Source organism: Adiantum capillus-veneris, chromosome 5, assembly GCF_014529385.1.
Source record: "Adiantum capillus-veneris isolate H3 chromosome 5, ASM1452938v2, whole genome shotgun sequence".
Taxonomy (NCBI): Eukaryota; Viridiplantae; Streptophyta; class Polypodiopsida; order Polypodiales; family Pteridaceae; genus Adiantum; species Adiantum capillus-veneris.
Genome location: NC_140935.1, coordinates 160,232,299 through 160,376,477, shown reverse-complemented (window position 1 = coordinate 160,376,477; position 144,179 = coordinate 160,232,299). Strand labels below are relative to the sequence as shown.

The 144,179-nt window shown below is 41.8% G+C and overlaps 2 protein-coding genes and 1 pseudogene across 2 annotated transcripts; all 3 read right to left on the bottom strand.

Moving 5' to 3' along the window:
• Window positions 1-66,502: 66,502 nt before the first annotated feature.
• Window positions 66,503-68,036, bottom strand: LOC147458432 (pathogenesis-related thaumatin-like protein 3.5). Its single transcript, XM_086511848.1, has 2 exons — window positions 67,623-68,036; window positions 66,503-67,417 (listed from the first exon to the last, which is right to left on the bottom strand). Exons 1-2 carry the CDS (start codon window positions 67,690-67,692, stop codon window positions 66,657-66,659), a joined length of 831 nt encoding a protein of 276 aa, XP_086367974.1. The 5' UTR covers window positions 67,693-68,036; the 3' UTR covers window positions 66,503-66,656.
• A 9,963-nt stretch (window positions 68,037-77,999) lies between these two features.
• LOC147458431 (uncharacterized) lies at window positions 78,000-78,822 on the bottom strand (annotated as a pseudogene).
• A 14,537-nt stretch (window positions 78,823-93,359) lies between these two features.
• LOC147458430 (uncharacterized) lies at window positions 93,360-136,716 on the bottom strand. The gene is made up of 9 exons (XM_086513429.1): window positions 136,554-136,716; window positions 132,164-132,405; window positions 130,075-130,212; window positions 129,820-129,997; window positions 129,096-129,715; window positions 128,938-129,006; window positions 94,245-94,399; window positions 93,929-94,169; window positions 93,360-93,829 (listed from the first exon to the last, which is right to left on the bottom strand). Exons 1-9 carry the CDS (start codon window positions 136,714-136,716, stop codon window positions 93,701-93,703), a joined length of 1,935 nt encoding a protein of 644 aa, XP_086369555.1. The 3' UTR covers window positions 93,360-93,700.
• Window positions 136,717-144,179: the final 7,463 nt, after the last annotated feature.

Sequence of the window (144,179 nt, the reverse complement as noted above, 5' to 3'; positions counted from 1 at the left end):
TTTGTTGTTTTTCGAGAGATTGACACCCTCTTGTAGCCTCCATGCACTAGGCGAGTCAGCTTCGCCCCATGGATTGACAATTATGTTTGTGGTTCTCGCTAGAGAAGAGTGAGGTTAGGAAACCCATCCACATTTGGCACCCCTATCGGGGACGAATAGATCTAAACTAGGAAAACCAAAAGCGTCTACTGTAGTTTTCATTTAACTTCCTCTAGGATCACCTAGAGGTAAATTTTCTCTTTAAAACTGCATAGCTTAAACGTGTCGTCTTTTGCTACGTAGAGGTAGCTTGGGAGTAGATTGTACTTGCTAAGTACCTTGTAGGATTATAGGATTAGGTTAGGAGTTTGAGAATGATTGAGGGATAAGAAAAGCCTTAAGATCAAGGCTCAAGAAACCATAAAAACCAAGAAAACAAGTGTTTGTGGACACCTTCCATAACCCAATTACAGCAGAACCTAGGAGTAGGGTAACTAGAATCCGAGTTGGAATCTCAAATCATTGCTCACTCCAAAGGAATCATCTGTGAGTTGTTTATGTGAAGTTGCAAAATTTCAGGTCTATGGCTTGAAACAACACCAAAAGACTATTAACAACTGAATCCGGCTGGAGATTATGCTCAGAAAAGTTGTATGAACCAATGGGTAAGCATATGGATGCATTTGAGGTAGATTTACAAGAGTTTACAAAAACTCAGATTATTTATATTTTCTTAAGGATTTAGGCCAAATTAAGTTTTGACTTGACTCAGAGGCTTAAAACATGTCACAAAAAGACTGACCATTGAAAAAATTGCAAAAAGTGTTCATTCTAGGCCAAAAGTAAATAATCATGATTATCTACTTTTATCTCAAAATTGATTAAGGTTGATATAAGAGACTCTTTGCATGATTACAAACATTTTTTGTGAAGGCTCATAGAATTTGGATCACAAAACATACCAAAAACTTGATAAAAATTAAAATTTGTACTGATTGTCGAGAAATTGAGTTTGACTTCTAGTTAAACTTGACTCAGAGGCTTAGTTTAAAGTGTTTAACATGTGTGTATGCTCCGATGATAAAAAATATGCTTAAATTTAACAAAAATTAAAAATCATCATTATTTACTTTTGTCCTATTTTCAAACATTTTTGGTCAACCAAGCATACCACAAGTTCTATCATGTTATATTGAGCACTTACATCAAATTTGGTAAGATTTTAATGTATAAAGTGGAAATTGTGGCCAGTTCTGTAAAGACAGTCTACAGACACAAAATTGTTGACAAATTGAGCAGGGTTTATCCAAACTTGGTGAAACTTTTCTAGGGAGCTTTAGTTGAGTTTCTTTACCTATTTGTATCAACATTTTGACAAAATATTGCTAAAAAATCCCAAAAGTAAATAATCGTAATTATTTACAATTGCTCCAGATTTGAGATTTTTTGCACAACTTAGTATACCACAAGGCCAAGCACATCAAGTAGAGCACTCATATCAATTTTGGTGAAATTTGGATCACAAAAGTGAGACTTAAGCGAGATTCTTGAAAACTGAGTCTGTGGACACTAAACAACTGATAACTTAGACAAGTCTTGTTCAAACTCACTGAAACTTGTCTGAAGACTACAACAAGGTGTCTATATGGCAAAACAATTTTAAAAACTGAGAAAATTTGAGAGAAGTAAATAATTAGATTATTTACTTTTGAGCCCCAGAGACAAGATTTTGAACTTTTGAGATTGTATAGTGTTAGAACAACAAAGTACAAGGCCACTGGTCAAGTTTGGTTCCATTAGGTCCAAATTAGTACATGTTAACTCAATTTCTAGGTTGCAGATTAGTCCTTTAGCTCTTTACAAGGGTAGAATCTGGAAGTTTCATTTGCTGACTCACTTAGCTCAAATTGAAGTGATATACACGGACCAATCACAATAGATAGAAAAAATGGTACTTGAGAGAAAATTGCTAGCTTGGTTAAAACTAACACATGAACCAGGTTAAAAGCAAAGGATGAGAGCTTGACAGGAGTTGAATTCAAGTCAAGTGAAAAAATGGATGATAATTCAATCCGTCGGTAAGTACTCTATCTAGGGCTTAACAAGTCTATATGAACGTTAGATATGGTCGTATAGTAGCAAATCAAGGCATACTTGGAGAGATCGCTAGTAAGGTATCCACCGAAGAGAGTGTGAATCAAGGTGACCAATTTGGCACTATCTTTGAAGAAATCCTAGACACTTATTCCAACTCAATATCTGAAATGTCTTCCTATTCGACTCAGACAGAAGCCGGAACAATAGTGCGATATAAGCACATACTCACCTTTTATAAGACTAACATCCATGGAGCTCAGGTTTACCTGGATCCTAATGAGGAGTATGCCATTTGCATTGATCACCATGACATAGTGTTTGAAGAGGAAATCAGGGCAAACAAACAAGGAAAAATGAATATGGATAAAAACAGGACTCTGTATGTAAAAGTTGAAAATCCTAATGTGATAGACAAATGGGGGTTAGAAGTGAATACAATAATTCCAGATATGGTAGCAAAAGAAGGTCCACCGACTTTAGAATTTGAGGGATACGATCAAGTTGATATGAAACCTTTGAAACGGCTTAGCACTGATAATCCTAGGTCTATTGTTGGGAGGATAGGAACATCAAGGATCTTTTATAGACCTCTCATGCCAAACCAGGGCAGTTAACACCCATGAAGATCATCTCTATCTTCAAGATCAAAGACAAGGATTCAGCAGATCTACCATCTTACCCATTTAGGGATTGCTATAACAATAACTTTGTTATGATGAGCCCTAAGAAGGTAGAACATACCAAATACCAAAGGTACTCTATAAGAGATTGGATATTGGGGCAAGGACCTGATCCAATTCCAAGAGAGGAACTCCGTGAGACATCTTTTGGGAGCAATGTTAAAAAACCCAAACCTACCTCATCACGAAAAAAATTGAGTGATATTAGAGCCAATGCAGGGCTACATGAGTCACTATTTCCATCGAATTGGTTTGAAGGACTCAAGACAAGAACAAGTGCTAGAAGAGTTGGAGCTGAGCCAAACAGACGTGTCAAATCAGTTGATTTTCAAAAATGGGCCAGAAAATATAGTGGATCTAGGGATCCATGTGACCACTTAGCTAGCTTCAAGCAAGTGCTAAGAGCAGAATTCATATTTGATTTCCACACTCAATTTGAGGGATTTGGAATGACTTTAGAAGGAAAAGCTTTGACATGGTTCCAAAACATTCCACCAAGGGCAATCATGGATTTAAATACATTAGATCAGGGATTTGTAGCTGCATGTTCCAAAACTAGGATCGAACATAATATGGTAGCTCAAATCTAAAGCTTCAAACAGAAACAATGTGAGTCTGTTAGGGATTGTGCAAGCAGTACATTGTAAGATGCCCTGAATTGAAAATTCCAGTAGAAGAAAGATTAGTGTCATTGTTTCTAGAAGGATTGCCAAACAAAGAACTTCATGCTATATTGTTTAGCAAGAAGCATACGACCCTAGAAGAGTGTGTATCAGGCAGATGCTATTGACTTGGGAGACAATGTGATATTTTCAATGAAGGAGATGTCACCAAGGATACTCAGAGCAAGAAAACATCATCCACAAAACCAACACAAGTGGGAACAACTGCTGCAGCACCGCTTACAGCCATAGAAGACATGCTCAAAAGGATGAACAAAATGATGAATAATATGCAGAAAGCTCCTACGCAAGGACTTGGGCAAGGGATATCTCAACAGGGACAACAGTTAGGCCGTAGGAATGGTGTGCTATTGAGGGTAAATGGACAAACCATGAGACCAATGAGTGCTATTACCGACCAAAGTACGATAAAAATGTTCAATATGTGCCTATGAGACCACAAGGACAACCCATGTACAGAAATCATCCTAATATGGCCCCATCATAAAGACCACCGATGGGTATGGAAAGACCACAACCAGTGTTGGGTCAACAACCTCCATTCCCTAAACGTAATGCAGTGCATGTAAAGTACATGAATTTATAAGGAGTCATAGATGAACAAGCACTAGTGCTTGTTACACCTTGTGTTGAGCCTAGTCCATCTACACTAATGGTAGAAGGAGAATGGTATAATTCACATCCACTTTCAATGGAAGAACCTGTGACTTATGCTACACCAGAGCTTACACCGATGTACTTTGTAGCTAATCAAGGTGTGAGACCTCCATGGTAAGACCCATGCTTAAGCCAAAGACTAAAAACTGCCACTATTGTGGTGCAAATCACTTGTACACATCTATCTCATGCCACATGTCAAATATGAGTCCAAAAGATAAAGTAAATCTTAGACTTTGTCAAAAAACACACTAAAAGCTCTTCAGTCCAAATTTTGAGTTATTTGTCACATTTTTTAATCCAAAACCTCCCACATTTCACACAGAGGGTCTACAGCATCTCTAGAACCAATTTGCAAGAAAAAATGTTCAATTTGATGAAATTGTTAATAATCGCGATTATTTACGTTTTTGCCAAAATGAGCTCAAATTTCATCTTTCACCTTATGGGACCAAAGTACATAAAGTGACAAGCCCCCCAATCAAGTTTGATCAAATTTGGATGTCAAAAACCCGAAATCCCTTCATATCTACTGTTTCACAATCTGAAGACTAAATCTGGCTCCATTTCCAACGTGTACACTCAAATGAGCTCACACTTCACTCAGAGTATCTAAATCACATGTTCTTCAAGCCTATGAAGTCAAAAGTGAAAAACTATGGAAAAATTTCCTTGCTATAAATAATCGCAATTATTTACTTTGCTTGTAATTTTTGTGTGGATTGAATGGTTTTGATCTTTACATGTTTTATGCATTTATGCATGCTCCAGAATTGGTTTGAAGCATGCATTTATGCATTTATGCATGCTCCAGAATTGGTTTGAAGCAAAACAGACATCATTTGCCAGCAATTCAGACATAGAACATGTCAGAGTGAAATTTGTGGAATTTTCTTTCTTTGAAACTGTACTCTCCTAATAGGTGCAATGCAAGCTGCTGAGAAAGCAAAGAAAAGAATGAGCCAAACAGAAAAGCTGCAAGAGTTGCCACCATATCAGTTGGAGCCGAGTTCAATGAAGACGGTCAAAGTAACCTATCTGTCAAAAGAACAGCTTGAGGAGCACCACACTACAATCTTCACCAATAGATTCAAGAGTGAAGATGGAAATCAGATAGAGTTGCAAATAATACCTAAAGAAGACTATGATGTAGCAGCTAAGCCACAACAATGAAAGAAGCCAACAGGAGTTTAGGACTTCAAGAATTTTATGATCAAGAACCATGTGGAGTAGACTTCCAAAGAGCTTATGAACTACTGTCAACAATCAAAGAGGATGGATCTTCGCAGATCACAGAGCAGCAAGGATAGAAGGTTGAAGTATTCATTAACAAAGACATAGTGGCTGAAGCATTAAAACTGCCCACTAAAGGTATGACAATGAGAGCCAGAGATTGGAAGACAACTGTTACATTCACAAAGAGTACAGCTACCGCCACCTTCTCCAACCTTATGTAAAGCAAGTAGAGGATCATGCCCGTCTATATCACTAGCATTTCCACGTTCTCGCCAAGAAACCACCAAGATACAATACCCCAAATCATGCTGTGGCAACCACCTTCACGCAGGTATTGAAGTCAATAACGAGACAATCAATATATCATGTTCAGTATGTGCTTACAACACTCAAGAGCACAAAGAAGGAAGGAAGAGAAACATATTTGGGAGCTCCAAAAGTTTTAACCCGAATTGTGTACCATGCTATTGGGATGACCAATAACTTGCCGCCAGCCCGCAGATCAGAACACATGGATAATCACAGCTCGGTCCTCTCCATGAGCCACTAGATTAAAGAAGAAAGGAATTTATAAATCAGATGAAGAGTCAACAGAAAGCTCACTTGAAATCCATAGCAGTGAAGAGAGTTCAAACAATGAGGAAAAAAGGGCAAGGAGAGAAGAGATGAAAGAAAGGCAGTGATCGCCCATCAGGAAGAACCTCAACAGAAAAAGGCAAGATTTGAAAGAGAAAAAGAAGCATCCGAACGAAGTCGCCAAGCTGTAGGACAGAATCCAGAATCATGGAGTCCAAGGGAAATCAAGCGTCCTAGAACCAAGAACCCTGAGAAGAATATCCAAGAAGATCCGAAGGAACTGCTAGAAAGGATGTATGTGGAAGACGAAGCCCTGCAGATATGAGAGGCTTTAGAAGCTCAAAGAAAAGCTAGAGAAGATTCGAATGCTCAACAAACACATCAAGCAGAAGCTGCAAAACCGAATGAAACACATCAAGAACAGGGAGAGATGTCTCCAAGACCACCCTCATCCAACCACCGAACAAGAAGATCAACCATTTCCTAGTCCAAGCCCTTCACCCACTGACCAATCAGATGAAGGCGGGGATACAAAAGGAGATGATAAAAACGAGGAGAAAGCCAATCAAGAATAGACCAAGAAAACAAACAAAGATGAGACTGGACCATCTAAAGAGCCTCAAGCAGAATCCGTTGGACCCTCTAAAGATCCACAAACAAAATCCAAAGAGTGGGAAACAACATATGAAGTTATCATCCAAGTTAATGAATATGCAAAGCAGATGCAGTTGATGACAGAGCAAATGCGAACAACAGCTCTTAGCCACAGTGCTAAAGCTTGGGAACTTGAACAAGTGATTGATGCTCTCCAAGGTGAGCTTGAAGATAGGATAAATATCATTGAAAATCTTCAAGGCCAAATCAAAGAGCTCAAGAATGAAGCAGAACAACACCAAAGCGTCAAGGAAAAGCAGCAAAAAGAAATCATGGAAGAATTAGGGGAGCTCCTCACAAAGTTGTCGGATGCCTATAAAAGCAAGAACCAAGGGCTGACTGAAGTAACAGATGACCTTATGAGCACTACTCAGTCAGTAGAAAAGCTCCAGGTACATTTAAATATAGCAAATGCCTCTTTGTAATACTCAGAACATAGAATCAATGACCAAGCGGCATTTTTAAACCAAATCAGGGAAAACCCATCATTAGCTTCACTCAAGGGGACTGATGAAGTTTACAAGACTTTAGAAAAGAGGAACAAAGACTTGGAACCTCTCCCTAATGCGTGTACAAAGAGAAGAGCAGTTGCTTAAAGAGATAGAGGAATTAAAGAGAGTCAATCAGTTGCTGAGAGAAGGGAATGTGGAAACTCAGGAGGAGGCAAGTTTATCTGAACAGCCAAATCTAGAGATACCATCAATCTCTTTTGTAGAAATGGAAACACAACTAACTGAAGGGCAGACAGGGAGTTTTGAATTCCGAGTACCAATCATCGAGGAGGAACAAGTGCCTATGGTCCAGCTCTCTAAAGCTAAAGAAGATGTACTTAAAGAGCAGATTGTTCACAAAGTGGACGCTGAATGGAAAGCGGCTATGGATTGGGAATTGAGGGTTCTTCACTCTGTCAATATAAATCAGTTCACTCCCAATCAAATCAATTCTCAATGGCATCAATAGTTGTTGCCTTATCCTTTGATAAAGGTGGAGCTATTGCAAGTAAAAGAAAGAGTTTACAAGGATATGCAAGAAGAGGGGTCAAATGCTCTCCATCCCAAATGGAGGAAGAAATGGCTCAACAAAAACTCAAGGTATCTCATCTTGTTTACAAGGCACTGGTATCAATCCAAAAAGACCCAACATTATGTCATGTACCAAGGGAAAGGACATGGCAAGCACATGAAGCACTAAAGAAGAAAAGGCCGACTTGGCTACCTATCCGAAACTGTCAACTCCAGAGCAAGGACTAGCAATTGAGGAATACATGGTGAAAACCCTAATGGGTTCCATGAGCTTCTTCAAGAGCCTCCGTGACCTCTCGTGTGATATGCTTTATAAAATCTGCAGAATGCTGCTCACATGTATCCAAGTTTTTCATGAGCGTGAACACGCAGGAGCCCCATGGATGTCCTTTTTAGAAGGTAACCAAGGCTTATGCTATGATTTGCATGGGCAACCTTCAAAAGAAATCCTTTAAAGCTTCTATGCCAGATGTATGTTCTTGCCATCAAGCAATATGTTGGCATTCGAAGAAGCTTTTTACAATGGGTTCTTCACATGGTGTATAAAGATTTTTGGACGAGTGATCAACAATCTGACAGCAAGGTTCATTGGATATTCAGCCATAGAACTCAAAAATAAAGTTACTATTCAGTTTTTGCAAGTCCCTAAGAAAGAACGACGCATCAGATATCAAAAAGCACTTCAAGCACTTGAAGACCGTCTCGCCAACCGTAAACCCGAATTCTATTTCAATTTATGAAACTATGTCAAGGGATGACACAGTCAAGGAGGGGGGGAATGGCAACAAGCTAGCCCATGTAACATTTTTTGGGAGCTTTATTGTAAAAACACTTATTCTTTTGATAAATTGGGAATATTGTAACTCCTATTTGACAAGTGGAGATTGTAATCTATGAGCCGGAGCTATAAGCTTCCATATTGTATCAATTTACCCTTAGTTGGAGCTCCCAGAGGATTAGTTTTTGACAAAAGAAACCTTGGCTAAGGTATAAAATCCAATTTTGTAAAGTTAATTTTAAGTGTTTGGATAAGAAATACACAGCATGAGTTTACGTCACTCACTTCTCTCATTCTTGTGCTTCTATCTCCTTGTTGGTTGTCACATTGAAGTGTTGTCTATAGCATTGCAACCATAGGTAAGAGCTCTATGCATTGACGTAAACATATCATGATAAATCATAGCTTTTGACGTCGCTGATCCGCAACCTAATTTCATCATAAGTAGGAATTTAAGCTAGAAAATCACAAAATAAGCATAGGTGGGGTATTGGGGCATCATTGCTAAGCATATAGATGCATTCGGGGTCAGAAACGACTAGGTCAAAATCTCACTACTGTTAATAATCGCATTTTTTGCACTTCATCAAAAGTGAGATTTGAGACCATAAGCATGTGTGCTTAGGTTATTCTTGTCCTAGAAGTTTCATAGAATTTGGATGTCGTTTGATGCTGTAATGATCATGATTTGCTTGCCGATTAGTGACTAGCTTTTGATGACTTAGGTCATGTGAGAGTAGCTTGTGTTAGATACGAGTTGTTTGTTGTTTCCCAAGAGATAGACACCCTCTTGTAGCCTCCATGCACTAGTAGAGTCCGTTTCATACCATGGATTGACAATTATGTTCATGGTTCTCGCTATGTCTGCAATAAGATAAGAGTGAGGTTAGGAAACCCATCCACATGAACCTTTCCTAAACATTTGTTTGAGCCATTTGAGTGGACTCAAATTTTGCCTACCATGGATGTTTGTGCAACTAGTCTACACCAACCTTGTTTTGTGACAAATAACGCTATGACATTGTTCCAATCCAGATGGTAACTATTGTATCATTGACCAATGATATGCAACAAAAAAATGTAAGATCAAGCACCGAAAAGTCATTGAAGGATATCAAGAGGAATCTTGCATTTGAGTTCTGTAGAGAAAAGCAATAATGCAACCAGTCCCAAAAGTCATGTAAGTCAACATGCTTCAGGTTGAAGCTCTACATTTCACTCAGACCTTACTAAAAGATGAGGTAGAGATAGATGATGAATGGCTAGATAGTCTCAAAATGAGGATAATAGTGACCCTAAAGAATGCTTCAAAGTTACGGCATTAATGAATACAAGTGCCATGATAAATGCAGTAAGTTATTCCACTTACAAAAAGGCAACAATCTAACCCTTGGATTATTGCAAGATAAACTAAAAGTGTGATATAAAGAATTTACTCCAGCATTGGAAATGATAATCAAGCAGTAAGCATGGTAGGTGCAAACCACCAAAACTAGCTCCACAACCCAAAAAAAGGCAAGCAATGAAAACCACCTAATACTAAGTGGGTGTGGGTGCCAAAGACGAGGCCTGAAGCAAAGCAACCAACCAAGTAGGTTTACAAGTGGATATCAAAGACCAAGCTCGAGTCAACAAAAAGCATTTACAAATGGGTGCCAAAGCTTCAACAACCATCAATTCGGTCAACACTACAACAACCAATCTCTCAACAAATTGAGCAAACAGGTAACATGATTGTTTGCAAAGGATTATCAAACAACAAGCACAATTGCTTCAAATCTTCCTTTCAAGAGAATTAATTAGCAAGAAGCCTCAACATTGGAAACCCTTGAGCAATCCACTCAAGACCCTCCTCTTGTACAACATAGTGTTTTGAAATGCATTGACCTCATAAGCATGGTAGACCCAATCAGGGCTATGCATAGACAAGACTTATCAACCCATGCCCTACACTAGTTGGGCTACACACTAACGTCTCAGAGGACTCCAATTAGGAGGGGGGAAGCATTCTAAATGCAAATCCAAATAGATGAAATCGGCTAGAAAAAGGGCATAATTTGAAGTGTTTGTATGTTAACTGGTGTGATTTTTTTGCAAATCCATCAAAAATTCCCTTATAAGAAAATCAATGAGAAAAAGGTAATGTGATTCTTGGAATTAGGTTGCAGGAAAACAGACACATCTTGGAGAAGATGAACGAAGCTCAAGGCACACAACAGAGAGAATATTACTTAGTGTGCATTGGAAAGATAAGTTAGCCCTAGAGTGATGGGCGTATATACAATGCACGGGGGAAAAAACCTCCTAAAGAGGGAAAAAATACCCCAGCGGTCCTAAGTGTATTCACACACATCACTACCAATGTATATGATAACAAATATCCCTGGAGTGATGCAGTGAACGAGAGCTAGAACACAGAGTAAAGGGAAGTCCCATGCCCTGATGACATGAACAGTCCACAAAGGGGAGTAGGCCCAAAGCTTTGTGAAAAGCTTCGAACTTCTCACAAGACAATTCCTTTGTGAAAAGGTATGCAAGGTTGTCCTATGTTGGCACATAAGCCAAGTTGATCTCTCCTATTGAGAGCCTTTTCCTGACATAGCGGTAACGCATCTCAATGTGCTTTGTGCAAGCATGAAAAACTGGGTTCCTTGCAACTGCCAATGCGCTCTGACTGTCAGTGTAGATAGTGTTGGCAGTGTCCTGTCCAACACCCAAATCAGCCATAAGGTGCCTGAGCCATATACACTCAACCGTAGCTGTGAAGACTGCCCTGTACTCGCCCTCACAATTGAAGGTGGCCAGAGTAGGCTGCTTCTTGCTCAACAATGATATGCATGAGCTGCAAAGCATGAAACAAAAACCACTTGTGGACACTTGTGTGTCAAAACAACCAACCCAATCTGAGTCCAAAAAAGCATGTAAGTATGGTGGCCAATGATCCCCTTTTGGGGTAAAACAAGCCAAGATATAAAGTGCCACTCAAGTGGGAAAAAATCCTCTTAACAACCTGCCAATGCTTAGACCCTAGGCTATGCATAAATTTGCTAACTTGTGAGATTACAAACTGAATATCCGGCCTTGTGTTGCATACATAAATGAGGCATCCAACAACAATTTGGTAAAGAGTGACATGTGCAGGATCACCAGCATCATGAAGCCTCAATTGCAAACCTATTTGCATGGGAGTGGCAATATGTTTGCAATCCTCAAATCCAAACTTACATAGCAATGTCTCTATGTAGTTTTTCTGACACAAGGCAATACCACCATCACACTGCTTAAACTGTATACCCAAGTAATGATGCAATAGCCCCAAATCTTTCATCTTGAAAGTAGCATTCCAATCAGTCTTAAATTCAGCAATATGTCTCTCATTTGGCCCAGTGATCAGTAAATCATCCACATAAAGAACCACAATAAGAAGTATATTACCCTCACGCTTTACATACAATGTGCTTTTTGTTGGATTGTAACAAAAGCCTCGTTTGACCAAATGAGTGTCAGCCTTCACATACCAAGCGCAAGGAGATTGTTTCAACCCATACAAACCTTTGTTACATTTGCACACCTTATCCTCTTGTCTTTTCTTGAAAAAATCATGAGGTTGCATTACATAAACTTCCTCAAAGACGTCACCATTCAATAAAGTAGTAACAATGTTTGATTGATGTACATCCCAACCAAAATGAACTACCAATGCACATAGAAAATGCACAGTAGTCATACAACAAGTGGGAGCATAAGCTATGCCTTTTTGTTGTGCATAACCCTTTGCAACAAGTCAAGCCTTATAGCGATCAATCTCGCCATCCGGCTTGCATTTCAACCTGTAAACCCACTTCATACTAATGGCCTTTTTTCCAGGAGGCAAATCACATAAAGTCCATGTGTCATTTTCTATAAGTGCATCATATTAGATTGCATGGCAGCCATCCAATTTTTTAAATTATATGTTTCATAAAAAGATAGAGGTTCTGCAACATCATGTAAGCTAGACACAACCAAAGCATAACAATCTGATTCATAAGATGCATGGAGAGAACCTGAATGAGTACGACTAGACAAAGGTGCATCCAATTAGTGTCATGCAAAAACTCTACATTAGACAACATGCTACGTAGCTTCTCTTGTATGGTACGGTTCATCCTCTCGGCAACACCATTTTGTGGAGGGTTATATGGAGTAGTGAACTATCTTTTGATGCCTTTGAAATCGCAGAAATTCTAAAAGGCTTTAGTGACATACTCACCACCATTGTCTGACCTCAAGCACTTTACTTTCTTGCCATACTGATTCTCCACTAATGCCACAAAATTCTAAAATTTTAAAAGAACTTCATCCTTCTTCCTGAGAGGATATACCCAAACTTTCCTTGAGAAGTCATCAATGAATGTAACAAAGTACAATGAACCTTCCATGGATACGTTAGGCATAGTCCACAGACATCACTATGCACTAACTCTAATGGCTCACTTTTTTGAGTGCTTTCCCTTTTGTGTGGTGACTATGTTTGTTTACCATAAAAACAATGCTCACAAATTGAAAAGTCTGAGAAATTGAAGCCAGGCACATAACCAAAACGAGATAAGATTTTCATTCCCTTTTGAGACATATGTCCTAACTAGCTATGCCACAAAGAAACACTTGGCTGCTTGGTTACACAAATTACATGGTTTTTAACATTGGATACATGTAGCATGTACAAAGTCCCAGACTTTGAACCATGTGCTACCACTAAAGAACCTTTGGTGATCTTCCACGAACTATCACCAAATGTGCAGTAATATCCTGAATCATCAAATTGTCATGTACTAATCAAGATTTTGGGAAGCTTCGGCATATGTCTCACATTCTTGAGCATGAATGAAGAACCATTCTGAAATTTCAACTGCACATCGCCGACACCAACTATGTTGCAAGCAAAATCATTGCCAAGACAAACACAACCTTTACGGGCTGCATCATATGTACTGAACCACTCTCTGTAAGGAGTCACATGAAACGATGCACCTGAGTCAATAACCCAATCCTGTAAAGCATAGTCATCAGTGGCAACCAAAAATGCTGAATCCATGGCAGATGTGAGATAATCAAATCTTCAACAAAAACATTGTTGATCTCTTCAATCTTTATACTGCTTTCCTTAGTCTTGCCTTCTTTCGACTTCTTGTCTTCACCTTTCTCTTGTTTCCACTTTGGACAGTCTTTCTTCATATGACCCTTTTTGTGACAATGATAGCACTCAATGTCTTTTCGGCCATGTGATTTGCTACGAGATTTTCCTCTCTGATTTTGCTTGCCCTTTTCTTGTGATCGATAACGAGCAACGAGAGCATTGCTAGTACTAGGAGAAGTATCAAGATTCTTCCTGCTAACCTCTTCACTAAGCAAACTGTCCTCAACATCAGCACATGTTAAACCATTAGGAGGTGCTCAGTTACTTATGGCTGTGCTAAAAGTATCCCAACTTTCTTGCAGCATAACTAGCAAGAACATTGCTTTGACTGAATTGTCAAAATTGACCCCCTGGGCAGAAAGTTGACTGAAAATTGTGTTGAACTCATTGAGATGGTTGCACATGGGTGTGCCCTCATCCATCTTCAAATCAACTAAACTTTTCAGCCAATAAACTTGTGATGCTGCACTTTGCTTCTCATACTGGTCACATAACTTCTTCGACAGCTCATAACTAGTCTTTTCCATGTTCACATTGAAGTACACAGTCTTTGACAAATTCAGCATGATGGTGGACCTGGCAAGTTCATCCAACTCCTACCAATCATACTCATCCATATCCTCAAGCTTTATCCCTTTCATCTTTATCAGCCGAATCTGCTTCTTCTGTACTAAGACATTGTAAATTTGTTCCTTCCAAAATGGGAAGTTAGTGCCATCTAACTTCTCAATGTTGAACAAAGAGTTCTCCGATGATGAAGCCATCACTTGACAAGGAACAAAAGTGATAGATCCGCTCTGCTAAAGAAGATGATAGAAAACCTGAAAAATTTCTGTAGAGTCTTCCCTGCAAAACTGACTTCTGAACCCAAAACAAATGTGTACAATGACTGAAATGTTGATCAAAGTGGCTAAACCAGAAAGATAAAATCTCAAAGAACTGCCACTGTCAATGTCTCCAACTCTAGAAAAGTGTCTCTAACCAACTGAACATTGTCAAAGTCATACGCATAAAGATGACAGCAATGCCAACAATGGCGGGTCAGTAGATGCACACCAATACTGCACTAACCGCATAAACGTACATCCTATGTCGATGTCGAAACTATGGGGATGTCGGGGACTCGCGCTCCAAAACCTATATCACCGAAAGGATCTCCACATTTGAGAATCTCCCAACTCAATAAAACCTTACCACGACCCTCAACAAGAGGCTTTGCATACTTCCATCACAATACATAAACCGCATAAGATCTTACATCAACCACAGAAACCCTTTTCTGTAACCGTTGCGGCGGTTTGTCTGATATAACAGACCCTCAAGACCTTACATCAAATATGCATGTGACAGACATTGCAGAAAGAGTCTACAACAAAAACCTATACGCAGAAGAACCGACGAGGATAGACCACCCTGCTGTCTGAACTGAATGTCTCTCAAACTGTGCAAAATTTCCAGAAACTTCCTTCTGCAAAGTTGTAGACCATGCGAAAACGGTTCGGAGTATTGAGAATGGACTTGAAATAAGTTGTTTTTACAGATCAAAACAGACCTATAAAAATCTGCAGCTTAGATCTACTTCATGACCTACAGGCAGTCTGAGTGACGTATCTCAAAATTGGTAAAGATTTTGAGAAAACTTTCTTCTGCAAAGTTGAAGAGGACAAAAAACTGGTAGGGATTAGAAGAATCGGCTTAAATGAAGACGTTTTGGTAGGCCAAAATAGATCTGCAAAAACATGCTGCAGTTTTTGTTGCTTCTCCGCTTGCCTCCCCGCTGAGCTCTAATGGTGCTCCCAATCCCTGAGCTTTGATACCATTTGAACAGCACGTGCGAGAGCGTGTGTGTGTGTGTGTGTGTGTGTGCAACAATGGAGAAGAGAGGAGACACAGGTTTGGGTGGACTCCAAACACAATATTGTTAGGGTTATGAGCTCCATGGCTGACAACAACAACACAGATGTGTTCAAGATGTTTGCTGCTGAGGACAGGTTGGATGGGGACAACTACCCTATGTGGGCTTATATGATGCAACATGTTCTTGTGTCAAAGGGTGTCTGGAACATTGTGCAGGGCATTGATGTACGTCCTGGTTCTGAGGATGTAGGCTGTTAGAGTTGTTTTGCCTACGGCGGAACAAGCTCGTTGGGATGTTAATGATGCGCAGGCTCATGCATTGATTGCGTTGTCTGTGAAGCGCACCATTGTTCCTCACATCCGTTCAGCAAAATCTGCAAAACAGGCTTGGGATATTTTGGCTAGTCTTTATGCAAGTCGCAAAGAAGCTAAAATTGCTTTGCTACGTAAAGAGCTGGAGTCAAAGATTATGCATGAGGAAGATGATATGGACACTTTCCTTGCTAGTGTCAAGGATATCAATGAGCAACTTATTTCTGCAGGTGAAGTCATTTCAGACGGTTCCTTAGTGCAGACTGTTCTTGATGCCTTACCAGATTCTTACCAGACTTTTGCTAGTACTTGGAGACTTACGACCCAAGGAAATCCTGAAGTTGTCAAGTTTGATGCATTATGCACATTGCTGTTGCAAGAGTCACTTTCCAGACAAAACAGGACAAGGCAGCATGCAGTTGAACAGGCTTTTATTGCTTCTCAAAGAAAGGGTGGTAACAGTAATGCAGCCACTTCTTATGGTTCTGCTGCGAGTGGCAAAAATTCTGTTCCTAATGCTTCTGCTGGCAGTACTTCGTCTGGCAATTCTGGTGATAAGGGCAAAAAGAAGATGCGTTGCCATTATTGTAAAGCCAATGATCACTTGATCAAGTTGTGTCCTACGTTGAAGGCCAAAGAGGCTAAGAAGAAAGAGGGTGGTTCCACTGCAAATGCTGGTTCCACTACAAATGCAGCCATTGTTGAGTCTTCTGTGAAAGGAGACTATGTTGCTGATGTTGATGCAGAATGGGCTTTCAGCGCAGAGTGCACTTACAATCGTGTTGTCCATGATGCATGCTTGTCAGTAGCTGCAGAGTCACATGTGTGGTATTTCGACAGTGGTGCTACAAAGCACATTACCTCACATCGTGAATTGTTTACCTCTCTCGATTTTGTCCCTCAAGGGAATTCAGTCACTTGTGCCAACAACGCCTCTTATCCAGTTCAAGGAGTTGGAAAGATTGTGCTCACTGCTGCTAATGGCAGTTCCTTCACAGTTGTTGATGCACTTTATGTACCTCGGATCAAGAAGAATCTCTTGTCTGTATCCGCACTTGCTAGACTTGGACTTGTAGTCAAATTTGTGGATGACAGATGTATAGTTCATGATCTCAGTTTTGGTGATGAAATTGTTGCATCTGGGCTTTTGTGCCGTGGGCTGTATCAGCTCACTTTGTATGACAAGTGTGGACAAAATTTTTTAAATGATGTTGCAGATTCAAGGGCTATTTCAGATGCAAAACTTTGGCATGCACGTGTTGGTCATCTGAATTTTTCCAGTTTACTGCGTTTGCAGAAATCTGATATGGTTGCTTCTTTGCCACCTCTTGAAGCACCTGTCAAACATGTTTGTGAAGGCTGTATTTTGGGTAAGGTGCAGCGTTCTAAGTTTCCAAAGGATGGTTCAGTTCGGGCCACATGCAGGTTGCAGCTTGTGCATAGTGATGTTTTTGGGCCCATGTAAACTCCGTCCTTGGGCAATTACCTGTACTTCGTGACTTTCATTGATGATTACTCCAGGCATACATGGGTATTTCCGCCTAAAGCGAAGTCCGAAGTTTTTATGTGCTTCAAACAATTTCTGGCTATGGCTGAAAATGTCTCGAAATGTACTATGGGCACCCTCCGTTCCGATCGAGGGGGGGAGTATATGTCTCATGAATTTAATGCATTTCTGGCTAGTCGTGGGATAAAACACCAATGTACAGTGCCTTATACACCTCAACAAAATGGTGTTGATGAGAGGAAAAACAGGTCACTAACGGAAATGGCACAATGTATGGTCAAAAGTCAAGCTTTGCCGCATTCTTTTTGGCTTGAGGCCATCATGTGTGCCACTTATGTACTTAACAGGTGTCCTACGAAAGCTTTGCAGTCTATTACTCCATATGAAGCATGGCATGATAGAAAGCCTTCTATTGAGCACATGCGTGTTTTTGGTTGTTTGGCATATGCTTTGGTGCCACAAGTGCAGCGCAAAAAATTGGATGATAAGGCTGTCAAATGTATTTTTGTTGGTTATAGTGCTGAAAGCAAAGGTTACAGGTTGTATCATCCGCAAACAAAACGTATCCTGGTTTCTCGGGATGTAGTGTTTGTGGAAGATTCTGTTCAACCCTTGCTGTCATGTACTAGAGACAGTAATGTAAGCTCACACGACATTTATGACACTTTGTTGCCTCTTTTCAGTGGTGGAAATACGAATGTAAGTTCCAATGAGGAAAATTTACAACCTATGGGGGTTTCTGACAATGTTATCGATCAGCCTATTACTGATGCAGATGTACATGATATACTTGATGAGGAAAGAGCTGAAAATGAGCAAGCTAGAGGTATGCCAAAATGGCTGGTTCATACATTGTGTGGCAGTAAATTGGATGCACCTTTGTCTAGTCGTACTAGTTCAGGCTCTCGCCATGCATCTTATGCATTAGATTGTTATGCTTTGGCTGTGTCTAGCTTACATGATGTTGAGGAGCCTCTGTCTTTTGATGAAGCACAAATTCAAAAAATTGGATGGCTGCCAAGCAATCAGAATAGGATGCACTTATAGAAAATGACACATCGACTTTATGTGGTTTGCCTCCTGGCAAAAAGGCCATTGGTATGAAGTGGGTTTACAAGTTGAAACGTAAGCCGGATGGTGAGATCGATCGCCATAAGGCTCGACTTGTTGCAAAGGGTTATGCACGGCAAAAAGGCATAGATTATGAAGAGACTTTTGCTCCCACTTGTTGTATGACTACTGTGCATTTTCTATGTACATCGGCAGCTCATTTTGGTTGGGATGTACATCAATCAGACATTGTTATTTCTTTCTTGAATGGTGACATATTTGAGGGAGTTTATGTAACGCAGCCTCGCGATTTTGTCAAGAAGGGACAAGAGGACAAAGTGTGCAAATGTAACAAGGCTTTGTATGGGTTGAAGCAATCTCCTCGTGCTTGGTATGAGAAAGCTGACACTCATTTAGTCAAACAAGGCTTTCGTAACAGTCCAACAGAAAGCACATTGTATGTAAAGCGTGAGGGTGATGTACTTCTCATCATGGTTCTTTATGTAGGTGATTTGCTGATCACTGGACCAAATGAGAGACATATTGCTGAATTAAAGGCTGATTTGAATGCTACTTTCAAGATGAAAGATTTGGGGCTGTTGCATCATTACTTGGGTATACAGTTTAAGTAGTGTGATGGTGGTATTGCCTTGTGTCAGAAAAGTTACATAGAGGCATTGCTATGTAAGTTTGGACTTGAGGATTGCAAACCTATTGCCACTCCCATGGAAACAGGTTTGAAGTTGAGTCTACATGATGCTGGCGATCCTGCTGATGTCACTCTTTACCAAACTGCTATTGGCTGCCTCATTTATGTATGCAACACGAGGCCGGATATTCAGTTTGCAGTCTCACAGGTCAGCAGATTTATGCATAGCCCAGGGTCTAAGCATTGGCAGGCTGTCAAGAGGATTTTCCGCTACCTTAGTGGCACTTTACATCTTGCCTTGTTTTATCCCAAGGGGGGATCATTGCCGCCAGACTTACATGCTTTTCCGGACTCAGATTGGGCTGGCTGTTCTGACACGCGAGTGTCCACAAGTGGTTTTTGTTTCATGCTTGGCAGTTCATGTATATCATGGTTGAGCAAGAAGCAACCTACTGTGGCCACTTTGAGTTGTGAGGCTGAGTACAGGGCAGTCTTCACAGCTCCGCTTGAGTGTGTATGGCTCAGACGCCTTATGGCTGATTTGGGTGTTGGACAGGGCACTGCCAACACTATCTACACTGACAGTCAGAGCGCATTGGCAGTTGCGAGGAACCCAGTTTTTCATGCTCGTACAAAGCACATTGAGGTGCATTACCACTATGTCAGGGAGAGGCTCTCAACAGGAGACATCAGCTTGGCTTATGTGCCAACACAGGACAACCTTGCAGATCTTTTCACAAAGGCATTGTCTCGTGAGAAGCTTGAAGCTTTCCGCAAAGCTTTGGGCTTACTCCCCTTTGTGGACTGATCCTGTCCTCAGAGCATGGCACTTCCCTTTACTCAGGTGCCAGCTCTCGTTCACCGCATCACTCCAGGGGGGATTTGTTACCATATACATGTGGTAGTGATGTGTGTAAACACACTAGGACCGCCGGGGCATTTTTTCCCTCTTTAGGAGGTTTTTCCCCCCGTGCATTGTATATACGCCCATCACTCTAGGGCTATCAATCTTTCCATTGCACACTAAGTAACACACTCTCTATTGTGTGCCTTGAGCTTCCTTCATCTTCTCCAAGCTGTGTGTGTTTCTCTGCAACCCTAATTCCAACAGTAACAAAGTGTGTGTGTGTGTGTGTGTGTGTGTGTGTGTGTGTGTGTGTGTGTGTGTGTGTGTGTGTGTGTGTGTGTGTGTGTGTGTGTGTGTGTGTGTACCCGCCCTGTCCCAGGCACCAAACACAATGGGGCGATAGTAGGCCCATTGTGAAAGGGCCTACTACCTTATTAGAGAGATGAGAATATCATAGTTGAAGTGTAACCCAAGCCAGTCATGTTGAGTAAGTGACAGTAGAATTTTAACAATTATGTCACATCTTTTGAAGCCATTAAGGCAATACTTTTATATAAGTAACTTAATATCTTCCCAAGCAAGGAGGTAGTTGGAGGAGGAGTGAATAGTTAAGTAAAGCAGGCTGATACAAGTGCTAAGAGCCGCTTTGTGGGGTCTATTACTAATCCTTTTTATGAACTCAAAAGATGGAAGGTTCAGGAGATCTCTTTTCCACAAAAGATTTTGGTCATACTCTCCAACACAAGGTATATGAAGAGAAACAGAAAAGTGAATGAATTGTACTAAAGTGCAGAAAAATCCATTGGATGTAGTGAACCCTTGTGCAGAAGTTGGTTCAATTTTTAAGCAGTTAGGATATATATGCCTGATCTCTTTTGAAAAAAGACCTATTGTTGATGCTTAGTACGTCATCCATATACCAGTAAGTGTGTCTAAATAGTGAAAGTTTATCATTTTCAACTCCTATGGCTCAGAGAAATTATCTGTACTCGAAGAAGGAAAGGTATACATTACACATAAGCAGGGAGCAGAAGAAGCCCATGGGGATGCCTAGGCTTTGGTTAAAACAGTGTCCTCTAGAGAGAATGGTGCAGTATCAAGCAACCATGATATGTTTAGACACATCTTTTCTTCATTGAAGTGCAAGAGGTGGGGTGAGTGTGTCTTTTTTATCCAACTAGGTTTTTTGGAAAGAGAAATGTAGAAGAAACCCTTCTTCCTAGCATTAATTAAAGCTAGTTTGATAATTTGTGATAGTCCATCTTTAAGCCCAAGATCCCCTTCTACGGGAATATTCTTATAACACTGAGTAATATCTGTTGTAAAAAGATGAAAAATCTATTTAGGAGGTTAAGAGAAACCTATGTAGAGTTCTTTGTTATCCAAAAGGGGTTGTAGTGTACCTGCAAAAATTTATAACAGATTTTTTATGTAGAGGCATAGACTAGTTCAAACTCTACTAATATAAGGTCCAGACAAAGAGTGATATCTTTGGTGACATGTGTAAAGATGCCATTCAAGGCATCAGATATCCATCTGAATTTAAGTTTATGAATTTTAAAGGTGGGAAAAAGTACTGGTAGTTTAGTATCTTGAAGAGAATAACCCAAATATTCTAAGTGTCTTGAGATGTTATTGGTAACCTCTTGCAGGATGTGTTAATTATTGTGAATTCCTTCCTGAATACCCGAGAATGTGCTGCGTTCCAAGCTAAGCTTTTGCAAATTAGAGTAGGACAATTAGAGCTTTTATCTAGATCTACTATGAACGATAATCTTTGAAATTCATGAGCCAGTAGTTGTGATGTTATCCAAGAGCTATCTGTAGATAACCATTTTTTAGGTACGTGTGAGATTTTTTTGAAAAAACATTCTTCCACCACTTTGGTCAAGTCCATTAGGGTTGTCTTCTCCAGTTAGAGAGAACTAACAAGGTCAGTTAAGCAACTACATAAAGCTAATAAAGAGAGATTTGGGTTTTTGGAAAAGTTAGGTATGTGATTAAGCCCATTAGCCAGGCTTTTTTGGACTTTGATATTTTCAATGATGCTAAGATCACAAGTACAAACATGCATACCGTATGTATCAAAATCTTTACAAAATGTGATAAATTGATTACAAATACATTCAAGAATGGAGTTATGTCGAAGAAAATCATTACTATAGACCAAATTTTTAATAGGTTGTCGATAGTTCCTGCCAATAAGTACATTGTCAAGTAATTTGTGGTTAGCAAGAAGTAAGTTAAAGCACTCAAAAGAAAGTTTCTTAGGGTGTATCCAATCAAGAAGCTCATTCTGAAAGAGACAGTGTACGTAAATATAATCTTTGCCTGGAGTTTTTTTGTTGAGAAACCTCCTTCTACATGGGCTCACAAATACCTGCATGTTCATCAATGATTATAAATCAAGAAGGTGCCTGATTGGCATGTTTCTGCCTCTTCCTCTAGAATAGCTACGAGATTTTCCTCGATTAGAGGAAGAGCTAGGTGTCAGAAAAGAAGTAAAAGAGTTGGGACTAGCAAGATAATTGGGTCTTTTTAGTGAAGGGGAGTCATCTTCATCAATAGAAGGCTTGAGTAAGCTAGTGATAATCTTTACTCCTTTGTGATTAGCATAAGTGGTTAGATAAATCCTAGGTTCATCAAAATTTAGTTCCTTCAAGATATCCAGCAGGAAACTCGATAGTGATTTTTTATTTTGACGGAGGAAACAATTTTGCGGGCTTATGGTGGGAACGGTTCCTTGCGGTGCTAAGGTTCAAATTTATCAACAAAATAAAAAATAAAAATAAAATCTTTCCCCCTCCCAAAAGAGCGATTATTATGTCTCTCTCTCTCCTCCCCACTCTCTCTCTCTACTCTATCCATTTTCCATCTCTCTCTTACTTTCTCTCTCCTCTTTTATCTGATTATTAACTCTCTCTCTCTCTCTCTCTCTCTCTCTCTCTCTCTCTCTCTCTCTCTCTCTCTCTCTCTCTCCCCCCCCCCCTCCTGTGTGTCCCACTCTCTCCTTGTCCTATTAACACACACACACCCTCCCCCTTCCCTCTGTTGTGTACACCCCTTTGCCCGGCTGTCTCACGCTCTCTCTTTACTCTCTCGTTTCGTTTTGTTGTCTTTCTCTCTCCTCGCAGCGCTGCAGCTGCCACGTCACCTTGTCCACCATGCCATTTTCTCTCTCGTCTCCTCCGGCTGATGCGTTGTGGTGCATGTACTGCGTGCCAGGAACCACCTCCCACACACCAACACGCTGCCAAACCCTCTATCTTTCTCTCTCACGGCTGCGCGCCCGGCCGCCATGTTAGCACCGCATAACACTCTCTCTCTTCTCTCTTTGCTCTGCCGCCCTGTGTTGTGTGCTATCAAGGCGAGTGGCCACTGCACATCTCCTCCTCTTCCCCCGTTTTGCGCGCCGTTGTCACCCCGTTGGTCAACGTTGACAGTCAACTCCCCGCCACCACAGGAAGCTGCCAAGTAAGCAAGTAATAATTTATTTATTTATTTAGGTAATAAAACAAAAACAAAAAAACAAAGAAAATCACAAAAAACCTTTAAAAGTCACAAAAACAAAAAAAAACATTAAAAAATCAAAAAAAAGAAAGGAAAAAAGAAAAAAAAGAGGTCTAAAAATTCACAAAATGAAAAAAAAAGGTTTTAAAAAATTACAAAAAAAGGGAAACCTCACCAAAAAGTCATAAAAAATAAAAAAATTACACAAATAAATCACAAAAAAATTTATAGAAAATTCATAAAGGTTAAAAGAAATCCATTAAAAATCATAAATTGATTAAAAATCACCAATAAATAATATTTTTAAAAAATAAATCATAAAACCTTCAAAAAAATTCCATAAAAGTTCCAAAAATCACAGAAAAACTCCTTAAAAAAGAAAACTTTCCCAAAAAGTTTATAAAAACTCACAAAAATATCCAAAAAATTTAGAAAATTTAAAATTTCACAAAAAATAATAGAAATAAGAGGAGAGGAGTCAAAATAGGAAAAAAAGGGTGAAGAAAATAAACAAAAATAAAAAAACAAAAAACACACCATCGAAAGAATCACATACTGCAAAGCAAACAAGATCAGCCGAAAAAAGTGAGAAAAGAGATCAACTCAAAGCAGTGGAGCGGTAGAAAAATTTCAAAAATTTTGCAGCTAGAAATTGGCTAGTGCAATAATTGCATTGCAAATTAGCTTCCAGTTGGACGAACAGGGAAACAAATCACGGTGGATTGCAGATTAGGTTGTTCAAGGCCCAGGTTTTCATCGTTTCAAAAGGTTGCAATCAATTCTGAAACTTTCAAGCTAGAGTTAATAAACTCTTGTGAGTCTGAAGAGAAGTCAACTGCAAAAGTGCTTTGACACAAGCAGTTTTATCAAGCTGGAGCAGCAAAAATTCTGCTAATTGATACCAAAATCTGCTAGGAGACTGTTTTTATAGAACAAGCCAACATGGACACAAATCGAGCCAGAATTCAACTACAACAGAGCATGCTAGTAGCAGTGGCAACACATGCACAACTGCAACATAGTATATATTATAGCTATATGGCTACAGGGGAGATAAAGTCTTATATGCAGATTCAGAAGGCCATATATACTTGATGAACAGTAAAAGCTGGAAGATGCTCCTAAATTTGTGAGTATATCTGAAAACAAACGAGCAGAATGCTCGGGAATCATCTCCACCGCCATTCAAATAGGTTCACAGATCATCACAACCCAATTCCACGTGATCACAGCAAAGGATGTACCAGATAACATCATTTTTGGAATGCCATTGGCCCAAAAGGTCCTAGAGATACAGAGTTCAATGAAGATGTAGTCATCACAGACAACAAAGAATGAAGACCAAGAATGGTCACACGCGGACGACAACACAAAGTCCTCAAGCACAGTTAAAATGGGGACCGATATCAAAGCAGATCTCATTGAAGATCATTCATCTGCACTGGACAGAATTGTAGAAGATCTTAAAGCAAATCAAGGAATATCAAGTGCAAATCAAACATAGCAAAGAATAACCACGAAAGCTATTGAGGAGAGAATGCTACCAAAGCTAGAAGTCAAGAAGAATGAGGTTGCAAAAAATTAGGAAGCAATAGGAAGTCCAAAGATTAATCACTCATTTCCAAGTGAATCAACTAATGAAAGTCAGATTGCAGACAACATCCAAAGCATTCTAGAGATTACTCAGGGAAAGCCACATAATAGAGAAATCGTGGATAAGGCTACAGGTAAAAAAGAAATGGATTTAAAGTCAATTGCTGACCCAACTCAAACCTCTAAGGAGACACCCAGGAAAGCAAAGATATTTCATCCAAAGTACTCAAGAAAGCAAAAGATAGTCAAGCAAGTGTTTGTTCCGAGCAATTTAGTCAAAGTCAATGATCCAGTTTGGATTAAGGATGGGAAATTAACACAAAAAGACAAACACATGGGATGGATAGCATCACAATGGAGCTTAAAGGAACAAGAGTACTACAGAGGTAATAGACACATTTGGATACCAAAAGCTCAAGTAAGAGCATATGAAGTAATGTCAAATCCCTCCCAAGAAATAAGGCCCACAAGGTATCAACCTCAACAATATCCTAGGATACCTAAGAAGTAGGTATACAACAGAACAACATCAAAAGATGCTAAAGTCTACCACAACTCTCAAGAGGATACAGAACAAAGATGGATCTCAAAGAATGTTCCTCTTGGACAAGGATTCTACACAGGCTATACAAAGATCTGGCTACCAGTCAACCACAAGCCAACTGAAACTACACCAAACTTGCATGAAGGTCGCAAGAACTCAACAAGACCTCGAGCTCAACAAAGTCAACAAAGAAGATATAAAGGTCATTGAGAGATTTGGATTCTTAAAACTTCCAATGCATCGAGTCAAAAGCTAGATGCCAAGAGCCACTAGAGGCCTACAACAACATCAAAGACTCCTCTCAACAAGCCTAATTGGAAAATCAAACAAAATAATGGAGTCTTCACAGTCAAAGAAGGACAACCCAACAAACGCAAATGCAGATTCAAAGATAATAGAACAGGTATGGCAGTAGAAACCTTCAATGCCAACTTGGTCCTTCACTAATCCTCTTTTTGAGGATTCAAGATTACTTTTACTTGAAGAAATGTTTGTAGTAAGCACAAGAATTGTAAAGAGTCAACTTGCCAAGGTGCAAAAAAAACTCTTTGGCATAGTCAGAGTCGCACTACTGAGCCATAAAATGAGCAAAGCATTAGTCCCAAAGCTTCATGACTTAATAAACTATGTGCCAAGAATCGTAGTTATTAGGCTTACACTCAAGCTGGAAGAGTTGAGCATATTTAAGTCATGTTGCTCATGCTGGATGAGATGAGCATAAGAGTCAAATTCTATTAACTTACAATTGGTGGAGTGTTGTAGAGTCCAACACTCATGCACAGTGCACAGTAAGATGAGAGCACATATCCTCGTCAATAACGAAAACCATTCTTATAGGGGTGCTAGCTTGCGAAGCCATGCCATATGCTTTTATAGCTACACCATCTTTTTGAAGAACCCCTCAAAATCTTTCTTGCACAGTATATTGTTTTCCATGCATTTCTATGTATGCATATTGGATGTCTCACCATTGGACGTATGTATTAGACACCTTTTTTTGCTTCCACCTGTGCACCTTGAGTGGACTACAACAGGAAAAGCAATTTTCCATCATGCTACCCTCTCATATTTGCTGCCTTTTTAATTCCATATCTATCAGCAAATAATCCCTTGAGAACTTTATTAATATTTCCCATGCTAGTAAGTACTCCAATAATGTGCTTATCCCAAAGGTACTTTTTTCCCATTGGCTTTTTTCCCTTTGGTCATCCAGGTATTAGACCCTAATTTAGAACCTCATCATTCTACTTATCTTGTACATATTTTTCATAAATAAAGAAGAGCCTCATCATTATACTTTACAACGGACAAATGCAACATCATCTCTCACAAGACATATTCGGACCAATCAAGATGCTGCAACAAATTTAACATTATCAACAAATCCAATGACAAATGAAGATGATCAACCCATCAACAACCAATAAAACCTTCCCTTGCCTCCATTGACGCTTTTCAACAGTGCCCGAGGACGGGCACTACAATTGGAAGGGGGGGATGTTAACTGAGTCAACATCAGTTAACAGAAGCTACTAAAGATCAAAGACGTACGGATGCACATCAAAGATCAACATGAACAAGCAGTAAATATTGGAGTTACACATTTTTTACATTTTCCAAAATGGTCATGTATTGTAAATTCCCGATTCATTTCAAGCCATTGTAATATTTTAATGTGTTACGGGCTCAATGGGAGTTCCAAGCTATAAAGAGCAGGTCAGATAGTGTGCCTAGGTTGCAGATTCAGTAAGTGGTGGAGCTCTAAAGGCCTTGGATTCCCGAACATTGCATATTTTTACCATAGGTATATAAGGCAATGTGTAAAAGAAATTAGGGTTCTCAAGCTCATTGGTTGAGAACACTCTTTGATGAGAGCTCTTGTTAACAGCAAGCTAACACAGATACCATTTTTCGGAGTTCTCATTGTAAAACACTTATTATTTTGATAAATCGGAAAAATTGTAACTCCTATTTTCTTGGATAAACTCTGTAATTAATGAGCCGGGGCTACAAGCTTCTAGATTGTATCAACTTTTCATTACCCATCTTTGGTAGAACTCCCCAAATTATTAGTTTTGACCACCAAAAACCTTGGCTAAGGTATAAAAGCCAATTTTTGTAAGTTATTATTAAGTTTTGGATAATGAAATACATAGTGTGAGCTAACGGCGCTCACTCCTATCCTTCTCGTGCTTCCTACTCCCTCCTCGATTGTCACATTGCAGTTGCATTTGTTGCATTGCAACCGTAGGTACGAGCTCTACGCATTGACGTAAACAGTTCATAGTATTTCGTAGTGTTTGGCATCACCGACCAGCGGCCTAATTTCATCATAACTAGGAATTTACACTTTCAAATGGGAAACTAAACATGGGAAGGGTATTGGGACATCATTGCTAAACCTTTAGATGCATTCTCGGTCAAAAACGACTAGGTCAAAATCCACTGCTGTTAATAATCACGATTTTGGAACTTGACCTAAAGTGGGGTTTGAGACCATAAGCATGTGTGCTTAGGTCTTATAAACATGTCCTAGAAGTTTTGTTACGTTTGGATGTCATTTGATGTTGTAACGGATGTGAATTATTTGTCGATGAGCGATTGGCTTTTGGTGATTTCAGTCACTTAAGTGCAGCTTGAGTTAGATGCGAGTTGTTAGTTGTTTTTTGAGAGATGTGACAACGTCTTATAGCATTTATGCACTAGTCGAGTCAGCTTCAGTGATACACACAGACCAGTCACGAGAGTTAGCAAAAACTCTACTGTCTTTATAGAAGAATAGCTAACTTGATCAAATTTGTACAAGAATCAGGTGCAGACAAGGAATCAGGTACAAGCAAACAAAACTCAGTATGTACAAGTCGAAAACCCTGATGTGATAGAAAAATGGGGGTTAGAAGTAAACACTATAATCCTAGATATGTCATCAAAAGAAGGACCACCAACTTTAGAATTCGAGGGATACAATCAATTAGATTTGAAGCCTTTGAAACGGCTAGTATAGATAATCCTAGGATCGGAGTCTATTGTTGGGAAGATAGAAACATAAAAGATCTTCTGTTGACTTGCATGCCAAATCAGAACAACTAACGGCCATGAAGATCATCTATATCTTCAAGATCAAAGATAAGGGATCAGCAAACCTACCAACCTACCTGTTTAGGGATTGTTATAACAACAACGTTGTTATGATGACTTCTGAGGAGGTAGAACAAACCAAATACCAAGGGTATTCCTTAAGGGTTTGGATATTGGTACAAGGACCAGAAACAATTCAAGAGATGAACACCATGAGAGATCATCTGAGAGTAGAAACCAAAACCACCTCATCACATAGAAAACCGGGTGACACTAAGATCAATCCAGGGCTACATGAGTCACTATTTCCAACAGATTGGTTTGAAGGACTTGGAACAGGACCAGACGCATTACACCAGCTCATTTTAAAAAATGGGTCAGAAAATACAGTGGATCAAGAGATCCATACGACCACTTAGCAAGCTTTAAGCAAGTACTAAGAGCAGAACGTATATTTGATTTCCATACTCAATTCGAGGGGTTTGAAATGACATTAGAAGAAAAAGCATTGACATGGTTCCAAAACATTCCACCAACGTCAATCATGGACTTGAACACATTAGCTAAAGGATTTGTAGCTGTTTGTTTCAAAACAGGGATCAAACATAATATGCTAGCTCAAATCTACAGCTTTAAACAGAAACATGGTGAGTCTGTTAGGGATTGTGCAACTCAAATGAAACAATACATTGCCAGATGCCCAGGGCTATAGATACATGCAGAACAATGACTCGTATCATTGTTTCTAGAGGGACTGCTAAACATAACTTCATGCTATACCATATAGTAAAAAGTATACAACCCTAGAAGAGTGTGTGTCAGATGCTAGTAACTTAGGAAGACAATTGTGATTTTTTTAACGAAGAAGATATCCCTAAGAATAACCAAAGTGAGAAAACAGCATCCACTAAACCAGCACAAGTGGGAACGGCTACTGCAGCACCACTTTCAGCCATAAAAGATTTGCTCAAAAGGATGAACGACATGATGAACAACATGCAAAAATCACCTATGAGGGTACCAGCACAAAAGATACCTCAACAGGGACAACCAATTAGGCCACAAAAATGGTGTGCAATTGAGGGTAAATGGACCAACCATGAGACCCACAAGTGCTACTTCATACCAAAGTATGATGGGAATGTTCAGTACATGCCTATGAGGCCACAAGGACAAACCATGTAAAGATATCAGCCTAATATGGCCCAAGCTCAAAGACCACCAATGGGTATGGAAAGACTTCAACCTGTGTTGGGTCAACAACCTCCGTACCTAGGACATAATGCAGTGCCTGTAGAGTACATGCACTCAAAGGAGTCATAGAGGAACAAGCATTAGTGCATGTTGCACCCTATGCAGAGCCTAGTCCATCTACAGTAATGGTAGAAGGAGATTGGTATAATTATCATCCACCACCGATGGAAGAAACCGTAATTTATGCTCCACCAAAGCTCTCATCAATGTATTATGTAGCTAATCAAGGTGTTAGACCTCCCATGGTAAGACCCATGATTAAGCCAAGAACGGGAAACTGTCACAACTGTGGTGCAGATGATCATTCGAAAAATGAATGTCCAGAGCCTGACAAATCCCTCAAGCCAGTTGAAGCCTATTGCATACAATGTTGCAAAAAGGGAGGACACTTTCCGGAAGATTGTCCTAAAAATCCTTTAAACAAGGGTAAAACAGTAGTAAACGTAGTCCAAGTGATACCTAGTAGCTCATCAGAGAGTGAACCGATTGTTCCAATCCAGGTAATCACTAGAGCCCAAGACAAGAAAAAGAAACACAACTCCTCTGATGATTCAAAAGTTTCCTCTCAAAGAATCAAAAGAAGCAGAAGCAAAATATATGAGATGAGAAAACAAAAACAACGGGTTGAAATCGAGGAGAAACCAAAAAGCTATTCCAGGAAAAGCTGAAAGAAACTGAAAGTGGATTCAAGGAAACAACCGTGAAATCTGGAGGATCCATTCTGGTTGATAAAATTTTGAACCTATTAACACAACCTTGGAAGCCTACCAAGCAGGACTTAAAGCAGGCCAAAACATGGAAAACAAATGAAAAAACTATTCTTTTTCAGACATGGAAGCAGCTAAACTGGAAGCTTATCAAAATTTGGTAAGAATCACGGAAGAAATACTGGAAAAACAAAAACCCAAGCGTGAAAGTATTCAGATCCTATAGAGGAAGTCTGGTTGGATAACCTACCTTCTGATATGAATATAGATGTACAATCCGTGTATGGGGATTGCGGATCTGAAGCTTCAGGAATGTCAAAACATTTGATCTTGAAAACATTACCTTCTTACTTGGGGGATAACGAAGATGAATCCATAGTGTGTAAGACCACTCAAGTAAAAAGAGCTGAACAGACCCTAGAAGTAGACAGCATTCATTCAATCATGTCTACACCCATCCAATGCACTCTTACCTTGGGAGGACTATTAAAACTCAGACCATACTTATACCCTAGAGAAGGTCGGAATAACGGGGCTAATCTCAAAAAAATTGGGAAATTTGAAAAATGAAATGGACAACATAGAGATTCGACATGTTCCCATGAACAAAGTCGGAGAATATTACGAAGGGGAAGAAGGTAACACTACCCTTCCAGTGAAATATAATGACATTGAAACCATGGAAATACTAGATAGTGGAGCAGGCATAGCCATAGCCACGTAAGCATTATGGGAATCCTGGGGACAACCAGCCATTAGACAAACTCGAATGAAATTGAAATTGGCTGACAGATACATTGAGAGACCATTAGGGCTGCTTGAGAAGGTGATAGCCAATTCCTGTGGAATTGAATATCAACACACTTTTGCCATAGTAGAGTTTGGGAAAAAAACTCAATTATGAAATCATATTGGGAAGACCTTTCATGTGACAGGTACAGCTTATCCAAGATTGGGAAAACAATTATCTGTACTTGAAGCAAGTGGGATCTATAACAAGAGTAAATCTAAAAGATCACACTTATAGAGATGTCTTCAAAACACCCATACAAGAGTTTGATTCAGTCTCTTCGACTGAAACTAAGCTTTCATCCTAGTTAAACAAAGACACTCCTATTTGGATGTGTGGTGCTTCAGAGAACGAAAGTTTAAAACGAGAAGAATGTATCCTAGAAAGGGCCAAAGATGATGAAGAAGTGCTTGCCTTACCCATTTCTTCAATCCCTAGCTTTTTTTGCACTTCCATGAACTCCTTTTATGTTGGAAGTGTGTGCTCATACCTAGCAACATCATTGTAAATCATCACAAGTGCACTTGCGGGGTCAACGAACTCATCGTCATTTACATGGGCATCTATAACAAAATACTTGTCGTGCTTAGAGTCAATGACAGCATCATCCTCTTCAAGATTATGTGCCACAATGGCAAGGCAATATTCCTCTAGAAGGTCAAAAAGATCCATAATGTCGTTAATCATGACATACTGCAAATCACCAATAGGTATGGTAGGTAGAACACTAGTAGGCAAAGCACCCTCCTGAAGCTGGACTCCCTCTGAAACCTGCAAGGCAAGGCTTCCCCGAGACTTGGGCTCTTGACCCTCCCCAGTCTGATCCTCTAGCAAGGCCTCTGCAGCATCATCATGCTCATCCAAAATTAAATGCAAATTCAAAATAAAACCTGCATAATATTCAGCCACTCGACACTTGCGGTTATGAAGTGTACACTTGTAGTCTGTTATCCGCAAGTGCACTCACAGCTTAAGGCAAATCCTAGAAAATATGTGTTTCTTGGAGGAGTCTGAATTGATATCCTTCATGTGAAAAAAACGAACTCCTTGTATCTCAACAATGCGACCAGACGTTTGCTGCTGGTAGGTCTGCTCAAAACCTGATAGGTAATGTTGCGCAAAAACAATCCACTCATGCAAAGAAAAATCTGGATTGAACATCGGCCTGATCTCTGTCTCGCGTTGTTGAAGCCCAATGCGGTATAGAAAATGAGATAGTTTGTCTTGGGGGGCATCCTCAGAGCAAGGCACTTCCTCCTCTGCTTCAACATTGAAGGGATCCATAACGGAAATTCAAAAGCGAAGATAGACGAGAAAGCACAACATCCAAACAAAGGGCAAATGAGAGAGCAAGTCATATTTATAAGACTCTCGAGGAGAATGATGACATCGATTGACGTGCATCATGGGGCCGTCGTGCATCATGCACTCGCCGTGATGATTACGCCATGTGTCAGCCGCTGTGGAACGGTCGCGCCACAACGCGAAACTGGTGCCGCCACACGAGAAAAGCACCGCTATCACGTTGTGGCGCGACAAAAAAGGCATCGCAGCACAACGCGATATGCCCAGTCCAGAGTACTCAGGTCCGCCTTCTCGCGTTGTGCCGCGACGCCTTTTTTGTTGCGCCACGCGTGTTAGGAAATAAGACGTAGCTAAATAGATAATTGAGTAGATTACTTAATGGAGAGAGACAGATTTATATACATGACATTATAGAGTAGAGAGAGAGAGAGAGAGTACACACGATATACGTGGTTCACCCAATGTGGGCTACGTCCACGGGAAAGCAGCCACTCAATGGCTTTAGTACTTCAAAACAAGAAGTAGTTTACAAAGGGATTATACCCTTAATGGAGCTCCCGCCTTGCTTCACACTCACCACCTCACACTCACCTTGTTGCATCAACTTCACACTATGAAATGTGTGTAGAAATGGCCTCCTTTTATAGGCCAAAAGGGCTGCCCTCTCTTATGAGAGACAGCCATGTGTAGCCGCCCTTGTGCGAATAAGTCCAAATCAGACCCTCCAATCCGCCCATGTGTGTCCGCCCTTGAGAAGACAAGTCCGCTTTCAAATTCGGCCACCGGCCATTGAATTTGGCCACCGGCCACCGGCCATTGGCTTCCAACCACCGGCCACCGGCCATTGACTTCCGACCACCGACCATCGGCCATTGACTACCGGCCACCGGCCAACCTACCGGTTGTTTTCCGACCACTTTCCGGCCGCCGTCCGGACATAATATTCCGGTGAAAAAGAATATTCCGGCGAAAAAAAAGTCTCGGGGGCGGAGGCCCCCGAGGCCTTTAAAGTTGCCCCTGATTCTTGTCCGTGAAAATTTTGGTTTCCAGTGAGTGATTTTCCTTCACGCACGATGGCTTCTCCTCATAATGGGGGCCTTACAAATGTGCGCTTTTACCACAGAAAATTACAAGGGTAAATCAGGCTCCATACTTAACAACGCGTGCATCATGCAGTCGCCGTGATGATTACACCACGTGTTAGCCACCGTGGAAGGGTCGCGTCACAACGCGAAACTGGTGCCGCCGCTCCACAAAAGCACCACTATCGCGTTTTGGCACGACAGCTTGTTGTCGCGTCAGAATGCAATACGACCAGTGCAGAGTACTCTGGTCCGCCTCCTCGCGTTGTGCCGCGACATACCATTGTTGCTAGGGCAACCTGTTGGGGCACCACCAATATCGCTTGAGTCCCGATGTGCCATGTGGCGCGTAATCATTATGCTCGCACGCTTCTCGTCATACCTCGCAATGTCATGATTAGTGCAGCCACCTCTTTCCATTATACTTATTCCGGTAATATAAACACCCCCCCCCTTTTTTTCTCATCGTTCTTTCCGAAGTGTCTCTAGTCACTCTTCCTTTTTACCCACATCCAGATTTCCATATTTCCTCGCATTCTCCTCTTTCAGGTCATGGCCCACACAAAGCAAACAGCAAGGAAGGTTTATCTTGGCCAGTCTGGTGCGCAGGGCCAGGCTAGCTCGTCTACAGTGCAACCGTCAACATAGCAGGTGATTCCGGGCAAGACCATGCCGCAGTTACGGGCAACAATGCGAAGAAGAAGATACGAGCATAATAGGAGCGTTCTACTCGAACTTCGTAAGCTCCAAAAGTACATTTCATTGGCAATACCTAAACTACCATTCCAAAGAGTTGTTCGCGAGATTTGCGAGCAAGACAACCTGAATTTCCGGTGGTCTCGAAGTGCAGTAGGGTGCTTGTACGAGGCTGCCGAGGATTTTTTTGTAGAGCTTTTCCAGGACAACTACATTCTCTCGGTCCACGCCCATAGGACAACATTGATGCCGCGAGACATCAACACACTTCGCCTTCTCAGGTTCAGGTATGACAAAACAATACCGCCTGTCGGTATTTCAAACCGAAAGATGGACAATATTCTTAGAATACCACCTATTGACAAGGTCAAAGTTCATGAAGTGTCTACACAAATGCATCGATACAGCACCTGTCTCAACACCGAGCGGGACACAACAGAAGACGATATTGAGAGATTGGAGCAGTTACGCCTTGAGATGATGGAGGAACAAATGGCAGATGCCATCAGCGACGCCAACGCTGATGATTTGTCATTGTTGTTTCCCTATTTCCATGTTGGTCATCCTGTGTGGGGACGCATTCTGTATTTTCCTTATCACCCCCACAAGATTGCAATTTTACAGAACCAGACGAGGGAACTCACAGACTCGATCATCAATTGCTTGCTTTGGTGCGTGCTATTCTTTTTTCACAATAAATTCTTTTAATATATTCAATTTTGTAGTTTCAAATTTGCCTTGGAATATGCAAGATGATGTCGCCGTCCTTGACTCAAACCTCTCGATCATTTTGATGGCCGAGGATACATCTTTAGTGGAAGTAGTTGACTGGTTCCAGTCAGTGAACATGGATACGGCTAAAATTTTTGTTATGGCTTATCATGAAGGGTACGCAATGTTTTCAATAGTGAAATTATTTTATCTTGAACTCTAATTTGTTGTGATGATATATGTTTTGCTTATGTTTATTCGTAGCAGATCTCATTGGAGTCTTGTTCTCTTACACCTTGAACGAAACCGGTGCTACCTTGCTAATTCATCCCATGGATTTCATGGTGAAGTACGTAGGTAAGAGGTTTTGTATTTTTTTCGACATCGCATAGAATTTTGTTAAAAGTCGCTTATGAAATTTAATTGTATTTTGCGCAGATCTGTTCGGAAGCTTGTGTCTGATCTTGAAGCTTTAACGCAACAGCAGATATATGAGAATCTTACGATTATTAGTTGCAAAGTCCCTAAGTAGGACGATGCCTACTCTTGTGGATGGAGGGTCTTACTCAATGCAGAAATTTTGTTAGGGGTCATGCTTGATGGAAGTCGTAGAAGTGTAAGCATTTGACACTCGTTTACAAATTTGTATCTTAATAAGTTAGTAGCTATGTTAATAAACATGATGTTCTTAACGCAGGTAAGAAATTTGGCAGATTATTCAAAGGCTGATGTTTCTTCGTTTAGAAACAAAATGAGTGAAAACTCGATCAATTGCGTGACCATGCGTCTAGACAGAGCACGTGATGCTTTTATCCCGCCAACACCAAGGCCCACGCCTAGCTAGGCCTCCGCCGACAAGATACCCCATGTCTGCCACACCAACACAAGCACATATCAATATCTCCCCAGATGCCTCCCCAACCCAAGCTTCCACCAGCTCTCGTCCTAAAGAAACAGCTCCAAAACCCTCAAACCCCCCCACCCAGCACCTCTCCTGCTCATGAAGCAGCTCCAGAGCCCCCAAACCCCCCACCCAGCAGCTCTCCTACTCATGAAGCAACTCCAGAGCCCCCAAACCCCCAAGCCACCACCTCTCCTCAACCTCAACCAATAGCCCCTACATCACCGCACGCACAAGATTAGAAAGAGATTATGAAATGTACTTTTGACAAATTGATTACAAGCAGTGGATCGAAATTTGACTTTTGTTTTGATTATGGTCAAAGTTTACAAAATGTTGTGTACAGCTTTCCAAAAAAATCGGAGAGTGAGGATCCAATGGTGTTTGGTAATGTAGAGAGCTTCCTTTGTCGAGTAATCTTTGAGAATAGTATTTGAATCATTGTGTACAGTTAGTTCACTATTTCAAGTCTGTCGTTGGTAATCTGTGCACAAAGTGTCATTTTTTCTTGTCTGTGAGGTACCTGCAATGCAACGTACGCGATAAGACATTGGGATACATGAGCACGATAGAAACATCAACGTATAAAAGTAATACATGTAGCTTAGTACCTTTCGCATGTTACACTTGAAAACAAATTTTGAAGGCAAATTGAGATCGGACTCATTTAACAGATCCTCTCGAACCTGTCTTAAAGTGACATTTGATCTAACCACAACAACTGTAAGCAAATAATTTAAAAACCATATCTCGATGGACATCAAGGGATTAAAAGCATTGTCACTTAAATCTTGATCCATAGCTACCAACTGACCATTCACTCGATGTCACCTCATGTAGTGGAAAGAAACTATAAAATTCTGTGATGCTATCATACACTTGCACACAACCGAGTTCTTGTCAACTTTGCACAAAATGCCTTCAGAATCACTGACATCCCAATTATCATCCAAAATCAAGGCAAGTTTGGGATTTGCAGATGAACATGGTTTCTGTTTTTCTAACCTCCTCATCGTGGAAGAAATCTATAAAGACATGTAATGGCATAAATAGACTGACTCGTACTTGCCTGCTTGCAATGTTTGGTCGCAAACACTTCAAAATTTCCTGATGAAGCTTGAGTTTAAAACACTCAGAGTTTTCTAAAGTTGGAACTGGCCACTTTGGGGAATCTTGTTGGGGAAGAGGGAAAGGTTTCAAAGTGCCAAATCCATGGACAGAGCAAGGGGCGTTGTAAAAGTAGTCATAAAAGAAAACTCCCCTCTCTGCGAGAGCTCTTCTCGCACTAGTTATCTACATAAGTTCTCCCACCGAAGCATGAAAAGCAATAAAAATACCAATTATGCAATCAACTGGTTGCCAGTCTTCTTTGTTAGAAGGATAAATATCTACAAAAACAAAAGATAAGAGAATGGTCACAAGACATAGTCAACAAAATAACTTGAAGGATCTTTAAAGACTTTTTAGCAATATAGTAGTCACACAGTTTGGTCTATGAGCAGGAAACCCCAAAGGTGAATGTTGTAGTCGTAATTCGGAGTGCATATATGCATGCTCAATGAGCACCTCTTTCACTGTTTTTCCCGTTTGAGACAAGCGAAAATCTTTCACACGTCCTTTGTAGTTGTTGATGAATTCATTTCACATCCGTTTTCTTCTTCTTGTGTGAAGCAGAACCCAACTACCAATGGTGACTGTGGTAGACATCCAATGGCCATGGTCTAAGTCAAAGTTGTTGAATAGTTCCACAGATTTAACAGAGGCAGATGGTCGTCGTGGTCGTCTTCCTTCCATCTCTGCTTCTATTAGCTGCGAAGTGACACTACGCAAAAACGATAAAAGAAAAGAGGCTCACTAGTTTACACAAGAAGTAGTAGCTTGAAAAGTGTTCATCAAAAGGTGTGCCTCATTGAATGTGAGTTATGGCACATTCGGCGTTCGTCGCCCATGGCAGGGGAATAATTTTCACAAGTCGCGTCGTATCTTCTTATTCAGATTTTTTTAACAGAAAAAACTCTTTTTTTGAAAACGCGCAAATTTGAGATAAAAATCAAATAAATTGGAGCTACCGTTGTGGTGACTCAAACTCTATTGGTCGAACAACATTCTCTCTTTAACGCCAAAAAGTCGTTTTTTGAGTCCAAACTCTTCCTAATGAGTGAAATCAATCAAGCAAAGCCCTCGAAAAGCAGAAAACGGCTCGAAGGCTACAAAGCGCCAAATTCGACATAGGGGGTCAAACTGACTCCAAATGAGCCAGAATTGGATGAGTTGCTTCACAACTATGTTGCGGACAAGTCCAAAGCCTCAAAATTGACTAACCAAAGTGTAGTCACAGAAATCGGTGATTTCAGAGTTCACAAAGCACAAAGTGATGCTGGCAAGACCAAACTTGACCAAATTCAATTTAGGACTTAATTTAGGTGTATAGAATGTGTTTATGTCAAAATTTGTAAGTTTTGTAAAAAATTTGTGACTGTTGTAAATAATCGCGATTATTTACTTTTGCACTATTTTGGCTTTGAAATTGTATCATCACCTCACCTATCATGTGTACACACCTATTACATGCCAAAAATTAAGTATGAGCCAAAATGAGCATCTATAACTTGGAAAATTGCCAGAAAACACAAAGAAGTCTTTGCAAGCCAATTTTTGGGTTATGGACAACATTTCTTAATCCAAATCACTTCATTTCTCATATACAGGGTCTATACAATGCCCAGAATCAATTTGTACCAAAAAATGTTGATTTGGTAGAAAAGTTAATAATCACAATTATTTACTTTCTAGCCAAAATGGGGGAATTTTGATATTTGCCATCATACATCCAAAGTACATGATGTGTTAAGCCCACTAGCCATGTTTGAACCAATTTGGAGCTCAAAATCTCAAATTTCCATTATATCTATTGTTTCGGAGACCTAAAGCCAAAATCTAGTACCATTTTCATCCTATGCATCCAAATGAGCCCATATTTCACTCAGAGTATGTATTTTGTATATACTTCAAGACTGTGATGCCAAGTTTGCAAAATGTTAAAAATAGTACTCAAATGTAAATTATCACGATTATTCGCTTTGGTTGCAAAATTTTGTTTGGACTTTACAATTTTGTTCCTTGCATGTTTTTATGCATCTATGCTTGTTCAAAAATTGATTTGAAGCAAATTGGACAAAAATTGTCAGCATTTCAGACTTAGCGACATTTCCGAGAAAAATCCAACAAATCTGCTAACTTTGACACTCTATTCCCTGAACAGGAGCCAAGCAAGCAGCAGAGAGGGCCAAGAAGAAGCTCAACCAGAAAGAAAAGTTGCAGGAGCTGCCCGCATACCAACTGGATCCAGATTCAGTCAAAGCCGCCAAGGTAGCATATTTTTCAAAAGAACAGCTAGAAGAGCATCACACCACAGTGTTCACCGGCAGATTCAAGAGTGAGGAGGGACATCAGGTAGAGTTGCAACTCCTACCGAAAGAAGTGTATGATGTCGCCGCCAAGCTTGAGACCAAATAAGACAATCGCAGGCTATGACTCAAGGATTTCTATGAACAAGAGCTGTGCGGTGTGGATTTCCAAAAAGCTTACGAGCTTTTATCCACGATTAAATAAGATGGAAATGCCCAGATTTTTGACCCGCAGGGAAATAAATAAGTGGTAATAACCAAGAAAATAGTGGCAGAAGCACTCAGACTGCCCACAGAAGGAATGACGATGAGGGCAGGGGACAGGAAAACGGCAGGTACTTTTACCAAAGAAACCGCCGCAGCCACCTTTGCAGACCTAATTCACAAGCAGGTGGAAGAGCCAGCCAGGTTATACCACCAGCATTTTCACTTCCTGGCTAAAAGGCCACCAAGCTATACCACGCCAAATCATGCGGTTGCCACCACTTTCACGAAAGTCCTCAAGTCAACAACCAAGCAACCAGTGGACCATGCACAATATGTCTTGACCACTCTAAAAGGCACAAAGAAAGAAGAAAAGATCACTTAACTGGGTACACCAAAGGTATTGACAAGGATTGCATACCATGCCATTGGCATGGCCGACAACCTACCACCTGCCTCAAACCAAAACACTTGGATACTGTCAGCACAAGATCAGCCAAGAGATCCTACACATCTAATGAAGAGTCGGCTGAAAGCTCGCCGAAAAGACACAGTAGTGAAAGCTCAGATAATGAGGAAAAGAGATCACAAAGAGAGTAGATGAAGAGAAAAGCCATGGTCGCACACCAAGAAGAGCCCATGCAAAAGCAAGCCCGTTTTGAAAGAGAAAAACATGCTTACCAATGCAGCCAACAAGCACAAGGAAAGGACTCGGAAAAATGGGTGCCTAGTGGGCTTAAGGGACCAAGGACAAAGCATCACACCAGGAAAGAGCCTGAAGATCCAATAAAATCCTTGGCAAAAATGTATCAAGAAGCAGAAGTCTGAAGCTAAAAGAAGCCCAAGAAGAGGCAAGAAAGCAAAAGAGGTGGAGGATCAGAGACAAGCCGAGGAAACGGCAAGGGAAGAGGCACAACATGGCCAAGGTCACGAGTCTCCCCGACCCACTTCACCGCCCACGAAACAGCAGGATAATCCTATTCCAACCCCACCACCATCACTAGCAACAAAAGCCACAGAAACTGAGCCCACCAAAGAGACAAAATCTGAATCAAAAGAAGCAAAAGAATCTGCACAAGAGGCTACTCTACACAAGAGCAACAAAAAGAGAAAGAAGTTGAGCATGAACAAGAGAAAGTAGCTGAAGCTACACAGGAGCCTGAATAGCAAAAGGCAAATGAATCTACACAACAAGCAACTGGAACTACTCAAGAGCAGCCAATAAAGACGGAGTCAAAGACAAAGGAACCACCCTCTACAGCAGCACAGTAAGAGAAGGCCGAGGCACAACCCTCTACCTCCACAAAAAAAGAACAGCCATGGCTACAAGAAAAACAACAACCAGCCGTCCTGACAGCCAAAAGACACACAAGAGGGTCTCGCTAATACTGCAATAAGGTAGGATGCTGAGGTTAGACATGAGTCCCACAACTGTTGAGGTGTGTAGCTCTCGGTTCTTTAAGCTTCTCCTTGCTCATGTGACTTGATTAACATTATTCAATGCTTAATTCTCTTTCACTATGTCTCTCTCATACTTCTTGTGATTGCTAATAATGAACTTATTAGCTAGATTGTAATTAATTAGTGGTTAATCCCGCTCTAATCTTCTGTGATTACCCTCTTTTGCTTGATTGTGCATGAAGGGTTGATTGGAGTGTGGTGCTCAATAGATCTATGTGTGTGTGCTTATGATTAGTGTGTTGCATGATAGAATTAGTGTTGTATGTGTCTTGCAATCATTAGTGTGTGTGGTTGGGTTGGTTGGAGGTGAAGGGAAGTGGATGTGGAGATTGCCCATCATTGTGGCTTAGCTCTTCCATAGGCTGAGAAGCTCACCTCATAGAGTCACCATTCGTGTTGCCATGATTAGCTCACTAATTGTGTGAGTGTTTGCATGCCCTAGCCGGTAGCTCGTCCCTCCGTATTGATAATTTTGTTGGTCATTGGAGCTATGCAACAATGGAACCCCCAACAGTAGGACACAACTTTTACTTGAACACCTCAGGCATCTTGGGCATCAAGCACCTCAAGCACCTTGGTCATCAAGCATGACAAGCACCTCAATGTTAAAAGGTCAACCTTTCAACAACGCTTCCACAAAGATTCCATAAAGATTCCTCAAAGATTCTCTAAAGATACTCTAAAGATTCCAACTAAAGATACTGATGAAGTGATGAAGACAAAGATGGATGCTATAATGTGAAGATACAAGCTCATGGACATCATCGAATATCCCGTTATTATTATTTTGAGCCATTACGGCCACTTTTGTAATGTTTACGGGAACTTCATATTTTAAGTCGGCAATTGTATTTTGGCCACAGATGCTTGTTGGATGAGCAAAGCCAGCTCACGGTGTTGTAATTAAGCTCTATAGAAGCCTAGGGACAAATCAGGTAAGTTTTGGTCGGACATTAGGTTTTCTAAGACTTAGTATATAAGCCAAAACCTAAAGCATTGTAAAAGGACTTCTAATAAATCTGATCTTCTGTGTCGTTGGGAGACTGCGAGAGAGTGAGAGTGTGTGTGTGTGTGTGCTACAGGAGCTACGGTGGTCGGAATCGCAAACAGAGAGCAGCAGTGAGTTGCCCATGAGGAGAGCTACACGTTGATGCTTACATCACACGCGTTCGTCTGTGTTTTGGCAGATTCACCCGCAAGCTACTTTTGGAGTTTCGGTGAGTAACTGTTGTCCGTTTTTGCATTTCAGCATATCCACGCGATCAGAGCGAGTAGAGCTACACATTAGGCACTTTAGTTTTCGGAAACGTCGACCTATAAAAACCGGCCAGACATCCTACGCGTTTTCTGCACGGAGGGTATTGAGTAGGTTTTTTTGGTCACGGACCTTAGGGAGAGTGGCCTATTGGTGTTGGTAGGATATCCCTCAAGTTTCGTAACGTTTTGAGAACGTCTAATGGGCTTTTGGCTTGCGGTAGCATCATAGGAGACTCTCACATTCACATAATCGATGGCATGTAGAGTTGATATCTCTGTAGGAAGTAGTCATTAGTCGGTCGAGTAGAGGTTGACACCCTTTGCTTGCTTCCACACGCCTGCGGGTCGAGCTTCGTCCTCAGTTGACATTATATGTTAGGTGAGTTCTCGCTATGCTAACGTCCGTCGCGGCGTATCCGTCCAACATTGGCGCCGTTGCTGGGGACGAGGGCCCTAAGTAGGTGACCGAGACTAGTCCTTGAGGATAGAGGTCCCTCTAGCTTGCCAGAGTATATTCATTCTTTTAGATAGGATCAGAGGGTGGTGGACTCTCTAGGTCTTAGGAGGAGTCTAGGGAGCGTGTGTCTGGCCTGGATCTTCCATCTTAGGTAGTATTAGGTAGTAGTAGGTTGTGGTGTAGAGAGTAGGAGTTGGAGTGGTAGATGTGGCGGTAGGTTGACTTGAGAGTCCGTGTGAGGCTAGGAAGCAACCAAGATATCAAAATCACCATCTCACATTGATGAGTAGAAGTAGGTAAGTAGGATATCTTGATTGCTGATCTAGAGTACTTTATGCATGTTTTATTTGTTGTTAGGCTCATCAGAGAAGTGGAAAACGCTAAGTAGGAAAGACTATAAGTTGTGTTTGGAAGCTGATTTTGAGTCCAAAATTTTCTGTGATTATTGCTGAGAGCTCTACAGAGCATAGGGAGTACTACTACCAGAAAAAATCTACATTTTAAGACAGTAGACATCCTACACGTAGGATGTCTCTAGGGCACTTTTGGCAGGGAATTTGGGAAAATTGAGGTTACCAGTGGGTTCAAAAGGGGGGGTTTACGCTAGTTACATTGAAACTAAAGTTTTGACCAACTCTTGACACCCAAAAGACCAAAGACAGAGTGTAAAAAATGCGAAAACAAGAAACTTAAGATTCTGAGCACAATTTTGCATAAAAACTGGTAGGAATGCTTGAAAAGTAGTGCTCAAGACTTGGGGATGACTGTGGATGAATTCTGCCACAAATTTCATCAGTAGACATCCTACGCGTAGGATGTCTAGAGAGTGATTCTGGAAGCAAAAATCAAGTTTTGGCATCATACCCATATTCTGCATGTTGTGTTGGACACACACACCAAAGCTCATGTCATTTGGACATATAGACTGAGAGTTAAGGGGATGTTACTCTTTCAAAGAAATATTTTCCCAGAAGTGGTGATTCTGAGCAATTTTGACATCCAAAATTTGATATGATCACATATTCTTGTTATATGCATCAAGAAGCACCTTGGGTAGAAACAGAAGTCCATTCTGAGAAAAAAAGACATCCTACGCGTAGGATGTCTACAGGGTGATCTGGTGGAAATTTTGAAATTCTGAGCTGACCATTGTGTTCAGAAGGTAGGTTTTACCCTATTTTCATCTGGAAGGGGAAACTTGACCATATCTTGATAGGATAAGGCCAGATAGACTGAAATTGCCAAACATCCTACCCAAATTGTGCCAAGGCATTATTCCAAGACCAAAACCATAATATGGCTGCATGAACATGTCTTGAATGAAATATTGAGTGACTGAAAGGGGTTTCACCTCATTTGGGTGAGAAAATTGGGTTCAAAGCGGACTTTAGCACTTCTGACTGAAAAAAAAGGCAAGAACAGCTAGAATTTGGGACTTTTGAAATCCAAACCAAATTCTAAGCATACCATTCGGTTGTTGACATCAAGGGGAAGCTGTGGGACAAGTTTGGGGTCAAGCAGGCCAAAAAGACATCCTACGCGTAGGATGTCTTCTGTGTGATTTTGAACTCTAAACAAAATTATGAGCATACCACAGTGATCAACACCTTAAGGAGAGTCTGTGGTTCACATTTGGGGCAATTCTGATCAGTTAGACATCCTACGCGTAGGATGTCTAAGGCATGATTTAGAGGCCAAATTCAAACTGTGGACATAGCAGGGTGTTGTATAGCCTTAGGCAAGCCTCCTAGTCAAATTTGGTCCAATTTGGAGTTGATTTGACTTGGGAATTCATCAGAACAAACATCAGGCTTTTGGAACAGATTCTTGATCATTTGACCAACCTATAGGTGTCAGAATCAAAAAGTAAAAAGAGCTGTGAGATGAGCACATCAAGGGGAAGCTCCAGTGCAAGTTTGAGCTGAAACAGAGCAAAAAGACATCCTACGCGTAGGATGTCTCCAGGGTCATAACGTGGTCAAAATTCTACTTTGGCCATATAGGGAGGTTCTAAGTGTCTCAAGGATTCCATAACATTTTTCAAAAGTGAATTTAGACCTTGTTTGACCTATTTACCAAGCAAAGACAAGAATTGTCAAACATCCTACTCTTGGAGTGCACTAGAAGCTCTTGCAACCAAATCTTGACCTATTGGCATCCAAATTCAAATCTAAGCATACCATTGTGTTGCTGAGCACTAGGAGAATCTTGGGATCAAGTTTGGAAAAAATCTAAGCAGTTAGACATCCTACGTGTAGGATGTCTCCAGCTCTATTTAGGACTCCAAACAAACCTATGAGCACACCACTGTGATCAGCACATCAAGGAGAATCTGGGGTGAAAATTTCAAGTCATTCTGAGCAAAAAGACATCCTACGCGTAGGATGTCTCAAGGCCATTTTTAGGTCCAAAGGAAATTCTGAGCATACCATTGTGTTGATGGACTTAAGGGGAGTCTCTAGACCAAATTTTGTTAAATTCTGAGCATATAGACATCCTACGCGTAGGATGTCTCTAGGCCAGTTTTAGGGTCCAACTGAAATTTTGACCATACAGAAGTGTTCACAGTGTCACAAAGATCCCAAATCTTCTTCCATTCTAAACTGCATTTCATTGTTTTGGCCATAACTTTCACAAACGGTATCGGATTGGAAAAGTTTTTATATCAAAACGTAGCTTGAGAGCGACTCTACAGATCTTAGAGCAGAACATGAACTAAATGTATGCCTATGGCAACCATTTAGTTCAATTTTGAAAAAAACGTCGTTTAAGGCCTCAAAATGCATCCAGAAGTCAGGGGTGTTTAAAACCGACAGTTCGAAAGAATTGTGAGGAAACGGTCACGGTTTTGAAGACTGCTAAGTTAGCAGATTGAAATTATCTTTGGGAAAACCATTGGTCACCCGCTGGAAGGTGCTCAAGGAACAAGTGTGGCCGTTTAAGGTACATCAAGGATTTATGCATTCATTGTGAAAAAGTTTGCCAGCTAAATAGAATTTTGTAGATTGTGTGCTAAAGTGAACACAGGTTAGCTCGACTCAAGAATCGCTACAAAGGGAGCAGTCGTTGCAGTATAGTGGTAAGTTGCATAACTTATCACAGTGCTTCCACTAGATCCAGGCCTGCTAAAAAGCTCTAGGAAAAGCAAGCAGCCAGACAAGACAGTATCAGTCTTGGCAAGCAAGGGAGCTAAGAAGTTCAAGCAAAGCCCAATTCAGAAAACTCAGAGATTAAGGCATCCACAACAGCTGAAGAACCTCAAGCGAAAAAAGATCGACACAAGGGTGCTAGTAATTTTTATTAGCATTGGGGCAAGCAATTAGAGCTATCACTGAACAGGTACAACAAGGGAGTCAAGACGAAAGCAATGGTGTCTCAAAGGAATCAGACCAGTCAGGAAGAAGCTTCAAGTACATCCACAGATATTACAAGAGAGCAAATTCGGATCTATCTGATTGGATACTACAAAGGACTGCCATGCTATGAGGATGACAATCGGAATTTGTACATCAAGACAAAGAAAGATACAGAGGAAACTTGGACATCTCAATATGTGGAAGTTGAAACAGCGAAGAATGTACTACACCCACATCGAGATTTCATGGAAGACTGCCTGGGATCAATTTACATGAGGCACGGAAAATACATCGACAATGAGATAGAAATATTGTACAAGGATCAACTTACAGAACTCTACGCATATCCTCCAAGTATTTTTCTATACAAAGCACAAGATGGAAAACGGAAAATTGGTACCCTCTATGGAGACGAAGACGGTCGCTACTACAGGGCTTTCTCAAGTCACAAAGTTCCTGTAGAAAACAATCATTAATTTACAGCAGAAGCGTTTGGCTCGAGAGGAGAAGACTACATGTCTAAAGGTGGTAATGTATACCATCTTGTCATGGGTTTACCTCTAACTACGCACCTGGAAGAATTGACACCTACGGCTGTCACTACACAAATGAGTGACACACCACATGACACACAACAAGGCACAACACAAGACACCCCATGGAAAGACACGACACAAGTCTCGTGCACTGCACCAGCACAAGAGGTACCAGCTATGAAGATAGCACAACTTCAAAAAGAACTAGCTTGGTCTCAAGAGCTACTTAACAAAGCACAAGAAGTCATATCATCAAGCATTAAACAGATGCCAACATCAGATATGAAACCCTCTCGGATAGTGGGAGTTCAAACTCAACAAAGAGACCCTATATCTTCAAGAGCGGGATTAAGAAGTCTAGTTTTACAAGAAGCAGTGTCCTTTTCAGGAGTCCAAGTGGAATTTCAAGAAGCATTGGAAGATGCCGAGCCGGAGGAGAGACCACTGGAAATTCACAATGCCCAATGTAGAAGGTCAGGTCAAGATGTCATTGTGGTCGACAAATACGATAGGCACTATGAAATAGCCGATGTGAAAAATATGGATGAGTTTAGCAATTGTGGGCAACCTTTAAGTCACATACTTGGACCCCGTCCAAAAGCACCATCAAGGGAAACTGAAAACAAAAATTCAGTTCGATCTTCACTCTCGGTGCAGAACTCGCCAAAATCAACTCGGAAACATAGCCCTAAGGCTATGCAGAAGCCCCACGTCAAAGACCATATACTGATGGAAGAATTAGCATCACAACTGCTAGAAAGCATGGATAGTGATTTGATCTTGTATGCAAGCAATAATGGAAGCTATTTTCAGCTTCTCAAGGACAAGACGATGAAGGATAAAGAGACAAAGCCAGTGGATACACCTAAGTCAGTCGTAATCTACAGGTTCATGTATGCAAAGAAGAGGTCATATCTGTATCTAGATACCACAGGAAACCATTATCAGCAGTATTATGGAAAGCTGCCTCGTCCAAAGGGTGCACATGTTGAGATAACAACATATTGTGACCAATGTGCCATTGGTCATTTAGTGAAGGACTGCCCAGTAAAGCTCTACATGGAAAAGAAGAAGCAACAAGCCAAAAGCAAAGTTCAGACAGTGACAACAAGGGAACGGAAGAAAGAATCCCCAACAAGATCTCCGGAAAAGAAGCAGATCTTGTCGCAAAGCACAAAAGATAGGCTCAAGACACAGTTGCTTGAAGTCAAGGGTGTCAACGACATTATCATAGAGAATCAGGCTTTCAAAAAAGATCAATTGAATCAGCTAATTCAAGATCGTTTAAGGAACCTCAGCGAGGATAAGTCAGAGCATCCACAAGGTGATGAAGATGAAGCTCGTAGTTCAAGGTTTGAGAGCAAAAGAAGCCAAGATTTTGGCGATAGTGAGCCAACACAAGAAGAGGTGGCAGAGGTAACAAAAATTCTTAGTGCCAAGTCACAAGTGGAAGACATGCAAATAGAGTCAATGGATGAAGCTGAAAGTCTACCTAATAAATTTTCTATTGTGGACTCTTCATTGGTGATTGAACAAATCAAAGAGTATGAGAAGCTAAAAGAAGATGTAACTGAAGACATACAATGCACAGAAGAACAAGAAATGACTGAGTCCAAGATTGACTACCAAGGACAAGCAATACAGGATATGAATGAATATTTTCGAAAAGAGACTCTACAAAAACCCATGGAACAATGGAAACCAAAGGCCACGGCGACCATTGCATCTGAAGAAAAGAGGAAACCTCAACATCCTGCTACACAAGCTTCAAAACATTTCCAAGAAGAAAAGTCACCATTGAATGACCTTCAAGTTCTAGAAGAAGTAAATAGTGACAGAGAGCTTCTAAAATCAAGAATCAAGGCGTCACAGTCAAAAACTAGCAATGAACACCAACAAGCAGCTACAGCAGAAGATAGTAAGCACTTGGGACATGCTACAACCAGTCAAATGACAAAGAAGTTCAACATACAACAGGATGACAAAGCTTCCGAGGCACAAAAGTCCAAGACAAGTACCAAAAGCAAAGAGGACATCAGTTACTTGGCAGCCAATAAGAAGATTAAATTCTCGTTGGATGTGTATGAGAAACTGAAATTCAACTTTACAGCAGAGATAGATTGCACTGCCACGACTAATGTCATGTCTTATGGGCTATGGTTACTTCTAGGTAAGCCAAAACTGTATGAAATGCAGGTACAGGTTCCTATATCACATGGAATAGTTGTCACAAGTTTAGGGATTGCAGAAGCTTCCCTTAAACTACGGTCAAAGGTAATCAAAGACAAATTCCTAGTGGTGGATTCATTGAAAATGAGTACACATTTGATTTTGTCCAAGCACTGGGAAAAAACATTGGCAGAAGAACCTGGATTTTCAACAATGGTCATCACGACTAGCTCTCAAGAAATCCAGCCTACTACTGCTCCAAGATTATTGGCTTCCGACAATGGCAAAGCCAAAATGAGCCCGCAAATGTCCTACCAACAGAAGCAGCCCCTTAGATCAGAGTCTTCAATCCAGCCCCGAAAATTTCAAGACAGAGCTTCGACATCAACTGACCACATGCCTCCACATGAAAGACAGACTCCAAAGAAAATCTTTCAACCGAAATACCCTACACTGCAAGATCATCGTCGACAAAAATCTTCAAAGGTCTACATCAAAGCTGAAGAAATCAAGGTCAAAGACCCAATATGGGTAAATGAGCCTAGCCGATTGACGAAAGGTAAACACATGGGATGGATAGCCTCCCACTACAGCTTAGCAGAGCAAGGCTATTATGAGGGTCAAAAGAAACTTTGGTTACCAAAACCACAGACCTCGGCTTATGTGGTGGATAAAGGTTTCAAAAAGCGTCCCCGAAAGCAACAAAGCTCATATTTATATCGCCAAAGGAGACCAACCAACAAGGCTCGCCAAAGGGATGCAGGAAATTTCAAACCCAACTGGCCTTCATACCAACATAAAACTTCATCGATAAATAATCCCAAAAATGGCACTCTTGTACATCTCAATACGACATCAAAAACATCATGGGAAGTTCCATCTACAATTCTTCAAGCACAAGGTTACTATCAAGGAAATCGGAGAATCAGGCTACCAAAGATGCCAGGTAAACATTCTTCAAGCAAACAACTTCAGCTTGAAAATAATCGCAATTTCAGGGAAGGCAAAATCAAGGACAGTGTCATAGTCAAGGCAAAGGATATCTGCAAAGACACGCTAATCACACGATGCAAATACAAATGGGTGCCAAAAGAACCACACATACCGAAGAAGATTGAAGTCATCTCTAGCTCTCAAGAAATGTCAAGACATGATAGACAAAGTGTTACGGGGAATGGAGCGAGCCAATCTTCTCAACCAAGGGACCAACAACAACAAAAAGAAATTTTGACAACCAAGGTCACCCAGGTATGGAAAAAGAAACCAATATTGCCAGTATGGTCCTTTACAAATCCTCTCTTCGAGGATGGGAGTTTTGAATTTCAAAGCCTATTCTTGGTCGAAAGCTCCTGAGAGTAAGTCAAGTCACCATAAAAATCATGGCATAAGAGTCAAGAGTCGGGCAGCTGAGCCACTAAATGAGCAAGCATTAGACCCAAGCTTCATGTCTTAATATTTTTTGTGGTCTATGAGTCTAGATATTTAGATTAAAGCTCAAGCTGGAGAGTTGAGCATACATAAAGTCATGTCACTTATGCTGGAAGAGGTGAGCATAAGAGTCAAAGTCTACTATTTTAAATGGTGGAGTGGCGGAGTAGTCCAGAAAACACTCACGCACATGAACACAGTGAGGAGAGTGGAAAAAACCTCGTTGACAAAAACCCTTCTTGTGAGTAACGGCAGCTCTTGAAGTCAAATATATTTTTTTGCTTCTCTAGCTACGTTCACTTCTGGAAGCACCCATTCAAACTCCTCTCGCACCGCATATTGTTTCCCATGCATCTATCTGTGCAAGCATATATAATGTCCCATCATTGGACATTTGCATTTGACACGATTTGTGTTCCACCCATGCACTTACACAACAAAATGACGATGACGAAGTGGTAACAGGTTTCATAAGCATTTTCTCAACAACAATGACTCTCACTTCAAGCTACTAACACTTATCCATTGTATGTCCAGTAATAGTAGCCATACGGCCATAAGTACTTTAACTCAACAAAACTCGGTTACATCAAACATAAGTACATATAGCCTGACATTTAATTGTGACTAAAGGCACTTTTTTCCCACTGGGTTTTTCCCTTTAGTCCTATCCACGTATCCAAGACCTTCATTTTGTAATATACGTCACATTTTATTTTTACTATTTTATTTTTCTTATAAAAACACAGAAAAACAGACCAACGACATCCCTAAACAACTACATGCTCATCATCTATAGGATCCAAGGGGAGCGGCCCAGAAGCAATTCAAAAAGGCTTCAAGATTACAGGTACACATGCAGGATGACACCCAAAGAACAAACAATACAGAGCTTCCAAGATAAATACTTGCTGCAACAACAAACCTCACTCAACCTATTCACGCTACAACCAATCGGAGGGGGGGAGCTATGGCTTCAACTACACTACATGTACAAGAAAAAGGTACCTCTACAACATACAAAGCATCTGGTACAACCAACTGCAACAACAAAAGCTTCAACCAACACCAAAACATGAAGCACTCGTCAAGGCCACTGCAGACATAGGGTCTTGTCGGGGACGACAAGACTTCGGAGGGGGAGAGTGTTAAAAGGTCAACTTTTCAACAATGCTTCCACAAAGATTCCATAAAGATTCCTCAAAGATTCTCTAAAGATACTCTAAAGATTCCAGCTAAAGATGTTGATGAAGTGATGAAGACAAAGATGGATGCTATAATGTGAAGATACACGCTCATGGACATCATCGAATATGCCGTTATTATTATTTTGAGCCATTACGGCCACTTTTGTAATGTTTACGGGAACTTCATATTTTAAGTCGGCAATTGTATTTTGGCCACAGATGCTTGTTGGATGAGCAAAGCCAGCTCACGGTGTTGTAATTAAGCTCTATAGAAGCCTAGGGACAAATCAGGTCATTTTGGTCGGACATTAGGTTTTCTAAGGCTTAGTATATAAGCCAAAACCTAAAGCATTGTAAAAGGACTTTTAATAAATCTGATCTTCTGTGTCGTTGGGAAACTCCGAGAGAGTGAGAGAGTGTGTGTGTGTGTGTGTGCTACAGGAGCTACGGTGGTCGAAATCGCAAACGGAGAGCAGTAGTGAGTTGCCCATGAGGAGAGCTACGCATTGATGCTTACATCACACGCGTTCGTCTGTGTTTTGGCAGATTCACCCGCGAGCTACTTTTGGAGTTTCGGTGAGTAACTGTTGTCCGTTTTTGCATTTCAGCATATCCACGTGATCAGAGCGAGTAGAGCTACACATTAGGCACTTTAGTTTTCGGAAACGTCGACCTATAAAAACCGGCCAGACATCCTACGCGTTTTCTGCACGGAGGGTATTGAGTAGGTTTTTTTGGTCACGGACCTTAGGGAGAGTGGCCTATTGGTGTTGGTAGGATATCCCTCAAGTTTCGTAACGTTTCGAGAACGTCTAATGGGCTTTTGGCTTGCGGTAGCATCATAGGAGACTCTCACATTCACATAACCGATGGCATGTAGAGTTGATATCTCTGTAGGAAGTAGTCATTAGTCGGTCGAGTAGAGGTTGACACCCTTTGCTTGCTTCCACGCGCCTGTGGGTCGAGCTTCGTCCTCAGTTGACATTATATGTTAGGTGAGTTATCGCTATGCTGACGTCCGTCGTGACGTATCTATCCAACACTCAAGCACCTTGGTCATCAAGCACGATAAGCACCTTAGTCAGCTCAAGCACAACAAGCACAATAAGTACCTTAATTAACTCAAGCACGACAAGCACCTCAAGAACAGGCCTAGCTTGCCTAAGGTTTAAAATACCTTAAGGTCCTAAGTCTAAGTTTAACTTTAAACACTAACCTTTGGAGGTCTTTAATGAAGCTAACCCTAAGGTATTTTAAGCTCCATTATCTGCTCATTGCTCTTTGATAGACCATCTCCCTTTTGGACCCTTAATGAGAGGTAGACTTCTCTCCTTTTTGGTCTTGTGTTGAGATAGATCTAAAAGCACATATCTATATTATAACTCTTGTTCCCTTTTATCTTCCACATTAAATGATCAGCTCAATATGAGAAAATCATTTGGAATAGGTAGATATTATATTTTATGACATTACCTCTCTCTTGAAAACATAGTCGTTCTCAACTATGAGGTAGAGAAAATAAAGTCTTAGTCATTAATCTATGTTTCTTACCGGATAGAGGATCCCTTTTTACCTTAATACATCATTCCAGAATGGATGACTAATCCATTGGTGCTTGGGAGATTTAGCTTCCACAAGCATGTCTGCTCTTTAGTCCATATTATACTCCCAAAGTAGAGTGACAAATTCTACTTGGTGTTCGGGATACATCGTCATCACAAACATGATTCTAAGCATGCATACTACTTAAATTTGTGCACAATAAAAAGAGAACTATTCTAATAAGACGCAAACATTGTTCATTTAAAAAAACATTTACATTTGCTTACTCTAGTGTAGCATTGTAAGCATTGACAAGGTTCATGCTATCCTTAAGTTGTGTTCATTGCATCCATCTAGCATCTTCAAAAGGATAGTTTTTTAACTTAATAATGATATCGTTAAATAATCTTACGATGTCTTAGTACGTTGTCTTTATGTCGAAGGATGGATTTGGGTTAAAGCACCTCTTCTTGATCCTCAATCTCGGGTGGCTCCTCAATTATTGTTTCTCTTGGTGGCTCAACTTTGTAAGGCTTAAGTAGGCTTACATGAAAAGCATTGTGTATGGGCCAATGATTGGGCAACTTTAGTTGATACACCATCTCGTTGATTGGTTTTAGGATTTGAAAAGGACCATAGTATCTTTTTTCTAGCTTAGCATAATACTTTTGTTGGCCCGTAGGATTTTTGCCCATCATTTTCCTGAATCAAGCCTTGGGAAACTTGAGTAGGACCCAATCATTTTCCTCAAAAGTTAAGGACCTTCTGTTCTTGTTAGCATTAGCTTTTTGCCTTTGTTGTGAGATGGATATAGCCTCCTTAATCTTTTGAAAAGATTCTTGTAGGTCTCAGCTATACGCATTAGCAGAGTGAAGATCTTCCCATGTATCTTAAGTAGAAAGGGACTTTTTGGTCTTCCCTCTATGATTTCGAAGGGTGCCTTCCTTGTAGTAGTATGGATAGTGTTATTGTATGCATACTCTACAAGAGGTAGGTACTTCTCCCATTCTGAGCATTGATCTACTTTTGTGACATAGGTCTTGAGTAGATCTAGAATCGTAAGGTTAGCTATCTCATTTTGGCCATCTGTTTGTGGGTGATAGGCCGAAGAGAAATTCGGCGTTGTATTTAGATTCTTAAAGAGACCCTTCCAAAAATTATTGGCCATTCGAGGATCTCTATATGACACTATGGATGTTGGTAAGCCATGGTGTTTGAAAATCTATGATATAAAGAGGGTTGCCATTTGATGTGCCTTAATAGTCTTTTTGACAAGTATAAAATGTGCTTCTTTGTTAAACCTGTTGACTATTGTCAATATTCTTGTATTCTCATGGATAGACTTGGATAATCCAAAGATAATTACTGGAGATGTTGCTTATGTTTCTCAAGAGAATTGGAGTAGATGATGATATCATCAAAGAACACTCATGTAAACTTGTGGTGGGGTCTAAAAATTTTCTCAATTAGGCGGTTGAATGTGGTTGGAGCATTTGTCAAGCCAAAAGTCATGACAAGATACTCATAAAGACCAACTGTTGTGCAGAAAGCGGTCTTTACAATATCTTCATTCACTATCCTTATTTAATAATAGCCACTTTTAAGGTCAATCCTACTGAAATAGGTAGAACCGTGTAGCTTATCAAACAAATCTTCTACCCTCGGTATGAGAAATTTGTTCTTGATAGTAATCCAATTTATTGCTTTATAGTCAACACACATATGGTATGTGCCGTCTTTCTTTTGTACTAATAGGATGGGTGAACAAAAGGGAAAGGAACTAGGCCTCACCATACCCTTATCCACCAGTTCATGTACTTGCCTCATAATCTCCTCTTGTTGAGCTTGGGAAACTCGATAAGGAGGCTTATTAGGCGGTGAGCTCACAGGTAGAAGCTCTATCTTATGGTCATCATCCCCTCATTTTGGAGGTAATTTTCCAAGGATTTCATCGATAAAAACATCTTGGAATCCATTTAGCCTCTTGATTCCTACCATTTCCTTTGGATAAAACATTAGGATCTTTATGGACTCTTTGACAAAAATCATGAACGTGAAAATTGAGATTTTCATTGACTTATCAAAAGCAGGTGAATTTACAAGAGGTATAATAGAATCTGAATAGGAACTTCATATTGGCAGCCATGCAGTTAAACGATGGTGCCCCTAGGATAACATCCTCATGTTGGAGAGGGGAGATGAAAAAGTCGTCTTTGTCGATGTAGCTTTGGAAATGAAGCCTCAATTTCCCAATGAAGGGAGTAACAGAGGCTTGTTATCCCTTGAAAGCTCCATCAATAGTCATAGTATCTCCCATCTCAAAAGCTTGTATGCCTAGCTTAGTGGCCAGCTACGTTGTTATGATGTTGTGATTAGAGCCAAGGTCAAAAAGGATAAAAGCATCATGCTCTGTTACCTTTCCCTAAGCATAGGAAAGGGATGATCCTTTGCAATAAGTATCCTCTTTTGGAGCTTCGACCTTGGAAGCTCTTGGAGTCTCATTGCATGAATTTCTTTTGGGGCAAGAATGATAGCCATGTCCTTGCTCCCCACACTTGAAGCATTTATGGTCTTTGCAAAAATCTTTTAACTCTTCAGGAGAGAGTTTGTTTTTACCTTTGTAAACTCCTTTCTCCTTGGTCTTGTTGCTGTTGTTGTTGCTAGAATTGCCTTGGGAAGAATTTTGAGTATAGTTCTTTCCTCTAGGTTCATTTTGGTCTTTGGTTCTATGGGCTTAAAATTCCTTTTAGACCCTTTTTGGAAACTGATTCATGAAGCAGCCATAGTATGGTGAATCACTTCAGTGATGGTCCTAGTCCTTTGAGAATTGATATACACGGCCATATCTTCAAGTGATCCTACACAAAATTGTTTCTTTTGTTTGGCGAAGTCTATCTTTTGGTAGACAGTAGCTTTGAGATGTAAATCCCAAAACTTGTCCACATACTTGTGGATAGACTCATTGGAAGTTAGCTTCAAACTTCACCATTTGGTAAGCACTTTGTCTTTGTTGTCACTTGCAAGAAATTGCTTCATTATCGAAACTCGTAGAGTTTTCCATGTCTTGAGAGCTTCACCGTTTCCTGGTAGACTAGCCCACCATTGTTGGGCCGACTTTTGAAAATGCATAGCTACATGACATAGCTTGGAGGACTCTGTGAAGCCCTCATCTCCAAAGGCTGCATTGAATTGTTGGATAAAGGCCAAGACTTTGTCTCTATAGCACCAAAGGTGCCATCATAAGTGAGAAAAGAGATGCTCTTTCCTCCCTCTTTTTTTCCTTTTTCTTCTTTTGATTCTTGTCTTTCCTCTTACGAGGAGAAGGACTATATGACAATCTTTTCCTCTTGAGAGAAGTTGAGGATCGTCTAGACTGTCGTCTTTGTGGAGCCACATCCTCCAAAGAATTTGGAGATTCACTTCTTTCTCTTTCATAGGGTTCCTCCTCTTCTCTCACCGGAGAGAGTCTTCTTTTGGAAGTCTTTACAAGAGGCTACCTAAGGTATCTCTCCTCTTGGGGAGTTTGGAGAATCCCATGACTACGAAGTTGTCGGTTAACTTCGGCTTGCAAGGCAGGGTTGCCCATAACTTGTTGCAACCTAGTAACAAGATACTTCACAAACATGGGGGGATTGTTAGTAGCACCTTTATGTGCAAAATCAAAGTTGTCAATATTCATTCTACTCTCTTTATTATTGTCATCCATGCTAACTAAATTCATATATGTGCTACTATGTACTTTGGAAACTCAAAACTTTAGTTACTACTCTTCTTTAATTTTGAAAATTAGCTCTCAAGTAGCCACACCCATGGTTTAGAGAATGTTGATTGCAAACAGTGGTGGAGAGGATCTAACATTGCTCGGTTAATTATGGTTTCTGTTGAGCTTGCTAGTAGCTCAATAATAGTTAAGCAAAAGACAAGCCCCGAAAGACTCCATTATTAAGTCTATAGTTCCCAATGGTGAACCTCAAACTAAGTTCTTTTCAATCGGGATAATAAATCCTTGTCCTACTTACCCTCTTGCAAAGAAGAGGTCCAGTCTTTCATGGAAAACTTAAGGACCCCTCTTCTTAAGCAAGAAAAGAGAAACCAATAGCTATAATACCAATGTAGAAAAATATGGCTATAACATTGATTGTAGCGGAATTAAATAATAATAGTGAGCATTTCCTTAAGAGAATTCTTAAAGAGCATAAGGAGAGCACTTCATTAAAGGTAGCGAAGTGAACATTGTACCTAGTTAGTTTGGCATGAACAATACTTGTAAGAGAGAGAGAGAGAGAGAGAGAGAGAGAGAGAGAGAGAATTAGAGAAATTGATAACATTTGAGGACCGTATTTACTTAGAGTCAATCCCCCCTCCAAAAGGCTTTTGTATTATAGAGTCTCCCATGAAGAGATTCTTGGTACAATACATGCTTTGTGTTCCTTAAGACTTTGTTGATGCAATGAAGATGGTAAACTTCATGCACCAAATTTATGTATGTAACTACCTTGCAAAAACATTAACTTGTCCCTGGCCTTAATCCCAAGGCGTCAAACCTCTTCAAAGGTGGAAAGAGCTATCAAGGTGTGAGGGAAGGGAAGAGGAGGAAGAAAAAGCATACGAGAAAGAAGTACTTTCCTCACCATAGATTACTCTTGGAGCTTAGCTTAGCATAGTAATATAAATGGTAGAGAAGATGAGCATGCCATTGAAGCTTGACTATTGGTTGGATTTGAAGGGGATCGGGGAGCACCACAGACGGAGAGTGAGAGAGAGAGAGAAGGAGACAGACACGATGTGGGTGGGGAGACTCCAAGAGTGAGCAGCCCCCTATACACTTATGCTATGTATAAGGTATACAAGTCAGTGGGCGCCCAGACTCTGGGCGGCCGGGCAAGGCACAGACGCCTATACCCCAACAACCTCCCACTTAAAGGCGACTGTGCCTTTAAGCAAGAGAACCTAGTCTAAAGACTACAAAAGGCGAGAGAAAACCGCTCTCAACCGATGCCCACTGGCTGGCTGTGATCATGTGCATCCGGCTGTCCTGCTCCCGTGTAAGTCCATACACCACCAGACGTACCGCACACGTACTGCAAGTATGTACGCAATACCTGCATATCTCCCTCGTGCACTATGCCATCATCAGTCAACAAACGACTGACAACCCCAACTGCAAATGCTCCCACTGCAGCTGCGATATCCGGTCTCAAGATCAGCATCTCATACATGAGACCACCGAATGCCGATGCAATGCTAGCGGGCCCTGCTAGCTCTACGGAGCATGCATCAACATATATGTCCCTGGCAATAGGCATCTCTGACTGACAAGGCATGTCAGCCACATGCATCTCCTGACTGTCCGCAAAAGACGCATCAACCTGTCGTGCAACCTCAGAGCAAACCAGCTACTCTAGGTGTCTGCTGGAAGACATATCCTGCACAACTATATCCCCATGCTCACTGTCGAGCATAGAAAGGAATGACTGCATAATCGCTGACATCTCAGCCTCCTCTACAATCATCCACTGCAAACATGAACACTCAATCTGTTGTGACTCACTAGAGCTCTCATGCTCTAACTCCATATGCATAGACTCTTGCACAACGTCCTCCTGTCGTGACTCACTAGAGCAAGACCGCTCTACCTGTCTATCCTGCATAGAAGTATCTAGCACAACTGAGTCTCTGCTTTGCTCAGTCACTAGCAAAGCATGCATGTCTGACTCTGTCACCTCTCTGTGTGACTGCTCAAGTCGTGCCCCAACTGTGTGCACAACGAGCTCACTACTCTGCACTCCATGCAAAGTACCCTGCAACCCATGAGCAAAAGAGACTCGCCTGCTCTCTCGCTCTCTACCTGGCTGCATGATCACAGAGACAACACCGTCTCTCTCGTGATCCACATGCAATGGGTAACCTGTACCACTCCTGGCACCTCTCGCAATCACTAGCGAACCCAAATGCAACGCAAAAGATCGCTCAAGCAGCGATACCCGACATCCACTATCCCGTAACTGTCTGACTAAGATCAAATCCCGTCTCAGATCTGGCACATAACGCACATGACGCAGGGTAAATCTCATACCACTGGGCAAGGACAAACATACGTCTCATGTACCCTCAATGTCATACATAGCACCATCAGCCATGTGCACACAACCAAGTCTCCCACTAGAAAACGTGCTAAACCACTCACGATGCGACGTGACATGGAAAGTAGCATCTGAATCTAGTAACCAATGTGAAGACAATGTGCAATCCGATATGCAATCCGTAGACATAAGATCGTCTGAAGACAAGCTAGATGTAAATGTGACATCGCCATCACAAGCATACTCAGTAACCACCGTACTGATCTCACTAGCATCTGTCATGCCCAAATCTGCATCACGCATCTGTCGCCTCCGTTGTCTCAAACGCCTGAAACATCGACACCTAATGTGCCCTCTATGTCCACAATGCCAACATGTCAAGTCTCTATGCTGTCGAGACTTGCGTGTGGGACCAATCTCTCCCATGGACATAGAAGTGGGACTAGACTCCCCTGTAGACATGGATGTCGCGTACATAGCATGTAAACTCTGCCATAAAGCATGAGTTGTAGTCTCCCTCGAGACCTGCCAGTAAACAGACTCAACCAGATGCAAACAAATCGTAGACATTGCTAACTCATCAAGATCCTGCCAATCATCATCACGCATAGACTTGGGCTTCGTCGATAAACCATGCAAGGGTTTATCCTGCCCCAAATCCGCCAATGCAACAAGCATATGTTCCTTCCAAGCAACAAAATCTACACCATCAAACTGTGTCAGACCATAACGCTGGAAGTCAAATGAAAAATCAGCCATAATGCTCGCAAAAGAGCAACCAACAATGAGTAGCAAATGTCAACCAAATCAGCCCTAAACTGGCTCGAATCGCATCAACAAAAGTCTGCAAATATGGCTGTAAGATATGGCTACAAATCAGCCCCAAAATTCAGCTCTTAAACAACTGCATAAACAAGTCACAAACGTGTCCCAGATCAGCCTACAACTGAGTCATACATGGACACCTGCAAAGAGGAAACAATGGCTGAAAATTCAGCGCCCAAATAAGCCCTCAAACCTGCCTGTAAACTTGTAAACCTGTAGCTGAAACCTGCTGAAAAACCTCAAGCCATTAGTGCTCGAATCCGGCTACCTAGCTCGTAGCCACACAAGCATACATCACAATACTCACTCCTGTGAGTGTGCCAAGATAAGTGTACGCCTGTCAAACCCGTGAGCTAATCACCAAGCCCACACTGTGCGGTATCGATGCATACACACGCACCAATCTCCCACCTGCAGAGAACACCGCACGCAAATGTTGAGTGCAACCCGCAATCTCTACCTAGATCGCATAAATGATGCGCATAAAACTCCTGGGAAAATTTCGCCAGAGTTTCGTCAGTAAAACGGCCACAAAACCAGTAACCAAACTGACTGCACGCTCAAAACCATGAGCAACCAAAGCGCATCAAACCGTACTCCAAATCCATGCACCAATCTCCACACTTTGCATACATCATTGCAAACACCTGCAAATCTAGTACACAAATATCTGCTCTACCTGTGACTGCCAAAAAACATGCTCGAGGCATACATTGCCGAGCTCAAAATGCAATCACATTAGTCTCCCTGAGCATCAAACCACATAAGGCATACATCGTATCCTCCCACCTGTGAGGAAACTTGCAGCAAATATCACTCTCACATCTGAGAGCAAACCATGTGTGGAATCCTCGACACACAATAAACAACTGCTACTGCTGCAGAAAATTCAGCGTTCAGAATTTTAAAATTTTGATATGACGAGCGCGTCCGGAGCATGCCAAAACCCCAAGGTAGACTCCTGGATCATATGTATCCGAGTCCGGGTGTGAAAGCTATGCCAAAAACAGTGTTTTTGGGACCCGAAAGTGCACAAATAAACTTGCTGCTGTACCTGCTGTAATTCAAAGCATAATTTCAGCAAATAGACATCACCATCGCGTTCGGAGCGTGCCAAAACCCTGACCTAGACTCCTGGATCATGTAGATCTGACTCTGTATGACGGAGCTACGAAAAAAACTGCGTTTTAGAGCCCGAAAATGGCAAAAACGAGCTGCACACAGTCTTGAACCTGCTCTGCTCCACTCTGCGTGATGCAATGTCCTCTCAATGCAAGCTCCAACACAAGAGCTCTGCCACAACAGCATCCAAGCACTCGAATGTCAAGCTCTCCTCCGCCGAGCACTTCTCTAACGAGCTCCACTGAGCTCAAAAGCTCCTCTCACCAAGGAAGCCGCAACCGCCTCCTCGACCAAGCTTGACCACACCAAGCTCCTAAGCTCCAAAGACAATGCTCCTCAAGCTAAAATCGCTCTCCGTGAAACTCCGCGATCGAACTCCACCGTCGAGAGCGAGCGAGCTATCGCCTCGAAGCTCTCAAAGCCGTCGTGCTCTCCGCGGTCACCATAGCTCTGATACCAATTGAAGGGGATCGGGGAGCACCACAGACGGAGAGTGAGAGAGAGAGAGAAGGAGACAGACACGATGTGGGTGGGGAGACTCCAAGAGTGAGCAGCCCCCTATACACTTATGCTATGTATAAGGTATACAAGTCAGTGGACGCCCAGACTCTGGGCGGCCGGGCAAGGCACAGACGCCTATACCCCAACAGGATTTGCATTCCATAGCCAAGAGGTGTTGGTGTAGGCTCTCTACTTCTCAATCTTGGAGAAGGAGATGGAGTTCTTGCTCAACACAATGAGAGATTGTGTGAGAGTGAGTGAATGAGCCAAAATGAGAGCCCTAGCCTTGCCTTGGTCGAACCCTCTCTCTCTCTCTCTCTCTCTCTCTCTCTCTCTCTCTCTCTCTCTCTCTCTCTCTCGCCTCTAGATTGATCCCTATTTGCCCTTGCCGGGCTTGGCCAATCACAGACTATGGTAATTTCAAGCAATAGGGGTAGCATTTGAACAAGCTTCCTTATTTCCACATTTAAGATAGAGAGCTTAATTAACTAATTATAGCATCTAACTTCTCACTGGACCTCCCTGAAGGCCATCCAATAGGATTCAGGCACACCATGAGGGCAACAGGTCTAGGGGCTTGACATGTGTCCTTATTGCCTCTTGAGTCTTGGGCTTGCCTCTTGAGTTTTCTTGAGCCATGTGTTGAAAAAGGATTACAAAAGTGAGGGTACATGCTGGAACTACTTGGGTGTCGCAAGCTTTTATGCATACCCTGTACGGATACACTGCATGAGACGTGAGTGGTCAAAGGCGAGCATATAGGGACTCCTTGCGAGTATAAAGGGATTCCTTAAGTAGTCATGGGTGAGCCAAACAGTTTCAAGTAACCATGGTAAGCGAAGGGAGACACCTTATGAGTAAACCAAGAACCCATCATGATCAAGACCAAGCATGTTGCGTGTGGCAGCAAGGGATTACAGGCAAGTGTATGCGTGCTTGTATGTGTATGTGTATGTGCGTGTATGTGTGTGTGTGTGTGTGTGTGTGTGTGTGTGTGTGTGTGTGTGTGTGTGTGTTCTCTCTCATGCTCCTAGCTTTAGGGCTCACCCCTTGCTTTGTAGGACACAACTTCGACTTGAACACCTCAAGCACCTTGGTCATCAAGCATGACAAGCACCTCAAGCACCTTGGTCATCAAGCACGACAAGCACCTCAAATACAGGCCTAGCTTGCCTAAGGTTTAAAGGACCTAAAGGTCCTAGGTCTCAGGACTTTTAACACTAACCTTTGGAGGTCTTTAATGAAGCTAACCCTAAGGTCTTTTAAGCTCCATTATCTGCTCCTTGCTCTTTGATAGACCATCTCCCATTTGTGCCCTTAATGAGAGGTAGCCTTCTCTCCTTTTTGGTCTTGTGTTGAGATAGATCTAAAAGCATATCTATATTCCAACTCTTGTCCATTTTCCCACATTAAATGATCAATTCAATACGACAAAATCATTTGGATAAATAGAAAGGGTCCATTCTGATCCTTGCTTGAGAGATAATACGACCTAAATAGTGAATCTCTTTTCAAAAAAAAATGTTTTTCTTTTGATTGATGTAAAGCTTATTGTCTTCCAAAACTTGAATATTACCTGAAGATATTGCTTATGTTCCTCAACAATCTTCGAGTATATGATAATGTTGTCGAAGAACACTCTCGGGAAGCTTCGATGAGGTTTAAAGAGCCTTTCCATCATTCATCTAAAAGTAGCCTTTGCATTGGTAAAAGGGAGTACCAAGAATTCATATAGGCCAAAATTTGTTCGAAAGGCCGTCTTATGAATATCTTCACGCACTATCCTTATTTGGTATCTATTGCACTAAAGAAGGTAGACCCTTGAACAAGAAATATATTCTTTATGGTTATCCGATTAAGTGCTCAATATACCACACACATTCTATATGTACATCTTTTGTTTTTATTAGTAGAACGGGTAAACAAAATGGAGATGAACTAGGCCTAACCATCGCTTTTTCCACAAGCTCGTTCACTTGCCTCATAATCTCCTCTTGTTGAGCCAGTGAGACTCGATGAGGAGGCTGGAGGTGAGCTACCAGGTAGAAGTTCTATGGAATGATCATTTTGTCCCCTTTTGACAGGCAGCTCCCTGGGAATGTCATCCATAAACACATCTTGGAACTCATGAAAAAACTAGAAAGTTCTAATTCCTCTTTAGTTTCAACTTTAACTTCATTACAAACACATGCATCTTTCTTAGACTCCTTGACAAAAACCATGTAACAAGGAGAGCTTTTCATTAGTTTGTCTAGAGTTTGAGTTTGTACAAAACGTACAGTGCTTCCCGCATTATTAACATTAAGCACAACATCTTTGCCTCGATAGGAAAAGAGGACTTTTCTCTCAAAAAACTTCATAGTGGCAGCCATATGCACTATGGAAAACATAGCATTGTGTGACCCTACGCATCTCTAAAGAATATATAGGTCTTCGTCATAGCAATAAAAAGTTCTTGCATGAATAACCTCCTTAGGAGAGAAATGAAGGGAAGCAAATGCCTTTGGTGGCCAATGATAGGTAGTATTTAATTAGTTCCTAGCTACTCTTCAACGGAGAAAATAAGGTCTTAACGGTAAGAATAATGAGTTCTTCTTGAATAGAACTCTATACTTAGGCCATGTTATCTCTAACAATCAAAACCATACGGATCTAGAGAATGTGACAGAAGAGTGCGGTCAACCAAAGTATTTCCATGAAGCTAATGTATCTACTCATATCATTCACAATTCATTGAAAAGTTTTATGCTATAGTTGGACCCTTCATGATCTAAACAAAAAGAAAGTGAAATTTACTTGGATAGCTAAGAAGGATGAAGCCTTTACCATGCTTAAAAGAGGCAAATGTCTCAAAAGTGATTTGAGGTCCATTGTGACAAATATGCCATATTGCCTAGGAGTAGTTCTTCTATAAGAAAGGCATGCCATAAAGCTTTTGGCACTCATGCATGCATGCTCTAAATTATAGGAGAAACTATCTTTCGGGTACTCCTTTCATCGTCAAGATGGATCATCAAAGTCTCAAGTACTTCATGATGTCCCAAAAAGATTTATCAAACAATCAAATGAGTTGGGGTGATTTTAATTTCATTTAGCTCACATTCCAGGTAAGCACAATTTAGTAAATGATGCTCTCTCTAGATGACCACTCATTAATGCAATATCCATTGCGTACTTAATGATCTCACCACTATGGTAAATGCATATATACTATAGACATGGATTTTGCTATTGTAACGTCCACATCATTACGAATTGGAAAGATAGAAGATACATTATCACTAAAAGAAGGACCTCTTTGCTATGGCTTGATGTTATGCGTGATCAAAATATTTTAAGAAGAAGGTATTAATAGAATCACATACACTTCCATAGGCAAAGCATATTGATATATTAGTTAGTACTCAAGCTATTGAGAAATATTTTAGATGACCACTGATGAAGAAAGACATACAAGGATTGTCTCCAAATGCATGAGTCGTTTATTCCACACAAATATTGGTGCTCTTACAACAATTGAAACTTTGACATACTTGCTCTATGAATGATTATTGCATAACCCCTTTCCCCACAAAAACTATGACCACAAGCATAGTATGACAAGTGGGCCAGAAGGAGAACACTCGAGAGATAGGTAGGGTTTGATTAGTCCTCAAGCTACTATTTAGTTGAGAAAATAAGGTCTTTAACTATAATAAGAGTGAGTTCTTCTTGAATGTGACTCTATATGTAGGCCATGTTTTCTCTAAGGATGGAAACCATATGGATCTAGAGAAGCTTAAGGTGATATAAGAGTGCCATCAACCAAAGTATCTCCATGAGCTAAGGTATGTGCTCATACTATTAACAATTCATTGAAAAGTTTTCTACTATATTTGGACCCCTTCATGATCTAAACAAAAAGAAGGTTAAATTTGATTGGATAGCTAAGAAGGGTGAAGCCTTTACCATACTTAAGAGAGGCAAATGTCTCAAAGCCATTTGAGGTCCATTGTGACACATGCCATACTGCCTAGGAGTAGTCCTTCTACAAGAAGGGCATGCCATAAAGCTTCTAGCATTCATGCATGCATGCCCTAGATTCCTGAAAAAACTATCTTTTAGGTACTGCTTTCATCGTCAAGATGAAAGGAACACTCATGCATGCATGCCCTAGATTCCTAAAAAAACTATCTTTTGGGTACTGCTTTCATCGTCAAGATGAAAGGAACACTCAATCATGCATGCTCTAGATTCTTGGAAAAACTTTCTTTCGGATACTGCTTTCATCATAAAGATGGATCATATGAGCATGAAGTACTTCACCATGTCCCAAAAAGAGCTCACAGATAATCATATCAGATGGGCTAATTTTCTTTTACAGTTTCATTTTCATCTAGCTCACATCCCTAGTAAGCACAATTTAGTCATGGATGCTCTCATCTAGATGACGACTCGTTAATGGAATATCCATTGCGTACATAATGATCTCACCATTATGGTAGATGCATATACGATAGACATGGATTTTGCTAATGTATTGTCCCCATTACAAAGTGGGAAGACCAAAGATCCATTCTTGCTAAAAGAAGGACATCTTCTCTATGGCTTGATGTTATGCATGAGAAAACATTTTAGGAAGTCGGTATTGATAGAACCACATACACCTCATTAGGTAGGACATATTGACATAGTAGTTAGTAGTCAAGCTATTGAGACATATTCTTAGTGGTCATTGATAAAGAGACACATCTACTATTTACTAACATAATATGGCGGAAGGGGAACCCTTTACACTTGTCGTAATCTGCGACGTGAAGGCTAAAGTCCAAAACTAAAAAAAGCCCCTTTGCACGAGAAAAAGAGGGAGAGAGAGGCCGCCGAAGGCGACCGACCGTACTAGTACAAGAATATTTCTCCAAATGCGTGAGTCATTTATTCCACACAAAGATCGATGCTCGTGGAGCGTACTTGCTCCATGAATGACTATTGCATAACCCCTTTCCCCACAAAAGCTATAATCACAAGCATAGTATGACAAGTGGGCCCGAATGAGAACCCCATGCTTACCTTGGAACACCTATTGATAACTGATGGAAAATGATGATACAAGAAATGTGGGCATTATACAAAACCAAAAAAGGAAATTGGTAGATATGTAAAAGGCAGAACGTATGTGTGCGTGTGCCCGCCGACCTAGGAGCAGCACTAGCTGGAGGAGGGGCAGAAGGTGATGGTGTAGCCAGCTGCGCCGTTACAAGTAAAGGTGCTGGAGGGATCATCATAGGCATAGCTATATGCAGTGGGGCACGCACTCTTGAAAAGCTGCGAATACCATGACGGACCGCATGTCTGCGGTGTGCTGAATGCGCCGGTACAACAATATTGCGGGTCTGCAAATGCCTCACATGCACTACGACATGCCACCGCCTGCCCGGCGCTATTTGTTTGTATGAGTTGTGCGGGGCATGTTGCCGCGCCACCTGCACCTGCGCCTGCAAGCAGCAAATTGGATGTACAGCCCGCCGTCGCACATGCGACAGTTGTGGCCGTGCCTCCCGCATTCCCAGCTGTGGCAACCACATCAAGCGCCGCCCCATTCGCACTCACCGTCAGCGGCATATTGTAGCCATCCACAAGACTCACGTCATAGAAATCCTTGTCTCCAAGTGTAAACTCAGCCAATGTCACGGGCGGCGCTCCGCCCGCACCCTTGCATTCCAAAACGCCACCGCAATCACCTGTTGCACACGCGCCCTGGCCGGTGTTTGCGTCGAATGCACATCCAGTTCGACCCCAAATCCTCCCTGACCATCCAGGGGCCGGATTCAATACTGTGGACTGTCCAGGCGCCAATGCAAAACCGCCTGCACCCAGCGGAGGGGTGCCGGAAATGCCAGGCCAAATCTGATAGGAGCAGCTATTCACCAATGTGAAGGTAACACACAGGACACTCACAGGTGAGAAACCTGCACAGCCGAAGTAGAGTAGGATGAGAGGGGCATACCCTGTGAGATACGCTAAGTGTTGAGGGGTGTATGTGTGTGTGCGCGCGCGCGTGTGTTTGTTCTTGCCCCTCCACATGATGTACAGAAGGAGAAAAATGCATATGAGCACACCTGAGCTTGTCATACAACGGAAAAGATCAGAGGAAGCCATAGCTCGAGACTTTACCCAGAAGGAGCATAAAAGCCAAGCTCGCATTCCACCGAAGGACAGGGTCGCAAGACTGTGAAGCGGCCATTAGTGCTTCACCCCAGTGAACTGCTGCGAGTGATGGTGGCGAAGAAGCGAGGAAGCTGGCGGTGAGTTCGAAATACCGGCTGGTCTTTCCAAATGCACCCACCAACACGCACCACAAAACCGCGTGAAGAGAGAGAGAGAGAGAGAGAGAGAGAGAGAGAGGGGGGCGGCTTGTCTGCACGCAACCGCCCAACAAGCTCCTCGAGGGAGTTGACAGAGGGAGAGAGAGAGAGAGAGAGAGAGCGAGCGCGAGAGAGACGTCGGTCTAGTAGTTTGGGCAACCTGCTTCTACCGCAGGAGAGTACCGACATAGGCGTAGGCTACACACACACAAGCTATTCAACAACGGCTAGCTCTGGGCTTGTGAGTCGTTACAAGTTTTCTATTACTACCTACACCCATAGCGTATAGTACGCAAACGTTACATTCAATAATCGTTCTTGGTCCGTGCTCCCAGGAAGAATTCCTCCGTTTCACGAATCTAATTAGTCTATATCTATACTAGCAGTATATACTAGGTAGTCATATGGTTAGGCTCTTAGTTTCATTGGGCATAATCTCTGTAGATTCCTCTCGAGTTCTCAGCCAACCCTTGGGCCTTGAGTGGGCGCCAATTAAAAAGCACCAAACAAGGATTGAGCTCGGATAGATGGAGGCTCCAGGCTAGAAAAATACATTTTCCCTATCCTAAGAAAATAAGGACAAACTTGAAATTCTCCCGGTTTTTAGGTCAAATTTTGAAGCTTTTGCCGGTAATTACACTAAAACTTGTGAAAAATTTTTGGTTTTCTTAAAGGCCAGCTCAAAATCTAACCGGGATTTTAGGCTTTGAGGGCGGTTAAAATACACTAGACCCCTGGTTTTTTTTTTTTTTTACAACACTGGATGGAGCTATAGTTACAGCATCATTATGTTAACCACCACACCCAAGGGATTTCGAAGCTCAAGAGGAGTTGGCGTATATATAAAAGAACATTCTTTTGTACCTCCCAAACATTTCTGCAGCAGCTTCTACGTGTAGCCCTTAACCGCAACCCAGACATGTTGCACCCTTTCCTCACCTGCTCTTCGCCTCCCCTAACGCCTGAGCCTTTGCTCGGATCAAGTGATTTTATTTTTCTTTGGATTTCTTGTCTGCATCTATTAAAGATTCACCTCAATTCAGATTTTGTTGAAATCTTCAGGACACACTGGTCTATATGTATATCTATATCTATATCTATACTAGTATAAAAGCGGGATGGACCCCCTCCCCCCCGGGCGCCCGCCAAGTGGTGCAAACTGCTTGATCCGACACGTTTAGGCACATTGAGGCAATGTGCCCTGCGCAATCAGTGAAACAGCGAGAGGAGAGAGGGAGGCGCCGCCAGCGAAGCCTTGAGAGAGTGCACTCAGGTACCATATTTGCTTCTTCTCGCAAGCCTTGCAGTATGTGCTCGCGCTTTTACAAGGTGCTCGAGACTGGAGAGAGCTTTCAAACGCACATGCACAGTAGTTTCGAAATGTTTCGGCTACTGATGCCAGCTGAGATATAGTACTGCCGCTGAACAGGTTCATGGGCCCCTAGAGTGGTAACCATTGTACAATTGAATGAAGTCAATAGGCAGGCCCTGTGCTAGGCAGTTCTTGAACAGCTCTCTATAAAACTGAAGAGTGTGTGACTTGCATCCATTTTAGCTTCAACACAACCACCCATAGCAACAAGAGAAAGAGAGTTCTGGAAATAGCCTGGGGATTACAAGACGTCGCGAAGTGCTGCAATCGGGCATACATAGTGAGGGGGTTGCCTCAATGAGGTGGGCGAATGTATGGAGCAGCCATCGTAGCGCTGTTAGGGTTCGACGACGAGACAGAGATCTCAGCGCTACAGTATAGAGAGAGAGAGAGAGAGAGAGAGAGAGAGAGAGAGAGAGATCTCAGCCGCTCAGCTCTATAGTAGAGAGAGATAGATCGCCTTTTTGAAAATACCCCTCTAATTTAACATACCCCTCAAATTTCAAACATTCTCAAAATTCCCAAACTGCCCTTCAAATTTTCCAAAATTCCCAAAATACCCTGTCGTGAGATTAATTTTCTCTAAAGCTGAAAAAATTTGTAGCTTTTCATAAGAATACTAAAACTAGAATTTGAGTTGGTTATGTAGGCATTGGAGATAGACATAATAGCCTGTTTATCGAGGGAATTTGTGACAAATTACATGCTAAGCACGCAAAAACGGATCTCAGTTGTCAAAAAGGAATAAAGATTAGAAAATCTTGAACAATCTGACCAAAATAGATAAAAGGATATTTTGGGAATTTTTTAACAAAAAAAAGCAATTTCCCTTCCTTTTTTATCAAAAGATTGAATTTACACTATTTTAGAAAAGTTTTTGGGCTATTTTGAGCACATGGAGAGTGAGGGCATCTCTCCAAATTCAATGATGTGCATTGGCACCTGCTGCTATGGGCAAAAAATGATATTGGTAGTCATGCATAAAGGGAATTGTCGTGCTTGGCATTGTCTCAGTCGACATGTATGCCAAATGTGGTGCACTTCGTAAAGCACAAAAAGTGCTTGAGGAGCTTGCTATGCAAGATTTTGTCTCTTGGAATATTGTGGGATATGGAAGACAGCAAATGAGCTTCCTCTCTCTCTCTCTCTCTCTCTCTCTCTCTCTCTCTCTCTCATGTAGGGCTTATGTAGATAGTGTTGGCATGCGTGAGCACCGTTGGATGCCTTACCATTGTACCATTGGTCATGATCAGGAAGCTCTGGGCTGTTTTTAGCAGATGCAAAGAGAGGACACCTCTCCAAATGAAAATTGCAATGATATGGTTAGTCAGGGGGTTGATGAAAGAAAACGTTGTGCTTGGATCTGCCTTGCTGGACATGTATGCCAGATGTGGTGCACTCCATTAAGCACAAAAAGTGCTTGAGGAGATGTGTGTGTGTGTGTGTGTGTGTGTGTGTGTGTGTGTGTGTGTGTGTGCGTGCGTGCGTGCGTGTGTGTGTGTGTGTGTGTGTGTGTGTGTGTGTGTGTGTGTGTGTGAGAGAGAGAGAGAGAGAGAGAGAGGAAGCTCTGGACTGTTCTCGGTTGCGATGGGGACTCGCAAGAGTGTATTGATTGCAAGATATGTCCAACAACAGGGTCAGGAAGCTTTGGGCTATTTTGAGCAGATGGAGAGTGAGGGCATCTCTCCAAATGCAATGATGTACACTGGCACTTGCTGATATGGGCAAAAGATGATATTGGTAGTCATGCATAAATGAAGGAAATTGTTGTGCTTGGCACTATCTCGATCGACATGTATGCCAAATGTGGTGCACTTCATAAAGCACAAAATGTGCTATGCGAGATTTCTTATCTTGGAATACACTGATTGTGGGATATGGAAGACAACAAATGAGCTCTCTCTCTCTCTCTCTCTCTCTCTCTCTCTCTCTCTCTCTCAATAGATGCAAAGTGAGGGTGTCTCTTTGCATGCAATCACATTTGCTTGCACCTTGAAGGCAAGCATGACAAGGCGAAGGGTTGCGACGAGACGTCTATAGCGCGGGCTCTATAATGGGAGAAAGGAAAGGCAAGGGTCATGGTCACGAAGCTCCATGCTGTTTTCAATAGATATAGAGAGAGGGCATCTCTCCAAATGCAATCACGTATACTTGCACCTTGAAGGCTAGGGTTGTTGAAAGAAAATGTCGTGCTTGGCAGTGCCTTGGTCGACATGTATCCCAAATGTGGTGGGTGCACTTCATAAAGCACAAAAAGTGTGTGAGGAGCTTCCTATCCCGGATGTTGTCTCTTAGAATGCACTGATTGTCGGATATGTCCAACTTGGGCAGGGCTAAGAAGCTCTGTGTTGTTTTTGCACCTTGAAGGCATGTGACATTACACAAGATGCTGATATGGGCAAAAGAAGACACGATGATATTGTTAGATTGGGGTTGTTGAAAGAAAATATCGTGCTTGGCATTCCCTTGGTTAACATGTATCCCAAATGTGGTGCACTTCATAAAGCACAAAAAGTGCATGAGGAGCTTCCTATCCGGGATGTTGTCTCTTGGAATGTCCAACTTGGGAAGGGCTAAGAAGCTCAGTGTTGTTTTTCAATAGATGCCAAGCGAGGGTGTCTCTCCAGATGCAAACACATTCGCTTCCATCTTGAAGGCAAACATGGCGAGGTAGAGGGGGAGATCTGCAGCGAGATGTCTGTAGCTTGGGCTCCAAGGCATGCCACGACAACAAGGCAAACAAATGCTAAGAAGAAGGATTTGTACCAAGGCAATAGAATACATGCTGATATTTGTGATAGCGGGTTGCTTGAAAAGAACACATTATCTATACTATATATAGGCATGGAGGAATTTCGGCCCCTCCCTCGACCACATCACAAGCAACTTGATCCGGCTGTGTTTCCCGTATCCCCGGTGACATAGACAGATAGCGCACGTGCACACACACATATAAAGGCCGCCAAAGGTGGCCAGCCATACTATTATTTTTAGCCTTCTTTTTGGAAAGATGTGGTGACTGTGTCAAATCATTTTCCAAATTCAAACATGCCTTTGCATAAAGATGAAACAAAACGAAACAAAATTTTCTCAGGTAGCGGCAAGCCCCTCTCTCTCTCCCTCTCTCTCTCTCTCTCTCTCTCTCTCTCTCTCTCTCTCTCTCTCTCTCTCTCTCCGCCACTCGGACGTTGTCTCCTGTCTTCCCATTTTGCTCAGTCCACACCAACCGGATGAATCTCCTCCAAACAAGTGTCCGGGGGAGGGGCCCGGAATCCCTTCCTCGGAAAGGCCATTATGATCTATGAGACCAAAATGAGAGAGAGAGAGAGAGAGAGAGAGAGAGAGAGAGAGAGAGAGAGAGAGAGAGAGAGAATACTTTTCTTGATTTGCTTTATGAAATTTGTGAGGAGGAAGGGGTTTGAGGTTAAGATGGGCCATGCCGCCGCCGAGGGCGGCGCCATTTTACTAGTGGTTGTAATATTCTATCGTATCTAAGCAATCTCAGCGCACTTTTATGGTGTAGGGAGGGAATGGTAGTGCTTAGTGCACTGACCATTCCTTGTATATGACCATCTATCTATATGTATTCTATAGCAACAAAGAGAGTGCCCTTTACACATGCGAGAACTGCGAGATAAAGGCTACAGCCTAAAAAGCCTCTGCGCACGATAAAGAGGGAGAAAGAAAGAGAAAGAGAGAGAGAGAGAGAGAGAGAGAGAGAGAGAGAGAGAGAGGCCGTCAAAGGTGGTTGGCCATACTAGTACTATCTATACTACTCTATTACGGGGGAGCGGATTCTCACATGCCACGTGGCTTAAAATGCAGTTGATACCATTCTGTAATGTCCAACTTGAGGAGCTGAGAGGTTTTCGAGTCCGGTTGAAGGCGACAAGGCACCACCTCTCGCCGAGCGGCCTAGCTATCTAGACGTATTCCTGAGGCAGAGGTTGCGATCATGGGTGGGGATGTACGATTATGGTAAGTACTTTTACCCATGGTTCTAGCTGTGCTCAGTGCGCACACCATACAACAGTGGTGAAGACACACACACACATACACACACACACACACACACACACACACACACACACACACACACACACACAGCTCAAAGCCTCAAACTGTTGCAATAGACAGTGAGAGTAAGAGAGGGTTCTAGAGAGAGAAAGAGAGAGTTGACGTTTGCGCCAGACTCCAGAGTGCAAACCATGATCGACAATCATGTTTGCCTTTCACTCTTTTGAAATCACCGCTGCAAGGATAGTGTCCAACATCCGATCAGTAGAGATAAAATGTGTTTTTGGCACTTTAGTGGAGATAGAGAGAGACACGGGCGGACGAGAGAGAGAGAGAGAGAGAGAGAGAGAGAGAGAGAGAGAGAGAGAGAGAGAGAGAGAGAGAGCAATGTTCGAGAAAAATTAGTTTTACAAACATACAAAATTCGCAATTTAACCCTATTAATTTTTTAAATGATTTTTCTCCTTCTCCCTCTCTTTTCAACCGGCTCAACTAACGGTTGAGAGAGAGAGAGAGAGAGAGAGAGAGAGAGAGAGAGAGAGAGAGAGAGAGAGAGAGAGAGAGAGAGAGAGAGAGAGAGAGAGAGAGAGAGAGAGAGAGATGGTATTGCTCAGTCCCACTTATGGTACTGCGGTTCAGAGAGAGAGAGAGAGAGATGGTATTGCTCAGTCCCACTTATGGTACTGCGGTTCAGAGAGAGAGAGAGAGAGAGAGAGAGAGAGAGAGAGAGAGAGAGAGAGAGAGAGAGAGAGAGAGAGAGAGAGAGAGAGAGAGAGAGAGAGAGAGAAGAGAAGAAGAAGAAGAAGAAGAAAATAATTTCAACGTCGTAGGAAACTATGGCAAGAGACCTTAGGATCTATCCGACAAGGGGAGAGAGAGAGAGAGAGAGAGAGAGAGAGAGAGAGAGAGAAGACGAAGAAGACGAAGAAGAAAATAATTTCACGTCGTAGGAAACTATGTTAAGAGACCTTCAAGATCTATCCGACAAGGAGAGAGAGAGAGAGAGAGAGAGAGAGAGAGAGAGAGAGAGAGAGAGAGAGAGAGAGAGAGAGAGAGAGAGAGAGAGAGAGAGAGAGCGGGGGGGGGGGACTGAGGGAGAGAGGGACCTCATCAACACACATTTTGACTATAGAAAAATTTGTTATTATCTACCACTTAGCTCAAGGAAGAAGTTGGTAGAAGCAATAAATAGATCGGTGTTGCATAGACATACACATATGGGCAGTTGTTCACTTATGTATACATACATTTAATCACAAGGATTGATCAGTACAATATAAGTAGAAGAAGAACAAAGGAAGCTATCAAGTTTGTAGTTGCACTTGCATCTAGGGCTACTATTGTTTTATGCATCAATGAGAGAGAGAGAGAGAGAGAGAGAGCTCTTTGCTCGAGCCAAGAGACATGTGGCTAGCTGAATTTGCAAGCTCCTTACTACCTGAGCAGCCCGAGACAGTGTGAGGACCATGACGATGATAGGCATGTCTAGCTGACTTTGCAATCTCCTTACCTGAGCAGCCCAAGATGGTGTGAGGACCATGACGACGATAGTTTCCAAGTAATCTCTCTCTCTCTCTCTCTCTCTCTCTCTCTCTCTCTCTCTCTCTCTCTCTCTCTCTCTCTCTCTCTCTCTCTCTCTCTCTCTCTCTCTCATCGTCCGTCGAATCAATTGCTGCTTCTTGAAGTTCCGCTATCACGACACCATTTCCCTGACCTCCCTCTTCCTACAAATGGTTGCCATTTTGGCCACAAGTTGCACGCATTTGACCTCAAGCCAACAAAAATAGCCAATAGCATGCTTTGTCCATGGTGATTGTTGCTTGTCCTTTCATCCCCAAAAGATTAGTTGATGCCCTTCCAACAGAAGACGCTTGACAACATTACAAAGCATGGTGTGTGTGGTAGTACTCAAATCCCGCCACCTGCATGTAAGTGGGCGCAAACAAGGGACCTGAAGGAATAGCAGGAGTTGTAGCTAGTGGTGATGTGGCATTCACTAGAGACAAAGAGTATGCCACAACACATACTACTCTATTATGGGGGAGTGGATCCCGGCATGCCATGTGGCTTAAAATGTAGTTGATACCATTCTGCAAGGTCCAGCTTGAGGAGTCGAGAGGCTTATGAGTCCGGGGGGAGGCAAAAGGGCACCACCTCTCACTAAGCGGGCTAGCTATTTTTATTCCTGAGGCAGAGGTAGCAATCACGGGTGGGATGTACAATCATGGTAAGAGCTTCCTCCCATGGTTCCAGTTGTGCTTAGTGCGTACACCATACAACACTGGTGGAGAGAGAGAGAGAGAGAGAGAGAGAGAGAGAGAGAGAGAGCTCAAATCCTCAAACTGCTGCAGTAGAGAGAGTAAGAGAGGGCGTTGGAGAGAGAAAGAGAGAGTCGACATTATCTTTGCGCTAGACTCCAAAGTCCAAAACATGATCGACGATCGTGTGTGGCTTTCACTCTTTTTAAATCACCAGTGCAGGCATAGTGTCCAACAACCAATCAGTAGAGATACAGTGTGTTTCCAGCACTTTAGTAGAGATAGAGAGAGAGAGAGAGAGAGAGAGAGCAATGTTCGAGAAAAATTAGTTTTACAAACATACAAAATTCACAATTTAACTCTATTTTCTTAATTTTTTGAACGAATTTTCTCCTTCTCCCGGCCTCTCTTTTCAACCGTCTCAACCGGCGTTTGAGAGAGAGAGAGAGAGAGAGAGAGAGTGAGGGCAATGATGGGGGAAAATTAGTTTTACAAACATACAAAAGTTGCTTTAAGATAGATTCGAAGAGGATTTTTCTTAAATTTTCTAAACATATTTTCTCCTTCTCCCTCTCTTTTCAACCGGCTAATTGGTTTTTCAACCAACTCAAGGCTAAGCTGAGGTACACTTTTCTAGAACACTGAGAGGGAGAGAGAGAGACCTCCTAAACACACATTTTGATTATAGAAAAATTTGTTATTAACTACCAGTTAGCTCAAGGAAGAAGTTGGTAGAAGCAATAAATAGACCGGTGCTGCATAAACATACACGTATGGGCAGTTGTTCACTTATGTATACATACACTTAATCACAAGGATTTCTCAGTACAATGTAACAAGAAGAAGAACAAAGGAATCTATCAAGCGTGCGCGCGCGCACACGCGCACAGAGCTCTTTGCCCGAGCCAAGTAACATGTGGCTAGCTAACTTTGCAAGCTCCATACCTAAGCAGTCCGAGATGGTGTGAGGACAATGATGACGATAGTTTCCAAGTAATCTCTCTCTCTCTCTCTCTCTCTCTCTCTCTCTCTCTCTCTCTCTCTCTCTCTCTCTCACACACACACACACACACACACACACACATACACACCGTGTGTCGATCGGGTTTTTACTTCTTCAACATCCGGTATCACGACATTGTTTCTCTCTCTCTCTCTCTCTCTCTCTCTCTCTCTCTCTCTCTCTCTCTCTCTCATTGTGTGATTGAATTAATTGTTGCTTCTTCAAGTTCTACTATCAAGACACCATTTCCCTAACTCCCTCTTCCTACAAACGGTTGCCATTTTGGGTTTATGTTGCACGTCGATAACATCCGGCCAACAAAAATAGTCACTAGCATGCTTTGGCCATGGTGATGCTTGCATGTCCTTTCACAAACCCCAAAAAAATTTGTTGAGGCCCTTCCAACATAAGGCGCTTGACAACATTATAGAGCATGGTGTGTGTGACAATGCTCGAATCCTGCCACCTGCATGCTCAAGGGATTCACTTAATAAATTATGTGACTATCACGTGAGTGCAGTAAAAGGGGTTATTATTTTTTTTTTCTCACATTTTTACATATAGAAGGGTATCAGAAAATGAAATTGGAAAAAAAAAAGTATAGATTGAATAGGAAAAGGTTGTGTTTTATTCGTAAAAATTTCATAGATAAGGACTTTTATAAATAGTACTTGGACGCACGCGATATACACAATTTATACACAATGACCCCCCCCCCCCCCCCCCCCCCCCCCCCCCGAGCCTGCATGTAAGTGGCGGCAGACAAGGGACCTGAAGGAATAGCAGGAGCTGTAGCTGGTGGTGATGGGGCATTCACTAGCGATAAAGAGTAGGGCACAACACACACTACATAGCGGCAAAAGTGAGCATGAAGGTTGATCCTCTACTGGCAACAATAACTCCTCCTCCTCCTTTTCCTGCGCCAATGCTGAGTTTTTTCCACCTTTGTTGACTCAAGAGCTTTGCTCACAAATGTTTGTTGATTAATCATGAGAGCCTATGGCCACAGACACCCATTATTTCACAGGCCTTGCAGTTCAAGGCTATCTATAGTAAGAGCTAGAGATGGAGTGAAGGGTGGGGCATTGGATTAGCCATTCCCACAACCACCATGTGTGTTATAACTTATAGCTTAGATTCATTATCTCAGAGGTTTTCTTTGTGCTTTCACAGACCTTGAAGTTCAAGGCTATCCACAACAAGAGGCAGAGATGGGGTGCAAGGTGGGGCACTCGATTAGCCATTCCCACAAACACCATGTGTCACGTGTGTTCTGACTTATAGCTTAGATTCATTGTCTCATGGAAAACTGAAATTAAAGTGGAGAGATTTTCTTTGTGCTTAAGAAGATATATTATATTTGTAGAAAGACAATGTCAATCTCATCGTGAATTGTATACATTTTACACATTTCAGAATGGAACATAAAGCTAAATAGATTTAAGACACATACTACTCAGGCAAGCTCGCTCTCTCTCTCTCTCTCTCTCTCTCTCTCTCTCTCTCTTTGCGGAAACCTTTTCTCACTACATCTGATCACACTACAAAGAGACGATGATACAAAGGAGGAGGTGGAGGTGATGCCTTTGAGCTTCCACTACCTTTGGCATGAGCCGATCTCAACGATGCTGTCTTGAATGGCGAGCCTAGCATGTGAACACGTGGCCCTAACAGCGACGACCACTAGAACAAAGACCTCAATGATGTCCCTTCTGCCCTCCTATTGGCAGCTTGAGCAAGTGGCTAGCTTGAAGTCCTTGAAAGTGCATCCATTTATGTCCCTATTGTTGATGATGACAGCATGGGAGCCCAGCTTAGTTGTCACACCATATACGCCGCGTATGGGTGCAACTTTGCTACCAGTGATGGTGGCGGAGACGATGGAGGGGATGTGAATGATGTGTCCACTGTTGTCACCAACGATGTGGACCTTGATGTGAAGGAAATGATTAGCAAATCGCTTGGCATGTTGTTACGCAGGCTCGAGTTCGGCTCGGTTGTGCCCTCAATCCCTCCGCTAGCTCCATATCCTCCTTTGTTTCTTCCTCGATTGGAATGAGCAAGTGAGGAGGGCTTGGTCAGTATAGTCATAGCCCCTACCCACCTCACTCGATGTGGATGTAGGGTAGTCCCCTGAACAAACCGACCTGCAAGGCTTTGTGCACAAATTCTAGACTTGAGTGGTCCAACTTCTTGGCTGCTCTATTCTGTGTAGCATTCTTGATGAAATCAACAGAGGAAGACTTTGTCGAGGTGCTTTTTTTCCATTAGAAAATCTAGAAGGGCTTGGCAAACACGGCACGAAAAAATATGGAGAAGACGCTCTCAACCCAATTCCAAGCTCTACTAAAGATCTCATTCTGGTTTGGGCTACCAACTCCAGTACTCGAGCGTCATGAAGGCATCATTGAATTCTTTTGGGCGGCCAATAGGGTCATGAAGCCTATCTTTGAATTCTTTTGGGCGGCCACTCCATCAGAGACGGAGTTAGTCTCACTCATTTCTTGTAAAATGTATGACCACATGGCAACTGGAGCCATAGTGGGAGCACATATTATGGGAATGGTCTTTGCACGACCATTCCCACTATCAAGGATCGGGGAGAATAGGGCCAGAGTTGACACTTACTTGTTGCTTCTATTGACAGGGCTACAAGTTTTGTGTGCTTAGGTGATGCGCTATCAATAGTGTTACAATTGTTGAGGTGTTGCACACCCAACGATATTTTTCATGTTGATTTGTTGCACCATTGAGCGCATTCTCGGTGTCAAGATGGCGCACATGGACTGGTCCAAGAATTTTACATTCTCGATGTTGATGTGGTCATTATGTGGTAATTGCAGCACAAATTCTGTTGGGGAAGGAACTTGACGATTTCAAGCAAAAACAAAATTCCTCCTATGGAGCGCGCACATGCACATCATTCACCAGCCTCATTCCGTTTTAAAACAAGTGATAAAATCACAAAGTCTGTCAGGCATGATAAAAAATTCTTTTTGACATGCAATTTTTCAAGCCCCCTTTCATATGCTTTGTGTAATGCAATCAACTTATATAATTTATCATATATAACGTTAATTTAAAGATATAAATACAAAAATTGACAAGCAATTTTGAGATTGTTTTGATAGGCAAAATAGTCCGTGACAAAAAAAATAGGCGTCAATTTTAGGCCTTGATATGAAGCTAGATCCCACTTTAAAATCACTACATCTCTAAGCTTTTTAAAACAAACATAAGCACATAAAATTGAATTAAAAAAGCACCCTTAAGTTCTACACCCTAAGCTTTAGATCCCTATGCTCTACACCCCACTTAAAAATTTCTACATTTTTAAGCTCTAGAGCTCTTTTTACAAATTTAAAACTGTAGATCCCTAAGTTATAAATCCCACTTTAAAAGCTTTAAAGTTCTAAGTCCTAAAACTCTAGCGTCTCTGGGTGACTCTCCCCCTACTTGTGGATCCATGTAACATTTTCACTTTCTTTAATTCAAAGTTTTACTTTCTAATTAAAAAAAACTCTAGATCCTGATTGGATCATTGGAGACCTTACTTCAAGAGTTCTACATCTTTAAGTTTTGAACTTAGCTTTAAAATCTTTAAAAATAAAAATAAAAAATATTTAAAGATTAAAGCCCTAAATGATAAATTCTTTCCATAAAGTTTTAAGTACCCAAAATGACAACTTTAGTCTATTACCTCAAGTTTCAAAGGGTGAACCAAACTCTCAAAATGAAAAGGTGGATAAAAGAACTTCTCATATTTCAAAATGAAAAGATGACTCTTTGGATTTGTGGAGCCTCTAAGGTTTTATCTTTTAACATGTAAGGCTCTCAAAGTTTCATGCTTCCAAAGGCATTGAGCAACCCAAAATCTTTTCCTTGATATACTAGAGTTCTTTTCATATTTCAAAACTCAAGACATGTCCATCACTAGATCTACACAATTCATTTCAATGAGTACCCACTATCTTATTTCAACCAATCAACATTTTTGACCTATCCAAAAATGCTTTAAAATACAACTCAACCTTTTTTTTATTTTAGTCAGCAAAAAGAGAAGGCAATGCTATAGCCTTGCCCTTTGGGCATGCCAAAAATCCCTTGGGCTACCATGTTGATGTAGTTTCTTAACAAGGGTGTTAAACACTTGTACCACAAGGACATAAGTATGCATAGACTGCAACTTAGAGAGAGTTGTGGATGCAACTGATAATACCTTTTTGTGTAACTTCTTATTTCGAAGCCACAATAAATCAAGTGCTATGGCGTACACGGCAAGAAGCCACATAAACAATATATCATGTTTAGAATCAACCATCTTACCCTAGAGCATGTGTTTGCAAAATTTGTGCACGCAACCATCCCATAGGAAGTTGTCAAACAAGTGTGAATATTGATCAAGGTACTAGTGGAATGCTCTAGTGTGATATTTTTAGGAAAATGGATAGGAGGCATGCAACCAAGGAAGGATTGTGTGGATGAAGCTCCATTGACAGAGGAAGCTATGGGAAATGGGGCTTGCAGCAGAGAGGGAAATGTCGAGGTTGACCTACACAAAATGGGCTATGAGGTAGCTTGATGGGGGTGCCTCCTCGTCAGGAACACAACATGGCACAAGCTTAGCACCAACCAAGGGCTCTAATGGCCGCTACAAATCCTTCTCTCTCTCCTCTCTCTGCCTAGTGTTGTTGCCATGGATGGGAGATTCTATTTTCACAACTTTTGAGTTAAGGATGCCCAATGGGAGCCCTAGAGCCATCCTAAGGGGCTGTCTCCATGCAAATCCATGAATTGCCTATGCAAAGCTAGGTTAAACTCATGCAAAGCATCATGCAAAGCTAGTTTGAAGCAAATTGAAGGAACTAATTTGCCACACTTGGACGACCAAAAGGTCATTTTAGTTTCCTTAAGTTACCAACTGCAAGAACTCTTATTTTAAGACTATTGCAAAGAGAACTAGAAAATTCAATAGAGAGATTTCAAAAAGGGATAAATAGATTGATGTGATAGATAGCTAAGAGAGAGAGGTAAAGAAAGAAAATATGTATGATGATTGAAAGGATATTCAAGTTTTCTCTTCGTACTCTCTCTCTCTCTCTCTCTCTCTCTCTCTCTCTCTACGCCTAATGGACTTGAGTCCCCTTTGGTGGCTCATGATGGGCTCATTCAAAAAACGGCCCAAGATCACGTAGCTTGATGCACATGGGAGCCGTCTTGATACCGCATGTTTGAAGTTTAGATTGAGTGTGGAAGTGTTTTTAGGATCATGTTGAGAAAACGAGACAATTTGGGCCTTGAGTGCTTGTCTAAGAGGTCCCTTTGGAACTCTCTCAAGCCACTTTGGGCAAACCTGAAAAATCATCGAAAATGCCCTGGATCACCTTGAGCTGTGGACCGTGCCAAATCTGCCGACAACTGTCGGTTGCGAACAAGGATCACCTCGAGTGTACGTTCATGAATGTGCATGGATGATCTCAAAGAGGAAGTCAAGGTCTCCGCGTGGAATACCTAAATGTCCAAAAAGGACAACCCGTCCGCGTGTAGCATCGAGTCAACGTTCATCGATGAGACTCGCCGACGAAGAGCCGATGGCCCCGAAACTGGATCTATGGAGTCCCTGTGCGAGGCGGACTTCCCTGATACCTCCACATTGTGAAATGGAGGGGGACAGTCCAATTGCCAAGCGCTCTCAAACCCAATCACGGGTCCGTAGTAGCCAAACGATGAGTTGAGGAGAAAATGAAGATCAGGACTATGCCCTATCGTTCATCGTCCCAACTGTGGTAGATTGGTTATGTCATTTTCCTCTTGAATAATAGGTCTTGAGTTCAACTGTCCTCATTGGATAGATCTTTAACGTCTCTTGGGGTAGTTTCCTACGACGTTAAAATAATCTTCTTCTCGAGTGTGTGTGGGTGTGTGTGTGTGTGTGTGTGTGTGTGCACACGCGCGCGTGCGTTAATAAAAAGAGGAAAATGGTATAACCTTTCTATCACCCAAGTGTGGTAGATTGGTTATGCCATTTCCCTCTTGAATAACAGCTCTGGAGTTGAACTCTCCTTGCTGGATAGATCTTTAAGGTCTCTTGATATAGTTTCCTAAGACATTTAAACAATCTTCTTCTCGAGTGTGTGTGGATAGATCTTTAAGGTCTCTTGGGATAGTTTCCTAAGACGTTTAAACAATCTTCTTCTTGGATGTGTGTACTAATAAAAAGAGAAAAATGGTACAACCTTTTTGTCACCCAAGTGTGGTAGATTGGTTATACCATTTCCCTCTTGAGTAACATGCCTTGAGTTCAACTTTCCTTGTCGGATAGATCTTTAAAGTCGTTTGGGATAGTTTCCTACAATGTTAAAACAATCTTCTTCTTGGGTGTGTGGGTGTGTTAATAAAAAGAGGAAAATGGTATAACCTTTCTATCACCCAAGTGTGGTAGATTTGTTATTCCATTTCCCTCTTGAATAGCAGGTCTTGAGTTCAACTCTCCTCGTCGGATAGATCTTTAAGGTATCTTGGGATAGTTTCCTACGATGTTAAAACAATAATCTTCTTCTTCTTCTTCTTCTTCTTCTTCTTCTTCTCTTTCTCTTTCTCTCTCTCTCTCTCTCTCTCTCTCTCTCTCTCTCATCCATCAATCAGATCCATGAAGTGAGTGTTGATCTCAAACTCTAATACTCCAAAGAGAGTTGTGATCACCAATCTACGTTACTTGGGTGATAGAAAGATCATGCTACTTTTTTGTGCTTACTCTAACACCCAAGATATCTCAATAATCTACGGATCTAATTTTGGTGCTAGAAAGCTTATGCCTTGCTCTCACACCCAAAATATCTCAAAAGTCTATTCAATGTGCTTAGTCCCACGTGATGGCAAGTCAAAACAAAGATAAAGAGGGGAAGAAAAACACTTACATATTGCTTTGAGAATTTATTTAAAGAGACGTCTTCTAATATAAAGAGAATGAGTTCAAATACATGCGGCTATCAAAAGCACCAATGAAATAACTAATAGTTCTAGGTGATTCCAGGTAGAGCTAGCTACCATGGTGAGTCATTTCAAATTGGTAGTCAATTCTAGAAGCTCTCACTCATTATTTGCCCAAGGTGTCTACATGAGCTAAGTTTAAGCTAGAAGCCTTCTAGGAAGATGACAATCAAATTATCTAGTGGTGAAAATTGTAAGCAAAGCTATAGTGGGTGGTCAATTTTGAGATTGATGGGGCAACCCCACTAAATGTAATTTTCATGCCTATCTTTGGGCATCCATGATGTAATCCTAGGTATGTAATTGTTGAGAGCCAAAAAAATCCATCATCCAATGCGAGACATGTCACTTTCTCTCTTGAGCAGGGATAGATATTCATAGTAATGGGTACCATAGGGAAACCCAAATTACAAGTTTTCATGGCTGAAAAATTGCTTAAGGGTCTTAGAAAAAAGAAAGCTATTTTTTGTAGAAAATCAGAAGAGGAATAGAAGGACAACAAACTGGTCTAGGTAGAAGAGTACTAATAATTATTCCTAGAAGAATGGATCCAAATGCCACCAAGAAGGGAAGTAGATCACAAAATTGAGCTCATACTTGGACCCAACCTAGTAACCAAAAGCCTTTATAAGATGTTAGTCCCAGAATCTATGGAGCTCAAGGGATACTCAAAGAGCAGTTGTGGTTGTTGCTATAACAAAGGACCTAGTGTTTCACCATAGGGTGCCCCAATACTATTCCATATTAAAAAGGTCGGCACACTTGGCTATGCATCAATTACCAAGTGTTGAATCAAGAAACATTTAAAAACAAGACTCCATCCCAAGGATCAAAGAGCAGATAGACCACCTCTATGGATCTAAAATCTTCACAAACAATGACCTCAAATTGGTATATTACTGGATAAGGGTAAGGGAAGAGGATATACCCCATATAGCATTAAAATCTAGGTACGAGCATTACGAGTTTACAATAATGTATTTTGGTTTTGACAAATGCTTATGCTACCTTCAACCGGCTAATGCGAGATATTTTTAGGAACTAGCTAGACAAATGTCTAGTAGTCTTTTTTAACGACATTCTCATATATTCCAAGGATGACATGGAGCATGAAAATCACGTCGAAGAAGTCTTGAAGCTTCTTTGAAAATAGCAGCTCTTGCCAAGAGGAGCAAATATACCCTCTTTGCCTAGAAGTTTGACTATCTTTGTTATGGGTTACAGTGGAAATTCTATATCAACAATGTATTGTATCAACCGACGACAACAATTTTTTGGCATGAAGATAAGCATATTGGAGAAAGGGCAAATTTCGCTAAAATATTGGAGTAATTAAAATTATTGGCTAAGAGGGACAACAAGATAGATATTAAAGTTTTAATTTATGAAAAGCATCTCCGTTGAGAACACAGTTCCCTTGGCTACATGCCACAATGCTTGTCATCAAATATCTAATATCTAGCCAACCCAAATGATTTTCTCATATTAATCTGATCATTTAATATGGGATAATAAACGGGAACAAGGGTTAGTATATAGACATGTGCTTATGGATCTATCTCAACACGGGGCCAATGGTAAAGGGGCCCAAATGAGAGATGGTATGTCAAAGAGCAAGGTTAACTAATGAAACTTAAAAGACCTTAGGGTTAGCTTCATTAAAGACGTCCAATGGTTAGTGTTAAAAGTCCTTTTGACCTTAAGCAAGCTAGGGTTGTGCTTGAGGTGGGAACCTTAAGCAAGCTAGGGCTGTGCTTAAGGTGGGAACCCGACCTAAACTTAGGCAAGCTAGGGCTGTGCTTGAGGTGAGAACCTTAAGCAAGCTAGGGATGTGCCTTAGGTGGGAACCTAACCTAAACTTAGGCAAGCTAGGGCTGTACTTGAGGAACCCGACCTAAACTTAAGCAAGCTAGGGCTGTGCTTGAGGTGGGAACTCCACTTAAGGTGCTTGTCATGCTTGATGACTAAGGTACTTGAAGTACTTGTCACATTTAATGAAGAAGTTGCTTGAGAAGCTTCCTATGCATGGGGGGTAAGATGCTTGACTCAAAAAGAGAACCTACTCACTTAATGAGAAAGTTGCTTGAGAAACTCCCTATGCATAGAAATCTCAAAGTTAGGGGAATTCTAAAAGAGCACATGGGACACATGTCAGACTCTCACTAAGCTTAACCACACGGTGTGCTTGAATACTATTGGTTGGGCTAAAGAGGGGTCCAATGAGCTTCTACTTCCATCTAACAAATATCTAGATATTTTCAAGCTCTCTCTCTCTCTCTAAGGGGTAAGGAGGACACTTGTCAAAAGTCTACCCATGTACTGGCTGCATGCTACATGTGATTGGCCAGGGGGAGAGGGGTCCAATGAGCCTGCAGCATGTAGAAAAGTCTCCACTCGCCCAAAGCAAGGAGGGGGGGTGCTAGGAGGATATACACCATCACACACACTCATTTGAGACACCATTCTCACTTGGTGAAAGTTGAGGAACACCACCTCCTTCTCCAAGCTTGTGAGAGTGAAAGCCTACACCAACACTCTTGGCTATGGAATGCAAATCGAACCAAGAGCCATGCTTCAATGCTTAAGCTTACCATCTTCTCCATCTCCATTACTATGCTATTATGTATGCTAGCAAGAAGAGTAATGATAAGTGAGGAACTACTTCTTTCTCATATGGAATGTTTCTTCTTCCTCTTCCCTATCCTCATTCTCCGCTAGCTCTCTCCACCTTCAAAGGTGTTTGAGGCCTTGGGACTGAGGCTTGAGATAGTTAATGCTTTCTTCAAGTTTATGTTATGTTTGTGATGCAAGAGTCTTTCCATCTTCATAGCATCACCTAGGTCACAAGGAATACAAAGATTGTATTGTACCAAGTCTCTCTTGATGGGAGAAACTATAATACAAATGCCTATTGGAGGGGCGACCGGCTCCATATGAATCCGGTCCTCAACTATTGTCATGTTCTCTAAACTCTCTCTCTCTCTCTCTCTTGCAAAAGTATTGTTCATGCCAAGTTAATTAAGCACCATGTTTATGTTGTTACCATCAACTAAGTTCACCCGCTATGCTCACAAAGTAATTTCTTAAAAGTGCTTCACCTAATTTCCTAATTCCACTAATTCCAAAGTTCATAGGCAATTTCCATTACATTGGTATCATAGCATTTGGTTTCTCTTTTCTTGCTTAAGAAGAGAGATCCTTAAGTAGCTTATTAGTGGTTGATTTTGTTAATTATATTAGGGTAAGTGGGACTGGGATCTATTATCGGTTTTGTTGAGCCCACTGTGTGGGATATGGTACACACCTCGGGAGCTTTGGACTTAATAATGGAGTCTTTTTAGACTTGCCTACGGCTTTACCATTATTGAGCCATAAGAAGTCCGAAAGGAACTATCCTTCGACAACTTCGCTATGTTAGACTCACTCCACTACTCTCTATAATTAACCAATTCGAGCCGTGGGTGTAGATACTTAAGTGCCTATTTTCAAAGGCTAAGAGGAGTAGCAACTAAGGTTTTGAATTGCCAAAGCATACACTAAGTAAACAAATAGTTTAATTAGCATGGCTAACAATAATCAAGAGAGGAGAATGAACATTGATAACTTTGATTTTGCACATGAAGGTGCCAATGATGATATTATCTTGTCACTAGGTTGCAACAAGCTATGGGCAACCCCACTTTGCAAGCCGAAGTTACTCAACAACTTCGTGCTTATGGGATTTCCTTTCTTCTCCAAGAGGAGAGAGAGCTTACGAGGCCTCTTGAAGAGACCCCCAAAAGAAGACTCTCTCCCATACGAGAGGAGGAATCCAAAGATCAAGAAAGCAATGAATCCCTAAATTCCTCCAAAGATGTGGCTCCACGAAGGAGGACTAAACGATCGCCAACTCCTCCCAAGAGGAAACGATTAACCCATAGTCCTTCTCCTCGTCACTCCAAAAGGGAAGAGAGGAAACCAAGGAAGAAAAGGGCAAGAAAGAGGTCACCCTCTACCGATGAAAGATATGGCTATTCTCCTAGAGGATATAAGAGGGGAGGACATCAAATCTTACCCTACATGGCGAAGGTCACAAAAGCTCAAGAAGTTTAAAGAGGGAGGAAAGAGTATCTCTTTTCTCACCTATGATGGCACCTTTGGTGCTACCGACAAAGTATTGGCCTTCATCCAACAATTTGATGCGGCCTTTGGAGACGAGGGCTTCACGGAGTCCTCCAAGCTACGCCATGTAGCTATGCACTTCCAAAAATCGGCTCGTCAATGGTGGGCTAGCCTTCGAGGCAATGGCGAAGCCCCAAAGACATGGAAAATTGTACGAGTTTCCATCATGAAGCAGTTCCTTGCAAGTGATGCAAAGGACAAAGTGCTCATCGAATGGCGGAGTTTAAGGCTTCTCTCTCATGAGTCTATCCATAAATATGTGGACAAGTTTTGGGGTTTAAATCTCAAGGCTATTGTCTTTCAAAAGATAGACTTTACTTAGCAAAAACAACAATTTTGTACGGGATTACCTGAAGAGATGGCCGAGTATGTCAACTCTCAACGGCCTGACTCTATCAGCGAAGTAATCAACCATACCATGGTTGCTTCACGCATCAATTTTCAACAAGGGGTTAGACAGAATGTCAAACCCATGGAAAATAAAGACAAAAGTGATGCAAAGGGAAAAATTAATGCCCAAAATTTTTCCCACGGCCATTCCAACAACAATAACAATAATCGGTCCAAGGAGAAAGGAGTTTACAAAGGTAAAAATAAACTCTCTCCTGAAGAGCTTGAAACTTTTTGCAAGGATCACAAATGTTTTAAGTGTGGGGAGCAAGGACATGGCTATCGTTCTTGCCCCAAAAGAAATGCTCGCAATGAGACTCCTAGAGCTTCCACTATCAAAGCTCCAAAAGAGGATACTCATTGCAAAGGATCATCTCTCTCCTATGCTTGGGGAACGGTAAGGGAGCACAATGCTTTCATCTTGTTTGACCCTGGTTCTACTCTCAACTTCATATCAACGGAGTTGGCCACCAAGTTGGGCATTCAAGCTTTTGAGATGGGAGATGCTGTAACGGCCGATGCCGCTTTGGGACAGCAAGCCTCCGTTACTCCCTTGATTGGGAAGTTGAGGCTTCATGTCCAAAGCTATGTCGACAAAGAAGACTTCTTCATCTCTCCTCTCCAACATGAGGATGTTATCCTAGGGATACCATGGATCAACTGCATGGCTGCCAACATGAAGTTCCCTCAAAGGAGAATCTATTTCACCTACAGGGGAAAGAATATGTATATAGATGCTAATGTGTTTGGTCGTACTATACCACTTGTAAATCCTCTCGCCCTTGATAAATCAATGAAAAGCTCAGTTTCTGCGCACATGATTTTTGTCAAAGAATCCCAAAAAGGTCCTAATGTTTCAACAAAGGTGAATGGTAGGAATCAAGAAGAGTTAGACTTGTCTAACTTTCTAAAAGGATTCCAAGATGTGTTCATTGATGATATCACTATGGAATTACCTCCAAAACGAGGGGATGATGACCATCAAATTGAGCTCCTATCAGAAAGCTCACCGCCTAACAAACCTCCCTATCAAGTTTCACAAGCTTAACAAGAGGAGATCATGAGGCATCCTCAAGCACTAAAATTTCAACAGTGCCCGTCCTCGGACAATATTGAAAAGTGTCCGTGGAGGCTGCAGAAGGTTGTTGATTGGTTGTCGATGGGTTTTCTTCATTTGTTGATGAGGTTCATTCCGCTATGTAAATTTGTCTGGTGTGTGAGTTGATGTCGTATTTGTCTGTTGTAGTAGCATATGGTGAGGCTTCTGTTTATTCTTTAAGAGTGTGTCCAAGAGGAGTAGAATGGTGAGGATCTAAATTACGATCTAATACCTGGACCACAGGGAAAAACCCAATGGAAAAAAAAGTTCTTTTGGGATACACACATTATTGGAGTATTTATTAGCATGAAAAATATTATTAAAGTATTTAAGGGATTATTTGCTGATGGATATGAAAATAAGAGGGTAGCATGATGAAACATTGGTTTGCCTGTTGTAATCCACTCAAGGTGCATAAGTGGAAGCAAAAAATAGTGTCTAATGCATATGTCCAATGATGGGACATCCTATATGCATCCACAAAAATACATGGGAAATAATATGCTATGCAAGAAAGATTTTTTAGGGGTTCTTTAGAAAGAAAGTGTATCTATAGAAGCATTTGTCGCGACTTTACAAGATGACACCCCTTTAGGAAGGGTTCTCGTTGTTGAGGATACATGTGATAGCGATGTGTGTGAACACATTACTAAGTGTGCGAACACACTTAGGACCGCCAAGGCATTTTTTCCCTCACTAGGAGGTTTTTTCCTCCATGCATTGTATATACGCCCATCACTCTAGGGCTATCTTATCTTTCCATTGCACACTAAGTAATACACTCTCTATTGTGTGCCTTGAGCTTCCTTCGTCTTCTCCGTTTCCCTGCAACCCTATTTCTAACAATGTGGTGCCATTACAAAATCAACACAAAAAATTTCAATCTTCAAATGAGACGATACACGTTCTTGATCGGCATCCTCTATAAGATGGACACCCTCTATAATATGCATACCATGGCAATGACACGGAAGCTCTAGTCCTCTCTCTCTCTCTCCAATTCATGTAACGAACTCATTTTGGTCATAAATTTGATCTCAAGAGCTCTCTCATATAACCAACTCATTTTGGTCATGATTTTCAACAGTGCAAGAAAAGGGGCATTGAGAATGGAAATGAATGTGTGTGTGTGTGTGTGTGTGTGTGTGTGTGTGTGAGAGAGAGAGAGAGAGAGAGAGAGAGAACTAATTTGCTCTATATTCATTTATTAAGTTCTTTACGTCATATTTTAATTTTTTAAATCATCAATGAGAAAATTCCCCCCACCACAAAAACCCCTCTGCGGCTCCTTATCATCTGTGCCCTTTTTTTTTTTTAGAGAGAGTAGGAACTTGAAATTACAACTCACACATCCGACTCCGTGAGGTGGAGCATCCCAACCGGTTAAGGGTGGCCAACCCATCATATGGACCATGGGAACAGCCCCTAGGGGCTTCATGTCACGAGAGTTGTCGAGGAGGTTTGCACCCAAGACCTCAGACACAAGAGGCTCTTGCTCTATCAACTGAGCTAGCACTCATTGACTCATCTGTGCCCTTGCTTGTGCCTTGCCCACCTTCCCTGCATCTCTCTCTCTCTCTCTCTCTCTCTCTCTCTCTCTCTCTCTCTCGTTATTTATTTTAATTTGAGACCTTTCTGGACTGCAGTTGTACACTGCGCATGAGCCTCCATTAAAGTAAACAACCATTCGCCAGATTAAATGGACGGGGTAGACGTGTCGCCCGCTCCTTCTGCACTGTGCGCCTGCGTGCCCCCCCCCCCCCCCCCCCCCCCCCCCCCCTTCCTTCTTCGCAGCGCCTCTCACTGCCCATCGCTGGCTCGTCCTAGTCTCCTTCCACACTGCCTCAGCTACCCTGGAGAGCTCTGTCTGCACACACAGAGAGAGACCTTGCTTGCCCGGTTCGCCTTCCAGAGAGAGGGCGCTGGCCCAGAATAGAGAGAGAGAGAGAGAGAGAGAGAGAGAGAGAGAGAGAGAGGCGATTTTCTCTTTATTTGCTGCGGTGCAGACATAACGACCACCCATACTAACAAGAGAAGGCCATTAATTTAGCAACAGTTAGAAGGTCAGAGGTTGAAAGAGGAAGGTTGACATTCCTGACATTTCGTCTTTCTGGCTTCCGATATACACTGCAGACGTGATGTCATAGCACAAAAAGTGTTTGAGCAAGCTGTAAACAGTAAGCGGGTGAACTTAGAAGGGAATGAATAGTGCTGGCCATTGAGACATCTAGCAGAGCCGCAAATCAATGGATGCATTACTAAACCTTTGGTGCTGGGCTTGGTCATAGATGGTAACAGGAATGACGAAAAGAAGTACAATATGAGAAGGTGCTCCCTACAAAATGCTGTCTGTAGTCGAGCATGCCACGACAAAGTGAAGGCAAAGCCTGATCTGCGACACTGTAAAATCCATCGAACAACACAAGGTATGGCAGCACTGAGTGCTTTACTAATGAGGGCAGACAGTACGTATGTTCAGGGGTAATATGAAGACTACATTATAGCTGAAATCCAAACTCATGGACTGCTTATCCACTAGTCACCTTAATCCTCTTCACCTTGCATTTTCCTATCTACATCCGAAAGAGAATCGCTTTGAATGCTTCGTGTACTTTGCCTCCTTAAAGTAGTATCTTGCAATGATTTGCCGCTTGTTGTTGGAGGTCGGCTATCAAATTTGGTTAGCTTGTCATCAAGATTGAACTTTGATATGCCAAATTTGCTTGTCATCAAGATTGAACTTTGATATGTTCACAACATTGTCAACCGTCCCCTCTTGGATGCTACAAATAATTTTAGGCAGGGAAGATAGACACTCTTAAGGACAACTTCATTTTTGGAGGACCTTGAATATTCAACCTTGGATACAATAGAATCAAGGGCAGAGCAAAACATAATTTCCTGAGCTAGGTAGGAAGTTCCTACTCGCCAATATGGCTTCCAACCTGGAAGATGGTTGAGCTAGATAAACCTGTCAATAGCCTCAACAAGACCAAGTTAGATTAGAGTGGAAGCAATTCATTTTCAAGCCGAATCAAGCATGAGAAGGCCTAACCAACCATTAAAACAGGCCCCACCCTGGAGGGTATGGAACTAGCGCACCACAGTCAACACTCTTCTAAGACATGCTGGAGCCAAGGTATGGATGAATGTTGACTTTCTAACAGCCTTTCAGGCTATACACTGTGATATCAAGCAAGGCTGCCCTCTTTTGCCACTTATCTTCCCTACTATCGTATAGCTTAGACTAGCCAATCAAAGATGCAATGGAACAAGGCCCGATCCAAGGTATTACCTACCAAGAATGATGGCATAGCCATACATCTCTCAATCTGAGGGGACATGAGATCCCTTGACAAAATTTTGACCATCTCCAGATAAGACATCTGGGAGTTGTTTCAAGGTTTTCTGCTCAGGCTCTCACTTGACGATGAACCACACAGCACCTAGATGCACCACTGGATTTCATCTCTGAGGGACACATCTTTGGCCTCGTAGGTGGCTCCCACCTGATTCATTGTGGCTCCTGGTCATTAGCATTAAGAACTGCCACGACAAAGAACAACATTGTAAAGACAACAGCATTACAACTCAGTACCAAGAACAACCTTACCAAATAAAAAGAATTTTGGCATGTACAGTAAGAATCACTTATATGCCTTTGTAATGGCTCATGTTCTTGGCCTACTTGTCATGAGCTGGACCTTGGTGTTCCTCGACACAGTACAATCGTATTGTGTCTGGCTGTGCAATTGTGGGAAGGTAATATTACCTCATTGTATGAATGAAGATGGCCCGCCCATTCCACTTATCACCTCTTTCTAAAGCTCCGCATCACCAAAGCCCGTGTTGCGTCAAGGATGCCCCTTATTGAGCATGCATGAGTGCAAGTGCTCAAACTAGCCTCCACCCTCTGTAACCCCCCCCCCCCCCCCCCCCCCCCCCCCCCCCGCCCCCAACCACCCGGGCGTATAAAATCTTTTACAGTCTCTAGTATCTGCTTGATGAACTAACCACCATCCTATAGCAGCGTACCCTTTTGAGGGCATTCTATACCATGCTGACCCACTGTCAAGACGCAAAATGCTGACCTCACGTCTCTTAACAGCAACTTAATAGCATACAAACTACTTGTACCCTCGACCACTGAAGCTCATAAACTGATAAAGGTACTTTTGTGAGCCTTCAGTTACCGGTGAATACTGACAAGAGTAGCTTATAAGTTTTGAAATGCAATACATTAACACAAGAAAAGAAGAATTTACAAAGTTTCTGAAATCTATCAATAAATAACAGACTTATGCCCTTCAACATCTGAAACTTCAGCGTGCAAAACGACTTAAGCTTCATCTCTAGCTTCAAAACCCTTCAAAAATCCTAAACAAACTTTGTACAAAAGTAGCAGCATCTGCTGCCCGCTACATTACGTAGAAAACTGCATGCGCGCATCAATAGTCATTTAACCAATGCAAAATTGCTGCAAGTTCTTTGCAAGCTCCATCTCCAAGATCTCTGCCTGAGTTCATTGACTCACTTCCAAAACTTTTGACTAGAAAACTGGAAGTCGAGATAAGTGCAAACGATGATAAGTTTCAGATTAAACACTAGTCTGGCTGTCTCTGAGAAAATCAAAAAAGCTTCCATCCTCAGTTTTTTGAGAGGAATCGCTCCAAAACTTCTTCTTCCCAAGCCAATCAGTACTTTCTTGAGAATTCAGAAACGACTCCTGCATGTCAAGATGGTCATGATACAAAAAAACAAGTCAGGCCTCGACACAAATTTAAGCAGGACCACCAATACCACATAACTCACTCACGAAACTTACCAGGAGGAAATCTGGCGGTGTGTCAAGAACAATATTCTCGAGCCCAAAGTCCACCTTGTGCCCATCTTTCTCCGGATCTCTGCCCTCACGCCGACAGCTTCCTTGGTCCTTTCCTCCGTTATCAATAGCACCAAGACTCCTCTGGAGTCCTACCTCACGGTCACAGCCAGCATGGTCCACTCCTTTGACATTTTCAACATCAGAACTCCTCTGAAGCCTTAATGTAATGTCAAGATTTTCACTGCTCAGAAACTTGAGAACCTCAGAATCAAATGTGTCCAACATTTGCTTTCTAGCAATACTGGGTGCATCAGACCTTGAGCAAACAATGGATAACTCAGTGGGATTATTTACAGCTCCATGAAATTGGTCAAGTTGTAATTCCTTCCCAAACTCTCTCTTGTCTTCAGAACAACATGTATCTTTCTCTCCAAGCTCAGGGCTACACTGAGCAGAATAATTGACCAAACCCTGGTACAGATCATCAGGAAACCAATTGAAACATTGATAAACAATGACGGCTCAAAAATTCTATGTTAGAGTTTGTGATGTGCTTTAGGGTTAGGTTTTCGCATCTAGATTAAAGACGCAATTACTCATTATGCATGTCCAGCCAGTCATAGAAAGAATCTTCCTAGCTAGGTCTCTTGGGAATGTTCCTACGATGTTAAACTCACTTCATCTCCACTTCTTCCTAAATGCCGGGGACGGTTTTTCTAGCTAGGAAATATTCTCTTTAGAGTCTGCTGTTTTTCTCTCTTGGGATTGTTCCTACGATGTTAAACTTTCACTTCATCTCCACCTCTCTTTAAAAGCCAGGGACTTTTTCTCTAGCTAGGAAGTATTCTTTCGATAGAGTTTTCTGTTTTTCTCTCTTGAAACAAAGGCAGATTTTCTCTCTCTAGAATCAAAAAATTGTGTCTATGTTCACAAAAATGCAAAAAAGCCCCGAAGGCTCTTTAAGGAAGGAACCTACAAAAGAGTCTGTAGTGTCGGTACATTGACACATCTATAAACAAAGTCTCCTTGGCGCACAAGTCTGAAGGTTTAAGGCAAAGCAAACTTACTTGAGCATTCTTGCTGTTCGCTATACTCAAACTCAACAACTAACAAAATAACCTACCAGGAGCACTCCTATCTAGAGATAAGTACATAATTGGTGCTGGAAGTCAATGAAGCATCGCGGCAACTCACACTCAAACTCTGCATCCAGATGCCCTGAGTAATGAGGCCCTTGGACTTATTTATTCTTACAAGGGATGCCCAAAAGCAGAGCCCCAAAAGTCTAAACTCAAAAGCTTCTTAAACTCGAGCAATTGTAACCCAAAAGCTACCAAATTCAACCAACGTAATTTGAGGAGATCCGTACGTACTGCCACGTCAGCAGCCGAGCATATTTTACGGAACTCTCCCACGTCAGCAGTCAACGGAAATTACGGGCATCCGTACAGTTTGCCACGACAGTAGGCTGTCTCAAAAACGACTAGGACAGGATGACTTAGTGATTCCTCCCTCGCAAGTCCCGAACTTGGAGGATACCACCCGTTACGTTTCACTTGAACCCAAATCCCTTCTCAATCAAAGGATCTGCAAGTCTCATGAGACTTTTTACCCCGAATATTTGATCAAGTGAAAGGATCGTCCTGAGTCCCAAGCGACTTGGGAGTCGGTCAGATCGTTAAGGAATCGTTTCCCCGGTTTTATAACCGAGGATATTAATGAGCACAGCAATTACAAATAAGAGAGGAAGCGTTACGTCCCCAGACATCAGGATGAGCGAGTGCAGAATGTCCGACGAGTGTATACTTGGCCCGGAGTACTTGAGCCTCATTTGTGAGGGCATCGTGTGTGATCACCACACTTTAGACTCTAGGCCCTTGGCAGCTTTGCCACGTACACCCATATTGGTGTGGGCTTGGTGGTATGGGAAACCAGCCGGGCCCTATAGCAAAGGCTAGCCCGCTTGGCTGTAGACAATACTCGGAGGTGACCCCGTATTGGCTCTATGGCTAGGAGGTGCGCCTGATGTCCGTTCACTACGCGTATCTAGGTGTGAGTTCGGCTTGTGTCATGTCATGTCACGTCATGTGTGTAGGATGGATACGACGTGGGACTGACATTATCGATAGCGTGATTCTCTAGGTCTCGAGTTCTTTGAGATTCAGGTTTTGCTATTCAGTTACAGAGGAAGCAGTTTTTCTCCGGGTTGTCTCAGATTTCTTTCTAGTGGTTCATATTCTCTCTTTCCCAGTATTGAGCGGGAATGGTGTCACAAACTGCTGATGTGTCAAGCCACCGAAGAACAGAGCCAACCTTCAGATCTCGACCAGCAACAAAAGAAGAAGAAGATTTACAGACTTACAAAGTCTTGACGAGTGGCCTGATTTTAAAGAAGAGTTCCCACCAACTTACAGTTGTCCGTGCGATGGGGCCCAAGTGACATAAAGGCATTAAAAATAAAGCAGAACACACTCAGAAGACTTTGCACATCAAAATATGATGACATGGCACATGTACAGACGTTCCGCAATTCGTAGCCGATTTTTAGGAAAATCCCAAAATTTTAGGAAAATGTTTTTTACTCTCTGGCACTCTTCAATGCGCAGATTGCAGAGAAGGTGCTCCTTTGCTGTTATACTTTGCGAGTCGGCAATATAAGGAAATATTGAAAGAGACGCCAACATTTGGGGCCAGTGCGCTCTCTCTCTCTCTCTCTCTCTCTCTCTCTCTCTCTCTCTCTCTCTCTCTCTCAGTTCCATTCTTATTGAAGTGCTAAAAGCCTCTTCTTCTCTCTTGGCACATGGTGCCCGTCTTGTGACAGTGGTATTCGAGCATCACCCGTGTGGTTCTACAAAAGAGCAGACTAAGCAAACCAGCACTTCCAAAGTCTATTGGAATCTTATTTGAAGTATCTTGGTGCTCTAACCCCTGACTTATTAGCCACTCCCACCCTTATTTCATTGCGCAACGAGCGCTCTCCTGTCTCCACCGCTCATGTCTTACAGGGCATAAGCCGAAAAGATTACTTGCAAGAGAAGGATCCAAGATTTGTTTCAAACTGCTGTTTTTCTCATATGTAGTGTCATGCAATGGTTGAAGTCTATTATAGCTACCAAGCCGCATGCTCCAAGGACTCGGCAAGCTTTCAAGAAAACTTTTGCTCGAAGTTATACGGTTTTTGACATCTTCCTTCGGAGTGCAAATTCTAGCAGAGAGGGGTATCCTGAAATGCTTGCCACGAACCCTAGCAAAATACGACTTGAAATTTTCGGACCTCTCTCACTAGGTGTCACTTCTCAAGCTGATAACCTTGGAGGTCCAATGTGTGTGTGTGTGTGTGTGTGTGTGTGTGTGTGTGTGTGTGTGTGTGATTGGTATATCTTGCGGCTACCATCAACGCCACAGGAACATTGCTTGTCGAACCTTGTTTCGACTATTCAAGCACTTATGGACCATGCTATGGTTGGCTACGACCTCATGGAAGGAACCTAACCCTAATTTTTTAATACAAGTTTCAAGATGGAAAGTCAACCGATTTTTCGAGCTCGATTGAAGTCGAGATTGCTTTTTAAGTTTGAATTTTGTTTGAGAATCTGTTTGAGAACTTGTTTGGTAATCCTGTTTGAAATTTATTCCAAATGGATGGTAACTGTTTTGAACATGTCTTGGTGCCGATTTGAATTGTTTGACTCTGGTTTGAATATTGGTTTCAATGCTTGGTGATTTACTCTCGGGTGGAGTAGTGAGAAATGATGTTTGAGAATGCTTGCACATACTCATGGCCCGGACCCTTGTGGTTATTTGTGGGGGGAGTATTGAATGCTTAAAAAATATTGTTGTTGTTACTCCTTGCCTGGACCTGTATGGTTATGCGGGAGGAGTATTAAGAAGTCTGAGCAGTGGTTACTCTCAGCACCTCCAAACGAAGCAGGTTGTGGTCTGGGGGGCGTTTGGTTGTAAAAAGCCTCTAAATCTCCCGGCCCGGACCTTTTTAAGTTATGCGAGAGGAGTGATGAGGGAGTCGTTGAATATCTGCCGGCCCAAACCTTGTTAGGTTATACGGGAGGAGTGTTTATCAGCGACTTTATGTTTCTATGTCTTGTACCATGGATATGTGAGCATTTGTGTTGCATTGTGATGTGCCAACTACTCAATATTCCTGATTGGATGAGATTGCCTGGGTATGTAATTTTAGTGCATCAAGACACCCGTGGAAGACCAATGCAGTCTGGGTGTGATGGCTAATTTTACTACGCAAGAATATCAAGAGTTCCAATCTGGACGAAAGGAGAAGCCAACTCTTGACCAAAAGAGCCAAAAGGAGAAGCCAACTCCTTACAAAAAAAAAAAAAAGCAAATTGATTGTCCCTCGGAATGACCTTCGGAAATTTTTTTGAGCTAACTTGAGTTGTTTTGCAGACATGTTGTAATCGCAGACGATTACCTTTTTTCAAGGTGGGAGGATGTCACAAATTGCTGACGTGTCAAGCCACTGAAGAACGGAGCCAACCTTCAAATACCGGCCAAGGGGCCAAAACCCTAAGAAGAAGCAACAAAAGAAGAAGTTTTACAAACTTACAAAGTCTTGACGAGTAGCCTATTTTTAAAGAAGAGTTCCCACCAACTTACGAGACCCCGTTCGATGGGACCCAAGTGACATAAAGGCATTAAAAATAAAGCAGAACACACTCAAAAGACTTTGCACAGCAAAATATGATGACATGGCACATGTATGGACATTCTGCAAGTCACGGCGGATTCTTAGAAAAATCCCAAAATTTTAGGAAAGTGTTTTTTTCTCTCTGGCACTCTTCAGTCCGCAAATTGCAAAGGAGGTGCTCCCCTGCTGTTGTACTTTGCAAATCAACAATAATAAAGAAATACCGAAAGGGGCACCAATGTTTAGGGCTAGTGCTCTCTTGGGGTGGCACTTCGCCACTCCCCGTCTCGTGTCCTGCTCTCTCTCTCTCTCTCTCTCTCTCTCTCTCTCTCTCTCTCTCTCTCTCATTTCGGTTGTTATTGAAGTGCTAAAAATCTGTTCAGTCTTTTCTTTTCTCTTGGCACGTGGTGCCCGTCTTGTGACAAATGGGGTTTCCTATCTTGAAGGGAGTTCACAGCTTAAGCTCTGAAGCTTTCAGTGACAATGTTTGCAATGTTCCAACGTGGGGTTGAGTTAGTTATTACTTCAAAGCGTACTTTTGAGGATACTTATCTTTCAAGGGGGGCTTCCAGGTTATTATCTTCAGTTGACTACCAATGCTTCATATAGCAGAGTACCATGCTTTCTTGCGATTTTGAATGGCGTTCTTTAGCCCACAGTATCTTACTATCTTGACGGATGTTTTTTCCTAAGACACTTCGGTGATTGCCTCGTCTTCGGATTTGTGGTGTTACAATTGCTTTTCTTAGTGCATCCAAGCAATAGTTCTTATGCCTCATCTTTCAAGTTGATCCTTGGAGATTGTACCGTTCAAGACACACCTTATCCTTGGGCTATCATTTTGTTTCGTATAGGTAAATAGTGGTCCTTTCGAACTAGGAACCAGTTACATTTAGCCAGCATTCTTCATAGTGGAGAAACAATCTTCTTAGTTCTCAAAAATTTGGTTCCAAGTTTCACAAGTATATTAATTTCCTTTCGGATTCACCTACCTATGTTAATCCAGTTACATCGACAGAGGCTATGGAGAGTTATGACATTTATCCATGGTTAAGGTCTTCTCTCTTCAAAGGGGGATGTGGAGCCAGCTTGGGAGTCAGTTTGTGCACACTACTTCTTTATAATTCTTGTGGTTCCATGTGCAGCAGACAGGATTGAAATTCTATTTGGTTGCTTTCTATAGCACCTTGTTTTTCTCTTGCAAAGCTTCGGTGCAGGGTCTCTTGATAGTGCCATGTTAGCTACAGTCCCATTATTGATGTGTATCTCAGGTGATCCAATTACACCGACAGAGACTATTGGACAGTTATGACAGTTGTCCATGGTTCATGGTTCAGGTCTTTTCCCTTCAAAGGGGGATGTGAAGCCGGCTTGGGAGTCAATTTGTGCACACTACTTTCTTACAGTTCTTGTGGTTCCACGTGCAACGGCCAAGATTGACAATCTATTTGGTTGCTTTTTATAGCACTGTGTTCTCTTGCAGAGCTTGGGTATAGGGTCTCTTGATCTTGCCATGTTTAAGAAATGATCTAGATACCATTAGTTTATGTCTTTACCCTCAATTTTGATGCATTCTCTTGGAGCAGTCCACAGTAGTTGCTTCTACAGATGTTGGTTGTGCAACTTGTGAGTCGGTTGGCTTGAGGAGATTCTTAATAGAGCTAAATTTACTTACAACGGACAGCAATACTTTCCATATGTCTTTCGAGGGTAGCGGTTGGATGATACTACGGCGCCTTGTATTGTTTGACCTCGGAGTTTTGAAGCAGATATCCTCGTCCACGAAACCCCCTCTTTACAGTTGCAGATTGCTCACTTCAACTCCTTGGTCAGACTTCCTTTTAAGGAGCTGAGAGGGGGTGTTGAGTTCAAGCATCTTTGAGGATTCGTCCAATCGGTCCCAGCTCCTTCCACGGACACATGCTAGGGAGTGAGGGTTGTTTTGTTGCTGTGCCCGACCAATGTGAGGTAGGTTTCTCATGCCAGGTTGTGTTTAGACATATTTAGCCTGGGTTTTGGCTTTGTTCCATAGCCATTTGTGCTCCTACAAGCTAGGAAAATCATTCCCTAACCTTGTGAGAGATAATATGTCCAAGATACTTTACTTCTTATGTAGAGAACTCACATTTTGACTCTTAACCATAGAAAGAATTATCTCTCAACAATTGGAATTTTTCTTAAATGTTTGAAACGCTCTAGTTTAGTCTTACTATAGATGAGGATGTTATCAAGAAAAACCACTGCAAACTTACCTAGACATGGTCTTTAAAACATCATTCATTAATTTTATAAAGGTGGCTGGAGCATTGGTAAGGCCAAAGGACATTACCAAAAATTCGTAATGATCATATCTAGTTCTAAATGCTGTTTTATAAACATCTTGAGCTTTGATTCTAACCTGATGATATCTTGACCTAAGATCAATTTCAGAGAAGTATTGAGCTCTTGTTAATTGATCAAAATGATCTTCCATACGCAGCATTGGAAATCTTTTCTTGATTGTGAAATTATTTAAGGCTCTATTGTCAACACATAGCTGCATAGATCCATTCTTTTTCTTAACTAATAAAATTGGGGATGTCCATGGTGAGTTGCTTGGCTTAATGAAGCTCTTATCAATGTACTCCTTTAGGGTTTTTTCTCTCTCGTAAGTGTTGTGCTTGTTCGAATCTATAAGATGATTTCCAAACAGGTTTACCATCACTTATTAAATCAATGGCATGATCAATTTCATCTTTTATGGGGGGTAATTCACAAGGTAGATCAACAAGAAAAGCATCTTGAAACTCACTTAGCAACTCATTTAACTTTTGCTTATACCCACAGTCATCAGACACAGATGAGAAGGAAATATCTTTTTTCATTTAAGAAACACTAGAAGACTGTACAGGAACACTGGGAGATTGTACGTACGACTAACTCCAAACCATATACAATCCACAAGACTCCTTTTACAAGCTTTTGAAGTTCCAAAGAACATATCAAAGGAGAGCTAGGCACATCATGTTCACCTTGGATAACGTAGGCTTTATATCTTTTTCAAATTCTAATGAATATTGTTGACATCTTTTCAAAGAAGATCCCAACCCCCATAACCACTCTTTGTCCAAAACCAAATTTGCACGTTCCATATTCATTATATGGAAGTCAAGGGTATCCTTATAGGCTTGAATTTCTACTTTCAAATTGGACACCGAGGTATCCCATATATTCTTATCTTCTCCTAGCATGAGAGAGACTACATACTGGTGCGTGCTACAAGGTGGAAAGGTAGGTAAGGTACATTATGTCTTCGGTCCGTCTTATATGTAGTACCGAATGGATTAAGTTGTTAGATATGTAAATTATGTATCTTTTTTTAAAGAAAGCCAAAAACCTACAATACGGTCCGTACTTGATAATATATACATAAGTATCACTCTAAGGATGCTAATTCATTGTTTTGCAAACCAAGGCTAACATAACTAGACAATTTTGAGGCTTTCGTATGAATGTTGAAGAGTCATGACCACTTGCGACATCCAACATTCAAGAGCAGATACAATTCAAAGCTTCGGTTTTTCTCAAATATACATATCCTAAAATACAAAATTTAACAACAAACAACAAAGAACTTTAGTGCTAGGCTTCATTATGGCTGAGTCTGCCCTTGATCTCCGGAGTCATGACAAAAACTCAGCACGCTGAACTTTGTGTTGATGTATGCTCATGTGTGTGTGTGCGTGTGGTGTGTGTGTGTTGTGTTGGAGAGCATATGTTAGTACCTAGTTCTACACCCACTATTGGGCACTGACGACGTTAGTGGGGATGTCAAGCTGATGGTTATATTGTCTTGTGGGTGACTACCATGGGTCTATACCTTGCACTTTCCTTCAAGGGTGAATCTGGGCTTATCCTGGATTCATCTATGTATATTTTTTAATCGTATTGCGGACATGCAGACTTCACATTGTGAAGTTTTCGTCCGAGTTACGACCAGTTGATATTGTGCTAATTCTTTCTATCTTTTGTGGTGTGTATGCCCTATCAACTACCTCATTTTTGTGCTAATTTTTCCGATTTAATGCTTCTTTTAGTGCTAGGCTTCATTATGGCTGAGTCTACCCTTGATCTCCAGAGTCATGACAGAAACTCAACGCGTTGAACTTTGTGTTGATGTATGCTCCTGTGTGTGTGTGTGCGCGTGTGGTGTGTGTTGTGTTGGGGAGCATATGTTAGTACCTAGTTCTACACCCACTATTGGGCACTGACGACGTTAGTGGGGATGTCGTGGTATTTAGTCAATACTATGCATGATGGAGCTGATGGTTATATTGTCGTGTGGGTGACTACCATGGGTCTATACCTTGCACTTTCCTTCAAGGGTGAATCTGGGCTTATCCTGGATTCATCTATGTATATTTTTTAGTCGTATTGGGGACATACAGACTTCACATTGTGAAGTTTTTGTCCGAGTTACGACCAGTTGATATTGTGCTAATTCTTTCTATCTTTTGTGGTGCGTATGCCCTATCAACTACCTCATTTTTGTGCTAATTTTTCCGATTTAATGCTTCTTTTAGTGCTAGGCTTCATTATGGCTGAGTCTGCCCTTGATCTCCGGAGTCATGACAGAAACTCAACGCACTGAACTTTGTGTTGATGTACGCTCATGTGTGTGTGTGCGTGTGGTGTGTGTTGTGTTGGGGAGAATATGTTAGTACCTAGTTCTACACCCACTATTGGGAACTGACGACGTTAGTGGGGATGTCGTGGTATTTAGTCAATACTATGCATGATGGAGCTGATGGTTATATTGTCTTGTGGATGACTACCATGGGTCTATATCTTGCACTTTCCTTCAAGGGTGAATCTGGGCTTATCCTGGATTCATCTAGGTATATAAAAAAGAACTTTATATTGATCATGATTTGTATGCTATGCGAGAGATAAGACTCAAGAGGCAATATTATTTATAAAAGTATTGAAATGACATAGATGGTAATTAGTAATCACATCAAAATACCAAGATGATACAAGATTTAATGATCCATAATCCACGATAAAGCCTTGAGTCATGATTTTTTTTTCCAATAAAAAAGTGTACAATACGAATTCGTGTGGAGCGGAATCGTATTGTACGGACGTACGGTACTGTACAGATCCTTCGATATCCTTGGTGTGTTAGATTGTTAAAGAATTTTTAATTTCTTGACAAGAGCATAATTTATGAAGTTATGAGTGGCACAATCGTCAATCATAACTCACTCTTTTACCCTTAACAAAGCCATGCATACTAACTAGGTCATGTGATCCAAAAGTACACATGTTAGCTAACAGGCTACAAAGGTGAGTACCATCAAAATGCAAAACGTCTATTGATTTATACTTTCATTACAGGTAGAAACCGGGTTTGAATGACATTTATTCTTTTTGCCCTTGTCAGTTCTTGTCTCTATCATCATCCACTTTCTTTTTGTTCTTAGGGTAGTTCCAAGCAAGGTGTGGTTAGGAGACAAACAAGTGAAACACAAATTTTTTCCCCTTTAAGTGAAGTGCCAGTTTCCTTACCCTTGGTGTAACAAACTACTGACGTGTCAAAGCCTTGAAGAAGGGAGCCAACTTGCAGATGTCGATCGAGGGGCCCAAACCCTAAGAAGAACAAGTAACAGAAGAAGAAGTCCTACCAACTTATGGGGACCCCGTTCGATGGTGGGGCCCCAAGTGACAAAGGATTAAAATAAAGCAAGACTTGCACACACACACAAATTGATGATGTGGCAAATTATTAAAAATTGCATTGGCATGATGACGTGGCAGGCTGTACGGATTCCATAAATTACGCTGGCAACTTTTGGCATTGCTTTTGGGACTAGAAGCTTTTGAGTTTTGAAGGCTTTTCACTGTAACTGCTTTTCAAGCCAAGGGCCTTTAAATACGAGGTTAGGGCTCATTCTCTGACATGCTTCCTGGTGAAGGTGCAGAGTCTCGAGTATCGGCTTGTACTGTGTTGAGGCAAATAAAGAAATACCGAAAGGGGCGCCAAGATTTGGGGCCGATACTCTCTGGGATGGAATTCCACCACTCCGTGTCGCGTGTCGTCTCTCTCTCTCTCTCAGTTCAGTTGTTATTGAAGTGCTAAAAGTCTGTTCAATCTGTTCTTTTCCATTGGCACTTGGTGCCCGTCTTGTGACAGTGGTATTAGAGCATTTGACGTGTGCTTTTTTGAAAGCATACCGGTCCTACAAAAGAGCAGACAGAGCTATTGGAATTTTTATTTGAGATATCTTCGCCCTCCAACTTGGACTTATTAGCCACTCCCACCCTTACTTCATCGCGCATCGAGCGCGCTCTCGTTTTCACCACTCATGTCTTGCAGGGCATAAGCCATAAAGATCACTTGCAAGAGAGGATCTAAGATTTGTTTCGAGCTGCTGTTTTTCTCAGAGGCAGTGCCATGCAGATGTTGATAGCTACCAAGCAACATACTCCAAGTACTTGGCAAGCTTTCAAGAAAAATTTTACCCGAAGTTATATGGTTTCTGACGTCTTCCTTCGAAGTGCAACGTCTGGCAGAGTGGGGTATCTTGAAATGCTTGCCATGGAAACTGTACCAGATTATATCTTGAAATTTCTCGACATCTCTCAATAGATGTCTCTACTCGAGTTGATAACCTTGGAGGTTTAGTGTGATTGCTATGACTTGACTACCATCGCTGCCAGAGGAACATTGTCTGTCCAAGAGCTGATGGACCATGTTGTGCTCGACTACGACCTTATGGAAGTAATCTAACCCTAACTTTTGGTGCAGGTTTCAGGATGGAAAGTCAGTCGACTTTTCGAGCTCGCCTGATGTCGAGATTGCTATATAAGTTTGAATATTGTTTGAGTTTTGTTTGAGAACTTGTTTGGTGATCCTGTATGGAATTTGTTTGAAATGGATGATATCTGTTTTAAACCTGTCTTGGTGCCTATTTGAATTGTTTGACTCTGGTTTGATACTGGTTTCAATGATTGGTGAATTTACTCTTGGGTGGAGAAGTGAGAAATACTGTTTTGGTATTGTTTGAACCTTGAAACGACGCAAGCCGACGCCTGGGGAGCGTTTGGTTATATGCTTGTAAATAATTGTTGTTGTGACTCCCGGCCTGACCTGGATGGTAATGAGGAGGAGTATTAAGAAGCCTGAGCAATGGTTACTCTCAGCACCTCCAAACGATGCAGGTTACGGTCTGGGGGGCGTTTGGTTGTAAAAGGCCTCTATATCTCTTGGCCGAGACCTTTTTAGGTTATGTGGGAGGAGTGATGAGGGAGTTGTTGAATATCTCTCAACCCGGACCTTGTTAGGTTATACGGGAGGAGTGTTTATCGGCGGCTTTATGTTTCGATGTCTTGTAACATGCATATGTAAGCATTTGTGTTGCATTATGATGTGTCAATTACTGAATATTCCTAATTGGATGAGATTGCCTGGGTATGTAATTTTAGTGCATCAAGACACCCGTGGAAGATAAGTACAGTCTGGGTGGGATGGCTAATTTTACCATGCCGGAATATCAAGAGTTCCGATCTGGATGAAAGGAGAAGCTAACTCCTTGATCAAAAGAGCCGAAAGGAGAAGCTAACTCCTTAACAAAAAGAGCAAAGTGAATGACCCTCGAAAATTTTTGAGCTAACTTGAGTTGTTTTGCAGATATGCTATAATTGCGGACGATTACTCTCTTTCAAGAAGGGGAGATGTAACAAACTGCTAACGTGTCAAAGCCCTGAAGAAGGGAGCCAACTTGCAATTGTGGGCCGAGGGGCCTAAACCCTAAGAAGAAAAAGTAACAGAAGAAGAAGTCCTACCAACTTATGGGGACCCCGTTTGATGGGGCCCCAAGTGACAAAGGATTAACATAAAGTAGGACCTACACACACACAAACTGATGACATGGCAGATTTTCGAAAATTGCGTTGTCATGATGACATGGCAGGTTGTACAGATTTTCACGTTTTGCGTTGGCTGATGACATGGCAAGCTGTACAGATTTCCGTAAATTACGTTGGCAGATTTTGACATTGCTTCTGGGACCAGAAGCTTTTGAGTTTTGAAGGCTTTTCATTGTAATTGCTTTTCAAGCCAAGGGCCTTTAAATATGAGGTTAGGGCTCATCCTCTGGCATGCTTCCTGGTAAAGATGCAGAGTCTCGAGTACCGGCTTGTACTGTGTTGAGGCAATATAAAGAAATACCGAAAGGGGCACCAAGGTTTGGGGCCAATACTCTCTAGGGTGAAGTTCTACCACTCTCTCTCTCTCTCTCTCTCTCTCTCTCTCTCTCTCTCTCTCTCTCTCTCTCTCTCTCTCTCTCTCTCTCTCTCTCTCGTTGTTATTGAAGTGCTAAAAGTCTGTTCAATCTGTTCTTTTCTATTGGCACTTGGTGCCCGTCTTGTGACACTTGGACTCTTTATCAGTGGGGGACTCTTTATCAGTGGGGATTGAAGAGCCTCCTAAGTGTGTGTGGTCTTTATAAATTTGAGCCAATTTAATAGCATCTTCTAGGGTCTTAGCAACACTCCTTTTCCCCCTTTTTCCCTCTCTTTTAAAACGTTTATCTAACCCCTTGATGAAACCTTTTGTCTTATGAAAGTCGTCAATAACCTGAAGTTTAAGGATGATTTCAAGGAACTCAACTATATAAGTGAGCAGTGGCTTCAGAAATGGCAGTGAAGTGTTAGTTTCCTTACCCTTTGGGCTCACCATTAGTGGGGATTGAAGAGCCTTCTAAGCATGCGTGATCTTCATACATTTGAGCCGATTTAATGGCATCTTCTAGGGTTTTAAGAGAACTCCTGTTTACCTCTCTTTTAAAACTTTTAATTAACCCCTTGATAAAACCTTTGCTCTTATGAAAGTTGTCAATACCTTGAAGCTTAAGGATGATTTCAGGGTACTAAGCTATATAAGTGAGTAGTGGCTTGCCCCTTTGCAAAGCCTTATCCCAATGGTCCCATTTTCGGGTAAAAATTCTTTCAAAAAGACCTTTTCTAGTCTTTTGGAATTTTACACATTTCTTTAAGGCTCATCCACCATTTATAGGCTTTGGGGTCTAGTGTGGGACTCGCCTTGAGCAGTTGGTATTCTAGAGGAGAGTTTTACAGCCTATGTAAGTCTTGCCATTTCTGGAGGCAAGTGTAAACATGGTCTTTTTTTTTTTTGTCCTTTTCCTCATCACTAAACTGGGGTGGTTTCATATCTTGTAGAACAAGATTTTCTCTAGCTCTAGCAGCATGATCTTGGTAATTTGGGCACTACGTCGACATCCTTGGATGTGGACAGAGTGTCCAATATTATCGATGCTTGAATTATTTTTCCTTTCTTGATCAATTGAGTAAGCTCAATCAATTTAGTTTCCATAACGTCTAGTGCATTAGGAATGTTTGTACGTGCATTTCCAAAGCACATACCCTATGGGTTATTTGTTCATGTTGCTCACAAGAGAAAACATCCTAGTCTTGCTCATTTTTCCAAGGCTTGATCTTCATCGTATGGAGATCCTATTCATTTATTATGGTATGAGGAGTGAGGTTTTCGTTTTTTCTTTCCATTTCAGGTTTATCTCTCTCTCTCTCTCTCTCTCTCTCTCTCTCTCTCTCTCTCTCTCTCTCTCTCTCTCTCTCTCTCTCTCTCTCCAAAAGCTTTATTCCAAACTCATTGAAATTGAAAAAGAGAACTTAAACCTATGCTTTCAATATGCACATAATGTATAGAACTTCCCTTAGAATACTTTAAGGATTGATTGCGAAGATGATTGAGGCCGCTCCCTTTCATTTACTTACCCTTGGACCATCCAAATATCTGCAACTTCTAAATTTCCTGCGCTGTAATCGCTCTCTCAAGTACACTTTCTTTGTCTCTTTTTAATGTTGAGCTTTGATGCGGACATCGATATTCGAGGTGAATTATTACCGGTTAACCTCGCTTCCTTGTACCTTGGCATAGGTCTCCCGAGTGGGCAGTTAAGGAGTCTAGAGTATCCAAGAGGAGCTAATTAAGTTGAGGGAGCCGTCCTGATACCATCTTTAGCCTTGCGCGTGCATATGGGCGATGGAAGAGAAGCCAATGTTGCCTAGCTTACCAAATGAAGAGTTGCCACGCTTGGAGTAATGCAATTGTCGCCATGAGAGCCACGAACTCCCAGTATCAAATGACATTGAAGAAAAACGTAATTCAGGTAGAGAAGGCTTCTGTTGGAATCTCGATCTGCCACAAACCAACAGGCTACGGGGTCCAATGCTACTGCAAATGTCACAAACAGGAGCGCATAGCAATATAAAATATATTCGGATAAATAGAATTTATCGCTTAATATTGAAGCCAGATGGTATAGAGAGAAATAGATAGAGAGAAGAGAGATAGCGAGTGAGAAGATCGGCACAGTATTGGGGACCTGAAGATGGGCTGGTTCCCCCCCTTAATAGTATATTTATTATTGAGGAGTAGTGTATACAAGCACATGAACCGAACGTGTTACCACGTTCGTTCTAGAATAAGACTTGATGGTTCCTGGAAGCCTCGGCTTCCTATTCCTAGGGCAAAACCCTATTCCAAGAAACTTCCATTCCTTATTCCAAATCCTCAAGAATCAAGGTTCTTGCCTTTGGATCTCACCTTCCAAACTCAAGGCATAGCATCCTTGCAACTCTTTTTCCAACTCGGTTTCCAGAGTCCTCTTCCTGCACAACAACTCTGCTTTCCCGGACACAGAGTCCTTACTTGGGAATCCCCACTTCTGGATCACAACTTGAGAGACTACCTCTCTCTAATCCGTGGATCTACTTCCGAAACTTGGGTATGAAACCCTTGGGCTGATGTCACAAAGTGATGACGTGGCGGACAACAAAAACCCTAAAATTCCTGCAAACCCTAATTTCTACCAGAAACCCTAATTTCCGGAAATCGCGGAGGCGGATTTTTTTTTTTATTTATTTATTTTTTTATTTTTTTTTTTGGAAAATAATGAGCGACGCGAATTTTGCTTTTGCTTTTTTTTAATAAAAAAAAGAGAAAAGACTCTCTAAGAGAGAGAGAGAATTGATGCTTTTGATTTTAAAAGCTTTTGGGGCTTTGCTTTTGGGCATCCCTTGTAACCTTTAAATTAGTGGTGAGGGCCTCACTTCTCAGAGCATCTGGACGCAGAGTCTGAGAGTGAAACCCTAACCGCTCTCTTGTACTTTGATGATTGATTAATACAAAAAGAAATACCGAAAGGGGCGTCAGTCTTTGGGGCCAATATCTCTAGGCACGGAACTCCGCCGGGCCAGTGCAAATCTATTGTGATCTGTAAATTGTTTTGAAGTGGTTATTTGGTGCTGTCGCGGTTGATTCTTGACTTGGAGTGTCCAAGTTTGTTACAGTGGTATCAGAGCACGGCCGATTTCTCTTCTACGGGAAATCTGATCCCCGAAAAAAAAAAATCCGCGGCACCTATGGCTTCAAGCAATGATCAGTCGACTCCCTCTACATCTGGAGATGCGGGCTGGGATCACAACAAAGATTCAAGCAGAGAGTATGGCTCGCCTTGGCCTACTTAGGCGGAGCGGCGAGAGATAGAGCGTCGCCAGTTGATCAGCGATGCAACAAAGATGATGCTCAATTTTGCCAAGGACCCGAAGATGGCAAAATATATGAACCAGACCTCTTTGAAAGAGGTACACATGGAGTGGCAGAGAACCACAACACCACTCCCGAAACCCGCTCTCAAGAAACCTTCTGCCTCCAAGAAATATACGGAGAAGGAACTGGAGAACGTGGTTGATGCACGGATTGCTCAGCTTTTTGACACGCAAAAGAAAGCCAAAAAGCACAGCAAAAAGCAGAAGAAAGGCACTGACTTCCCGGGATATTTGGGTCGTCGGTTGACATTTGACAAGGCAAAGAAACGGAAGAAGCGTGTTCGATTTGAAGGAGTACCCAATTCTTCTTCTTCTTCTTCTGACAGTTCTTCTAGCTCCTCCGATTAGAGCGAAGAAGACAGAAAAAAGCAAAAAGCGAAGCAAGACACAAAGCTTCGGAACGGGCAAGAAAAAGGCAAAGAAGGCTACATCTCGCCCAGAGACTGACAGTTCTACTGAGGACTCGTCTACAGACAGCTCAGATTCCGATGACGGAAAGTTTTATGCGAACAAGAAGAATTTTTACAAAGCCAACCAATATGACTTTCTCGAAGATAAAAGCAAGAAAGTACGAGAGTTTAAGGAAGGTGGCCACTCGATCAAGTTTGATACTTTTCAGGATACTCAGATGCTTCGAAGGCTTTGTCTTTTGTACACCAGTTTGACATCGCTTTCGTGGGAGGACGCTATTCAGAGCACTCCAAGATTCGGAGAGCTGCCTCTTACTTTAAGGGGAATGCTCGTACTTGGTGGTCCACGCTTCTATTAAGCAAGACTGTGCCAGTTACATGGCTGAAATTCAAGAGGCTTTTTATTTCTTCTTGGTTGACTCAAGAGTTTGAGCGAGATATACGAGCTGCTTGGAACCATCTCCGGATGACCAAGAGCGATACAGTGAATTCTTATTGTGAAAGATTCTGGAGCTCTTTTCTACCCGCCTCTTCATTCAAGAAGATCTCGTTCAGAGAACAGATTGAGCGGTTTACCTTGGGTCTACCTACAGAGATCCGAGATCACTGCTTGGAACAGAAGTCGGCTTCTATTCAGGAGTTGATGAGTCATGCGAAGCGGGGCTTTGCCATTCACTCTGGCAGTCTGACCTACCCCACAGATGAGGCCATGACACAACGAGCCGAACAGACTTCTGGGAATGAAAGTAGAATGAAAAAGAGCAACCCAGAAGAAAAAAAAAAGGATGCACGACCCAAGCTTACTCCTGAGGAGTCCTGAGGAGAGAGCTCGCTTCATCAAAGAGGGGAAGTGCTTTGGATGCGGGGAACATGGACATATTTCCACGAAGTGCCCTGATACGGCACAGAAAGAACAGCATGATAAAAACGACGACAGGTCTGAGAGTTCGAGAGCAACTGAGGAATGTGGCAGAAAAGGCAGATAGAAAAGCAGAACTGGTACCACATGGCGTGGGACCTGCACCAAATCTAATGAAAGTACAAACTTTGCCGCTTTCGGGGCAAAGCGAAGGATCAGGAAGCTCTTTTGAAGGAGCCAAGGCCAACTTCATTTCACTTGGAATTGGCGGCTCGATTTGGAACTACGCCCGACAGACTGACGCCACAGGCGGAGGTAGTCGAGGTAGTTCGACTGGCACCCGGATGGGATGTTGCCATTAAACCGAGCATTGGCAAACTTCGTTTGCAATGACAGGGGTGTTCAAGGCACATGAGTGACGTTCTACTCGGGATCCCTTGGTACCACAAGAACTACGCCGTGGTTGACTACCGGGCCGAGAAAGCGACTTTGATAAATGAAGGGCTTAGAGATTGTACTTGATGAACTTCAGTTTTCTTACTCATTCTTTTGGGAGAACTGAACGATGGATAAAGGTTGAATATGTTTTGACCTGAAGAAAAGAACGCCAAGATTTATTTTTTTTTCTCCACGCTCATGCCGATTGCTTTTGAGAGGGCCTGAAGATCATACTATTGATCTGATATCTGGAAGCACGCCACCGAATCGGCCACCTTATCGTGTGAGCCGAGTACAGAATGAAAAGATTATGCACTCAGTGAAAGACCTCTTAGAAAAGGGTCTTGTCCAGCCTAGTACTTCACCGTATTGCTCTCCAGTGTTGTTGGTTTTGAAGAAAGACGGATCTTGAAGAATGTGCATCGATTATAGCACTCTCAACGAAATCACCATCAAGAACAGATTTCCGATTCCTAGGATCGATGATATACTCGACAGGTTACAGGGATCTTCATGCTTTAGCAGGATTGACTTGAAGAGTGGATATCATAAGATCAAGAAAGCGCTAGGAGATGTCTACAAGACAGCTTTTCGGACGACTTTTGGGTTATTTGAGTTTTTGGTGATGCCTTTTGGCTTAACCAATGCTCCTGCGACATTTAACCGGATGATGGACAGGATTTTTCGAGAGTACAGGCTATTTGTTGACACTTTCTTTGACGACATCATTGTTTTCTCCAAGAATGAGGCAGAACACAGAGATCATCTGCTTCAAGTCTTTCAGGCATTACGAGATCACACATTAGTGATTAATGATAAGAAAAGTGAATTTTTCCTACCAGAGATACACTTTTTGGGACACATTGTGTCAGCAGCACAACAGGAGTGAAAATGAACCCGGCCAAGATAGAGACTATCCGTGATTGGCCCGATTTGAGGAATGTCCATGAAGTTAGAAGCTTCTTGGGACTGTGTTCGTACTACAGGCGGTTCATACGAAAGTTTGCAGCGGTTGCTTCCCCTTTGCATACCTTGACACAGAAAGGAGTACCTTTTTCGTGGGGACCCACAAAGGTGACTGCCTTTCAAACATTGAAAGAGAAATTGACTACAGGACCATATTTTGACTTTGCCGGACTTGCAGAAGTCATTTGAAGTATATTGTGATGCTTGTGGTCATAGTCTGGGTACGGTCTTGATGCAAGAAGGCCATGTCATAGCTTACGAGAGCCGTTTGTTCTCTGGGCCGGAGATGACAGCACAGATCTATGGGAAAGAGCTTTTGGCGGTTATCCACGCTCTTACTCAGTGGCGGCATTACCTACTCGGAGCGGATTTTACTGTCTTTACAGACCATCAAAGTTTGCGCTACTTCTTGTCACAGAAGCAGCTTTCGAAAAAGCAGATGCGGTGGGTGAACATCTTGTCACAGTTCCACTTCCAGATTGTCCATGTGCAGGGACAGAAGAATGTGGTGGCAGATGCTTTGTCTCGAAAACCATTGGTTCTGGCTATTTGCGCGATACATCATAGGAGCTTCGAGGATATGGTCGATCAATGTGCCACAGATACAGATTTTGAAGATATTTTCACACGGATACGGGATGGGGAGACAGTAGCTGAATACTCCCTTCGGGAAGGCTACTTGATGAAAAAGACTATGTTGTGCGTTACACAGCTGTTGAGGGAAAAGGTTATGACTGATTGCCATTGTCCACCTTTTACAGGTCACCGCGGCATTGCTACCACCATGAGAGGGGTAGAGAGAGATTTCTTTTGGCGGAGACTGAAGAAGGATGTGGAAGAATTTGTGCGCAGTTGCTTGGTATGCCAGAAGGTCAAGTTTGACAGGCATAAGGCACAGGGATTGTTACAGCCTTTACCCATACCCACCCGCCCCTGGGAAAATATTGAAATGGATTTCATTTTTGATCTCCCAAGAACACAGAATGATCACGATGATTTTCCGATTACATGGCACGTCTGAGATGATTCTCTCCGACAGAGACCCCAGATTTATGAGTTTGTTTTGGAAGGCAATTTGGGAGAACATTGGCACGCGGTTGCAGTTCTCGTCATCGTTCCACTTGCAGACTGACGGGCAATTTGAGATTGCCAATTAAGTGATTTTAGATTTATTGAAGTCTTGTATCTCGGATCAAAAGACTCAATGGGAAAAGAACTTACCTTTGGTGGAATTTGCCTACAATAACACGATACACTCTTCGACGGGGAAGACGCCATGAGAGATTGTTGAAACTGCTGCGAAGGTTCCCTCCTTCCTGAGCACAAAAGATTAGAAATTTGAAGCGGATGAATATTCGCGAGATTTGGATACGGCTTTTGCCAAGGTTCGCGAGACTTTGCAGGAGTCTCAAGAACGACAGAAAAAGGCAGCAGATCGCCATCGTCGCGACTGGAAACTGAAGGAGGATGATTGGGTGCTCTTACTTTTGAGAAGGCGAGCCTAAGAAAGAAAAAGGGAAAGGAGAGGCTTTTTCCAAAGCTTAGTATGTGATACTACGAACCTTTCCAGATTACTGACATGATAAATGATGTCTCCTTCCGATTGGAGCTGCCAGATACTTGGAGGATTCATAATGCATTGCATGTGAGTCTCTTGAAACCTGTTAAGGGTGATGTGCCTGATGATGGGGAGCCTGATGAGCAACCCAAAGTGGAAGAAAACGAGGAGATCCTTGTTGCTGAACAGATTTTGGCACATAGTGATACGAAGAAAGGTAAAGTCCGAAGGCGGTTCTTGGTTAAGTTCAAGAACTTTCCTGCATTTGATGCGAAGTGAATGGAGGAGGAGGACCTAGCAGATACTCTTCGGATTGTGAAACTTTACCTCGATGTTTTGGTTTAGCATAGTCTACTCCAAACGGAACCCAGAAACTCAGCTTGGCCGAAGATCTGGTGCAGTGGGATGCACAAGAGGGGAGTCACTCCGCTCCTTTGTCAACAGATGCCTCGATTTTGATACTAAAGTCACTGATGTCTCTTTGAGCTTCAGGGATACTGAGAGCTGACAGTATTCTGCTGGATGACTTTATGAAATGGAATTCCTGATTATGATACTGATTTGTTCTTGACTTCTTGTGAGTGCAGGAACTGATAGCCGAAATGACTGCAGCATTTTGGTCTGATTGATCTCGAATAGACATGGTTGCAATAGGGGTTAGTCAATCGGACATCGACGAGGTCCCGATTGGACCTAGATGTGATTGCTAGCTACATTGCCGATAAATCATGGTCTAAGATCCGAATGAATGTTGAATGTCATGTGATGTCCTGTGATGTCTGGTGATGTCCTGTGATGTCGTGTGATGTGACTGTCGATTTTGTACATGTGCTAGATGTGTGTTCCTAGTACGTAGGTACTAACAGTCAGTGTCTGCTAAGACAGTTTATGGCTTTTGTCGGTTTTGCAGGCGTAATCGCGGTCGATTACAATGCTTTCAAGAGGGGGGTATGTCGCAAAGTGATGACGTGGCGGACAGCAAAAACCCTAATTTCTGCCAGAAACCCTAAAATTCCTGCAAACCCTAATTTCTGCCAGAAACCCTAATTTCCGGAAATCGCGGAGGTGGATTATTTTTATTAAAAAAAAATGGAAAATGATGAGCGACGCGAATTTTGCTTTTGCTTTTTTTTAATAAAAAAAAGAGAAAAGACTCTCTAAGAGAGAGAGAGAGAATTGATGCTTTTGATTTTAAAAGCTTTTGGGGCTCTGCTTTTGGGCATCCCTTGTAACCTTTAAATTAGTGGTGAGGGCCTCACTTCTCAGAGCATCTGGACGCAGAGTCTGAGAGTGAAAACCTAACCGCTCTCTTGTACTTTGATGATTGATTAATACAAAAAGAAATACCGAAAGGGGCGCCAGTCTTTGGGGCCAATATCTCTAGGCACGGAACTCCGCCGGGCCAGTGCAAATCTATTGTGATCTGTAAATTGTTTTGAAGTGGTTATTTGGTGCTGTCGCGGTTGATTCTTGACTTGGAGTGTCCAAGTTTGTTACAGCTGATCTGGCTCTAGTTCCTCATAGCGCTTTTCTCCTACAGAGGTTCATGCCTTCCTCTGCTCCTACTCTCTCACTAAGAGGAAGTACACCCACAACAAATACTTACAAATCATAACATGAAAATCGTTACTTTCAAAGTCTTGACGCTTGAAATGCAACTCGGTTCTCGAAAAGCAATTCTCCGGAAGAGATCTCTACAAAGAAAATCCTCTCTTCCAATCCTACACACAAAAGAGGCGATGGAAACACGCTCCGTAGGCACTTCTTCGTGAGGGAACTCGCGCACTGGCTCTTGGCGTCATCCGATACACTTGGGGCAGCCATGGGCATCACAGGCAACGTCTTCTTTGCGGCTGAAATCTGCAACATCTTCTCCTTGCAAAAATTGGTCCTCTCTCTGGGAGAGGGCGTGTGAAGCTTTTATAGCTCCGTGGCCACGGCAAAGATAGCAGAGCATTGGTTGCTCGCGTAGAGATCGCGGCCATTCTTTTGTTTTTTTTTTCTTTTTTCTTTTTATAATAAATATTTTTGGTGTTCTTCTTCCAAAAAAAGAGAGAGAAATCGTTGGCTGGTTTTTGCTGCTTTATTTTCCAAGTGGCTGTCCACTTATTAAGTGGGTGGCCGGCGTATTTTAAAAATAGTTTGAATCTGTCCAAAAACTCATTAAAACCTTATTAGTTAAAAACAATGCTTTCATAGCACTTCCCAGGCGTCCCTGGATGCCATCACATGCAGAATTGCAATGCAAACATAGACTTCCTCGTGGGACAGCAGATTGCAGGAAAGCATCTGCTTTTCCGAAAAGCAATCTCGCTTTCTCAGAAAGCGTCTGTTTTACCTCAAAGTTTCCTCTGAACCCATCTTCATTCAAGTGCTTGCTTTTCCTTGTGCACAACTCTAGCACAATTCGGAATTTCATCTCGACTATGGATATCCCCTTTTCGATGCACCCGTCACCCACCTTGTGACGCATCAAAAATACCCATCACCTAGTCCTTTCCTACCGAACTTACGGTACAATCTCCTTCGTGATGCTCTATGTCACCCATCCTAAGACGCATTGTAGATGTCCGTTCTTGGATGGTCGGATACTTCTTCTCGATGCTCCTTGTCACCCATCCGATGTGACGCATCATAAGTACCCGTTCCTGGTGGCCTTATAGATATTCCCTTTAACAGTGCTCCTGTTATTACTTTGAATGACGTACTAGGAATACTCTCTACTCGGATGTCTCCAATGAGAAAAACCATCTCACTTAAAATTCCAATAATTCGTTCAAAATTATTTTTTTCTTGGTGCTCCAAGCGAGAAAACCCTCTCACTTGTAAATCCAATAAATCATTTAGAATTATCTTTCTGTTAGATAAAGCCAATTTAGCAGCATCCCTCTCACTTATAAACAATTGTCCTCAATTGTAGAGGTCCAACTAAACTGCCGGGGAGAAACCGGAAAGATTCCAAATCTTGCTCAATGGTGAGTTGAGCTAGTCCTTTCTCAAAAGAGAACTTAGAAATTAAATTAAACAAAAATTTGATAGTTCAATATTTACCTTACCGGTTTATGTCGTTCTTCTAGTACCTCGAGGATATCTTTCACCTATCATCAAACTTACGAGCCATGTAAGAACTCGTCATTCGCGTCTTTCCAACAAATCGTAAGTTTCCTTATCCGAAAATCTGTTAAGTCAATTTTGCCTTCTCATTCCCGAGAAGAGTTATCATCCTAGAAGTCAAGCTAGGTGTTTGTGCTTGCGCATAACCTTGCGCTATTAGTCTTGAGGATATTAAACCTCTTGTGTCCTCCCACATAAGGCATGTCGAGAGCATAAGCTCATGTGAATTTTCTTGTGGCAGACAAAGTGTGTCATCTTACCAAAGTAAGTTCTTATTTTGGGCCTTTACATTGGGTAGGCCAATTGTTCTGATCCGAAGATCCCTTGTGCATTGCCGCACGCCTTTCTGCGTTTTTTCTCCAACGGGTTGTTACCACTTGTACTGTTTTCTTTACACCTGCTTGCGTCTACTTCTTGCGGAAATCATCAAGAAATTTTCACTTAGCAAGCATCTAGGACTGCTCGCAAAATCTTATACGGATAAAAACTCTAGCCATACCATTCTATGAAAATAAGTTCAAACTCGGCTCACTTAAGGGCGAACCCGCCATAGATCTCAATGATGTTCTCCCATATGTGGTTAAGGTAATTCTTACCATTTTAAAATGGTTGGGCAAATTTTACTCTTACGAACATAATAGTTCGAATTTATTCCAGCAACGTGTAAAATGCTACTTGACCTGCTCATGGAGAAATACATACCGCAACCAAAAGTTGCTACTGTAATGGTAAAAGCACATAGCGTACTCAATGATCAAAAACCATCAGAAAACCTCTTCTCCGTAGAGAAACTCAAATTTCTTCTACCGAACACATCTGAAATAGAGATTCTTGTGTTGGAATATCCTTGCGTGCAAAAAGGCGCTCAAGAGAGTATAACAAACTCCCGTCCAGTTTCTGAAAAGGAAGTTGGTTCATCTTATTCTATTCAACAAAAAGAAAAATTGACTGGTAGATGACCCACCTTGACCTAGGTTTGCATCTTCATGTGTTATCCATGTACCCAAGGTGTATATAATTCTTAAATTGTGCTAAAGTTTCGGTGAAACTTGGAAATTACCGTCCCTTCGTAAGATCTTTACAGCGAAGACGCTCAACTTGACGATCCCTTGGCTCAATCTTAGAGCAAAACCCACTCATCAAATAAACTAGGATTTAAGTCCTTGGATTCCTCGAGCACAGTCGTAGCCGTCGCTTGCTCCTTCCCTCGTAAAGAGAGTGTTCATTCACTTGTGCGAAAAGCTCTACCATGTCTTCCCTTACCGGGTAGGGGGTGTTGCTCCATAAGGTACTCAAGCTTAGTGAAAGCTTTTCTTGGTTGAAATCTCGAAATGGTTCCTTCCTTTCTACCGTCCTACCCGCAATAGCAGGTAATTTGTTGGTGAACTACCAAATACGAGATCAATAGTTGACCTTCCGGATGGTTGAGCAAACTAATTCATCGCATAAAGCAATGTTTCAACTCAATTCTACTCTCATAAACACTCAGGAGTGATTGTCCTGGTTAGACACATGCATATCTCGTACATAAAAGCAATACGTAGTTTATGAGTTCCTCAAAGATTTAACTTTGATCAAAGACATGCCCTCTTACTTAAAGTTCAAGGGTCTTCGTTTCAAAAACTCCGGAGTTGGATTGAATTCCCTTACTCCAAAGTTTCGTCAGATCATATCGTCGAGGAGCGATAACAAAATTTGATGTTTCTGTGTTCAATGGTTCTCGTCCCACTACGAGGATTAGATTCTATGTACATTGAGGTGTACACTTTCAACTTGTATTGCTGACTACACCATCCACTGCAAAGTATCTTGCAGATGCGTCTACAAAATTCAGACAAAAGTTCTTCCTTGAATTTCTTCATCTTTCCTTTCTCAGAGAGGTTCAAGAGTGGAGCTACCTTGGCAAGAGTAAACCACTACTTGCTTTGACTTGCTCGTGTTCCCATTGGGCAAACCCATCCCAATCTTCTTGGATGCCTTCCTCAAAGCGTAGAGGGGAAAAAAAAATGTCAGAAAATTTAGCCTTGAATTGAATCCAAGTCTTGTTGTAAGTTCCTTGCAGAGCTTTGGTATACCACCAAGTACTTGCAATCCCCCTTGAGGTGTTTAGTCACATGCCTCACCTTCAACGCTTCTGAGAAATTGCCATTTGCAAAGGCAACTTCAAACTGTCGAATTAAAGCGGTAGCTTTCGGGGCATCTTCCCTTCGTCAAAAGTATCGAACTCGACTTAGTGTTTTGAGGTCTAAAGACCTTCTTCATATTCTTCCCGGAATGACGGGATTTCTTGGCTCTGGTTATGGATTGGTGTTCTTGGATATTTTCCGAGTTCTGAAGTATCTTGAGCATTCCGCTCGTCAGATCCTCTAGGTTCTTGAGCATCATGCTCTTGTCGCCTTCTCAAAGAATCCCAAGTCTTGTTTTGACTTCTTGCAGAGAGAAAAATTTTCCAAACTCTGCGAGCTTTTTCCTGCAAGACTTAGTGTTCCGCCTGCTTGCTTCTCTCTTGGCTTCTCATGGCTTTTTCCCGTATGGGTAAAATCCTATTCCAAGAAACTTCCGTTCCTTATTCCAAATTCTCGAGAATCAAGGTTCTCGGATCTCACCTTCGAGACTCAAGGCATGGCATCCTTGCAACTCTTTTCCCAACTCGGTTTTGAGAGTCCTCTTTCTGCAGAACAACTTTACTTGGGAATCCCCACTTCCGGATCACAACTTGAGAGACTACCTCTCTCCGATCCGTGGATCTACTTCCGAAACTCGGGTATGAAACCATTAGTCTGATGTGGCTCTAGTTCCTCAGAGCGCTTTTCTCCTACTGAGGCTCATGCCTTCCTTTGCTCCTACTCCCTCACTAAGAGGAAGTACACCTGCAACAAATACTTAGAGATCATAACATGAAAATTGTTACCTTCAAAGTATCGACGCTTGAAACGCAACTCGGTTCTCGAAAAGTAGTCCTCCAGAAGAGATCTCTACAAAGAAAATCCTCTCTTCCAATCCTACACACAAAAGAGGTGTGCTCTTGGGTTCCTTCTCGTAAATCAGCCCCATCTACAACGTTATGGGCTGAAAACAGAGAAAAACAGCAGCTTGTCGCAATGGAAATACGCTCCGTAGGCACTTCTTCGTGAGGGAACTCGCGCATTGGGTCTTGGCGTCATCTGGTACACTTGGGGCAGCCATGGGCATCACTGCCAACGTCTTCTTTGCGGTTGCAATCTGCAGCAACATCTTCTCCTTGCAAAAATTGGTCCTCTCTCTGGGAGAGGGCGTGTGATGCTTTTATAGCTCCCTGGCCACGACAAAGATAGGAGAGCATTGGCCGTAAAGATCGTGGCCGTTTTTTCATTTTTTTTTCTTCTCTTTTCTTTTTATAATAAATATTTTTCGCACTGTTCTGTCAGAAAAAGAGAGAGAAATCGTTGGTTGGTTTTTGTTGCTTTATTTTCTAGGTGGCTGTCCACTTATTAAGTGGGCATCCGACGTATTTTAAAAATAGTTTGAATATGCCCAAAAACTCAATAAAACCTTATTAGTTCAAAACAATGCTTGCATAGCACTTCCAAGACGTCCCTGGATGCAATCACATGCACAATTGCAATGCAGACATAGACTTCTTGCGGGAAAGTATTTGCTTCTCAAAAAAGCAATCCCGCTTTCTCAAAAAGCATCTGTTTTACTCAAAGTTTCCTCTGAACCCATCTTCATTCAAGTGCTTTCTTTTCCTTGTGCACAATTCTAACACAGTTCGGAATTTCATTTTGACCATTTTCGATGCACCCGTCACCCACCTTGTGACGCATCAGGAATACCCATCACCTAGTCCTTTCCTACCAAACTTACAGTACAATCTCCTTCGCGATGCTCTGTCACCCATGCTATGACGCATGAGAGATGTTTGTTCCTGGATGGTCGGATACTATTCCCGATGCTCCTTGTCGCCCATCCGATGTGACGCATCAAAAGTATCTGTTCGTGGTGGCCTTACAAATATTCCCTTTTACAATGCTCCCGTCATTACTTTGAATGACGCACTAGGAATACTCTCTACTCGGATATCTCTAGTGAGAAAAACCCTCACTTAAAATTTCAATAATTGATTCAGAATTATTTTTTTCTTGGTGTTCCAAGCGAGAAAACCCTCTCACTATTAAATCCAATAATTCATTTAGAATTATCTTTCTGTTAGATAAAGCCAATTTAGCAACAACAAACCAACAAGCTATGAAATCGACAAAAGGAAGTGTAGCCAAAAGCATTAGGTAGACCAGGTAGGCATAGGATTAAGTATGGAGCTCTAATACAAGTATTGTAAGTGAGGATTAGATGAATATCTACATTTTGAAGAGTCTATCCAAGAGCAGCTTGTGTGCCTAGCACACGCGTGCGCACACACAGACACACATCGAGGAGCATCCACCTCGCCCCTCTGAAGGCTCGTGGGCCCCCTCCTCGCCCTCATCACCATTGTGCATGGCAAGCTTCTTTTAGCTATCAACACTTGGCAATATAAATTGATAGCTTGTCTTCTTATGAGAAGTTTCCCACTAGCCATAACCCCATTGTTCCATAGCGTGTTGTTGTGGATCGAGCTAGGACATGTCACATAATCCATTTCCAAATACCAAGTTGATTCAATTATTGTGAGCTGTTGCAATTCCTAGTTGCCTTGCTACTCGAGCCGCTCCTCGTCGTCATGTGACATTGCCATGTCATTGTAGCTATGTTCCATTGACCACATCACATCATGAGTGGTGACAGGGTATGAGGCAGATTGTTGTTTGTAGGGTATGGGTGGTAGTGCAAGATTATGGGCTTGCATTGGAAGCTGTGCTTCGACAATCATTCAAGAAGAACCTAGAACTTTTCTACAAGCGCGTCAAAGCATGGTGAGCGGTAATTTGCAAGTGTCGTATGTATTTGTTTGATGGAGGGCCATGAGCGTGCTGCTCATGGAGTCTATTGAAGGCATGCAATCTAAATTATGTGCATGGTAAATCTGAGTCTACATTATGTACGACTCAATGCAAATCCATCCACGATATGATACTATTGCTAAGAAAACATTCGTTAGGTAAGGTAAAATATACTTGTACTATCTAAATCTTAAGTATTCATAACAAGGAATAATCAAAGAAGTGTAAAATTCTCAAATATTTAGAGTTAGAAATAATTAAAAAACTTTACATCCTACTTCTAATCACAATTTGTTTTAGCATTGGGCATCTGTCAGTCCAAAGGGCTCAACCAAATACTAATACAAGCCAAATGTGATACACCCCTTTCTTGTTATTTTTTAATGTGTTGGAGTCTTTATGAGCATCTAATGCAATCTTTGGGGATCTCTGTTGCTGTAGGACTTTAGGCCCCTCGGCTGGTGCTCCATAAGTTGGGTAGGGTTAGGTTTTGTTTGAAAACCTAATGCTTTTGTTAGGTCCCTCAGCTATACTTCATAAGTTTGTCAGAGTTAGGCCCCCTTCTTGAAAGAATTGTAATCGTCATGATTACACCTCCAAAAACCGACACAGGGCAAAAACTAACTTAGTAGACATCGACTCTATGTACCTATGCACTAGACTGCACACATCCAACACTCAAACAAAGATATTAATCTCATTGATCAATCACATTTTTGTCGAGGGTCCTCCATACAAACATTTAGCAATCATATCCAGACCCCACTGATCTTTTTATAGATGTCTTGATCTACTAAATCATGTTATTATAAGATTCGATCCATCTTTTCACAGATCAAGTAAACCATGCCCATGACTATCCGCACAAGACAATACATTCATAGAGCATGCAATTCATAAATCAAACACTTCGTGCACATTGATCATTGTGGTGCAAGCAATCAATCTAGTCATCTCATCTAGTCTATTATCATCTAATATAGAACTCTTGATGCACGTAGATCTTTGTGTGGCCATCTCATCCTATCGAAATTTTGCACTCACAACAATATCCAATCATCTCATCCATATAGAAATCTACACTAGAATCACATTCACGTAGCCAGCACATCGAGATCTCGTTGATCTCTAACAAATGTCTAGATGCACTAATTCATCAAACCATTCATCAGATAAAATGCTGTAGATATTTCATCTTTCTTTACATTACTCTAACAATACACACACGGCAAAGCACATGTAATGTCGGGTGCAGCGGAATTGAAATGGTGACAAGATCTAGACTTAACACTTCCACAAATCTTGACTTCTTCCTTGCGTGAATGTGTGCTACTTAGCACGAATGATGGCTTGTTTTAGAGAGAGAGAGAGAGAGAGAGCTCTACGTGGTGGACCCTGGACGCAGTGGATTGATTTTCCACTGTGATGAACGGCTCCCTACCTTAAGCAACCACCGCACTTTTACCTACCGTGGTCGCTTAAGGTTTATAGAACCCCTCGTCTCTTTAGTCACATTCCCCCTTTTGGAGGTGTCACCTATCATCCATTAACATGAAGTCTGTCAAGACCGTTGTCTCTACTTGGAGAAGGTTGCTTGCGTGAACTTCTCCCCCTTTTGGAGGTGTCACCTATCATCCATTAACATGAAGTCTGTCAGGACCGTTGTCTCTACTTGGAGAAGGTCGCTTAAGGTTTATAGAACCCCTCTTCTCTTTAGTCACATTCCCGCTTTTGGAGGTGCCGCCTATCATCGATTAACATGAAGTCCGTCAAGACCGTTGTCTCTACCTGGAGAAGGTTGCTTGCGTGACCTCGCCTCCCACACGAGCTATCCTCCTATCAAAGGTGGCAATGGGAGATGCAATGAAGACAAGATCTGGCTCGTGATCCGATGGGAGCCTTGACTCTGATCTAGAATATCTGCAATGCCAAACACATGAACAAGGCACTTGTGGAGAAGAGAGATCACGGAGCTAGAAAGAGACAAGACATTTGAGAGAGAGAGAGAGAGAGAGATCTCGGAAAGGCTCTTCGTGCTAATAACAAGTTGCTCATTCAAGTGACCAAGGGTGGTCCCCAACATAGAACTGTCATGCCAATGGGATAGACTTGAGGTGCACACAAGTGCGACTAGTACTTACATTGCCATTTGCTCTTGCACACAAGACCACTGACACGGTCTCCACACAGGCATCACCTCCAACCTGCTCATGAGAGCATAGATCTAGTGCATCTCCTCCTGGCTAGATCTTGATGTGGATCTAGATCTTGGATGAGAATCCATGCAATTGCATGATCACAAGGCTTGTGAGAGGCGGCCATGAGGGGCTAGTGCACCGCAAGAGGATGACCATGCTCTGTACCTGTTGCCCACCAAAAACACTATGATCGAGTGTTCCCCTCTGGCTGGGAAAGTGATAGGATTTGGATAAATCCAAACAAGATGAAGGCTATTCTAAATTGGCCGGATCCAAAGAATTTGGTAGAGCTACAAATCTTTAAAGGAATATCTGGTTTCTATCGTCGCTTCATTAGAGATTATGCCAAGCTACCAATTCCCATGACTAACCAACTCAAAGGGAAAGGGAAAACCTTCGAGTGAGGGGAAGAACAATAAGAAGCATACAAAAATTAAGCTACAACACCAATTTTTATTTATTGTGAGTCCCAAAAAACCATCTATGGTTGAGACAAATGCTAGCAATTTTGTTGTAGGTGCGGTTCTTTCTCAACAGGGTCAACCCATTGCTTTTGAAAGCAAAAAGCTAGACCGCATACAACAAAACTATTTATATATACCTAGATGAATCCAAGCTTAGCCCAAATTCACCTTTAAAGGAAAGTGCAAGGTACAGACCCATGGTAGTCACCCACAAGACAATATAACCATCAGCTCCATGATGCATAGTATTGACTAAATACCACGACATCCCCACTAACGTCGTCAATGCCCAATAGTGGGTGTAGAACTAGGTATTAACATATGCTCCCAAACACAACACACACCATACGCACACACATGAGCATACATCAACACAAAGTTCAACGTACTGAGTTTCCGTAGACTCTCGAGATCAAGGACAGACTCAGTCATAATGAAACCTAGCACTAAAAGAAGCATTAAATCGGAAGAGTTAGCACAAAAATGAGGTAGTTGATAGGACATACGCACCACAAAAGATAGAAAGAATTTGCACAATATCAACCGGCAGTAACAATTTAGTCTATGAAAGGGAGTTGTATGTTGTTGTACATGCTTTTAAGAAATGGAAGCATTGTTTATATGGTGCCAAAGTTATGATAGTGTTTGATCAAGAGAGCATTAAATGGCTCTCTAATCAAACAGAGCTCAAAGGTCACAATGCTAGATGGACTGAAATCCTTCAAGAATTTGATTATAAGCTTAGATATTAAAAAGGGAAATACAATACAATAGCAGATTCCCTTAGTCGGATGCCTCTAATAAATGATTTTTCACTCATTTTGCAAGTGATTTACTTAAATCAATCGAGCGAAAATGTAAGGATGACCTTGCATATTCAAAGGTATGGGAAACCATTCTTAAAAGGGATCCGAATGAAGAAGTTTTCAATGAGATTGAAGCATCAATGGATGCTCTAGATGGACTCAAGTGAAAAACTTTTGCCATACATGATTATCTACTCTACAAGGGTAGAGTTCGTGTTCGAAGGGATCAAGAATCAAGGTGTCAAATACTCTATGAGTGTCATGATAGCCCTAGTGTAGGACATCCAAGCGTTCATAAGACTTTAGTCTTATTGAAAGACAGTTTTATTGGTCACGAATACTTAAGGACCTCCTATATATACCTAGATGAATCCAGGATAAGCCCAGATTCACCCTTGAAGGAAAGTGCAAGGTATAGACCCATGGTAGTCACCCACAATACAATATAACCATCAGCTCCATCATGCATAGTATTGACTAAATACCACGACATCCCCACTAACGTCGTCAGTGCCCAATAGTGGGTGTAGAACTAGGTACTAACATATGCTCCCCAACACAACACACACCACACGCACACACACACGAGCATACATCAACACAAAGTTCACCGTGCTGAGTTTCTGTCATGACTCCGGAGATCAAGGGCAGACTCAGCCATAATGAAGCCTAGCACTAAAAGAAGCATTAAATCGGAAAAATTAGCACAAAAATGAGATAGTTGATAGGGCATACGCACCACAAAAGATAGAAAGAATTAGCACAATATCAACTGGTCGTAACTCGGACGAAAACTTCACAATGTGAAGTCTGCATGTCCGCAATACGACTAAAAAATATACCTAGATGAATCCAAGATAAGCCCAGATTCACCCTTGAAGGAAAGTGCAAGGTATAGACCCATGGTAGTCACCCACAATACAATATAACCATCAGCTCCATCATGCATAGTATTGACAAAATACCACGACTTAAGGACCTCCTAAACTATGTTACAAAGTGTGACAAATGTCATATCAACAAAGTTGAAAGGTTAAAGCTTCTCCACCCATTAGACATTCCTTTAGAGAAATAGGAGAGTATCTATGGATTTCATCATCGAACTACCTAGAGCACAAAGAGAGCCGACTCTGTGTATGTCAAAGCTCATGAATTGGCTAAATTATTTGTTAAACATCTATACCAAATTTATGGTCTGCCTACAAACATTGTTACTAATTGGGATAGAAAATATAATAGCCACTTCTCAAGAGTTGTTTTTGCTACAATTGAGACCAAGCTTAGCATGAGTAAAGTTGAGCATCCACAAACACATGGTCAAATTGAAAGGGTTGAGCAAGTCCTAAAAGATATGCTAAGAGCATATGTAAGTAAAAGGAAAACTAATTGGAAAGAGTACCTACCTATAGTAGAGTTTGCATATAACAGTGCCAAGCACTCTTCCATAGGGTATAGTCCAGTCTTTTTTATGTATAAATTTCAACCAAGAGCTCCCTATGCACTAAGATTGCAAAAGGGGAAGATTAATGCACCTAAAGATTTCCTAGAAGATATGGATGAAATGCTTAAACTTGCTCATAGCAACATTAGGAGAGTTCAAGATAGAGCCTATGTTGATCCTCAAAGAAGACCTCTCACCTTTTGAGGAAGGAGAACAAGGTGCCTAAAAAATCAGAAACTATGAAAAGTGGACTATCACCAAAGTTATCTCTCGTAGAAATTGTGGACCATACACAATACTTAAGAGGATAGGGCAGAGAGCTTACAAGCTCCAATTACCAGAGACAAGTGGAGTCCACCCAAATTTTGGTCAATAGACTTAAGAAAAGACTTGGGGATTCCGATAAATTGGTCCCAAATTATCAAATTGTAGAACACATCAATACTTGGTCTCTTCCTCACGAGCCTGAGAAAATGCTAGACACTCGAGAAAAGAAATGTTTAGTCAAATGGAGAGATTCTTCTATAGAGAGTTCTACCTGGGACCGAGTAAGCAAAGGTTCCCCAACTTTGGGATAATTTCTTCCAATGGTATTTTTGAGGACGAAAGCTCTTCTTAAGGGGGAAGGAATGTTATATCATAGTTGGGCGCACAGCCACACACGCTATGGAGCAACGGGGTTGTGGCTAGTGGGAGCCTCCCCATAGGAAGATAAGCTATCGATTATAATGCCAAGTGTCAATCGCTAAAAGAAGCTTGCCAAACCAATGGCGGAGAGGGCGAGGAGGGCAGCCCACGAGCCTTCAAAGGAGGTGAGGTGGATGCTCCTTGGGGGGGGGGGGGGGGGGGGGGGGGGGGGGCATGTTCTAGGCACACAAGCTGCTCTCAGCTAGGCTCTTCAAAACGTAGATAATCATCTAATCGTCACTTAATAGATTACTTGTTACATGTTTATGTACACATACCAAAACTGTTATGTTCCCATGTTACAACTAGCAAGACAAGAAAATGACTCAACACATTGTTCTACCCTGGCATTTAAAAGGACTGACTTGTGATTATTAACTACTACTGTTGTGCTAGTAATAAAAGCCCCTCAAAAAAAATTGGCAAAGAAGGTAACATGTGCAGAAACAAATCCTGCCAACACTCACAAGCTATACATAACTGCTCCTACCAGCCCTTAACCTGTGCAATTGGTCTCCTACACTACAATGAAGTTTTGCCCAGAATAGACCTTAATTTAAGGACTCGTGTTCTCCTCCTTGATGTTCAATGAAGCTTAGATCCTAGTAGAGTTCTAAGAAGTTCCATCGGTCTTGAAAGCCCATGGTCTAGAATATCCAAAAATTCTCAAACTATTGCTACCTTATCTTAGACAAGATTAGTTGGCAAGCAGTGTGCAGCCAAAAAATAACAGTAAGCTGGGCTTACTAACCATTTGATTTGCGAGTAAGCTGGGCATATCAAACCATCTAATTTGCTCTACAAAAGGCTTTACATTTCTTCAACACATGCTCAGAAAACATCGCCACAACTTACATGATATACCTGGATCTTGCTGGCAGATTTGCAACTTAATGTAGACTCGTAACCCATAGCCAGATAACTCTGCACATTCAAAAACTTATGAATAGGTCGACTGCAGACAAATTTATTGCTTTGCTGTATATTCAGAATCATGAATTCTTCAGAGATACCTGATCCGAGTTTTGATTTGTATTGTGAGAGTATCCAGAAAGAGATGCCTGAAGCCTTTCAACATCTTCAGTTATGGTCGCTAAGAGGCCCTTGTGTTGCTTGACTGCTTGCCTCTGACAAGGTCCTGGAGTCTGAGGAGGAGGCGGTGCTGCAAGGATGTTGTTACTGTTAGAAAATGTACTAGGACTAGAATGATGATGAGAGTAGGACTGCTGCTCTGCCATTTCCATAGCCAAATGCTCAGAGTCATCATCATCTTCTTTGCGTCCTAATCCACATTGCCTTGGCTGCAACTGGCAGAAAACTTTGGATACAACAAATTCGCCTTCCTTCTCTTCCTCTTGTTTGCCTAAGTGGTACTGATGGATCACCCAGTTTGTTTTGTCTGGCTTGGCTTTCTTACCCGAAGTAATGTACAATACCATAATTTTTTTCCAACCAATTTTTTCCCCAGTCTTTTTAGTTACAGAGCGTGTCTTTCCAGTTTTGTGCCAGCGCATTTCCAACCCATTCCCAATCTCGTGTCCTGACTGAATTTTACGACGTTTTCGAGTACCAGTGGTATATGCCTTTGCAGGTCTGTGGAAAAAATGGGCAGAGCTGCCATCATTTCGAACACCTGCAAGTATGATAAAACCAAGAAAACGTTGTGACGTACATGAAGGGATAACAAGGCTTAGTATTTTTCTCTTCCAGCAAACAAACGCAAGACCCTTCACATACCTGAAATGTTCTCAGGATGAGTGTAGCAGATACCATCCTCCCCATTCAAGGTGGGAATGAACTCATTAATGAATGGATGAGCTTTGGCAGCATCAGGGTCCACCTTGGCAGCCAAATGCGCAAGCAACTCCTCATCAGAAGGGTCAAATTTAACTCCAGCAGGTAGCCCAGGCCATTCCTGAGTCAGCTACAAACTTCAGTTCCATACTAACTAGAAAAACACGACAAATAAGCAAAAATCAAATCTTCACCCACATTGTCGTTGGAAAAACTATAGCCACAGGCAGGGCAATCTAGATTCTCTGCTTGTCCATCGTGCCCACGCACACCATAATTGGGATTTTTGACTTTTTTTGCGATTTTTGACCCATCACAGGGCCATTGCATCTTCTCCTACACAATGGAGAAGACTACATCAGTTCATTGAAGTAATAGATTCTGGACTCCCAATATGCATGCCCACAGGTCCAGTCATTCTAACATGTGACACACCCCTAGGACGTTGGACTTCAAATTAGCTTGCATTGATCTAATGCTATTTTGTAAACAGGGCTGGTGCCTTGCAGCTTCACACACACGTAAATGCCCCTCCTAATAACTGAAAACATCCAGTCACAGATTGCACTCTTAAAATTCTGGAGTCATGTGCATTGCTAAACACCAAGATAGAAGGTTTCAACTAGTCCAACGTTCGTCACACCAACGGAACACCATGGAAAATGATTCAATCCCCTTTGAAGCCTACTTCAGGCAATGCTCTATACTGAAAGCTTTTTTATTGATTATGCAAACTGTAGGCATCACTGATCGAATTCAAGCTTTCTTGAAAATCATCAATCAATGTAGGCGTAAAGCAGGACTGGTGGACATTTTGTGATTGATACACTTCTCTTCTGCCTGCCAGAGTGTTATAAACCACTTAGTTATTTACAGGTACCTCATATACCTTCATAAGGTCAAAATAGTTTGAACTTACAAATGATAAGAGGAATTCAAACACTCACAAAACTACAAAAGCAAGGGACACAAGAAAACAAGCAAAAACAATTTAAAATTTTGAGGAAAAAAAAAACCGAGATCGAACAAAACCGGATAAATAAACCATTATTCGCTTAAAAATGTTTTTAGAAAAGGCAGAAGCAAAATAAAATTAGCTATTTATGAATAACTTTCCTCTTTTCAAGCTTGCAAGGCTGAAGACTTGCAAGCAGCAGTCCAAGCTCAGCATGTCATACGCTATGGGTGCTCAAGTCACCATACAAAAGCCCACGAAGCCTTATCCTCTCTGTGGGGAGAGAAAAAATACACAAGGGGGAGGGGGACAGAGGCGCCCGGGGGGTTTGGGGGGGGAGGGGCGCAGGGACAGGGATTTATATGGTGCCCATCTCAACACTGCCTATCCATAAGTCCAGAAGAAGCTAAGGAGGCAGTTCAAACATACAACAGCAAAGCATGAAAAAATGTTTTGCAAATCCAGATCAGCCCATCCCAGACAAGTTGTTGAACAGGCTAGAGTCACTGATCCCTCTACTCTCTCATACAGTTTTGCAATATGAGAGCACAGATGCAGCAACCAGAGACTTTCAGAACACAAAGACAGAGTTCCTTATCCTGTGTTTTTAACCATACAAACAGGAGACTTGCAATTTTCAAACAGGAGATGCTCTGTGACCGATGCAATCTTTTGCGCTTTCAAGCCTGTGACCTTATGCTGTAAAATTCATCATAGCAACCAGACATTTAGGGAACCGATTGTAGATGTGTGGGATCATCCTGTAATTTAATGACGAGATGTACGTCAATGTAAAAACGAGATATACTTATTTGTGCCATGTACATGATGCTTTTCGGTAAAAGTCACCAAACATATCGGAACCCATGCATGGTTCCCTATGGAGACTTCTGCTAAGCAAAATCAAATGGTCCAAACAAAAATGAAGGCATAGGTTGTCCGTTCACTGCTTCGGGGCTTGCAAGCCTGACACCTGCTGTATGGCAAGTTGTAACATCTTCAATGGCAGAAAGACATGGGTGTACATGTGAAGGTCTTCCCTGGCCTTCTCAAGGAGGACGCCTACCTTTGGAAATTCAACAGAAAAGAATCGCATTCCATCTCTCTCGAGGAAGTCTGTCCAAAGAGAGACATACAGAAGCTCCCAACAACTTACGACAGAGTCTTCAAGAAGGCTACTGATTGTTAACGGATGAAAGAAGTTGCTTATGAGGAGACGGGAGCTTCGGATGTCTCGTACACAGCATCGCCCATCAGAACGTCACAGATGCAGGCTATCATGCAGCCAGTAAAGGTAGAGGTAGGAGAACGCGAGGCGAGAAAGTTTATTACCTGATGTACCAGGAGGAGCCCAGGAAGCGCAAGTTGAATGCAAAACCAAAGCACCAAAAGGCGACAAGAAGGTGGCTTCAGCTCCGTATCGATGGAGAGGAGCTCCCGCAGGCATGAAGATGATGAGGAGCTGTGCCAGTAGTTTGCAACTAATAAGGTCCCATAGCCTGCTAATGCTGCTAGAGGAACGTTTCCTGGCTTGCGAAGTTGCGAGGGCTTTTCAAAGTTTGAACAATTGCTTGCTGAGCACGAACATTGTAGTAGAGTAGAGTCTAGCCTTGCTTTGTGTAGCAATCTTTTGGTGCTGCGGCAGTCATCGACTCATGACTTGGAACGTCGTCCAACTACTCCGCCTGCATACTGATTAAATACCGCCGGCCCCAATCTTGGACGATGGATACTGGACAGTGGACAGCGAAAATAGGAAATTGGAATCTGCATGTACTGCTCCCGATGGCAATGTTGCAATGGGGCATATTTGACATTGATTGGCACCTTTTCATACGAGACCTTGCGGTAGTCGAGACTATAGCATAAGAGCACCTTCGCACGCAGGGAGAGGAGGCATTGTGAGCTGCAAAAGCTTGAGGCTTTTCTCTCTTCCTCTAAACAAACCGCGTGGTATCTAAGAGCTGAGTCGCGCCAGAGAGTAGTGGGGGGAGTGGGGAGAAGAAGACTTCTATTTCTGGTAAAACACAAAAATTTTCCTTGAATGTCGAAGCGTTGCTAGTGCCTTTGAAAAGGTAGGTATTAAACTATCTTCTCAAAAAAAAAAGGGCTCTCCTCATTTGTAAAAGAGTGTTCTCCAATGAAATTACTCACACCCTACTACATTCTTTCCATGAAATTCTCTCGCGCAAGAGTTTACTTGGGCGTGACTTGGGTACCACTTTTTCCCCAATCCCCCACTAAAGAGTTCCAATTAGTCTTGGTTTTTATGGTAGACAACAAGCGAAAGTGTGGCTTCAATTTGATTTTGTAGGGTGGGACAAAAGAAGGTAAATAACAAAGAATTGCATGTGTGATCGAGTACCCTATGCACTACCCTCCACCCCACTCCCCCATTGCTACCCTTGTGACACTGGGACAAGTGGCCATGTCCTTTGCTTGTGTGGCCCAATGGGCGCCAAGCAAAGCGATCGCCTTTTGAAGAGAATAGTTGAGGAGTTAAAGGTGGCATGAGAAAAAAGTAGGTGGGAATTGATGCAATTAGATGTTGACCCTATGCTCTTGCCGCTCCTTACATAGAGTCAAACCACTGTGCCAATCAGCCCTTACTTGAAACAAAGATGAAACTTCACTACACTCATAACAAGCACCCCAATTTGGCACATTTTGTGTGCCTCTCTCTCCCTCTCCACAAGGTCAAGTATCCCAATATGACATAGATCGCACCTTCTAGGGAGGCCAATCTATGGTCATTTCCTCGTTGCAAATGCATTAATTAGCCTTTAGTTAACCACAGGCCGAAGGTGGATTGCAAAAGTTCATTGCCCACTCATATGTGTGTGTGTGTGTGTGTGTGTGTGTGTGTGTGTGTGTGTGTGTGTGTGTGTGTGTGTGTGTGTGTGTGGCACAATGGAAGCTTGACTAGGCTTAGTCACATAATAAGAGCACCTTCTTGTATGCATGTGCAAAGAGAGCTTATACTGTCCCTTGTGCACTTGCAGGCTTGTGGTGAGGTTTTGTGAAGCCAGGTTGGGTTACCAAGTGTAAGGTGGATTAAGTTTTTTGAAGCTCTTCGTACGCTTATCATAAGTTACATATAGATTTGGTATTGGTTCTTTGCTTGTTAGTGTCTCACCTTAACAGTTTTTTGAATCAATCAAATTCACTTTATGCCTGGCTTTATAAACATTGTCATTCTCATTATTACTTTTTTAGATATATATCCTAAAGAAGAAAATGAACATTTGAAAAGTTTAGTGGCTAAGCTAGCTACCATGTTTGATGAGGATTGTCTACATTTGGATGCGTTGGAAGAATCTATGGTTACATTGCACTTGGAAAAATCTACTTTAAAGTAACCAACAAGAAGACCAGAAAGTCACTTCAGTTGAAATTATGCGACACTTATAACAGAAAGACACTCCAAAATCAATGATGAACAATTTTTCCCCTATCTTTCTTTGTTTACAACTTATGTCATTGTTGCTTCGTGTCTGCCTCCCCTTCCATCACCTCTTCTCTCTCTCTCTCTCTCTCTCTCTCTCTCTCTCTCTCTCTCTCTCTCTCTCTCTCTCTCTCTCTCTCTCTCTCTCTCTCTCACACACACACACACACACACATGCACACACACCCACACACATATTTTCTCTCTATTTCTCACTCACACTCTCCATCTTCGTGCTCGGGTATGTATATGAGTGTGCATTTGTGCATGTGTGTGTGTATGTGAGTGATGCATGCATAGATTTGTACTAATTTATGCTCTTTTTGTTCTGCTTATTTTGCAGAGTTGGCACGGAGTGCGTAGCATTGGGGATTGCATGCAAATTGTCTGATTGCAGAGGGATTGCAGATTGGTGGATATTACACGTGAGTGCACTACCTTAGCTACCACACACACTCACACATGCATGCCCCCATACACGCACATGGAGCGCACATGCATGCATCCACACACACACACACACACACACACACACACACACACACACACACACGATGCATGCAAAATGGCTCAATTTTAACTAGTTAGACTGTTAATTCTTTAATTGGTTTTTTTTGTGATTATATCCAAAACTATATTGAGTTGAAAATAATAAAATCAAACCAAAACAAAATAGAAATAAAGTTGAAATTAAAAAAACAAAACTCAAAAGGTTGAAATAAACAATTAGGACTGAAATAGAGAGACAGAGAGAGAATGTAGTAGACAGAGAGAAAGAGAGAGAGATATGGAGAGAAAATAGAAATAGATTAATAGAGAGAAAGAGAGAGAGAGAGAGAGAGAGAGAGTTTATTATCATCTTCTAAGGTCAAATATGACATATGGTACCAAAAGAAACATATCATGTGGGTGTGTATAAATGATAAGTGACTCTCAACGCTCGAGAATTGTGGAAATAAGTGTCATAGTAGAGAGTCCACATCATGGTTGTGAACAAAAAGTGTAGAGGGAGAGCTCATGGCTCAGATGTGAGAGAAACAAGCTCTAATGTGATCAAAAGCCGAGCACTCAAGAGTGTTGTGACGCTTGCATAAAGTGCATAGTCAATGAGACTGCTCATCAATCCCCCAACGCCATGTCTCATATCGTAGATGATGAGAGCTAAGCTGAATGAAGACAATGGTGTGGATCACACTCAAATGGATAGGCTTGAGCATGTTAGGATGGGTGTGGTTCCTTGTTTAGAGAAGAAGAAGGTTTTGTAGTCAGGGGCAACATACATGGTATAATGTACGAAGCATATCGAACTCCCAAATTTGTCTCAAGCGGTGATACATTGGCATTGTAGAAAAGAGTGTAATGCATCCCATCTTCCAAACCACTTCTTGATGTCTTGTATCCATTTTGTGTGTCTTTCATACTTTCTACTTCCTTCCCATGCAATTCTTGGAAGTCGAATCGGTGTATGGTTTTGCAGCATCTTAACAAGATCTTAACATGTACTCCAAAAATCTCTCCATGCTCATAACTTCAAGGGGAAGTAATACGACTCAAGAAGTAAGAGCATGAATGGTGTTTGTTGTTGAGACATCAAACTCTAGTCAATGTAAGAAGGCCTAGCTCTCATTCTATGGAAACATCTCTAAGTATAACATATCCATGTAAATTACTAAGTATCTCATACTTAAATGGCATCATTGCTTATGCAATTTGTGTGAACCTCTCCACTTGTATATTATTTTTTCTTTCTACTCACATTTGTCTAGTTGTCCTTAATGTGAAGAGTGCATGTGCGCGGATGTGTGCATGCACGATGTGGATGCAGATGCGGTGCTTTGTGGTGTGTGCGTGCGAGAAGGGGAGGGGGAGAGAGTAGACCGTTGTGTGGTGGAGTAGGGCTCGGAGTGAGCTACTCCTTATTGTTGTATATATGTACACAGAATAAGGTGAGTAGTGGGTGGTGGGCATCCATAGCCTGGGCGATCAGGCAACGTGTCATCAAGTCACAGACGCCTTTACCCCAAGAATCTCCCACTTAAAGGCGAATGTGCCAATAAGTGGGTTCTGGTAGCTAAACTATTAGTATGTACAAGAAAACATGTGAGAGACTCTCTCAACCTACACCCATTGGCTCGCTCAATCGATCTACATGTAATTGTATCGGATCTAATGATAGAAGAGCGTGTGTATCCACACTAGAGCCTGCATGTAAATCCTACAGAAAACTCTGTATGGTCCGCAAAACTCCACTATGCATCATGCTAGCGTCAGTCTCACTGGCAATCCCTACTGCAAATGCTCCACCTGCAGTTGCTAGCTCGGGTCTCGACACTAGTAGGTCGTGCATGAGACGTCTGAACAGTGAAGAAATCTGTGCAAACCTGGCTGTCCTAGCCTCCCATGTGCTATCTGCATGTATTGCATCATCAGGACTACCCATCGCGTATGGATGTGTCAACAGCGACACTAGGATGGCTACGTCCCTCTCATCCATAGGTGGAAGTGTGTGTCCTGGCTGACTCATCAGCCTCTAGCATGAGAATATCAAAGAACTCCATGTTTGTCATCTCTACCTGTGTCTCTAGGGAGCAGACCTGCTCTACCTTTTTCTACACAAACTCTGACAGCACATATTCTGTCTCACTAGAGCATTGTCTCTCTATCTCTGTCTCTACAGAGTCTACTAGCATGTCCTGCACAGCTAAATGCTTTGTCTTGTGAGCATGGTGGAGCTCCCCCGCGAAGGAAACATGTCTCGTCTCTCGCTCAAAGCATGCCAGCAACAAAACCAAGACTATGTCGTCTCAAACCTCAGATACATGCATAGGATATTACAAGCCACTACGAGCTCCTTTGGCTATCACCAATGATGCATCTAGAAAGAGTGCTCTCTAAGAAATATCTAAAACCCACAATCTACTAACTGTCTCACTGAGATCGAGTATTGTCTCAGCTCAGAAACATAGCACACATGTCATAGCGTATATGATGCACCACTGGAAATGACAAGCAAACATATCCTGCACCTGAAATGTCAAACGTCGAACCATCGACCAAGTGTAGACAACCAAAGCTCCTACTAGAGAAGGTGCTAAACTACTCACGACGCAGTGTGATGTGGAAAAATTGCATCCACATCTAGTAACCAACGGAGAGAAGTGTCACCTCTCAAAGACATGTAATCAGGAGGAACACTAAGGCAAATGTGACATCAGTGTCACTGACATATGAAGCCACTACTCTAGCATGTGTCAAAACCTCATGTGTATCACGCATAGATCTCCATTGTTTCCTCATACATCTGAAACAACAGAGCCTAATGTGCCCTATGTGATCACAATGCCAACATCACATGTATCAATGACTACGAGACCATCGTCTCTCTTAAGTCATCACTGTTGACTGTGAACTGACACACATGTCTGCAACCTTAAGTGAATGTCAAGAAACTATGGTGAGAAAACCTTCGAGAAATCTAGCAGAGTCTCCCCTGTAAACTGAGCAAAAAACTAAGAGATTGTACAATCTCTACCATAAATCATGTCAAACTTGCAACAAAGTGGGAGATAACTCGACCACTACACAATCATGAAACCCATGATTAAACGCATAAAAAATGATGCTTACATATGCTTAAAATCAACTCCACAATGTGTAACCTGCAAGCACACAATGTGAGACACCGAGCGTAAAGAGCATAACCATATATGCAAGTAGTCCACACAAGCATATGCAATCCTCACTCCTTCGAGAGTGGGTATAAGAACTATAAATTGTGTCCAAACTGACAAAACATGTCAAAGTGGGAGTCAAACTCGACCACTAAACCATCAGAGAGCATAACCACATGTACGCATGGAACATGGCGAGAATTTGGAAAAAAATCAGCAGATTTTTCCTTGAAAATTTGAGTGAAAACTCAAAATCTCACCAATATTGTATAAAGCATAGATAGACACTTAGTGTCTCAGTAAATAGATCCACAAATGGTATACATGTACTGCCAAAACCATGGCAAACTGGCTCACTCCTGAATGAGTGGCTCCATGGACCACTCTACTTGTCCAAAACACATGTATACTTGTGAACCTCGTACCTGTGAGCTATACCTAGCTCAATCTTTATTCTCAAATGCATACATAGCATAAATTGCACAAAATCATGTTAAAACCACTCTCTGGAATGCCCCACACACTCACACAATGCGTACAAAACTGCATCTGGATGTGTAACAATCCAAAATTTATATCCCAAATCATTACTTGTATACACAAAAGCAAGGTTAATTCCCTCTCAAATAGCACCACAATGGCCATATATGCAAATTGCACAATGCTTTGCAATGTAGGAATCAAATTGTAAAGCTTCGATATGTCGAGGTTGTTGTAAAAAATTCAGCACTCAATATTTCAAAATTCTGATATGACCAGCACGTTTGGAAGGTGCCAAAACCCCAAAATAGATGCATGGATTACATATATCCGAGTTTGAGTTCAAAAACATCTGTTTTCGATCCAGAAATGCAGCACAAACTTGTTGTTGTTGCACTTGCTATAATTTTGATCATAATTTCAAAATTAGATATCACCATCACGTCTGAAATGTGCCAAAATACCAACCTAGACTCTTGGATCGTATATATAGGACTCCGCATGACGGAGATATGCAAAAACATTGTTTCGAGAGCCAAAAACAACAAAAACGAGCTGCAGTACTTCCTGCTCCTGTTTCTTCTCTGCAAAATTCAGCAATGGCTTGCTACACAAGCTCTATACAAGGTGAATATACATGTCTAAGCTCGTATCTGCAATATGGGCTTCTCTTGCACTACAATCTGTGTGCACACAACGCCGACGTAGAAGCTTCTATGTACACGAGCAAAACTGCTCACAAACTTGTGATGCGCACACGTTGCCAAGCTTCTTCCTTCTCCCTTCTCTTGAGTCTACTGTCTTCAATACTCTTGTCATTGTGAAGCTGTCGACTCGACCGTCGCACTACACTTGCATAAAATCGAAGCTCTAATACCAGTTGAAGAGTGCATGTGCGCGGTGCGGTGTGTGTATGAGAGAGAGAGAGAGAGAGAGAGAGAGAGAGAGAGAGAGAGAGAGAGAGAGAGAGAGAGAGAGAGAGAGAGAGAGAGAGAGAGAGTATACCGTTGTGTGGGTGGAGTAGGGCTCATAGTGAGCTACTCCTTATTGTTGTATATATGTACACACACAATAAGGTGAGTAGTGGGCAGCGCCTGGGCGACTAGGCAAGGCACATGCGCCTTTACCCCAACATAATGTGTATAGTCTCTTTAGTTATGTTTAACTGCTCTCTCATCAATCCTCTAATTCTCAACATGGTATCATGGCACAAGGTTTAGAAAGCTTATTTCTAATAGCATTTCAATACCTAATTAGTTCCTTGATTAAGCATGGCATTTGAAACTTCTCATAGTACACATACATTGTAACCTTACTTATTAGCACTAAGTATATACTCCTTAATTAACTCTCTCTAATCTCACTTATGTGTACGTAAAGCCTTCTCTACAACTTTCAATCATCCAATTGTGCTCAAATAGAAGTTCATTTGAGCTTCCTATACACAAGTTGGAGAGTGTGCACGGGACCGCTATGGAGAAGAAGGAGACAACACTCAGAGAGTAGGTGGAGTTTAGTACAATAATGTGCTATGCTCCTCTATTCTATTAGAAAATATGAATAGGCGCTAGATGGGTTAGTGGGTTGTCCGGTTGGCCACTTGACCATTACCCTAACAACCTCCCACTTCATGGCAATGTGGCTTAAGTGGAGTAAAACAAAGTATATTCTAAACCTATACAATTGTGAAGCATGCCAATGGATTCATCCCACACCCATCAACTCTATACAACGTGCAAACCAATGTGGGGCTAAGCTCTTTGTAAGAGCATTCGCAAGGTTGTCATCTATATGTACTTTGACAAGTTCGATCTACTTGTTTGCCAACACATCTCGTATAAAGTAATACCTTACCTCTATGTGTTTTGTCTTGGAATGAAACACGAGATTATTCACCAAAGCAATGGCGCTCTCATTATCACAATGACACTGGAATATGCTAACCCTTGTCCAGATCTCCCACTAAACATGCCAACCGTAAAACCTCCTCATTATTGGCTTCTATCGTTGCAACATACTTAGTCTTTGTAGTGCAACAGGAAGTGCAATCTTAAAGACATGATCTCCAAGAAATAGATCCTCCAAAACATATAAAAACATAGTCATATGTAAATCTCCTGTTCTCTACGTACCTTTCAAGTATTTGAGGATAAACTTCACTATATCCCAATATCTCTTGCTACGGTTAGCCATGTAATGACTCACTACTCCCACTGCAAATGCAATGTCTAGCCTTGTAGCCACCATAGTGTATATGAGACTACCCAAAGCTAAGGAATATGAAATCTTAGCCATCTTGATCTTCTCAACATTCAATCAAGGAGAATCATCCTTGCTAAGTTTCAATTGACACGTTGCAAGACCTTACGAATGTATGATTCTTCAGACAATTCAAGAATCCTCTTGGATCTGTCACACTTGATATGTGTACCAAGAAAGTTATTAGCTTCTTCCAAATCCTTCAGAGCAAAAGTGCTAACCTAATGGCATGAGAACTGACCAAGAGCATGAGGCTAACATAGGGAAGGAAGAGCATGAGACCAAGAGCATGAGGCTCATACTTGTTTGTTATGTTGTTGTAAGCCATTCTACCAAGTTTAGTGAAAAAATACCAACTTTTGCCCAAGATATCACTTAATTCACTTGTTTTAGAGTGCATCTAAAGAAAATTTGGCCATTTTCAAGGTTTTTCAAACCCAGATGACTTGAAAATTGACACAAGTCATCAACAGAGCCACATGACCCCATCTAAAGAAAATTTGGCCATTTTCAAGGTTTTTCAAATCCAAATGACTTGAAACTTGACACATAACAGAGGCGCGTGACCCTATGTACCAAGTCAAAAGCCAAAAATAGTTGCCAAAGCCCATACCTAGGGAAAATTTGTGATTTTTTCTATGCTTGCATTTCTTGATCAAGTTTTTGAGTTTGAGAGCATAAACATGCTATGCGCACTTGTTTAAGTCATGTTGTGAACTATGAAGGAATTCGGATAAGTACAAAACAACTGCAAGCCATTTTTTACATGAAAGCACTGCTAAGTTGGACTTTTGTGCTTTCAAGAGCCATGAGGATAGAAAGCAAATCACAAGGGAAGAAGCAAAGCAAGAGGGCCTACCCGTTTATACATTTTTGAGAGATTCTTTCAAAGAGACTTTCACCTGGATTGTGAAGGCAAGGCTAGAGCAGCAAGGAATCACCATATATGAAGTAGTATTTAAAGATGAATAGGCCAATGTAGTGGAAATTATAACAATCCCAAGAGAGGCCTAGACCTTAGCCACAAAGCCGGAGTTTACAGAGGCAAATCAACAAGATTGGCCTAAGGTCATACTTTAGATCAAGGCCTTGTGGGATAGACATTTAGAGGGCTCATGATCTACACACAAGTATGCAAGAGGATGGTACAGTGACAATCTTTGACTTGCAACGGAAAAAATCCAAGTGAACATCACAATGGACATCATAGCTAAGGCACTGAACTTGGATAGCTCAGGTGTACCTCTCAAAGGTATAAAGAACTTGTCAGCCAAAAACTTTTTCAAGCCCAACACAACAACACTTGCAGATGTGAGGAGCCAAGAAGTAGTGTTACCCACCTAGTTATACATGCAAATCTTTAGCATCATAGACAAGAGGCCTGAAATATTCATGACATTGATCCATGCAGTGGCCAACACCTACAGATGGGTGTATACTCAATCAGGAAGAGTGGATATCAACTATCCCAATTACATATACAAAACCCTAAAAAGGAGGAAAGTTCCATGAGAAATTTAGCTATTTTGAAGGCATTGAAGTGCTCACCAGGATTTCCTATCAAGCTATAGGAATTGTTGAGATCAATTGCCCATTGCCCCCTCGCAGAGAAAATAAATGGAAATGATGGAAGAGCAAAACAATGATGATGAGCTTCAAGAAAGACCATGAGCACTACCTATTCACAACATAGGATTGAGACAAAGGTTGGAGGATATGGTGGGCTTGAAAGACCAAGCGACACTTCATGAGCCAAGAGACAACCACACAAGCTATGAGAAAAGAGCCTGAGAAAATGAAGGACAAGAAGAGATGTGAAGAAACAAAATCAAAATCCTTGTAAAAATCACAGAGAGAAGCCTCTTAGAAACACCAAAGACATGTTGGAATTAGGGTTGCAGAGAAACACACACAGCTTGGAGAAGAAGAGATGTGAAGAGACAAAATCAAAATCCTTGTAAAAATCACAGAGAGAAGCCTCTTAGAAACACCAAAGACATGTTGGAATTAGGGTTGCAGAGAAACACACACAGCTTGGAGAAGACGAAGGAAGCTCAAGGCACACAATAGAGAGTGTGTTACTTAGTGTGCAATGGAAAGATAGATAGCCCTAGAGTGATGGATGTATATACAATGCACGGGGGGAAAACCTCCTAAAGAGGGAAAAAATGCCCCAGCGGTCCTAGTGTGTTCACACACATCACTACCACATGTATATGGTAACAAATCCCCCCTGGAGTGATGCGGTGAATGAGAGCTGGCACATGAGTAAAGGGAAGTGCCATGCCCTGAGGACATGATCAGTCCACAAAGGGGAGTAAGCCCAAAGCTTTGCGGAAATCTTTGAGCTTCTCATGAGACAATGCCTTTATGAAAAGATCTGCAAGGTTGTCCTGTGTTGGCACATAAGCCAAGCTGATCTCTTCTGCTAAGAGCCTCTCCTTGACATAGTGGTGATGCACATCAATGTGCTTTGTGCGAGCATGAAAAACTGGGTTCCTCGCAACTGCCAATGCGCTCTGATTGTCATTGTAGATAGTGTTGGCAATGTCTTGTCCAACACCGAAATCAGCCATAAGGCGTCTGAGCCATACACACTCAACCGTAGCTGTGAAGACTGCCCTGTACCCAGCCTCACAACTCAAAGTGGCCACAGTAGGTTGCTTCTTGCTCAACCATGATATACATGAACTGCCAAGCATGAAACAAAAACCACTTGTGGACACAACAACTAGCCCAATATGAGTCCAAAAAAGCATGTAAGTCTGGTGGCAATGACCTCCCCTTGGGATAAAACAAGCCAAGATGTAAAGTGCCACTAAGGTAGCAAAAAATCCTCTTGACAGCCTGCCAATGCTTAGACCCTGGGCTATGCATAAATCTGCTGATCTGTGATACTGCAAACTAAATATCTGGCCTCGTGTTGCATATATAAATGAGGCATCCAACAACAGTTTGGTAAAGAGTGACATCAACAGGATCACCAGTGTCATGAAGACTCAATTTCAAACCTGTTTCCATGGAAGTGGCAATAGGTTTGCAATCCTCAAGTCCAAACTTACATAGCAATGTCTCTATGTAACTTTTACGACACAAGGCAATACCACCATCACACTGCTTAAATTGTATACCCAAGTAATGATGCAACAGCCCCAAATCTTTCATCTTGAAAGTAGCATTCAAATCAGCCTTTAATTCAGCAATATGTCTCTCATTTGGTCCAGTGATCAGCAAATCACCTACATAAAGAACCATGATGAGAAGTACATCACCCTCACGCTTTACATACAATGTGCTTTCTGTTGGAATGTTACGAAAGCCTTGTTTGACTAAATGAGTGTCAGCTTTCTCATACCAACTAAATGAGTGTCAGCTTTCTCATACCAAGCACGAGGAGATTGCTTCAACCCATACAAAGCCTTGTTACATTTGCACACTTTGTCCTCTTGTCCCTTCTTGACAAAATCGCAAGGCTGCATTACATAAACTCCCT

Coding starts and splice junctions, on each gene's coding strand:
- LOC147458432 (XM_086511848.1), bottom strand. CDS start 67,692: ATGGCCGCTTCACAGTCTTGCGACCCTGTCCTTCGGTGGAATGCGAGC. Junction 67,418..67,622: donor GGCTTTTATGCTCCTTCTGG/GTAAAGTCTCGA, acceptor TCGGCTGTGCAG/GTTTCTCACCTGTGAGTGTC.
- LOC147458430 (XM_086513429.1), bottom strand. CDS start 136,716: ATGGGTAGTCCTGATGATGCAATACATGCAGATAGCACATGGGAGGCT. Junction 129,716..129,819: donor TCATCCTGAGAACATTTCAG/GTATGTGAAGGG, acceptor TCATACTTGCAG/GTGTTCGAAATGATGGCAGC. Junction 94,400..128,937: donor GCAAGATCCAGGTATATCAT/GTAAGTTGTGGC, acceptor GATCTGTACCAG/GGTTTGGTCAATTATTCTGC.